The 121,896-nt window shown below is 40.5% G+C and overlaps 5 protein-coding genes, 1 long non-coding RNA gene and 4 other non-coding genes across 12 annotated transcripts; 7 read left to right on the top strand and 3 right to left on the bottom strand.

Moving 5' to 3' along the window:
- Positions 1-2,162: 2,162 nt before the first annotated feature.
- On the bottom strand, positions 2,163-55,760 carry MSH2 (mutS homolog 2). Of its 2 annotated transcripts, XM_054195765.1 has the most exons (16): positions 55,498-55,760; positions 52,815-52,969; positions 52,138-52,416; positions 51,709-51,855; positions 50,415-50,564; positions 47,911-48,044; positions 28,266-28,465; positions 23,132-23,241; positions 17,606-17,729; positions 16,456-16,606; positions 13,378-13,475; positions 11,775-12,020; positions 10,046-10,250; positions 9,408-9,655; positions 6,026-6,198; positions 2,163-3,002 (listed from the first exon to the last, which is right to left on the bottom strand). In XM_054195765.1, exons 1-16 carry the CDS (start codon positions 55,715-55,717, stop codon positions 2,832-2,834), a joined length of 2,811 nt encoding a protein of 936 aa, XP_054051740.1. In that variant the 5' UTR covers positions 55,718-55,760; the 3' UTR covers positions 2,163-2,831. The 2 variants fall into 2 exon arrangements, with proteins under 2 accessions (XP_054051740.1, XP_054051741.1); XM_054195766.1 differs by lacking the exon at positions 50,415-50,564.
- A 105-nt stretch (positions 55,761-55,865) lies between these two features.
- On the top strand, positions 55,866-59,630 carry LOC128907346 (uncharacterized). The gene is made up of 3 exons (XR_008465564.1): positions 55,866-56,187; positions 58,805-58,876; positions 59,031-59,630. It is a non-coding gene; the product is annotated as an uncharacterized LOC128907346 (long non-coding RNA).
- A 2,818-nt stretch (positions 59,631-62,448) lies between these two features.
- EPCAM (epithelial cell adhesion molecule) lies at positions 62,449-68,060 on the bottom strand. 2 transcript variants are annotated; one of them, XM_054197193.1, is made up of 9 exons: positions 67,689-68,060; positions 67,113-67,217; positions 66,235-66,475; positions 65,880-65,945; positions 64,573-64,636; positions 64,104-64,205; positions 63,737-63,931; positions 63,345-63,386; positions 62,449-62,969 (listed from the first exon to the last, which is right to left on the bottom strand). In XM_054197193.1, exons 1-9 carry the CDS (start codon positions 67,753-67,755, stop codon positions 62,928-62,930), a joined length of 924 nt encoding a protein of 307 aa, XP_054053168.1. In that variant the 5' UTR covers positions 67,756-68,060; the 3' UTR covers positions 62,449-62,927. The 2 variants fall into 2 exon arrangements, with proteins under 2 accessions (XP_054053168.1, XP_054053169.1); XM_054197194.1 differs by lacking the exon at positions 67,689-68,060 and adding an exon at positions 67,481-67,573.
- A 9,955-nt stretch (positions 68,061-78,015) lies between these two features.
- Positions 78,016-86,771, top strand: SPDYA (speedy/RINGO cell cycle regulator family member A). Its single transcript, XM_054194554.1, has 7 exons — positions 78,016-78,051; positions 80,263-80,509; positions 81,582-81,640; positions 81,898-81,983; positions 83,534-83,705; positions 84,858-85,155; positions 86,683-86,771. The coding sequence occupies exons 1-7, from the start codon at positions 78,043-78,045 to the stop codon at positions 86,769-86,771; spliced, it is 960 nt and encodes a 319-aa protein (XP_054050529.1). The 5' UTR covers positions 78,016-78,042.
- TRMT61B (tRNA methyltransferase 61B) lies at positions 86,729-92,031 on the bottom strand. The gene is made up of 7 exons (XM_054194553.1): positions 91,387-92,031; positions 91,180-91,282; positions 89,916-90,106; positions 88,618-88,709; positions 87,966-88,201; positions 87,255-87,335; positions 86,729-87,069 (listed from the first exon to the last, which is right to left on the bottom strand). Exons 1-7 carry the CDS (start codon positions 91,897-91,899, stop codon positions 87,026-87,028), a joined length of 1,260 nt encoding a protein of 419 aa, XP_054050528.1. The 5' UTR covers positions 91,900-92,031; the 3' UTR covers positions 86,729-87,025.
- On the top strand, positions 92,014-117,000 carry WDR43 (WD repeat domain 43). Its single transcript, XM_054194552.1, has 18 exons — positions 92,014-92,282; positions 96,917-97,051; positions 98,693-98,814; positions 103,748-103,868; positions 104,752-104,891; positions 105,378-105,480; positions 106,537-106,601; positions 106,971-107,142; positions 107,591-107,677; positions 109,534-109,665; positions 110,124-110,261; positions 111,092-111,178; positions 112,582-112,613; positions 113,445-113,508; positions 114,417-114,530; positions 114,978-115,047; positions 115,679-115,734; positions 115,830-117,000. Exons 1-18 carry the CDS (start codon positions 92,055-92,057, stop codon positions 115,947-115,949), a joined length of 1,986 nt encoding a protein of 661 aa, XP_054050527.1. The 5' UTR covers positions 92,014-92,054; the 3' UTR covers positions 115,950-117,000.
- Positions 99,083-99,160, top strand: LOC128908015 (small nucleolar RNA SNORD53/SNORD92). The gene has a single exon (XR_008465829.1). It is a non-coding gene; the product is annotated as a small nucleolar RNA SNORD53/SNORD92 (small nucleolar RNA).
- On the top strand, positions 104,010-104,093 carry LOC128908016 (small nucleolar RNA SNORD53/SNORD92). The gene has a single exon (XR_008465830.1). It is a non-coding gene; the product is annotated as a small nucleolar RNA SNORD53/SNORD92 (small nucleolar RNA).
- On the top strand, positions 105,002-105,085 carry LOC128908018 (small nucleolar RNA SNORD53/SNORD92). Its single transcript, XR_008465831.1, has one exon. It is a non-coding gene; the product is annotated as a small nucleolar RNA SNORD53/SNORD92 (small nucleolar RNA).
- LOC128908014 (small nucleolar RNA SNORD53/SNORD92) lies at positions 108,483-108,561 on the top strand. Its single transcript, XR_008465828.1, has one exon. It is a non-coding gene; the product is annotated as a small nucleolar RNA SNORD53/SNORD92 (small nucleolar RNA).
- Positions 117,001-121,896: the final 4,896 nt, after the last annotated feature.

Here is a 121,896-nt window from a genome sequence, read left to right on the forward strand (position 1 = left end):
AGTTTTCTTCATAAAAAGCCTTCTAGATGAACAGTAACGGCACAGGCTAAAAAGATCACACCTGCAACAAGTATTCAGAGGCAAGCTTTCTCAAGTGAACAAGCGGAGAGAAACTTGCATCTTTATTCAAGGCTGACAGCAAGAGGCCTCACCGCTCCTCAGTAGCTGTATTATTTTGTTCTGAAGCTTTCATAATCTTTGCATCCTTAGCACAGCACTGTAATAACCAGACAAGTTCTGGAATGGGTCCTGTCCCATAGGTACGTTTCTGAACGAAAAGCTAAATTGGAACCAGCAAAAATAGCCACCCTCCTGCTCAAATGAAATCACACTACCTGTAACCCAGTTTGCAAGCAGCACTGACATATGGAGATTAAACTCTGCCTGATCCTCTCTTGCCTATATCCGGCAGCAGCAGTACACTCAGAGGGGTGGGAAGTGCAGTGTAGAAGAGAAAATAGTTGAAGAGACGAGTCTTAAAATCCCATTAATTTGCACCTTTCTTCCTTGTGAGTGTTGAAGGGCATGAGAAAAAACTGAATCCTTTTTGTTGCAGATGCAGAACTCCCTTTTTGAGGCATAGAGGAGAAGGTGCTGCCCAGAGCTGGTCCAGTCAGGGCACCAAATCACTCCCAAGTAATAAACACGAGTATTGCTTTCGCCCTCGGGGAGAGGCAAATCTGGTTACGCAGGAACAGCTCTATCAGCCTTCAACTGCAATACAAAAACGAAAGCAGCCTTTCCTCAGCATATTGCAGGCAGGCTGCACTGATGCACCACATCCAGAATGGACCCCTAAATAATAAAAACAAGAGGCACTGAATGAAACTAGGAAGCGGGTTCAAAGCAAAGAAGTGGTCCCTTCTTGCAGATGGCAGCTCAGTGAGGAACTCCTTGGCTAAGAGTGCTGTAGACACTGAAAGTTCACACAAGGTCAAGGGGAAAACAGAAGTTCCTGCAAGAGAAAAACCACTGCTGGTTTTATGCCCGTTCCCACAGTTAGGGACAGGAGGCGAAGCGAGGGACATCTTTGTTCAGACCACGGACATCTCAACATATGTATGAAGAGGCTGTAAGTACCAGCATTCCAATCACAAGAACTGCCCATTTCTAACAGTTAAAACAGTCTGATCTAATACAAATTGTGTGTCATGGCAGTACTTGATCCTCCAAATTGATTCTCATTGCCTATGTTATGTATCATCCCGTATTTTAGAATAGCTTGAACCAAATGAATTTGCTATATTTTTCATTAGTTTATGTAACAGATTTTTCAATTCAAGCACTTTCCAGACACAGCTACTGAAATTGAATACATACATTGACTGTGCTGCTTTGTAAACACAAGTCTATTTTTGTCTTTATAAGTAGAATGCATTTTAATTTAAAGACCAAAAAGGTGCTATGCAGAAGCTGAACAACTTTCACAAGCCAACCTTTATTTTCTTCTGTTGAGAAGTACGTCTCTCTTCCAAGTCCTAGTCTAACTACAAATAAATGTTATTCAAATACAAATAAATGTCCATCTCCACATGAAGAGGAATTTCTTTATTTTGAGGGTGGCAGAGCACTGGAACAGGCTGCCCAAAGAGGTGGTGGAGTCTCCGTCTCTGAAGACATTCCAAACCCGCCTGGACGCGTTCCTGTGCCACCTGCTCTAGGTGACCCTGCTCTGGCAGGGGGCTGGACTAGATGATCTCCAGAGGCCCCTTCCAACCTCTACCATTCTGTGATTCTGTTATCCAACAGCAAGTTGAACAATACACCTCTTATGACCACTGTTGGAACACTTAAATGCAGACCACTGCAAGAGATTACCCCCCGCCGCAGAGCCATAGCACGCTTTAAGGGCAGCGCTGCTGTCCCCAGCACACACGCACTGATGCAATCTCCGCTACAGGACACATCAAGAGTTCGCATGGCATCCGCAGCGTGATTTTATTCCTATAATCTCATGCAGTAAACACCTTCTCCCATCTTTCAACACTGACAGTTTTAACTAAAGTGTTCTAGAGCAACAATTTAAAATGCTAAATGTCAAGAAGGATATAAACCTGTATCTGCATGCTTTCAAAATGCCTGAGTGTGAGAAGCATATTAGATAAAAATCAATGCATTCTTTCGTCGTAGACAGACCTCACAAATCATGACCAACTCAGAAGTTATAGTTAAACTGTAACTTCACTCCAGCCACTGCTTACATTACAAAACCACCAAAAAAATTGCGACAGTTACCACCACTCAAGCATGGAGAGCAGGCCTGTTGTATGCTTGACTCAAGCATTACCATCCACACAACAAACAAAAAAATCCCCCTGCCCCCCAACTCCACACAAGCACACACGCAAAAGCTTGACAACAAATCATTTAGATGCTTTTTTTCTAATGTAGCTCTAATGTAGCATTACTAAAACTTTGCATAATTGCATCACATAGAAAAGAATCATGGGTATAGGACAAAGATTTTGCGTATGCGCTGTTGCTTTACAAGGCTGTGTTAATTGTATGCCATCTCAATCGTTATACTTCCTAGCACACTTTTTTCTTGTAAAATATTATGCATTTTGTTTGTTCAGTCAATAATTCTCTCAATACTGAAAAACCATTTTATTGAAAACTTCTAAAAGGACAAAATCTTCACAACTAAAGCAAGAATCTGGCACCGAATGTGCTCAGAATTTTTTACAAAGTAATTACAATCCAAGAAAAAAAAAAAAAAAGGCCTACATAAATCAGTACAAGTATCAAAGTATAAAAGCTACAAGACAAGAAAATGATAGCTCTTGCAATATAAAACACACTTTCAGAGCTGCATCCCATTCTCACACCTTTCACGATGTAACTTTCGTTCGGGAAATGATTTCATTCACAAAACTGTTGTTCTTTGCCAACACATCGTTTCTCAGCTGTTTCAGCTTGATTTTGATGTCGTCTTCTGACATATCTGTCAGGGGCAATGCTTTCACTTGACAAAGAAAATCCTGAATTATCTTTTCACCTTCCTGAAACGGAGGGAGAAGAAGAAAAAAAAAAAAAAACGGAAGGGATGTTTAGATTGGAAGCAAGACTTTTGCAAATTCTGACAAAGATACAAAGTATTATTTAGCACCAGAAACTTTTTTGCAGGCAAAAACCCCTTGTTTTTCCACACTTGCTATCGTGTTCTTAACACCGGAACAAGCCAGTTGTACTGGGATCAGGAGTTCTTTTCTCTTTCAACCCATGAGCAAAAAGCATCATTTGATCAGCAGAAATACAGTATTTAACATTGAGAGCTCCTATGTCTGTTCTGCATTTAATTCCAGCGCGCAACCACATCAGGTGAGGACTGCGAGCAATAATAGCAGAGTGGCCATATTACCCAAACTAGTTACTTTTTGGAGGAATTGTAAATCCAAACTAATGTTTCAATATGCAAAAAGAAAGAACAAATTGTAACCAAGCAACTGTACAGTGGCGGTCACCAAGGAGAGCAGATGATAATTAAGCTTTATGCATATGCTTTTACACAAACAGGCAAAGTGGAACTTCTAAACAATCTGAATTGAATAGCAGGAGCAAACATTTCAATGAACAGTATTCAGGATCCCTGTATGAGAAACAATCTCCCCAGAATACAGAATTTTGTCTAGTCCCCTGCATTTTAGGACTCTGCTACAAAGCTTTTTTAGTTTTATCATTTAGGGGTAATGCAGTGTGCTTTCAGTGCTGAAGTCTCCAAAGGACTTGGAAATGTAATAGCGTGCTTTTCCCTCTAGACACGATGTTAATGAAGGCAGACAAATTGCCTGGGCAAGACATCTAAAGCTATGCCATTCTACTGCCTAGAGAGTTTATGAAATATTATGTACTACTGAAATACCCAAGAATAAAACATGATGCTGTATTTGTCAGGAGTGTTTGTCATCTCAATTTAACTTATACCAACTTAAGACCACACAGATAGATCCAACTAATCTGAAAAATACTTCACCATGATACCTAGCAAGCTGGCAAGGGAAAGGTAATAGTGGAGCAACTGAGCTAGTTGGAGGGGGAACCTCCTGGCAATAAAAGGTGGGACAAACCAGAGATTGTTCATTCACAACACCAGATCCACTTACTGGCCCAGGAACAAACGCAGCAGGCCTCTAAAACTGAAAATAAGTAACAGGTAACAGCCTCTGTCTAAAGCAAAGGCTTTTTAAATGTAGAAGGTACTTTGAGTACATCCTAACACTTTTAGGCTTACATATGCTGGAGTATTACTAAGATTGCCACGGATGTATAGGAGGAGATAAATGAGTTACAAGGCTGCAAAGCTTCAGGCCAACTGGTTGGGACACAGACCTAAGATCTGTAAGCAGATTTCTATGCATGCAGAAAGGGGGAGCTGACTATTGGCAAAAAAACAACACAAGTCATAAGGCAGCATGTGGGTTTCCTGGGAGGCTGCAGTGGATGTCACTGCCAAGGACTCTTAATCCAGCAAGACGACGACAGAGGCTATTCTGAAAAAGCTTCCTGCAAGCTATTGTTTTCCTTTACACTACCTGCTAATGAAGCTTCTTTTAAGAGAAAGTAGAGGGAGAAGCGAAAAAACAGTTCGCTCAAATAGCTTTACACAACTGTATTATGCAATATAAACATGATCAGATCTATGCTGAGACGTGGGTTTCCTTAACTTGTGCTTGAAGCCAAGAGTATTCTACTTCTCAGTTAAGTAGAGAGAACCAAGCCAGATTCCTCACATGTGAAATGAGAAGAATGACATCTGTAAATTAGGCATTCCAGGTCTAAATTGTCGTGCCCTTCAATATGGTCAGCTTGTGAGACGTCTTAGTACTGATGTGACATGGAAGGGCACAAAGGAGAAAGCTGTACTCAGCTTTTCTCTGATGTGAATAGATCTGAACATGTTCACATTAAGCTTTGAGAAATCAGCACTAACACCACCCCCCCTCAAATAAGGGGGAGCAAAACCAGGTGCAACCCGCATGCAGAGTCGTCATGGTTTAATCTCAGCCAGCAGCTAGAACCAGGCAATCGCTTGTTCACTTCCCCCAGTCATTATGGGGGAGAGAATCAGAAAAGTGAGGAAAAACTCACAGGTTGAGATAAAGACAGTTTAATAGGTAGAGCAAAAGCCACGCACACAAGCAAAGCAAAACAAGGAATTCCTTTAGTGCTTCCCATGGGCAGGCAGGTGTTCAGCCATCTCCGGGAAAGCAGGGCTCCATCATGCATAACGGTGACTTGGGAAGACAAACACTGTAACTCCAAATGTCCTCCCCCTTCCTTCTTCTTCCTCCAGCTTTATATGCCAAGCATGTCACATGGTATTGAATAGCCCTTTGGTCAGTTGGGGTCAGCTGTGTCTCCTCCCAACCTCTTGTGCACCCCTAGCCTGCCCACTGGTGGGATGGGGTGAGGAGCAGAAAAGGCCTTGACTGCCCAGCAACAACTAAAAACACCAGTGCACTATCAACACTATTTCTCATCCCAAATCCAAAGCACAGCACTACACCAGTTGCCAGTAAGAAAGTTACTATATCCCAACTGAAACTATTACAAGAGCCAAGAATAACCTAAACAACATTTAATACAGCTTAAGTGACAAGAAATATTGCACACAAACTAAGTAGCCAACAAAAGCTGTGAACACAAAATTGTGGCTTGGTTCACAGCATAAAGAAAATCCCCGCAGGACAGCTAGGGATGTGGTCCCTTGTATGACTCCCAGTCCTATGCCAATCATACCAACCGCTGATCATTATTCTTTAAGAAAAAAAAAAATTAGTTTCCTTCTCTTGACTATGTTTTTAGATAAAATTCTTGCCTATGTTAACTTGAAATTAATCTAAACCAAAACCCACCATCCTTGAACATCTCTTCAACTCCTAATGAACTTCATAGTTAAAACATTTTGTTATGGAAAAATGAAATTATAGTTATCCTCAAGCTTTAGGGGAATATGAAACCTAAAACTATTTTGCGTGGGCTATTCCACCTAAATAAATTTTAAAAAGCATTCCTGATAGCAAACCTCTCTTTCTCTGTAAAATTTCTTGGCTGGTGGTTCTCCTTCAGATTCCTTGGACTTGCCAATGTTTTGAAACTCCTCCAGCTCCAATGCTTTCTCTCTTGCACTTTCTATCACATGTTTTGGGAAAGCCGCCAGCTCTGCTACATGTATTCCAAAACTCTGGTCACAAACACCTGGGTACAGAAAAAAAAAACAACACTAAAGAATTCTCAAGAGATAATATGGCTACACAGAGATTATATGAACAAACTTGTAATAGTTCTCTGTTCTGAAGAATTACGTGCGTGATTTACCATTTGGACTATACACGATATACACGATAACACCGACTAAAGAATATGCTCTTATTTAATTAAGCTTTCTTAAAGCAGTAATTGCAGAGCTCCAAAATGCTTCAGGAAGAAAGGGAAGAGTCTTCAGGCAGGTAGAATTTCCCTCTAGTACTTTAATGAAATTGAATAATGGTTTTTATTAAAGTACTTAATTTTTTAAATATATCTCTCACATTTTTTCTATGTTTGTATGAATATATATATGTGTGTGTGTATATATATAAATATCAAAAATGTTGTATTCTCAATCATCCTCCTCCTCCTTTACATCAGTACCACATGACTCCTCAGTCTCCAGGAGCCGTCTTTAATTATATCAAAACCTTTCAAATTTTAACTTAGTTCAATTAATGCACTGTTTATAACATTTGGTTGAGAAAGAAAAGTTCTCATAATTGCTCAAAATATGTCAATTATATACAGTTACATAAAATAATTTTCACTTCAATATAAAAAGCACACTGGTACAATCTGTCAACTCCATTCATTTACATTACCAAAATTCCAACTGGCCACCCACAAATATTGTTACATAGGTTTTTTTTAATCAGAAGAGTTGCTATTCCAAAGGATTTAGGTATTAGAAGGCAAAAGGTTTAGATTTAGCGTATATTACTTAGCCCCCCAATCTAAGTACTCAAAATAAGGCACCTAAATAAAGGTGGTCTGTTTGAAGACTGTACATTGCCAGCTCTCACCCCACTGAAAATACTCATGGTTTCAATGTACGCTTTCAGCAATTGGTGACTATACTTGTCTTCATCTCCCATGCACCCTAAGTCATATTTTAGGCACTGATTTGAGCAAGACACTCAGAGGACTTTGAACAATCACTTGGCGGAAGGAGCTCAACGTGTGCTGGAGAAAATGGGAAATGGCAAACTACAGAACCACCACAGACATTGCTTCTCCACCGCAACATGCTGCGGACCAGGGCCACAGCACTTTGGATTAATACTCAGCAGCAAAGCCTGGACATTGCCTTGGAAAAGTGCATGAACAGAGGAGATCAGAGGCCATTTCTAAGCAATAACGCTCTTAAAAGACAAGGACATGGAGCTAAGAGAAACAAGACCGTAGCGGCCAGAGATTTTCTGACCAGCTCTAAGCAGATCCTCAGTGAAGCCAGAGGAGAGCAGTTCTTCTGGCCATGCTTTGATTCCCATCACTCAGAGCGATATCCTAGCTTTACAGAAAAGTACGTGAAAGCTAATTGCAAGACTATATCTACAGATGAATACAAAATTAGAAGCAGTTATACAAGTAATCAAAGGGCAAGAAATTAAGTAATTTCACAGATTTAAAACCTGAAGAAATGAGTAAGAAATAGTCAATTAGTAACATCATAAAACTAGCACGCTACCATTTGAGTGAGGCTCAAATCAGGATATAATAAAAACACATTTACCAATTATCTAGAGACACTTAATAGCATGGTGATAGCCTGTGAAGATTGTAAAAATGATCTTTAAAAGCATATCAGTAAAATTTAATAATTGGAGAGCATATTAGATTCATTTCAGAACAATGTATGCCAGAAGGAAGGAACTGAAGAGTCCTAAATCAGCTAAAGAAATCAGGAAATATCAGAGAGAGTTCCAAGACAACACATACTGAATACGCAGTAATCATGAAAAGCAGGGATGTTAGGAGGAACTTGGCAAGCGAAAGCAAGTATTTGGTATTCTGTCAAAATGACAAAACAGTTTTTAAAATGAGGAATGAAGTTAAGCAATTGTTCCTGTAAGGTTAAATCCTAAACTAAAAAGGTATAAACATCAGTATCCAGGACTTGAGATGCAAGACAAGGACTAGCTCCTTAGCCTTAACAAGGATGGATGATAGTCAGTAATTGTCTCAGTAAAGATAATAGCCTCGCTCCTCAAATAGTTATTCCTTATTTAAGATATAACCACTCCACAAGGTAAATTGTTGATCTGATGCAGTATAGCCACAGTGCTATACAGTAACCATGTTCTATCCACCTGAGTGTCATCTAACTCATTCCTTCATTGTGGAATTCAGAAAAAGGAAATTAAGAGGTATTTTAAAGTGAAAATAAAGCATAACAGTACTCTGCTCAAATTTTACAATCAAAATCTCAGTCCATGACTGAAATGTTCTTATGGGAAGAACATAATCACTGTAGAGTTTACAGCTAAATTAGAATGCTACAAATGACCATACCTTGTAAGCCGCAGTTACGCAGCCCTGCTTCATCTAGCATAAATATAGGCTCCTGCTGAATGGAGCAAGAAGAAATGATTGGGGATAAAGAGAAGCAGGAGGAACAACTTACTGCGGTTAACAAATGAAACTTACGCTCAATTAAAAATTTTCTAATTTAATACCAAAAGGAAAAACTGGATCCACTAAAGGATTTTAATTAAATACATCTGACTTATCTTACAGTAACAAAACAACAGGCTACTTGTTGTTTTACTATGATGCCATTAGCTAGAAACTAAACACATGGTTTTTCCTATATCAAACTACTGCATAAATTGGTCAACATCTTTCTGCAATGACTAAGCCTTATTACAATGAAATAGACATTACTAAAAACTGTCAGCACAAAAAACCTGCACTCATTTCTTTTAAAAGAACAGTTCAAGGAACATAAGTCTTTTCCACCAGAACGTACCCCTTCTTCCATAAGGAAAACTAAAACTGAAACAGCAGCAGGTAAAATGGCTGATTTCGGGAAATAGAAAATAACCATGTGGAATCCTTCTCTCTGCTCTTTAAAAAAAAAAAAAAAAAAAAGAAAGAAAAAAGAAGAGAAATCTCAGAAGCATTGACATGAGTGGCAGAAATAACCTAGATGTCTTAACAAAGAATCATCAACATCACCAACCATATTCGGACATGGACAGAGCTCCTGCCATACGCATTCTCTATGGAGAGAACAACATGTCTATTATAAACCTTAAACCTGAAGTACAAATATGAAAATATCTTTTTATGTTATGTTTTTCCATTAATACTTCTTCCTCTCTCAGTGCAAAAATAGAAGTTTACCCTGTTCACCACCATTGACACAGTCTTACCTTCCTTGACACGATAAAGCATCGTCAGTGTGTCATCACTGGTCAGAGCAGTAACATGTAGGTTATTTACTGTTGGCACTTGGTCAGCAAGAGCTGTCAGTTCATGAAAATGTGTAGCAAACATACAGAAAGCACAGATTTTGCTAGCAATGTATTCTGAAATAGCCCATGCTAAGCCAAAGCCATCGTAGGTAGAAGTTCCTCTTCCCAGCTCATCAATGATTATCAGGGAGTTTTCAGATGCTGTCCTAAAAATACAAGAGCATTTTATAATGTTTGAGAGCAGCATGAACTCTAGATATTGGAGTACCACAAGTTATGTTACAGAGGCATAGCATAAAAGGGGCAAAAGACCTTTCCTATTTACGGAACAACATATGAATAAAGTGCACACAGTCTCACACCGATCATTCTAAATTTGCTTCTTTGGCCCATTTAGACTTTAGCCTCCTGGTAGCAGCTCTATACGACCACTGAAATAAACAGAAGGCTACTTCAAGAACTTATGAGCCTGCTAAAAAGGACTTGAGATCCTCTACTGAGATCCTACATAAAAGGAAATCTTAAATGCATCTTCCTTAGAGCAACTCCTTTCCCTTCAACCCCAAGCAACAAAATCAAATAAGCACAGGACTTACCTAAGGATTGAAGCAGTTTCTAACATTTCCGCCATGAAAGTAGACACGCCTTTCAGCTGACTGTCTCCAGCTCCCACCCGAGCCAGGATACAATCCACAATGGTTATTTCTGCAGAGTCGCATGGTACAAAACACCCAATTTGGGCCATAAGAACAATCACCCCTGTTTGCCGGATGTACGTTGATTTTCCCCCCATGTTAGGGCCTAAAGAAGAAATTTTTCAAATGAATTAAAAAAAAAAAAAAATCTTTTACAATTCAACATTTCTTTTAAAGGAGAACAGGCTCTAAATTTAACAGAGACATTTAAACTTACTACTCTTTCACCAGGAAAGAGGAGCAGACTTGTCTAACGGGTGCAACAAGTCGCTCCACTACTAATAATGCTTGTGTGTCACTGAATGCTGCTTTTTCAAAGGAAAGGTGATCAAACAGCATTAGGGGCTTCGTAAGTTTTGGGACTTTTCAGAAGCAGAAGCAGTCATCTAAAACACATGTCCATACCTAAAACTAGTAAGCTTTAATTTAAAAGTCATCAGTATTGCTGAATAAGAAGGAAAATAATTTTCTTTCCCCTAAAACAATTACAATTTGTCTGTAAAAATGAAATAGCTTAGTTACAGACTGGGTACAAGCTAATGGGTGATTTAAATTACAATCTAAAGGGATTCTGAATCAGCAAACATAGATATTAAGAAGTTAAAATTAACTGAAGTACAAATGAAATAAAAAGTATTTTCCAGAAAACTGATCATTAAAGCCAATTTTATGCTTTTGCTAACCAGAAAAATAAGCGTTACCATGCATTTATTCATATTTTTAGTTTTTCTTTTTGATTATGTTAGAAGTGTTCATTAATCATTCTCTAATTTCAGATCTCTGCTACTCAGAATGTATGTCAAGGACATCTGGATGGAAATTAAAATTCAATTAAACGTATAAACACTAAAAATGTTTTCCTGTGTAGTAAAATTATCTTAATTACACCAGAGAATAGGGAAAAAAAGGGTACAGTCATTAAAACATGTTTTGCATTTAAAATCGACTTTAACACTAAACAAAGAAACATTAACAGAGAAGTTGCTTAAAATCTTGCCTACAGGAGGTGCCTACGTGGCTACAGTACAATTGATGCCTAGTGGAATTTTCCAAATCACTTAAGCAGGTTCAGATTCTCCAGCTCCAGAGGTTGCCTGGCTTATGGAGTTACATTGACTAAGGCAAAGAATACATATATTAAAGAAGGACTAATTTCTTATTTCCTACTGTCCTAGCAGCCTCTCTCTCCTTCCCAAATGACTATTTCTAAATTAGCGATCACCTTCTCCAAACAGTACACTATAACTACAATCATAAAAACTAATTTCATGACTATTAGTTTGGAATATTAGAAATACGCCTGAATGTGCATACGCACAGAGAATACCCATTACACATTTCACAAGAATATTGTGGGCACTTTCTTTTTTTAATATAATAAGGAACACTACCTTACAAATACCTTGCCTTCTTTTCCAGAGCTAATCTTATCCCCCATACAGAAAGATTAATAACTTGCTAACTGCTCACCCTTTGTTGATTAGAGAAATTGTTTTGACAAAATTTTGTTGGGTTGTTGGTTTGTTTGCTTGCTGTTGCCTTTTTTTTTTTTTTAAAGACATCATTATTGGAAATACACGAGACATTTAAAACATAAATAATAAATGAAAAAGAGAACAGAAACATTTACCAGTAATAATGTGGAACATCTGCTTGCCCTTCTCAAATGTAATGTCATTGGGGATGAAGGCCACCTCGTCTTGCACTTCGATGCAGGGATGCCTGGCACCTTTCAGAACGATCCTTCCTTGTCCCTTTTCCAGAATGACAGGACGGACATACGGCACTGGTGCTCCGTTTGACACATGAGCAAAACTTACAATTGCATCTAATTGAGCTATTACATCATTCATCGTCTGTATTGGTTCTGCATAACCTGGTTTTGATTAGAGAGACACAAATTCAACAGAAATTCTTTTGTTCTTGCTGTAAAGATATCTTAAAGCCTATACTGAGACCATAAAATTAATTCATCTGCATTAGAAGTCAATTTTGTTTAAGATAGCCGTCACCTTCTGTGAGAGTCTAAGATGCAATCTTAAAGCTTCCATGCTTTAACTACGAAGGGGACTTCTTCAGACTAGGCAAAGGAAGAGGTGAAGCCACGTTGATTATTTTGCCCTAACACCAGACAACAAGCAGCAGCTTATGTTAGTACAGGAAGGCAAATGGTTGGAAATCCAACAGCAAGATGGCTGGAAATCTAATAAGTTTCCTACCTCAATAATACACTGCATTTTGATGCTCATGCAAGTGAAGACAATAGAAACACAGCACGGACAATTCAGACACAGCAACCATTTAGGTTTATGTGAATGACGGTATGGGAAGGTCTGTAAGATACAGTGTGTGCGATATCAGGCAACTAGACTAGATCACCCAGGATCCCCAGTCCCAGCTTTTAAGTTTTGGTATTTGCTTTTGTTTCAGTGAAAATGATGAGGGACAGGAGTCTACAGAGGTAAATCATTTAACACCTGCAAATGGGATGCATGTGTCAGAAGAGGTGAGCAGTGACCTGCAGAAAGAGTCCTACCTGTACAAAATACATTTACTAACATCATCTCTTGAACTGGCTGGGTATAGATCAAGAGGACTAAGTCACGTTCATTCAATAATTACACACATAATCCAGTCTTCTTCATTAAATTGCCTCCACTTGGGAAGAAGTATACATATACACTTGTAAGTCTATGACTGCACACCACAGAAGCTTTCAGCAGCAGCAAAAGACTTTCTTAAACACACTAGGTATTTATAGATGACACACTGAAGCTAATCGTGCTATATAACACCCAATTAGATTTCCACATAAATATACAAACCTTAGTATGCTACACACGAAAAAGACCACTTGAAAATTACCAAGATAAAACAAAAAATACCTAATAAGCTACTGATTTTTCAATATACTGACAAATTTCTTATCATAACAACAGGTCAAAGCTTATGAAGATTTCCACCATAACTTAATACACAGTCAAATATATTAATACATCACCTTAAGAAGTGCTGTTTTATCTTTAATACGTTTGTAGCAATGCCAGGAAAGAGTCTAACCACAGAAGGCAACATATTTCAAACTTTCAACAACTGTCTAAAAGCCAAACCTCTTTTTTTCACACTAATTCTTTGGGGAACATCACTGTTCCTCTCTATAAAAGGATCTACAGATAACTGCAAGTCCTCCCAGCATTCCAGACTGTGATACACATCAACATTAACATATTCACCTGAAGCAATGTTAATGATTTCCTTAACAATTGCATCCTGAGCCTCTTCATACTCTTCTCTGTTCTTTATATATTCATCATTGACGGAGCTCAGTTTGCTGTGAACAAAACCACAATATTTAGAAGCTGTGACGTTCTGTCTTCACTGCCACAATGCCAAACTTCTGGCCTCCTCATCTATGAGTCAGTATCAGTTGTCCCCACCTGTTTTAACAGCAAGGTTCAGCACAAGGACCACAAAGCAGCTAATCTACAATTCATCCACACCAGGATATCAGTAAGATTAATTCCAAGTTGAATATCACCCACAAGGGCCAAACCAACAACTCAAGCATCTCTGAACACGTTGTTGTTAAAAATCCTACAGTAGTTTGTTGTAGACATGCTATGTGATAAGGACTTGATCTTAAAGCTGAATTTCTGGCCATTTTGCAACAAGATGTGGCAGTTATAGAACTGGCAGAGGAGAATTGCTGCTAAGCAACTGTGTAATTAGCCGGAGTCCTACAAGAGGCTTATCAGAGCTGAAGGCATTGACCTCCTTCATTTAGTAAGAACCTCAGTGAACTACTGTCACTAAGAACAGGTTCTAGTCTTCAAAATAAAGTAAGCTGAAATCAAGAGAGAGTTTAAACAAGTGTTTGTTCTTCTCAAGCTTGTCTCTGAACACAGAGCAGAGTCTGCAGGACTGAATATGTAACACATCTACGTAGAGCACACACACTATAAGCAGAAGTCAGCCTTGTGCTTCTAGTACCATCTACAAAAGCAACTATAACTTAACTAAGCACAGAGAAGTCTGTTTTATTAGTGATCCATGGGCTTCTTTTTCCCCTAAGGGAAAGTAACAGATGACGCTTACAACAGAGGTCCTAAGTACCATCTTCTCAGTTACAGAAAAGCCTAACTTCATCATTACATTTACATTCATAACATACTTAGAAAAAAAAAAAAAAAGCTGTTTTAAGTTTCAGGGATGTTTTGAAAAGATATCCTCTGAGTAAATATTAAAACAAAATGCAATTAAGGTTTACACTTCATTCGTTTAAGTAAATTGGTGCGAAATACACGAACATATTGGTTGGTGTGAACCAATATGTTTACCCTCCTTTTCAAAGCAAAGGATTTATTACTTATGAAAGTGAGTGATTAACAGAAACAGTCACTATTAGTAATACCATTGGCTTGAAACCAACCTGGCTGTGTAGGCAGTGCTCCTCATACGTGTCTGTCAATCAAGATTTCTCTCAATAAACTCACTTCTCTGATGCTAACTCCCGCAGGAACTGTTATACATAAAGTGACAGCAGCATGGTTTGTCTGAAACAGACCCCACAATGTACTAATCTCTTCTATTTTTACCCTTCCATATATAATACATGCAGGAGACTTAAAAAGTAGTTTTCTCCTGGACCTGCCGCTGACAGAGGAGGAGGAACTTGTCAGGCGGTTGAAGTCCAATTAGTGGCTGATTATTAGCAGCATTTCTTAGGGTTGATACTGAAGCTGATACTATTTATGCCTTAATTAGCAACCTGAAAGATGGGACTGAATGCACTCTCAGCAAGGTTGTGAACAATACCACACTGAGGGGAGCTGTCAGCGCGCTGGAGGGCAGGGCTGCGATTCACTGGCTTATCTACCGACCAGAGAAATAGGTAGACAAGAATTTCAATACAGGCAAATGCAAAGTTCTGCACCTGGGATGAAATAACTCCACGCAACAGTACAGACTGAGGTCTAGATGGCAATAAAACAGCTATTCATAAAAAAGCTGGGCGACCTGGAGGATAAGCAGCCCAACGTAAGCCAGCAGTGTGCCCCTAACGCAGAGAAGGTCAAGCACATACTGAGTGGACTAACAAGAGTGTAGCCAGCATGTCAAAGGACATGATTCCTCCGCCCTCTTCAGTGCTCACGAGACCACATCTGCAGTGCTGTCTCCAGTTTTGTCTTCCCAGTGTGAGAGACATCGAACCTGGAGCAGATGGCCACCACAAAGATTCAGAACTGGAGCATCTGGCGTACAAGGACAGGCTGAGAGCGATGCCTGCCCAGGCTGAAAGACTCTGAAGTCAGCAAGGAGAGGAGAGGCACCAGACTCTTCTTGGAGGTGCACAGCAAAAGAATGAGATACCAAAACCCCAAGTTTCTGCAAGGAAAATTCTCATTAGATCTGATTAGTAAAGTTTCTAGCCCTGCAACTTGTGCCCCACCAGGTTGTGAAGGGTGCTTGGAAGATGGGCACCTGGGCAAGGCCTTGAGCTACCTCATCTAACTTTGAGATAGGATCTCATTTAGAAGGTGGCTCTGCTTTGAGTCAGGAGTTAGACCAATTAACCTCAAGAGATGGCCTTCAACCTAAGCTATTCTCTGATTGTGCATGTGCAACTTTCTACTTTGTTCGCTCTGTGTAAAAATAATGAAATACAGAAAGATGAACGTCTGATGACCGAGGTAGTCCTTGCTCCTTCTAAAATGCTCAAGAAGAGCGAAAAATTCAACAAAAAGTATTGACTTTTTGCTTGGCTGACCTGTGACAGACTGGGAGACACTGAAACAGCATAAATCCTATTAGCTCAAAGACCGAAATTTTGAAATAGCTTAATCTATAGAGCCACAGAATCAAAGTACAATACATAGGACCAACAGAAATTACAGCATGATTTGGAACGAAAGAAAAGGTAACCACCAAAACTGCTGCATGTCATATTTGGTGATAAACCTAAATAGCTCTTTTCCTATTGCAGCTTGTGAAAGTGTCTGTATAAACACTCACAGTGACTGCAATTACTCTACTAGGTGCAGCTAAAACAGAGAAATTAGCCCAAGTCAAAGGACCAAAAATAGCTAACAGTTGGCAAAGTAAATGGGGAACGCAGCTTTTAACAGAAACTGTATGACAACTGACTCTCATGCCAGTCTTGCTCAATATCTCAGACTGTGAGCCAATTAAAGAGGTGAAAATTCAAGCCATTCAAGATGTAGGGAAACCAGTTTATCAGCATAATTATAAAGAAAGGAACCATTTTGTTTCTTTCACAACAAACTTGAAAATCTACCAAGATGATCTCGTACCTGTTTGTAAATTTCACACCATTCTTCTGTGTATCAACTATTCCATATTTTGAATTATTACGAAGAACTTTTTCCTCCTTGCAGGTTATTCGAAAGTGATGTCCAAACTGTGAATTTGTCTCCAGTTTTATACTTTTGCCAGCTTCCAAGCCTTTTAGATGAAAAGAAAGAAAAAAGAAAACAACTGTATTATCAAAAATCCTGCACCCTGTGCTATTTCTGCTCACTAATCCCCAGTTTGTGTGATGTAGCCTCTCCTACATATGCTATTCAGTACACTTGCTTTAGTTCTGTACAGGTATGAGAAAAACCCAGCCTAACAGAAGTTTATTGATTCATTCTTTGCTCTTACTTTGATGTGCTTTCAAACCGCATATTCAAATCAGGCTCACGATTATTGCATTGCTACATAGTCTCCAGAAATATGAAAAACGTTCACAGTACACTGCACTGACGTTCTGTGTTGCTGCTGTAAGCACAGCACTTGTAGTCTTGTGATCTTTTTACTAATACATACTTCTGCTAGTGAGAGTTCTCGTTCCATCCCTATACAATCTTGTCTTTCCTTCTAAGGTGTAACCTAAAATAACTATGGTCTTGCCAATTTTCCTTGCCATATTTACATTAAAAATGGATTTATTTTTTTTTTAAGGTGCTCTTTGAATGCCCAATTCATCAGCTGCACATGAAATTTTTTGCATAGGATAATCAATTTTTTAAGTGTCCCATTTGCTTACACATTACATTTTGCAAAGAACTTCAGAAGAAAACTAGCATGTCCTGAATGGACAACTCTAGAGAATGCTCGGGGGGGGGGCAGTTTCAATGCATGTCCTTAAAGGATGTAAAACGGAACTACACCTAGCCAAGAGTTACGATGAGTTACAGTTCTACAAAATGAATTCTGCAGTATCTTGCAACATACATGAAAGTTTCTGAAATATTCTGGAATGCCATCCTTAAAAAAGGCCAAGTTATAAACCAAAAATCACTCAGTTTTCAAAAGATTGTACTGCGACAACTAAAGTCATCCCACGCTAATAACAAAATAATGCAAACATCTCTTAACTCCCGTATGCCAGTTCTCATCACTTGATCTCAAAACATTTTACAAAGGAGGTAAGAATCAAAAGGTAGTTTCATACCCTACCTAGTTCTTTGGCTGCACTCTTTAAAAAGGACTGCATTTTTTCTTCCAGTTCATTCATCTTCTCTCTTAATTCTGTCAAATTAGGATCAAAAGAAGCCTTGACGAGAAATTCATGATTCTCCACCTAGGCAAAAATAATAAGAAAAAATTCATACGAACACAGGCAGGAAGAAAAAAAAAAAAAAAGAATCACCTACTTGATCATACATGGTGAAATAAATTTATTTAATCATTTATTCCATTTATTTTTATACATATAATTTTGTACTGCAATGCTGTTTGTGATAATTGGTGTCTGATTCAACTACAAAACAAATACATCTCAAACACTTGTTTTCTCAAATAATACATTTTATACAAGCAAAATATACCAATTTAACAGACTCCTTTACTTTGAGATGGAGTTGTCTGCGCACTTATTTGCATACAAATAACTAAGCAGTAGGTAGGAAAAAAAAGAGAAGCTAGAGGAAATGAAATTGTTATGTACATAATCTGTATGCTAGTCTGGACTTATGCAGCTAATCAAGACAGAGTGTAAAAGGACGGGGTGTTTCAAAACAAGAAGTCTTTGGAAATGGGAGTTTCTGAAACAGTAATTCCTGCCCCAAACACGCTCAGGAGGTTACGGAAAGAGCCTACCTAATATCACCAAAAATCCTACCCAATTTCAACCCAGTTATTTTGAGCTGAAAAGCAATACACATTTCCTTCCAAGCTAAACATTTTCAGAGGCACAGCTGAAGTAAGTTGTATTTCATCTTTTTTCCTCTCTCTTCCCTATGCTTCCACTGCCAGGTGTGTGTTTCTGATGACCTTTACAAGCCTCGAGTTTAATTTGCAAGCACAACTTGTAACTGCTAAATAAAAGAAACTCAATTTTTAATATACAAACTGTTACGATCAATAAATATTAGCACTGTTGTCCGACATGGAACCTAAGCACTGGCTTTCACATTACTAATATATTTAATCTAATCAAGTTAAAAAAACCAAACCAAACCAACACTTTGATGAAGCTTGCCCTAGCTGTGAATTATCTGCAAAATTGTACACAAAGCAGCTGCAAATACTTTGCAAAACACACCAAAACAAGATGGTGGTTTACACACAATTTCACTTTACCCACTAGTGTATGTTATTAAAAGGAGGAAGGAGAAGAGGAAAGGGAGGTTCACAGTTCCTTTACTCCTTCACAGACAATAAAACTATCACCCCAGAAAGCACTGAGCGACAGGAACTGTTAACTGTAAGAACTACTGCACACATCTTGTTCTACTACACACAAGCAGCACTTGAAATATGCAGTGCATCAAAACAATTTTAAAGGCATTAGACCGAAGATTCACAGGTTTTGCAGCAACTTGGAACAAAGATTTGTGAACGCAATCTGGAGATGAAGCTAAAGGGCTTACGTATTTTTAATTTGTAATGGGGGTACAAGTAAACTATTGCATGAAGAAACTGTGATTCATACTATATATTCAAAGGATTGCTACTTTATTCTGAGAATGATCTTCTCCCAGCAGACAATCTGATCTTCCACAGAAGTTACATCACGGAAAACTGAACTGTTAGTGCTTATTTTACCAGCGCTGCAAGGCATTACACTGACGTTTTTGGTTCCAGTTGTGTTGCATGCAAACACAACGCAGTGCCAAAGTTCTCCAGTTGCTTAACCAAAGCACCGGGTAAAGTAATGGATTACAAGATTTTAGAGGACCATCTTGAAACCTGGAGTCATTAAGAAAGGGGTATTTATGACAAAGCATACAGCAGAAAAGACCATTCCTGTTTTTGTAGGGCAGATCCTGGATCTGAAACAGAAACTGGAAAGGCTGGGATGCAAACACCATGTTAACCTGAGAAGAAGGAAGGTAACATTCCTAAGGACCCATGAGGCTCCGGCAGCCCCAGCAGGCGCCCAGACTGGCTGTTGGTTCCAGCCTTCACCCAGGCTGCCATGTCAGAGAGGCTGACCAGAACCGAAGCTGTGCCCTGCGCTTCCACCCTTCATGGGCTCCTCACTGCAGACAAGCTTTCATTCCACTGCAAGCAAAGATCCATACGTGGCTAAAGCTTACAGCGAGCAAAAAGGCTATGTTACTGCCTCACCCACCGCTCAGTCCAGCGGTCACGGGGATGGCGTTAGTTTCCATGTGCTTGTTGCTAACTCCGTTACAGCTCCAATAGACCTGTGATGACGAATGAGCCCAGAGGCTGCTGGTGTGCAAGACAGAAATCCTAAACTGCTGTGAAGTTTCGTGACAGCAGCATTAAAAGCAAAATTACTTCATCTTCAGTTTACATTAGCCTGGGTTAGGGACCACAGCAGTTTGAGAACCAGTTCAGAGCAGACCAGGCACTCCAGCCCCAGGGTAAATGCCCAGTGGCTTTTCCAGGTGTAGACACCAAGTCTTTAGGACATCTAGCAGACTGTATCCCACTACCTCAGCCTGAAAATCTGAATTTAAAAGGGTGTAAGATCCAGGTTTGAAGACAGCTTCTAATATATTGCATTACCCACCCCAACTACTATAGGGCATCTCCTTCCTCATTCATGCCTGGTGAAGGAACCCTTAGCAGGTGACAAGCAGAACTACTCCCTCTGACCACGCTCTCCAAGTGAAAGCCTAGCGCGATCAAGTGAATAGAGAACATCTTAAAACTAAATTAAAAGCTCAGCTAAACTTCCAAGGAAGTAAAATGATTATGGTTTACTAAAAATACTAAAAACTAGTGCTACTAATTAATATAAAAACATCAGGCACCCACAAATATATTACCCTCTAACATCTTCTCAAGCTGTGCTCCTCCTTGCAGCAGTCTCTCAGCTATAATTAGGTAAGTCACTTAAAGCAAACTTTCGCTTTTCTTTTCCGCAGCCCTCAGCGTGAATGTGGCCAACAATCTGGCAGAACAAGCGTTAACAGGAACATGGAACACCACGTACTTGAGTTCTTCGTGCTTTGTACCTAATGAATTCACCATCAGTTATGGTCCAGTAAGGCTACACCTCACCAGAAAAACCAAAGAAAATGCCAGTGAACCCAACTCACTGCCCTCTGATCTCCCCAAAAGAAGAATAAAAATACTCATCATCATTGTGACATTTTACTGATATATTGATTGCTGAAATGCACTGAAGTCTAAATTGCAACTCAGTACTGCATTAAATACAAATGTTACATTTGCTTCAGAGATTAAGGAATGCAGACACGTACAAGAGATTGGTCTGAACACTCTTACTACCACCTTCACTCTATACATAACCTTTTACTGGCAGGAGTTATGCAAAGGGTTATAATGAAAACAAATCCCTTAATGCAATATGGATAAGGAGCAGACAGACATTGCCTTTTGTCCTACTGAACACACTGCATTTTTCTTAATCTAAGTTTTTGCCCAGACCTACTCTGAAATGATTCGGAGTATAAAATGCTTAGTGTGGTAAGTAGCAGACTAACTTCCCAGCATTGACAACACTTTGATACCTGTGTATGTCTACTTACATGAAATAAGACCCAAGCGACTCACATTTCCAAGGGGTGCTCAAATTAATGTGGTGAGAGCAAATCGTTTGCAGGCTCTAGGACTATGTTGAGCTAGCTAGCTAATCTGAAAAACAAGTCCTTCTGTAAAGGGCTGTGCTCTTAATACTCAAACCAAAACTTGATATATTGAAAGCGCTAACAAACTTGGAAGTTGCCCTGACTTGAGGAGGAGGTTGGAGTAGATGGTTTTTCCAAGGCCCCTTATGATTCTGTGAAAGACGGGAATGGAAGCGACAGTTTCTCAACTTCTATTACAGCCAGGTAAATGAATAACCACACCCCACCCTTTTTGAACTCAGATGTTTCTTCTTATATTAGAATGGATTATTGACATAATTTAGTTGCTATGACAATCTGTCCTTCAGTCACACACATAACAGAGCTGGGTATTTGACTTGAACTCCCTGTAAATCTAAGAGAAATTTCAAGTCAAAGTTCAAGTTTTAACATTCATACAAAGAAGGTTTATTCTTCTAGTAAAACCAGTATTGGTTTATTTATAGCTATTTTCCAGTATCTTGAAGGGGAAAAAAACCCAAGCGAATCCAAAACACCAGATTCTATGGGACATCATTAAAAATAACTGACTTGTTGTTCTGTTCAGAAGGACAACAAAACATTTTTAAAGTAGAAACTGAAAAGAAATTCGAAGAGCTGGACTATGAGGGGTGAAGGCTTAGAACAGCTGTTGGTTTTAAAGAAAACAAGTCCCAGGGCATACAAGCTGCATCAACAGATGGTCTGTAGCTAGTATAAAGCTATAAATTTCTTCATTAGCATATATCACAAATTACAGCAACGTGTCAATCAAACAGTCCTTCCTTGAACAGTAAAATGCAGTTGATGAATGCATACACAATACAAAGATAAAAAGTGGTGGTTTTGCCTTTGGATTGAAACACGCATGTTCAAAATTTTAATGCCACAGCATTTTTCAAAAGTTCAACACCTTGCCCTTACAATCATGCCTGGCACATAATTAGGTAGATCTCATATTTCTACAGTCAGTTGAGATTCCACACTTAGGACAATCCTAAAAGCCTTCCAAAGTGACTGAAATGTCTATTGAGAAAGGAACATTACATACATTTCTAACCAAGCATGTACATTTCAAAACACGTCTCACCAATTCTCTAACAAATACAATGGGAAAAAAATTATGTACAAAACTCACTAAAAACCTTGGCATTGTTTCACCCAGTTAAGCAACAGTTCATGTTTTTGCCTGTGTCCTAAGTGTTCAATGCCCAACAATAATAAGGAAGTCATTCATACTCATACGTTATCCCTTCCACTACAAATTTAAGCAACAGCAATGTTCCTTCCAGCTTTCTTTGGCCAGTTTTTCCTCTGAAAAAAATGCTAGTTTTCCCTTGCAAGCACAGTCCTATCATCAGTAATATTTTATAAGCAAGTGTAGATGCAAGGCTAAGATAATTGTAGTAGCTTTCTCTCTAGTGAGAAAAGTCTTTACACTGGAAATTAAAGTCAGTCTTCATACCTAGGTCAATCATTTTTCAGAGAGGCAAACTGTTAGTTATGAAGACTTAATCCCACTGAATAGATGCAAGTCTAATGAACTTTACAGAAGCAAAGAAATACGTAATAAACATATTCTGGCTACATTCTAGATTTGAGGCACATCACAGTAACTTTGAAGATATGAAGAAGCAGGAAAGTGACAAAAAAACTTCCCCAGCCTTAATACTGATGAGGTTTTTAAAAAATAGTTTCAGGTCCACAGCATCCAGGTACCCAAAGCATTCTCTAGCATTGGTTAGAGAATTTCAGACAGTGGGTGAATATCTTGATATTCAACTGCTATACTAACAACAGTGTTCACATATTCCACAGCTAAATTATCGCTAACTACTTAATGATCAATTAAATTTAGTGAGTGTAGAGCAGATTGCAAAGTTCAGTGAGAAACTTTAATTGCTAAGTAAACCCCCTCCCACACACCAGCCCATACCTTATCCATGTCCAATGTTGTTTCTATCATCTCCAGAAACTTTGAGAAGTCAGAGTAGATATCATTAAGAGGTGTTATAAACACTGCCAACAACAACATCTGGTGAGCTCCTGTTAAGAACAAACAAGAAAAATTATCATTCACGAAACCCCACAACTTTACCAGAACTCACTTATCCAAGATAAACAGCACCACTACATAGCTGGTTAATTTTTATTAAGATTGGTTACGATTACTTCACTGACGCACGCATTCTAAAATTGGCATTATCCAATTTATATTCTGATTAAGCTTCTATGTATTCATCTTTGTTCATATCTGGTACTATGAGTGAAATTACAGACAAACAACCGTCTGAAAGTAAACCTGCTGTCTGAACATTACCTGTTCTTGCACATAAAAAGTTGAAATGGTAGTAGAAAGTGTTTCTACAGCAACCAATTTTAAAGATACAAAGTGGAAGTTTCATCATCCACACTCAGAATTTTTAATTTTTGTAATCCAAAATCACCAAAAATTGGGAATATTTGGTAGGTTACAATATGGACATAAATAGAAATTAAGTCATCAAAATTAAATTAGTCTTTTCCAACGTATTTTGTTATCACAAATACTCTGTAGCACCAGGTATAACTGCATAGCACACATACTGTTTGAAGTTCATACAACGTTGTAAGCATCAAATGCAAAATCCAGTTCACAGTTAACTTAGCATGCACAGATAGTGTCAATTTTGTCAAAGAATTATTTTCTTCAGGCCTACAAATAAGCACCTATCCAGCAGCCAGCTGTAAAAACACTGTCAGTAAATTAACGTTTACATCTTTGCAGCCACTTCAAGTTATGATTCAATCACCGAAAGATTAGCATTATTGACTATATGATTTACACAAAATGCCTCAAAAAGAATTCAATACCATGAGCTTATAGTCATTGGATTATGTACAGAATCACAACATTTGCCTTCGACGTTTACAGGCAAGGCTTGACACATTGACAGAGAAACACAGAATTAAGCTCTGGCTATTCCAGAGCCTCCCAATTTCTCAGACTAGGGAAAAACTCCTAATCTTTCCTAAGAAAAACTTTCGTACACATTTATTGAATTCACACAGTCAGAACACAATTACCCAAGGGAGTCCCTCTTCTCTCTCAGCACTGCAACTCGAGTACAAAGAAGCAGGCTGGTTTGTTTTCTTTTCCTCCTGTGCCTTTCTGCTTCCCCACTCCCCCAAGCTTTTCAAATTAAGTTCTTAACTGATTAGTATCTCTAAATAGAGAAAAAAAATTACATGTTGTTGAGAGATTATTGAAGTTGTCAAAATGGAGTCTTCTGCTGACCAAAAATCTTCAAAACTAAGAGTGATCTGAAATAAAGTACAGCTTGCTTTTTATTCCAGATCTCTTGCTCTGTCACATCTTTTTTTTCTTCCCCTCCTGTAAGATGACACATCTAAACCAACCTAGAAAATAAAAGGAGGCACTAAAGAAGGAAGAGATTGAAGAGCAGAAGATTCACATCCATTCTTCAGAGCGGACTTGGCAGTTCCCAGTGCATCAGCTGACAGAGTGCACGGCACCCACAATGAAATGATCTTCAGTATTCTTGAATTAATGAAAAATGATTGTGCTTGAACTTAAAGTAGTAATTACAATTTCTTTTCTTAAAAGGAGTAAATAGGAAAGTTTCACTATACATAATACTTAATTATATAAGTTTGAAGAGTACATCTTCAGACACCGTAGGAAGATGTCACATTCAAAAATTAGAAAATACTAATTTCTTACATAAAGCACTAATGTATTTATATATATTTATGATATGGTTCAAGTTAATACATTCCAAAATTGATTTACACTTTCAATCCAACTTCATATTCACTATCCAACACTTGAAGGAAATAAATAGCGGAGTCAGTGAATACTGAGGATTTATAAAAGTTGTATGTGTCTGCTTTTTCTCAAAAGCGTAACAGTTGGCATTAAGAGAATATGAGAAAGAAACACCATTGAAAAAATCTATATTAAACTCCAGCTTGTCTTGCACCTTCATTCAATAAACTCATATAAAAGATGCATGGTAAAAAAAACCCACTTTTGCACCTACGCAGCATTATTAGCATGTAGGCTAACCATTGAGAGAAAGAATAATAGACCTACGTAGCATCAAAAGCAGAGATGCATATTGATCACAAAGGCTATCTGCTCCCAGGTACAGCTTTTAATTTAAACCATAATTTACTTACTGAAGCACAGATAAGTGTTTATTACATGCATTAAAGACTTTACTATTAATATGGTTTAAGACGTTGTACAGAAATTAGAATCAAGCACTAATCTTCAAACTTGAAACATTTCTATAGTTAGTTTGGCAGCAAATAGAAGTATGAAAACTGACACTATTGTATCGTGTGAAACAGCCACATCTCAATGACTAAATGCACTTAAACCAGCCATTTTGATGGTACAAAAGGTCTTAGAAAAAATGGTGAGGAAAGAACAAGGAACAAAACGGAAATTGGCATAAAATATAGTATGAGTTTACTAGAGGTGGTTCATACCTGTATAGCGCAATGTCTGTCTGAGAGAACTGCCTAAGACAAAGGGAAATCTGTAGACCTAACTTGGATGCCAAGATGCAAGATTCATGATTAATACAATGATCAGAAGGCAGACAGAGAGGACATCACCAGCTTGCAAAAGTTGAATGAGCTGGAAGGACACCAGCAGTACAGCTCCTCCAGGGCTCATACAAGCATTTTTCTTTTTAAGATGTGTAAATTAACAATATTAATGCACAAAAGAAGGCTGCTTATAAAATTCACTAATATATACAACATTGAAGAGATCAGTAGGTGAAATTGGAGCAAAATAAATCAGGAACATAACTAACTGACCTTGAAAACTGGGCAAATAGAAATGAAGTAAAATTTAACAATGAGTACAATGATGCATTGATAAATAAACAAATTTCCACTACGAGTAGGGGAATAATCAGCTGGAAGTGACAAAGGATGGGAAACAGACAAGTTCGATCACAACATGGTTATAACACATCAGCGCAACAGTCATGGAAAGAACAGAACTGGAACACGCAATAAGAGGTACTTCCAAAAGCAGTAAGGGGGTATTCAAGCCACTGTATACAATATGGTAAAAATACACCTAGAACCCAGCATACAGTTCTTGTATACTGCATGTTTACAGGCTTAAAATAAAGAGTGTCAGTCTGAGATGAGAAGAAAGATGCTTCAGCAGCTTCTTGAAGACAGACACCTTCTAAGTACCTAGATTTTATGCCGCAGCAATTTGAGTAATGAACAACTGCTCCCTTTTACCAGCAATAACAAAATGATTCGATGACTCAGAGTCCCTTCTTGTCTTACGTATGTTTCTTATGTCTAAAAAAACAAAAAAAGTTGTCTTTACTCACTATCCCCCTCCTCAGATTTCATCATCCATAAAAACAAGCATCTCAACAAAGCAATGCTTCATACTGAGGGAAAGGCAATCACTGCTGATCACTTCATGGTGTAGTTGCTCTGTCTCCCCATATCCATTCACGAGAAAATGAAGTTCTGAAACTGGCAGATACTCAGAATTGTCAAAAATCTTTCTGACTTTCCATCTCTTGTGAATTAAAAGATTTTATACAGTCCTGAACTAGAAAGTGATCAGATCCAGTCTGAATCAGTCACATACATTCAAAGTTACCAGACCGTTCTTGTACTTCAAACAAAGACGTATGGGTACGAAGAAAAATAAAAACAACACATTTCACCTATTTTAAATTATCTTGGATATACTGCTGATAAATGCTCTAAGGCCAACTGATTCACATGTAAAACAGCGAGAACTTTTTGCAGTTTATTAATTTTTCCATATGGTGAGCTTAGCAGTTTGCCTTACACAGCTTGCTTCTCAAAACTTCTAAAAATGGAATTGTTTTCCTACCCCAATGTTATGACAGAAAAACTCTGTTGATCCAAAAAAGACAACTAATAGAAAAAGAAGTAAAGACAGGAAGCAAGCATTTTGAACGAATACCTCCGTTTAAAATGGAAACCCAAAAGCTCCATGCCAAGGCAAAAACAAGCAGAGTCTGTTTGGAAAAGCAGAGACATGACTGAGGCAGCTAAAGTGTGGCACAGCTCTTTAAAAAAAAAAAAAAGTAGTATCTGCCAGCTCCTTCCCAGTTTCAGATCTAACTGCTTTTGGAAATAACACAGCCAACAATCAAAAACTAATTCAAGATTAATATTTTAGAAGATAAGTTTCATTACTTGAAGTCATAAAACTATAGTACAGAAAAGTACAAAATACTGGGTAATGTTACTGTCTACTCAAACAGAGGAAAGAAATTTTTGTAACTGTACCATTTCAAAAATTATTTCTCTTAAAGGCTTTGGTGCTTGCTTTATGCAGAGATTTTCAAAAAATCAATGGGCTTCTACGAAACTATGCTTTCTGACAAGCTAAGACTGCTATTGCTGTATTGAATCATGCCTCTGTTATGCTGACTTTAATCTTATTCTGCATTTTCTTGGTAACATATAGAAAAGGAAAAGAAATAACAACCTTTGTATTTTCTAGATTTGCTTGTCATAGCATTGAGCTTCCTACTAATGAAGATCAGAAGAAACTCTGCCACATTACCCTTATCCAATACAGAACATTACAATTAAAAAAAAAAAAAGGCAAATTATACCAATAACGCTTAAACTGACTTGTCATTAAATGCAAAAAAACAAAGTACAAAGTGTCTTCAAAAGGAGCACAACAATTCTGAATGAACGGTTATCTTGTTTTTAAGATCATAACACACACACACAACTGGTCAGGAACTCTTACAGACAAGTGAACGTCAAATATTACCAAACCATCACTCAACAGTTCAAGTATTTCAGCTACACACTAATTGGAATGCTTTTTCTTGTAAAGATTTGGCTATGTCTATTTTTAAGTATCTGATTGGTATTTCAGAATTTCAGCTCATTTCAAATTCAAACGTCTTTAACCTTTATTCCTGCAACAAAAGTACACAGGGAAAAGGTAATCTTTGGAAGACTACACGCTATTTCTTTGCATCATCAATGTGGTATAAAACACTGAAAACAGACAGGGGTAGCATTACCTTCATGTTTTTCTAGTGCTTGTACAACATTAGGCAGTTGATTAATAGCCTGATACATTCGGTAACAGTCCTGTAAGTTTGCTGCTTGTCTCTGAAATTTCTTTGCCAGCCGGTTAAGATCTGGGAATCGACGCAAGAGATCTTCTTGAAGGCACTGACGTAGTTCTGGATCCCCCACAAAAGCTTCAACCAAATTCAGCCTAAATAAGAAGTCGTAACAATATTAGCATGGCATGGTCTATAATTCTTTTACGTCACTAATTAGAATGAAAACGTTTATCTGGCAGTTTCTAATTATCCTTTCTCTATGTCTGTATCCATTGGCCAACTTTCCTGATAAAAGAACAAATGAAACCAGGACGACGCTCAAGCTGAGAAAGCAAGGATATTCAGACTACGTCATGCTACTGTGATTTTTAATAGTTGGAATATCTAATGAACAGCACTGGAGTGAAAGTTTCAAGTGCAAATGCCAACATCTGTTCTACAGGTATGTCAAAGCTCAGAATCTACTTTGAGATTAATCCTTTCCCTGCACCATAAAAAAAGTCATCCAGTAGACTATGAAAGAACAGATAGTAAGAAGGAAAAACTCACACTGTAGGAAATAAAACACTCTTGGCAGAGTTTTACTGTCTGTGGTCGAAGTCAACACTGACACTGTGCAGCTGTGCAACCCTGGATCACAGAATTGGAATCCTTGAGGTTGGAAGGCACCTCTGGACATTGACGACTCCAACATCTTTGCTTAAAGTAGAGTCAACTAGAGCCAGCTGCCCAGGAGTGTGTTCAGTCACATTTTGGGTATCTGCAAGCATGGCCTCAGTATCAACCCCTGGGATACACCTCTAGTAACTGGCCTCCAGCTGGACGTCATGCCCCTGATCACAATCCTTTGAGCCTGGCAGTTCAGCTAGTTTTCAGTCCACCACACTGTCTACTTATCTAGCCCATACTTCATCAGATATAATAAAAGACAGTGACAGAAGCCTGCTGAAGTCAAGATAAGCAATATTCATCACTCTCTCCTTATCCAACAACGCAGTCAATTTCCAGTAGAAGGCTATCAGGTTGGTAAGGCATGATTCTCCCTTTGTAAATCCATGCCAACTACTTCCAGTCACCATCCTGCCCTTAGTATATTTAGCAGTGCTTTACAGGATTATTTGCTTAATGACCTTCCCAAGGCTGAAGATGAGGTTGACCAATCCATTATTCGCTGGATAGGTCTTTTTGCCCTTCTTGAGGATTGGACGAAAGCAAACGTTACTCCTATCTTCAGATGCCTCCTCCAACCATCATGACCTTCGTGAGACAATCAAGATCTGTCCTACAATGACTTTGGCCAGCCACCTCAGCATTGGGGGTGTATTCCTTGGGTTCCATGGATCTGTGTGCACCCAATTTGTTTAAATGTTTGCTAACCTGATCCTCCTCTAATGAGGTTGTGTCTTCTTTGCTCCACACTTTGCCACTGGTTTCAGGTGCTTGGGATTCCCAAAGGTAAATCTTAGCAGTAAAAACCACTGTGAACAGCTGTGTAAAAGAGGTGTAAGAAGCCTCGTCTGGGGCCTCCTCATCTTCACTCAAGAGCTGCATTCAAACTAAGGCACTCATCCTTGGTTCTCACCTGGGCTATGCTGCAGCCAGGCCTGTGCGTGGCCATGCACCCCACTGATCCACACCATGACCCATTGACTTGAGTTCCTTGCCTCACCTCAGATCATCACTGTAGATTTGCCTGGAGACGCAGACTGTTGGCCAAACCTGTCACCAGATATACCCCGTTTGCCTCATGCAGGTATTGGAGGACTGCGTCCTTATAGGGTACTGTCTCTACCTGTCTTGTTGTCACCACTGACCCCCAGCTTGCCTTCCCTTCAGCCTGCCCTGACATTTTGGGGTTTTTAAGTAGTGAAATAAATATTCTTTAAGTGCAGCTGAAAGCAAGCATAAATCTCAATGAGAAGTGACAGAGCATTAAATTATGGTTTTCCCACTAGAATGTAAGACAACTTCCACACATTTTGTGCTTTCTTTTTTGCACTGGTTAACATTGTCATCTTTACAGATTTTGCATTACTTTGCATTCACAGTTAAACAAAGGAAGTCAGATATTGTTCATTTTGGAACGCCAGAGAGTCCAATGTTCCTTGGTCACACTTTAGGAATACGATGGAAGAACTCTGCCCCCTTCAGAGACCTCCACACATGATATACTGCGTAGATTTCAGGTTAATCACATTAACTTGCTACCTATCAATACCTTGGCTTCAGCAGGGAAGTTAATTTAATTTAGAGACATGCAAGCAGAGGACGGCTTTCACCACATTATTTCTACTGTTTTGCTTACTGGCTGAAAAATGCATCAGTTTCAATAACAGGAGCATTTGCAAACTGCGTTGGGAATGACAATTTTTTTTGGTCATTTTGAAAGCAGTAATCTCTACATTACACTATGCAGTGTTCTGCAGAGAGAGACAGACACCTGAAACAGTACACAGAGGCTAACATGGTACACTGCCCCAGCTAATTAGTAAAGACAGTCACTCAAGAAACAAAGGCTTTGTCTACGGTAACACCAGAGACAGAGATGCCTGGATAGGTAGAAGTACATTTCTGTATATAAGAAATTCAAAAGGAATGTCCTTCTGTTGCAGAAAGCGGTCTACCCACACCACTCCAGGGAACCTTCTGTATTATACCAAACAAAAATTAATGAAAAGGACAAAAGAAAAATCCTACCTCTATATTTATGCATTCCACTATTGCCTTAATAGCTAAGTTTAATGACTGACATTCCTGACCCATAGTGGTGCTTTATTTCCAAAAATGATAGGATACATGGGGAACTTCTAAAAGATACATTCAAGTTTCAGCATGTATGCAGGACTTGTGAAAAGTAGACAGGAATATACTTAAGATACCTACTGCAAGAACGCAGAACAAGATTGATATAAGTAATGTCATAATAGCCAAATAATTTCCAATTCTGATCCCTGTTGGCATTTAAGAGCACAATTTCTAGCTTTCAGGCTTCTGTCAAACACTTTGGAGGAATAAGAAGAATTGTATGATTCTGTCACGGCAGATACATTGCCATCTTTATTAAAAATCCCCACAATTTACCTAGCAGACCAGACTTAAGACTCACATCACAAACTTTTCTCAGAATCACGAGCAGCAACTGGTGAACAAACACACTTGGTAAAGACCAGATTTTTTAATGTTAAAAATTAAAAAAAACAACAGCAACAACAACAAAAAAATAGCAAACAAACAAAAAAACACTAAGGATACACAATACAACTGCTTAGCAGACTAAATATAAATCTACTAACCAAATGTCCCTACTTTCCCAAGGGGATAACAGCAGGAATAAATCCCATCTGCAGATGTTCCCCTCAAAGTGTCTTCAGCCCTGTCAGAGCTTACTTAGGGGCAGTATCTGCCAACTTGTTCCTCTTCACAGGAACCAAGGAATTTGGTCATTTTTAGTCCCATAATCTGGAAACAACTCCTTTGGCAAAACAAAACAAAACAAAAAAGACAGGATTCATTGAAAACTTGCAATAAATCATACCCACACGTTCTTACTGTTACCCTGCTTGGTCTTTAGCAGTTATGGTCATGGCAAACAGACACAAGAGGTTGCACTGTTCTGATGTTATGTCCTCTCACTCCCCAGGCGATATGCAGGATTTGTAAGCCTATTTATTACTTCCCTATTACCGAAATATCACCACACATCAATCCATAAAGAGGCAGAAGTCATGAATACCTTCATATTTTCTTACCTGCAAAGCTGCATGAAGTTCTAGTTTAAAACACCTTTTCTTCACTTAATAAAAGTACTAGGAAGAAAGTAACATATGCATTTGGAGGGCTTATCCCATTGTAAAAGTGAATTTTAATCTAGAAAAATACTACTCTTGCCTGGGGTAGGAAACCAGGGTTTGGTGGTTTTATCCAACCTGCTTAAGCTACAGACTACTCCATGATTTCCATATTAAAATTTCCAGTATAAAAAACTGTTTTCTCTGTTTTTGATGACCAATCTCAAACATGCAAGAATGTGCAAAATTCAACTTTGCCCTCTGTACTAGATCTCATCTTGCCTTCTAATAGCTTATGTTTCAAGCCAGAGCATTTAGTTTCTCTTCCAAGAGGTCCTTACACAATCAATAATCCCAGCAGTCATATACACATGGAATCACTCATTGAAACTTAATAAATGTTGCACTTGGAAAAGACCAGCAGCAACAATTTGTATAATGCCGCAGTACCTTATCTTTAAAACCCAACTGCACAGAGACTTGCCTTCAACCTGACACACAAATGCCCAGCACCCTTTCTGAATCCACATAAAGCCCTGTAAAACACAGACAGATTAAGTCTTTCTTTCTATTCGTATTGCTTTATACTTATTCTCATTAAAATCCAAACTATCCCTGTTCTGTCCAATCCGTCGGGCTGTTTTGGTTTTCATTAAAAGTTTGGACCTTATTTGTGTCACCGATAAAAGTGTCAGTACCTTACTAGCCAGCTGTTATCCTGATCATTAGAGAATATCTCAAGTTCAGCTTCTAGATTCTTGAGCTTACCTTTGCCAAGATTAAAACCTTTCTCCCCACCCCCGGCTTGTGCCTTTTACACAAACAAACCCTTCACTTTCATCCCACGACTTCCTCAACTTGTTCAACAGCCTCTTGGATAAGAACTTGTCAAAGGCGTTTTGAAAGCTCTAATTTATTCTTTTCTTTTTTTTTTTCCTCCTTTGTCCACAACAATGACAAGTTCAAAGAGTTCTCAGATCAGCTTGACACAATTTTCCTCTGCCAAAATCATGCTAATTAGACTAACATCTCATGACCTTCCTAGTACTGTTCTGTCTTCCCCCCCCCCTTGTTTGCCAACCACGAATATAAGGCTAACAGGTTTGTGTTCGTGCCACATTTTGCATAACAATCTCCTGTATGGTAAAAATACATACAAGGCTGCTGAACAGAAAGGGCTACATCAAGATAATGCATCTGTAAGCCATGCCTAATGCTCACGAGTAATAATGAAATCAAATGACAAGGTGCTTTTAAGATAAAGCTCGACTGAGGAAACAAAAAAAGAAAATACAAAGAGAAACAAATTAAAGAAGTCCAAGAAAGTGCAAACAACAGCTGACAAAATTGTGTGTCTCTCTTTCTACCACACAGTGAAAGGGAAAGGAAGACGAGGCAAAACTTTCCACCACAGATCTAAGGCAGCACAGCCAAGATAACAGAAACAATTATAACTATTGAAACCACACTAGAACACAAATGAAATCTTTGTTTCAAGATGGTTACTTAAATTTGCAAATTAAACCACAAAAATAGCAAACAAATTTTCAGATAATATAACTGAAAACCAATACAAGTACTCTTCTTGAAGCTGGAAACGATAACCCCCTTTTTTTCCTGCTATTCAAAACCATGGCTATTTATCGGCTTTGAAGTGCAATAACAAGCAACATTAGGCTTAACGTGCCCTGAGAGAGGAAAAAAAACCAACCACCTAACTCCAAATTTCTGTTGGATATTCTGGAATCCAACTGAAAGCATTTCATCCTTTCCTGTGTTTTATTGTTGATAACAGGCGTCTCTCAGACGTGCTATTAACAGACAAAAGACTAACACTCCACACCAAAAAGAGACAACAAAAATCTGGTTTCCATCTAATAAATGGCACACACTTTCCCAAGTCTCATCACAGCGCTTCCGTTCCACCGAGGTTTACATTTCATTCGACATCAGAAAAGATTGCTTCTTCCTTTGCTATGTCTATGCAGCATTTTTCATCACGATTTTAAGGTTATTGCATTGAATGCTGCCACAACAGAGGTTGTCAGGAGGGTTTAATTGTATTACTAGGCTTTTACGGAGCTAAATATAAAAGTTTAAGTTAACGCGAAAACATTAACCAAGCCTGATTTGTATGCAGACTTCACAGAGGGATGAAAAGAATTCTGTCTGTAGAAATAATAACTAAACTAACAGATTAAAATATAAGACTAGAGTTGGAATGAATAGAATATTTATAATGACTGAGCAGGATTGACCAGTACAAAAAAAACGCTAACAAACCAGTTAGCTGTACAACAGGCTGAGTTATAAAGCACCCAGGTTTTAATGTCTCCTCCACCAACATCATGCAAACCCCTGGGCAGTTCTGCGCCTCCCACGCGGGCAGGAAGGAGAACGCTTCCTCCAAGCACCTCTGCTCAGAAAAAGGACTCTGCCTTTTTTTTTTTTTTATCATATTATGAAACTTGGATCCATATATAATCAGCAAAATATATATATATACACATTTAATAATAAGTAATATATGTATTTAATTGCTACTATAGAGAAGTAACTTAAAATCCAAAATTCTGCTGGACATTTCCATGGGAAAAACTGTACTAACTACAAATTCCACATGACACAAAGAAAAAAGCGTTAACACTGAAATCAAATGAAGAATGCACTCTTTTACAGGAGAAGATGACTTACTTTTAGGAAGATCTTAAAGGCGCTAACTCCCCCGGCTATACAACAGCCAAGACTTCAGAAGAGCATAAATTTGTATTCTCTGTCTGCTAAAGCTCTTCTATGACTGTAGAATAAGATCAGCTTGTCTGTCTAACTGTTCAACTTGATTATAGACAATTTTATCAGAGAAACACCACTTACAAAAGTAGCGTATTAAGGACTGCTTTAAGATACGCCAAGACTTTCACCTCACCACAAAAGTTTCAGAATATGCAGTTATACCAAATTTAATTTCATATTTTCTTTACAGAAAGGAAAGTAGAAAACACTTAATGTGCCATTATTTTGGTGTCCCTTGGGTTTCTTTCAAACTCAGATCTCTTCTTAAATCCAATGCAGCCCAGGCAAACCCTCCCTGGACACACTTAACCCAGACATATAAAACTGACGGATTCTTCTTTTCTAATCCTATAGAAATTACCAGAATAACGTAATAAACTACAGCCTCAGGTACTGCCTCTTCAACAGGAGGGCAGGGCAAACCCAAGCCACCATCTTACTGTTCTAATTGGGTTTTCTTTCCCACAAAAAGCACCTGGGATTTTAACACCCTGCAGGAAGTCCACGCTAGAGCAAGTTGCTGTAGTTGATTTAATACCAGCATTTGTGCTTTTCAGCCAGAAATAAGCAAGGCACTGTCATAAGCTGCTTTTATAAACTTCTCCCTGGTGACCCAACCGTTCCCTAGACAAGCATCTTCTCTCTCACAAAAATCAACCAAAAGCCAGTTATCACCGCCTCAAGTAACTGGTAAATATCACCCTAAATTTGCAAAGCTCTTTTCATGACAAATCCCAGTACGCTTTACAGCCTTTGAGGTATTAAGGCAGACACCTAAGATGGGCACACAGGAGCCTAAATCGGGTATCTGAAGCCTGATACTGAGAATGACTTTACTTCAGGACACTTCTTAGCAGCATAAAAATCACAGTGACCATCCCAGGTCATCTTGCCCAATACAGAGTTGTTACATGCATTTATAAAAATAACATTCAAAATTTCTCAGACAAGCACAAAGAAATAACAATGCAAAAGACCTAGACAGCCCACACATGCTTTTGGAAATGCTTAGTTATGCACAAAAGACTTTGTTATGAAACTGGAGCAATCTTGGTAAACAATTTGAAATAAAAATAGCACAAAACCTGAGGAACAAGCAACCGGCAGCTTTAGAGAGACTCATACCATCAAAAGTCATTTTATTTTACTCATACACCACAGGCTTAACATCAATGATCTTCTCAACACAGCCAGATCGCACCAAGAGGTTTCTGGAGGCTGTGCGCAGACAGAAGTTGCTGTGATTTCTGGCAACAAGCCTCCAGCTGGTGGCAATATTTATCCAAGCAGCAGGAGCAGCCTTGCAGGGGACTTGCCATAAGCACCAGTTCCTCCAGTACTTTCAAGACACAAGATCTGAATCCAGGTTTCTGTTTCATCAACAACTCTGAACATTGCTCTCTGGATGAGTTGTATACATACCTCTCTAGCACACGTTACACATGAGAGAGAATAGCCCACGCAAGGGGTCAAAATCTTTCTGTTATTTGAATGAAACGAGTACAATTTGGCCCTACAATAGCATTAGGGTCCAAAATCTCATGTTTCGAGTGAGTGTCACAAGTTGTTCATCTGAGTAAGCTCTCTTTTTGCTCTCCCACATATGCCTGTATGCATAGGGGCCTGTAGCTCAGAAGCATACAGCCCAGACAATTCCAACAAGCCCGTGCGAGAGCCTTGTGCCCAGGTAAGCAAGGCTTCTTCCTGCTCCGTCTGCCAAAAAAGCAGCCTGCACCCTCACATGTATTCCCCTCCACGCTAAACGGCTCAAGTTCTTCTGCTGTTTCCCACCTGCTCTTGCCCAAACCGCGTGACCTGTTATATTTCTTCTTAGCATGCTGACACAAAGTTGGTTTCCTCAGTTAAGAACGTGCTGTAAATGCTTCTGCAATATCAAATGACTTCACAGCTTCCCCCCCCCCGAAAACCACTGTTACAACCTGAAAAAAAGAAAGAGCTAAACTAAAAGATACAGCTTGCCTAAATAGCAAAACTTTCAAGATGATGGTGAAGGAATACAACAGTGTACACACCTTCAATTGAGAATTTAAAGTACATTACTGTTTCACGTGCGGGATGTGAAATTACAGGCTTCTAGCGACGAAGAGGTATTTTATAATAGGGTAGATTAACAGAAACAGCAAACCAGGAATAAATAGTCCCACAGTGACACATCTTACAATTTACCTGTAATGTTTGCGTTCTTAAAGAGAGTGACATCATCCCAGTAAAATTACAGCAATCCTTGTACTCTGATGACCCTCCTAGCTTCTTAAAATATTTTGCAATGATTCCCAGTTCTAGACACAAACAGAGAGTTTCAAAACTTTTCCTCTGCAGAAACAAAAAAATCATAGAGACCAAGCGTGACCTGGCTCAGTGGTACGGCTTGAAAGCTGTCCTGCTCTTTACACGGGCAAGCCACATAGCATGGAGGAAGAAAAACTGGTAGTATGGTAAAGGCAGCTGCAGACACCCCGGGCTGACGCTGAAGGTAATGCTCCCAGTAGCAGCTCCCTCCTTAAACACACATCTTCGTTTGCTGTGGCTGCGTTAGCTTTCCACCAGCGAGGCTCCCCTGAACTAGCTCGCTCTGGGGTGGCTCTGCCAGCTGTGGACAAACCCAGTTGTATCTTGGTGTTGGCTTAAGCTGGCTGGAAAATTACGCCCACAAGTCACAGCCCCACAAACACTTCCAAGCTGGCAGAAACCAGCACCAGCACCACAAAGAGTGTGAGGTAGTATTGCTACCTGCTGCACTTCTCCACCCTGCCGTACTTTCTCCCTCAAGTCAGAAGTGAGCTCAACCAAGGGATCTCCAGGCACGTATCCAATGCCCTCGGGATGTATTTAGTACTAGAAATTGGCCTTCATTCCACTATTACAGGGCAGGTCTTTGAATTGAACTCGCTAGTACTGTCTTTTATTCTCAAATGTATAACTTGAAGCAATCATAAATATGCTATTTCTTGCAGCTCTATTGAAGTAGTCCCTTCTAATCCAGAGTCCAAGGTTTGAAGGGCAGCTTTAGACTCTAGAGGAGCCACAGAAATCACATTGCACGCACTTCCAGAACACTGGGTGCTGTGCTACTAAGCAGCCGGACAAGAGCTCCACACCAGGCTCCCTGCTGTTTAACCTGAAGGATTAAGCAACACAAGAGAAAGCCACATCCAAAAACCAGTCTCCTGCCTTTTCTAATTTTCCTAATTAGTCCCAAAATCACCCTACCATGAAAACAATACTGGTTATTTGCAACCTCAGAATGGTCCACTTACACATAAATTTTACAATTCAATAAATGCATTCATTCTTCCAAATAATCAGAGTTCACTCCTTTACATCAGCCACATTTACGTAACATAAATTTAATATGTATCAGTAAAACAACAGACTCCTTCCTACTCTACATGAATTCCTGCTTATACCATTTGAGTATTATATGTTAAGAACCTAGAGATAGTAATCAAAGCCCTGAGATTACATCAGGGGTACCAGGCACAAAATCACTATTTTCTACAACAATCAAGCAAGCTGTTACATATTGATTGTGAGGTTGCAAGCTAATGAGCTCAGAATCAAAAAAACAAAACAGGATTCTCAGGAAAAAAAAAAAAAGGCATTTTTAACTCAAATACAACATTTTCTTCCTCAAAGATACTTATTGCAGTCTTATTTACTCTGAAATAGGTTACCAATAATTGGCTATTTTTGCACAAGTTTTTAAAGGTTTTCCAACCCCAGCAGATTCAGCAAGATAAAGAGGAAAACAATTCTTCAGCAGAAAAATAAAATCTTGGGTCTTATTCTTGCCAGCAAGATACCACTTGATGCAATTAAGATCTTGGTCCTGAAGCAGACTGCTGCAACAGCAATATTTTTAGACCCTGAGGGAAGGGAGTGCCTGGCATCATTCTGAAGCACACGCAAATAACGCAGCAGCACACAAGCAGAGCTCTGCTTTGCCTCCTCTAGCCAGAAAGCACGGCAAAGCAAAGAACTGCAGGGCTCTGAGGCATGCACACAACTCCCCTGTGGCAAAAAGCAGGAGAAGCAGAAAGCAAACATTTTCTTCTTCGGTTATAAGGTAAGGCTGGGAGTGCTCCTGATGGTACCATCACACACCTATCTCTTCACGTGGCCAAGGGCTGCAGGCTGCAAGCTGCGTTTCAGAGCAGTAAGGAGAGGGATCTTCAGTAACACTTCTACAAGGAGACGATGACCACAGCTTGTCAAGGGTCCCACTGTTTCTCTCCAGATGGGACAGAAGGTCACCTCTGCCCTGCAGCAGGGACCCAAAGAGGCCCACCAGCGTCTCCCTCCCACCAGCTCCCGCTGATGGTTCACTTTGCGGTTGCAACTACTCCATGGCAGACCAGCCCTGCTCTACAAGACTTGGGTCCTGAAAATACTAAAACATTTAAAGCAAAAAGTATTGTTTCTGTCTATATTCTAAAGAAACTTCCATACACCTGTGCACCCAACCTACAAGATCACCCCAGTCACAGTTAAAACCAAAACCAAGTGCCTTTTATTTCCCATTCCACAGCCTAGATATATTACTTACAGTAACAGTCATCTGTCCAAGTAATAGAAAAGGAAAGTAAACCTTCACTTATGTTTCTCAAAAGTAAAGTTTGTTTTTAAATTATTACCGAGAACTGCCATTCAGACTAGAGTTTTATGTAACAGCACTATTTAGATTTGATTTACCACTCCTCCTCATTCTCAGTTAAGTAATAACAAAATTATTACCCTTTAAGAATTAAACAGCTCCACAGAAGAGGAGCTGGCATAAAAAGGGAAAATTCTCACTTTATCACAGCCTGCTACTTCACAGAATGATTAACACTTTTCCCAACTTTTAAACATGCATGCTTATTATACAAAAGATCCATCAGCAGAGTTGAATTTTGAATATAAGATGGTTTACACAGCAAATCTTCTCACACCTCAAAAACTCGGCACAATCTTGCTGTCAGAGCTCAACAGTCTCTTACCCTCAAGGAACTTTACAGACAAAAGTGACAAATGGATATTTCATAAAACAAGATTCTCTAAGTATCTCCTAAACACTTTGGCAGAGACACGTTTTCTGTCTTCCCAATGTTACAAGAGACTTGATTTATTAATTTATTTCCATGCATACATTCTTTTTCATTAAATCTCCATAGCCTTCTGTAGGAGCTAAATAATATTCAAGTAGCACATTCATAGTGAATTTGTCAAAGGCAGCAGGTTTATTGAGCAATGGTAGTCAACAGCTCCATTCCACACATTGAGACACTTTTCCAATTTGAGGATAGGCAGATATCCAATTTATCTTACTGCAGCAAGTTTGCTAATCCAACTCACAATATAAATTAATTAGCGTATGCTCTAAAAAAGTCAAGATACCAAGAGAAAGCAAACACAAGTCAGATCATTAAATCTGAAGAACAGGCTTTTGATATTGCTTGATCCGCATTTAAGAAAATGTTAATCTTCTCATGTTTATGATGATAGCAGGTCACGGACCAGCTGTAGAGGAGCAAAAGGATTAATTTTAGACGACAACTTTCCTCACTTTTTCATGGAATAGTTTTCATCAGGTGAACAAGCCAAACCAAATTATTCTGTAGCTATGAGACCAAAAAAGGGGAGCAGCAAGAGATGAAGGCCAGAGAGGAGAACTGGGATTGCCTCTTTTGGCAACCGCCTAGTTTTAATGGATCAGATGCTATACAACATTTCATCCTTGATTATTTTAACATGCTAAATTCCTCATCGAAAGATGAACTCAGCAGCTACATGAACACTAGTGCCAGTGCCAATAACAAGGGAACTGGTGACAATCCATGGTCAGGGAAGCATGACTATACCATTTGATTTAAAGTGGTTCCAGCGTAAGCCGATTATGAGAGAACTCAGTGTTGCAGGCTGCTGCGTGATGCTTAAGAGTCAAAAACAAACAAAAAACCTTCACACTGAATTCTGACCACTGAAGACCAAGGAAATCCTACATACAGAACAGCTAGTGTGAGCAAGTGTCAAGGACATGAAGGCAAAAATATCCTAATTTAAATAAAGACAAGAAAAACTGGTTTCACAATACTTTTTTTTGAACATTGCCGTTCCATCAACACAGTATTTAGGCTTCTGGAAAACAAAGGCCCATTTCTTAAGAATTACTAATAAACCTCCATTTCTTATACGATAACAAAGAACAATGGAAACGGCAGAGCAAGAACTCATCAAGTACTGTAGAGTCATGGGCAAGTTCATAAACTCCATATAGTGAAACTGCCCCACCCAAAACCTTCCAGAGAAACCAAAGATGGAAAGCAGCTAAGGCCGCTGCTCAGCATAACGCCTTACACTGCAGAGGTTTTGTGCCAGTCTTCCTTTTTAATTAAATACAGCATTTTGGGATCCAGTAATCAAACAATATTACCGCATGGTCTTCAAAGATTAGAGGCAGCTAAGGAAAGTTATTTCCATTAATATTTTTTTTGTGTTTTATTCCTTGCAAGTTTCCATACATTATTAAAATTAAGAGGTTAAGTTTATTGCACTCCATCAACACTAATACTCTTTTAAATTGCTAACCTGTGCATTTCCTTAAACTAGTGCAGACTAAGAACATACTGAACAAGTTCTATTTCTTTGCTGTAAAAAGCAAATATTTCTTCATTTGTATTCATTCTGCACAGAGAAGGAACTCAAAATTGTATGTAAACAAAACATTAAAGACTTTTACAACCCTTATACATGATAAATGAAATGAAACTACAAGTCAAGACAAAATCATCCTGCCAAGAGCTCCATTGCAGTTTCCTAATGTACCACCTTTCTGTTTGTGGATATAAATTAAACAGAGCAGAAACAATAATATGCTCACTGTTCTTTCATGGGGAGTATACCATATTCTTGTATACAATATTCAAATTAGTGACCCCAAAGATACTGTGACAAACCAGAGAGCTTTGCACACATGCAAAGTAAAAGTTTTTCATATGGTCACACTCTGCAACTGAGAACTTCATTAACTTATGGCTGTGATTTAAAAAAAACAACCCAAAACCAACTGAATAATTAAACACAGATTCTAAGTAAAGTTTAACTACTGCTGGAATTACCATCCACCTTTTTGGCAGGCTGAGAGAAAAAGAATGGTATGGCAGCTACAGATTCACACGTCCCTAAATAAATAGCAATTTGATTATTTTTTAAAAATCTGAAAACCAGTTTGATGTTTGAGCCTCAAAATTCTGATGCAAAAGAAACTAACTAAAAGCTTAATCCTTCGATTTATTTTGCACCAAGTGAGGACTTGTCAGGACGAAGTGGGCGAGCTGGAAGTATCAACTAGGAGATACTATGACTACCCGCTCCAGTGCTGCACAACTGAATGCCACCTATAATTTACAGATTTGCAATGGTGATTACTGATCCTTGACCTAGAAGAATGATTTGGATAACATGCAGAATGCAAATAGCTTTTAGGCACTTCTCCAGCTCAAACAGCAACATTGTCTTTCCCACACCTGAAGGTGCCATGAAAGGAGTCTTTTTTCAGCTCTTATTTATATCCCCCTATTCCCTCCTCAAACAAGAAAACTAAAATAAAGACTCTTGCAACACAAGAATCTAAGCTTTTTAATAGGTTTCAAGTGCCTGGGATTTTGATGGAAATTCCTTCCTAAAGACGAAGCCTGTCTGACACGTGCTTGACTAGTACAGCTTTTGTTTAACGTTTCCAGACAGCACTCACTATCAACCTGTTTTACAAGCAAATACAAATGAAATTAGTAGTTTTGAAAATAGTAAACGTAGGTGAAGGGAGGTGAGAGGGTTAAAGAAGCGTTGAGAGCTTCAAACTCCAAACATTTCTCTAGGGGAATTATAGATAGTAATTACAAAGGTGGCATTTTTCTAACATTTCTAGAGGCTTGTTGGGAAGCCAACACCATTTTCATGTCACTGGAATGACTTCTTTCATGTGAAATATTTATTGCATCATGATCTGCATGACAATAACAAAACACTTTTCTGTCTTCCAACTAGCTCAGATTCAACCTGTATTTCAGAAGCTTCTTTACAGGCATTAGGGGCACTCCCAGCATTTAAAGTGCATTTTAATTAAGCCACTTAGACAATCCTCCAAGTTGGTCACATTCTCCCCTCCCTTACTGAGGATGCAGGCCACCACCTACTAATTTAACTGCCTGAAATCAGTGTGTCGCTGTGCAGAAATACTGACCTGCACCTGGAAAAGTACTGAAGGTGTTTCCAGAGCTGCTGACCACAATGACAGAAGCAAAAAGCCTACCCGCAAAGCTCTGCAGGGACAGCTGCAGCTCAGAAAAGAACACGAGAGTAGTAAAAACCTATCGCAGAACAATTTATGTTGTTGGAAGGGAACCCAAGGCCTCTAGTTCCAGCCCTTACTCAAAACAAGGCTAATTTCAGTTAAACGCTGAAAAAGAACAGAGAACCCTCCACCTCTCTGAGCATACATTCCAGAGTCTGACCATCCTCATGGTGAAAATTTTTTTCTTTATACCCAGCTGGAGTCCTTTGGTGAAGATGATGTCTGTTTTGTCTCGTGTTTTTGCTGTGCCCTTGCAAGAAGCACCTGGCTTCACCTTCTCTATGACTCCCACCCACTCGGCAGCTGAAACCAGGAGTTAGGTCTGCCCCTTAGTCTTCTCTTCTCAGAGAGACCCAGCTCCCTCAGCCTCTCCTCATACACACCAGGTGCTGCAGCCCAGGATCCTGCTCAGTGGCTTTCTGCTGGACTGACTCCTCTTTGTCCATCTACCTGTCCTGCAAAGCCCCACACTGGATACACTACTCTAGGTGCAGCCTCACAGCTACCAATCACGTTCCTCAGCCTGCTGTTACTAGTGGAGCCCAGCGTGTGGTCACCCTTCGCTGCTACAAGGGCACACCACCACTGACTTGTCTGCCAGAACACGCAAAGATGCAAGTATCCTCCTCCACTCCAGCGGGTGCCAGGGTGGCTCAAGTCCTCCAAGAGAGCCAGGGCCTACAATCACGTTTCTTCTTGTTATCTCAAGGTGGCTTTGTCCACTTCCTCATCTTGATGGGGCAGATGTGCTGTAGATGCTCACCGTAATGTCCCCCACCTTGCTGTCAGCTCTCTAATCCTGACCCTTAAGCTCGCGATGGGCCCACTGCCCCCCTCCGCAGCAGAGCTCTGCGCGTTCAGGCCATACCTCTGCAGAAACACCCCCCCTCCATCTGCCCTGCCCAGCCTTTGTAAGGAGCATGCACCACAGCACCCCAGTTGCTCGATCCTGTTCCTGTGATCCGAGGGAGACCACAGGCGTGCAACGCACACAGAGTTCTCATTTCACCTGCCCGTTTCTCATCCATGCTGTGCATTCGTGTGCATCTGAGATGAGCCCCCAGTCACTTGGCTTCTGAGCTATCCCATACGCACTACCCCACTCTGTCCCTCCATTTATCTGCTGAAGAAAGCATATGTTAGGTTAAATTACTACTAAATAAAGCCCTGCAAAGGCAGTCAAGCCTGCCTACACTAGCTAGCAACAAGTTGCCTTTTTTTTTTGTTTTTAAGCAAGCTGCTACTTTAATTGTCATTCAAGACTGATTCATGAGAATGTTCTACAAACTTGGGAATTTTACTCTGCTAGCCACTGATTCACCTCAAGCTTCCTAACTCTATTACTTTCTGACTCTGCTAGAGATAAGACTGGTTTCTGCAATTTGGCCCCCAATGCAGCGTAGTATTTAGGAACACAAGTGAAAAGCTCAAAACAGGCTGGAATCAGAACAAGCGATGTTAAGAGTACAGCCTGTAACTCCTCTGGAAATGAGACCCTGCACCTTCTCTAGTGCAGGACAGAAGTGTATAAGAGGTTAGGCCACAGTATGCATAGAGGACTAAGAAGGTAAGCTGGAATCTTATATTTGTTCCGTGAACAAATATCAGATAGTTTCCCCTCCAATATAGGAAAAAAAAATATATATGTTCAGCACAAGTGCCCTTCTCAGGGCACAAAAGAACAAGTAGCATTTTACATTCTGCCTCATTTCTCAGACTTCCAGCTATCTGCAAGTTACATACTGAAGTTAGTTGGTGTACTATAGCCAATCATGTTACACAATTAATATATGTATTCGCACTTCCTGCCTCTGCAACTACATTTAATTTCAGAAATATGCTGACTATAAGGCAAGAAGTGAGAACCTCATGTACTTGCCTTCTGAACACACCACATGGGAGTAGGACTGCATCTTGTATACTTATGACTGATAATTATTTTTTTAAATCATGGAAAACCAGCCAGACATGGGCAAAACCCCAAGTCTTTCAAGCCAGGCAAGTGTCAGGAACCCCCGTTCTCTTAGTTCTCATTAGAAGCTGTTCCAGTAGATAAACGCTATTTTACCTTAAGCACGTGCACTGTGTACATTAATTTGTGTTGTTACTGTATTGATGGTTAATATGGACTAGTGATATAACAGTGTGTTCCATTTACCCATAAATGTTAACAACACGTTGCAGGTTAGAAACTACTGAAAGAAGTTGATCCATTTAGCTCCAACAGATGACTTGCACCACCTACTGGTCTCAGCGGAGGGTTACGAGAGTTTAACTTCTAAAGTTTTTTAAATAAACGGTCAGACATACGATTCTACACTACTGGAATAAAAGTTAAGTCAAAACACCTCCCGTATAAGCAAAACAACTGGGTGACTTCAAAACATTGTCATCTAACATCAATCCAACTGTTTTGCACCGTTAACAACGGCATCCTTTATTTCCTAGCCTGAAGTGTGACATGTTAATCAGTAACTCCCCTTGACTACACAGGAAACCTAAAGGAACAGCAGACCAGGTATTTCCTTCTCAAACCACCTATGCGTTCTAAATTATAGTTCGTAATTCTTAAAACAGCCACAATATACTGTAAAGCATACAGAAAGCAACTTGGCAACTGCCTATCTTTCAAAAGATATTTGAACCTGTCAATACATCTCATCAGTCCCACTAAGAGCTTCTCTTACTATGCTTGTTCCTTCGGATTAAAAAAAGAACAGTCCCACACATTAAGATTGGGAGGATGGCACACCAACTGCTTACAAGTAAAATACACTGCTTTTATCCCAAAGCCAAAGAATTAAATTCATCAAAGCAGTACTTGAAAACAAGATGTATTCAGGCACGCTTAGCTATGCTGCAGAATAAACTGGAAAAGTATGACTATAGTATTTCAGTGTCCCTAAGTACAGATTAAAAGAAACTATTTTTAACAAATTGCAACCCCAACGATTCTGTGGCTGAGCAAAATACAGGAGGTTATCAATGGACCTCTTTCAACCAAGTAACACTTGGATACATTAACCTTTACAAGCTTCACTAAGAGCTTAACTCCATTTAATTCCTCCCCTCTTCCTTTAAATGTAGCTTTTCCTAAGGGCAGTCAACATTAGCCATACAGAATCACAACACAAAATGTGGAGATGATCACAACTCTACAAAACAGGTCAAGTTACATTTTCTGCCTATCATTTAATCCCAGCTTCATCAAGAAAACACCTTCTCTCTTCCAAACTTGCAGGACTTCTGATGCACAGTAATGAGCAAACAAGTCTGACACAAAAGTTAAAATCTCCATTGTGTACTTTGACATAAAAAAACTACAAATGGGAGTAATAACTTTCAAAATCTTAAAATCAGCATAACTGTAAAATTAAAGTTGGCTTAGATCTTAAAATACAAAACTGACAGAAGTAGAAGATCCTGGGCACATAACCGAGAACTAATGATGAAGGATCTTGTAATACATGCCAGAGTAAGATACAGCATTCAATAAACACGGAGACAAATATTTAAGTGTCGCATTACTAACATTTCTAGGTGTGCTCTGATCAAGTTACTAGGCACCATTCTGCAAATTATTAGAAAAAGTATAGAAACTTGTTGAAGAGAAGCAGAATAACACAGTTTCTAGAAATCTAGAGAGAAAGCTACTCTTTGCATAACTTCTTTAAACATCAATGGGACCAAACCAAAAATTCTTTTTTGGTAGTAGCGATCTGTATTAAAGTCCAACAGCATATACAGACATATCTGTAATGCCCTATCTGAAATATTAGCCTTAGAGAAAGTATTAAATTCACGTTTCTGGCCTCTTCTACTTTGTCGAGGTACACACTAACATACATTTTGCAATGTATTAACCTGCCATTCACTTGAGTTGCAGGAAGTTTGGTTTTAGATGACAAGAATACAGCTATATGTAGCACGAGTTTAAAAAAAGCGTAACCTCTGTTTGCACAGTGAACATAATCAAGAGATAAACACACACACACACTGTAGGAATATGGTCTTTGCAGTTTCCTTTCTGAAGGACCAGGAATTATCTGTTCATTCTCAGCAGACATTTGCCAGATTCTCTAAGGCTTCGTATCAACGATACTGCTGTCTACTGGGAGAGCAGATGCATGGTGACAGGCAGCAGTAGGAAAAAGCAAGGAAGAAAAAGATGACCCGTAATATCAAGGCAAGGTATGGTAAGAGTGCCCCCTCTGCAACTAAAGGCAGTTTTTTTCCTGGAAAAAGAGGTCACTACCACTTAATTATTTGGGGTTGTATTGTTTGGTTTTTTTGGTTGTGTTTTTTTTTTCAGTTGGTAAACTGGTAGTGACATCAAAATATTATTATACAGCTTGAGTATTTGCAGTATAATAGTTAAAAAGATGATGCTACACTGCCTTAGCCTATAGCATGAATCACTTGTCCATCTAAACATATCATACCGTCTCTTTAAGATGTTGTAATTATAAAAAGCGTTTAATCTAACAGTAACCTGTCAATTTTCTCCTCAGGGAAAACCACTACTTGTTCTAACTACAATGTGTTACAGGACAGCACACCAAAACCATTATTTCTTTGTTGTAGTACTTTGTGCTTAAAAAGAAAGAGCCTTCTCTAAAATACTTACTGACTTGTGTAAGTCTATTGAACACGTAACACTTACCTTTCTTCAATTCTATTCTTGTCCATAAGTGGTTGTTTGATCCACTGATTAACTAGTCTTTGTCCTTGAGGGGTTCTGCATTTGTTTAGTAAACCAGCTAGAGACTGTGCAGTATTAGCATTTTCCACAGAACTCTGGAAAAAAAAAAATAAAAAAAAAAAAAAGAGAGTTAGTGAAGTTTACTGACACCCTCTGAACAGCACTCAACTTTGCTACCTAGGAACAGATCAGTGTTTCTTTTGTACTCAACTTGGCACCCATCAAAAAAGGCAAATGAAACAGCACGGCATTAAAGCACTTAGGCTCTAGTCCCTGAAACATGGTGAACAATTAATAAGTTCGTCCATTTTGAAACTAGCTGACTGAACAGGAAAGTCAGAAACTTAACCTAGCCACTGGGTGTTTGCCGTTTGAATAGGAAAAGCGGAAATATACCAAGATATTTGTTAGTTTTCCCCTGGTAAGATCAAAATAATAGGGGTCCTGTCCATCAAAAAACGCAGCAAGAAACAGGACTTGGGCTCAAGGGTTTTGGCTGGCGATCTTTGGATGGTGCTGGGGCGGAGGGGGGCGCAGACACAACAGAATGAGGCAATGGGAGAGAACAGAGTTTCCCAAATTTTCTCCAGCTTCCCCGGATCATCTTTGGAGTACTATAAACATGTCTAAACTTACTCTGTCCAGATTATAGTTTACTATCTATAATTTAGGTTTAATATAAACTGGACTCAAGACAGACTTTTGTGCAATTTTCTTGGGGCTTTGTTTGGGTTTTTCACAAACAGCTAGGGAGCAAGAAATGTGTTTAACATTGAAAAACAGCAAACAAACTTGTTTCAACTCTTTACTTTGAAATGAAAACCCCAACCCTTTCTACGCAAGAACACCTGCAATTAAAACAGCAGACAAGCATTCAACTAGGAGCAGGTGTGGATGCCCATAAACAACTGGGATGTAGAACTAGCATCACCACAACAGTGAGAAGGTATACTGACACATTCAACCCCTGGAAAATCTAATCTCTAAAGTGGATGTGCCTATTTTCAGTTTTATGGACAGTATTAAATTATGAAAAACTTCCGATTCCAAGGAAGTGCCACAGAGTACATAGATTATACATGAATAACCTACTTCAGCATATCCAAGTTGGAAGGTTACAGTTTTGTATAATCAACTGATCTGCTGCACCATAAGAACTTTACCTACATACCTCACAGAGCAACTCAAATTTCAAAATATTTTGCCTTTGCTTTAGTGCCTGCCCAAAAACCTGCCCACAGACAGCCTGCCACACAGGCAACGACACAGCTTCCCGCTACATGGCAAATCCCTTGTTCCAAAGCTCACAACGGCCCCTAAAGACAGACATGGCAGCGTATTTCCTATCACAAAATGTGTAACACTTGCAAGGACTTATAAAGTGGTATAGCTAAGACAGTGTTGAACTTCCTAGAACACCTCCATAAATCTTAAGAGATATAATTTTTGCTTCATTTGCTAGACAGTGGCACAGAGCCAGGAAATGAAGCAAAAAAAAAAAAAATCAGAACATCTCTCTCCAGGGTTAACCAGTTCAGATGCTGAATATATGCTCTTTTTTGCTCTAGAAATCCCTCAAGGTAAACAGGGGATCATATTTGTGATTTCTTCCTATAAACCTGAAACTCAAGTAGATTAGCTCCAAGCAGAGATCACTAAGCAGGGTTTACTAACAAGAAAACAAAAGAAAAAAGCTGCTACAACAGAGCACTTTGAGTCCACGTTTTCCTACAATTATAAAGAAAAAAAGATGTGGTAGGAGGTATGGAGGAGACTAGTAACCAATTTGGATTTATAGAAAATGTGCGTAAAAAGTAAAATTGACACTGGCCAGTTAGCACGCCACGTTGCTTTCAGAATGTTAAGTACTGCCCTGTTCATTGCCCTGCCTGCTGCAGCCAGCCCCCCCTTCCCATCACCACCAGCGGCGCTCCTGCCATACGCCTCCTGTACTATCCAATTCAGGCCTCTATTCTCCTTCCCCAAAACAGCACTACTGTAAAAAGCAACTGTGCTTTGGAGTTCCCTCTCACACCACAAAACTAGAGAGCTCTCCTCCCCTCCCATGCCCCAAGTCTGCTCCTGCCACTGGAAATGCAAACTCCTCTGACTAAAACCAAGGAAAGATAAAGCATTCTACCCAACTGCTTAGCCAGACTCCTCAGCAGCTACTACGAGGTACTTCTAAGGCTCTTCCCACATCCGCATTCTACATAGACACTTGTTTGTGGCCACTTCCTACCTCCTTGACGATCTTCTCTTTTACATTCAAAGTAAGATACCAAAAAAGGTGGTAACAGTGTTTAAAACACACACTGTACAGGAGAATCTGAAAACAAAGCTAGAATGTAGAAGCTGCCATTAATCAGGATCTGTAGAGCTGCCACTAGGCCATCAGGCTACCTATCAAGCAGCTAAGTAAGTACACTGCAAAACAATTCTCAATTCAAGTATACATTTCTTACCTGAAAAAGGTTGAGGGCTTGAACAGCTGCGTTATCTAGAACCATATATTGACTAAGATCAAAAGTAGTCAGTTCAAATTGTCCAAAGTTAGAATCATCTGACAACAACTCTAAAAACTTGATAATGGCCGACAAGGATGAAACAGCAACCTGAAGTGTTTTTTTTTTAAAAACAAAACAAAACAACCAGAAACATTCTAGTTAGAAACACTCTCGAATTGGGGAGTATTTGATAAACACCCCTAGAAAGTTACAATCAAGGGAAGTCTTTGAGCCACGTCAATTCCAGCAAAGCCATGAGAGACTCATCCTGTTTGACAGGGCTTCATTTTCATAGGGACAGTCTATGGCACTGCAGAGTCTTTCTAGGTAGGTGCAAGAACAACAAACCAGACATTTGCATAATCTGATAAACAAAATGTGAAGTGCATGCCTCGCCAGCTTCCCAAAGCTGTTATCAGGATGTTTCTGGCTCAGGAACACAAACAAGTTATTGCAGATAAATGAGATATCATGGATCATCTCAGGGCATGGTTTCAGGGTTAGTTTTCAGCCAGAACAAGGATCTGATCTGACTCACTGCATGGCATTACAAGTGCTGGTTCCAGCACAAAAGAGAAGCAGCAGCATGACTGACTTGTTTAGCTGCAACACACTTCAAACAATTTTAACCTGTTGTGAAATGACACATTAAGGAAGAAACTCTGCACCTTACACCTGCGGTGAGCATCAGCAGTGAAGCACGTTTTAAAAAAAAATTAAAACATGTTTATCTCAAGCAAATTACCTCTCGTTTGCAGCTAAGAACAAACACGTTCAGTTCATGTGCAGGCACTAAACCATACGCTTGAGCCGTAAGACGATATAAAACGAAAAATATTATCATAAACATTACTTTGTTTTCAAATACCAATTTTCCTGTCATGCAAAATACTGGAAGTATTGTATTTCAGTCCTTAGGCTAGAGAGATTATGAATAGGAAGCACCTCTTGTGCACAGTCTATTTGCTTACCAGAGTTTACTACTTTAAAGAGATAAGTGTAGGGTTTTCTCATTTTTTTTCCAGGACCCCTGGAATTCAACTTTGACACAGACTCAAACCGAGCAGAACTAATAAACACTTCAGCAAGAATGTAGCTTAATATACCATGGGCTGTACAATACGCTTTCCCAGAAGTATGGGAATCCAGCATAAAACAGGACTGGTGAGGACAGAGACCATCAGCCCGCAACAGGTGCACACACCACTGCTTCTAAAACACAGGAGCACTCTAAACATTACTCTGTGCTCACCGGCTTTTCCATCTCCGGCAATGCTGCGCTGTTCATTTGTTCTTCTTTTTTTGATTTTAACAGGCGATTGAGATCCTGAACAATATCTTTTGTTGTGAAATCTGCCTTCTTTCTGTCTGTAATCAGGATTCCTCCCCTCTGAATGACCTGTTGTCCATAAACACACATAGTTTTCAATTACTTTCAATATTCAGGGACAGATATTCATCACATCGAAGCAAACCCTGAAGAGGTATTTATTTACTGCTAGGTTGCAGAGAGAAGAATGACAGACAAGATTTTACCCTTAGAACAATTTTTGCTAATTAAAATACAAAAGAGTTAACAAACAAATAATACATTTTGGATGCATAAATCAAAACTTCTTTGAGTTAAGACAGAATTTTAGATAAAGTTTTGTCTAACTGTCAGCCACAACGGGTCCCTTACTTGTCGTAGTTTTCCCATCTCTCCTGCAGTCTCTCCTCCTGGTAGCACACACTCCTTCGGTCCTAGCTGAACCAGTAGAGCTTCAAGGTTTGAGAATTGATCATTATCTGGAAACTCACAGACGCTCAGTTTTCTCAGGGTTGTGTCGACATAGCCCACTCCTACCACTCTTTGTCCATCAGCAGTAGACAGCTTAACCCCCACAACCCCAATGGCCGTTGACATGTCATTGTTGGCGAAGAGAACTTCCTCAAACTGGGCAAGATTTCCTGGAGAACCCTATTTAGAAAAGAAATACACTTTTAAAGAGTGTTTATATACACACCTTTTTTTTCCTTAAAAAGGACAACTGATGAAACTAAGTATGAACAGTCCATTAATATAAAACATACAACTGTTCTATTTTTTTAACCATTAAAATTTTACATACCGTCTGCACAAAGTGAGCTACTTCAGGTTTCCTTTATTTCCCAACCTATGACAAAGATACAGAACAAGGTCTTCCAGCCTTAGAGCAGTAGAAAATACAGGGATATACAACAGACCGCACGATTTACCATCATACCACCAACATCGGTCCCTGAAAATCCCAAAACTCCAAGTTGAGGGAATCAGGAAAGAGTTATATATTTTTTTTCTTTCATTTCACAATTACACAGAAAGATTGAAAATTGTACCTTGTATGCTAAATACCAGTCATTCTCTTTGACAGATTTACTCCCTGCTTTGTTCTTGTAAACTTCAACTCTGTAATGACGAACCAGAAGCAGATCTCTCACAAAAGATTCAAAATTCATTTTACTAAGCACAACACTCTCAAGCTTCTGAGTTCCTACAAAAAAAAAAGAGGGAAAAAATATGATAAATCATCATAAATAATAAATCAATGTTCATTTACAAATTTCACTGAATCTATACATACACATACACAAAGAGATCTGTTCCTCTCACCCTTCCCCTCTTCTTAAAATATTCTTGGTTTTGTAATTAACATTTCACACATTTTAATCTAATGAGTGGTGGAAGCCTGCTACAGGTTTTCTTTCTGGATAACATCTTTTCTTTCCTGATAAGCCACTTCTGTTGACAGAGCAGACTGTCACCCTATTCACACTCAGAAGATGGCGAGACACACGTGCCAAGACATTTCCCTTTTATCACAATATATACTGTAAAAACATATTCTCAAAAAAATTTAAAAGTTTACATTAAAACCTAACTTAGAAAGAGCCTAATTAACAAACTTCTTGCTTCTGTTCCTATCAGGGTGCAGGCAGATGATACAGTTGAACAAATTTAATTCCGTACAGCTGCCAAGACGAACAATACCACTTCTAGCTCCCTACCTCCCATGCCACCTCTGGCACCAGCCTACTCACAGAATAACGTAATTCCACTACTAAAAAAACTGAGCTTTCAGTATGTTAAATTTTCTGCCAGATCAGCAATTGGAATTAACTCAGACTAGCGTCAGATACACAAGAGCTAGATGACATACAAAGCACAAGCAATAGATAGGGATTATCACACTCCTCTTTTCAGTAGCATGCCTTCATCGCATTCGAGGCTCTTCCTCCCTTTATGTAAAAGACACTAAAGAGCAAATTTCCACACCCATAAAAAGTTATGGGTTTATTCCAAGGAGAATTTTTTCATTTTCTTGTCTTAAATCTTTAGTAAGACTGTTTTGGATGTAGGTAAGAAGCTAATTCCACATAATTAGGTCTTCTTTCCCAATGCAGAACTGTCTAACAAAACGAGGGGACGGCAGCCGAATATGATTTGTGATTTGAAATCATCCGGAAACCACAAAAAGTAGTTTTATGCTGACTTTTAACTGGATATGCTAAATAAGGCTACAGTTTGCAGTGTTTTAAAATCAGAGATGATAGTCACAGGCTTACATCCATTAAATGATCGCTTTTAAGTGAAATGGAAAAATTGTACCGATGCATGTGTTTCTCGCCTGGAAGATGTATCAAATTCCATGCTTGAAACTATCAAGCTCTACAACATCCCCACAAATTATTTTTTTCTGAGGTGTTTTTTTGTGGTTTTGTGGAGGGGTTGGGGTTTTTTTTGGGGTTGTTTTTTTTTTTTACTTATTAGCCCATCACTTGCAACAGAAAGCAAAAAGCATATGAGAATGTAATCCTCTTTTTAATGCCACTGCACACACACACGAAAACTTCATTCATAACAAACAGGTTTATTTCATGAAGTATGAGCCAATAACTTTGCAACATTATGTTCCTCGAGATTACAGATAATACTAAGGTTTGCCTCTTCTGACAGGATAATTTATCTTTATGCTCTTACATCCAACGCCTGGAAGCTCCACCGTCTTATACCAAAAGACAAATAAAAAGCAACAGGGGGTGGATGGAAGAGAAAATCTTATGCAATACATAATTAAATATGTTATTCCCTTCTGCAGGCCATCATTAGTCAAGCACCTAATAATGGATAATTTGCACATGTGAAGTTACCATTGTTTACCTGTCGCCTGCACTATAGAGCCGCATGAGCCCTGTCCTCAGTTATCACAGAAAATGTCACACAATCATTTTCCCAAACGGAAATCTACCAATGCTCTGGAAAAATATTAACATGCTGTTAGCCTATCCAATGTATCGTGTTCCACTAACTATCCACATCCGACAGTCTTGTAGTATGATCTTATGCGATGAGCAGTATGTACTCAGAACCACGCTTTCTGCTGTACTTTCTTAACGTTTGTACACCTCCGTCTGTCACACGCATCCCACTCACAAGAGCTACTAATTATCATTTCAAAGCTGCGGGAGGCGAAAAGAAAGATCTGCGTGCAGTTATGCCTGCTTCCAAGCAGCAATGAATCAGGGCGCACGTTAAAATCCAGAAACCTCTTAATAAGAGAATCCAGAAACCATGAAAAAAAAATCCAGAAACCTCTTAAACCCTTCCCACACCCACCAACACAGAGGGCAGCAGCCTTCGCTCTCAGCAACACCCGAGGTGCTGCGGGCTTCGGCTGCCTGGAGCCCGCCAGCTCCGCAGTGTCCGAGAGAGGGAAGAAAACGGCAGCACCTCACGCTCTCTCGCCCTGACACGGTCCCCATCTTTGACAGATGACGCCTCGGAGAATTCGCGTCCGATGCAGGCACGAAACGCGACGCCCCGCAGCGTCGGGACCCGACCGACACCCCGAAGGCCTCGCCCTTGAGAAGACGCCGCTGCTGCACCGGCACCCACCGCCGCCTCCCCGCGGGCGGCCCTCCCGCTCCCTCCCCCCCCGCTCCCCTCCGCAGCAAGGCCCAGGGGACGCGACCCCAACCCGCCGCCTGCCCTGGCCCCTCAGGGGGCCGGGCCCGCACCCACCCGGTGCCCCCGCCAGCTGGCGGATGACGGCGCGGGTGCGGAAGAGCTCGCGGGCGGCCAGCCGCGCGTCCGCGCCGTGCGCCGTGTAGTAATCGCCGCGCTCGAAGAAGCGCACGGTGGTGTCGGGCTTCTCGGGCAGCGACAGCACGGCGCGCACGAAGCCCGCCTCAGCCCCAGCGCCCTCCGGCCACACCACCTCCCGCGGCGGCTCCGCCGCCATGCTGCTGCTGCCACCGCCGCCACCTCCCGCCAACGGGCCACCGCGCGCCCCGCGCGGCGCACGCGCGCCAGCGGCGGCAGCCAATAGCGGCACGGCCTACGCGGCGCGTCACGCACGCCCCGCCCCCTGCGCGGCGCCCCGCCGCCCGCCGTGAGGGCGCGCGCGGCAGCGGGGCTTTCCGCGCGCCCTGTGCTGCTGTGGCAACGGCGGGGCCCTGAGGGGCCGCCGCGGCGAGCTGCTGCCGCTCGGTGGTCGCCGGTGAGGCGGGGCGCGGTGCCAGCGGTCGGTGCTGCCTTAAACTCAGCCCTGAGACCCACGCCATGACAAAAGTTGCGTGCGTTCTTGTGTACGACCTTAATGTCGAAGCCGCAGCGTGCAGGCCTCGTTCACGCAGGCCGCAGTCATGGAAGGCCTTCCCAGAAGAGGGAGGGAGCCCCACGCAGCCATGCTGAGGTGGTCGAATTTCAGAGGTACATCAGCTCTGCTTACTCGGTGAGGAGGAAAGCGTCCTGTGGACCCGCAGTGTGGAGGCCCACAGCATGCTGAGGAGCTTCATAGGCTGCCAGCAGGCAAATGCTGTAACGCAGGGCTGTTGCCTTGGTCAGACTGCCAGGAGGCAGAAGGCTAGGGCGGTAATGGGCCCTCCTGTGCTTACAGGAGGAACAGTGTCCAGAGACCCCATGTGCCCCCTCAGGCAAGAAGACAGCAACTTTCCCCCTGTCACTCCTCCCATGCAGTGCAAGGAGCGACATGGCAAATGTCCAAAAAAAAAGAAGGCCTAAACCCCATTTATGTACTGGGGTCACACAGCTCAGGGACAGAAAGGGCACTGGCTGCCCCACAGTGCTTGGAGAGATCCTGTGCCCAGAGTGCTTAATTTTTTTGATTTTTCACCATCCTTTCCTCCACTGTCCTGGGCATTTTTTCATTTTTTGTTTTTCTTTCTGATGTAAATACAGAAAGAAATAGAAACAGTATAGGTATATTCTCACAATCTTTCATATAGTGATTAAGAATAATGAGAAATCCCAGGTTAAATCAAGTATTTTTGGAATCCTTCTGCCTTGGTCCACTTTTTTTATTCCAGTCAGTTCCAAATCATGATTCTTGTACCCCAATTCAGCTGCCTGCACCTTATCACCTATAGTCAAAACACATCTTAGAATTGAAGAAATGCTTAGCATTTCTTGTGTAAATGCTTATTGCTTCTTCTGGTTTGTCCATCTTGCTGCCTCAGAACATCCTCTCATCTGCCTCCCATTGCTTTCTCTCTCCATCCTATGTTACCTCAACATCTTCCATCTCATCTCTCACCCTTCCTCCGTCTTCGCAGCTCACCCCTGGTCCCAGCTATGGCATGCTTTTGGGACCTCTTTCCCCATGATTCTCACCTCACTTGTCTCTTCTTTCCACTTGTTGAATCAATGTGCTCATCTTTAATATTTCTTGGCACTAAGAGGCGCTTTCCAAAAGGCCCTCAGAGGCCCACATAAGGACTACTTCAGGTTTTCACACTAAACTATGCTTTTACCCACTGGGGCCACCCTGATGCCTCAGCCTGAAGGTGTTGACATTTGCTGGCTGTCCCTCCACAGGGGATGCTTTGGTGTCCTGACCTCTGCCCCATTCCTGCCCAGTGTCACCCTGGGCTGCCTGTTCCCACCTCAGCCTTCCCCACCCAAACCCCAGTCCTGTACCCCTGAGGTACCAGCTTTTCCAGAAAAGGCCTTCAAAGCCCTTTTGCAAATGCACTTGCTGAAGCACCATGGGCAGGTTCCTGTGGAGAAGAGAAAGTAACATCTGCCTTCATTTCACTTAGGAAGGAAGAAGCAAAGCATAAAGTCACTAGAGCTTTGACAGTTGCTCAAAATTTTCCTCTTATCTCCATAACAGTTGTAAAAATGACATTGCTCTGGCAACGCAGTTGGATTTACTTTCAGTATGAAAAAGTGTATTTTTCCTAACCTTATTTTCAGAAGTGGCTAAACTATCTGGTCTAATACTTCCCTGCACCAAAAGTGTTTGCTTGTGGCAGTACTCATGTAAGAAAATTCAACCTAAATAATTGTCATTTAGCAAATACATAACTCGTAACATCAGTCAACCTTGCCAAGAAGTGATAATACCAGGTCAGCCCAAAATATACATTATTAATAGCTGGGAGTGCTTGTCTTTGTACATACTGATGACTACAGATAAGGCAGGACAAGGAGGAAAAAAGTGCCCTGCACAAACAGTTGGAGAGGAGGTGGGCTCCAGGGACCTCATTACCACCTTCAAAAGAGGTGGCAATGCTGTAATTGCTGCACGCTGCAGTGCTTCCTTCTCTCTCCTCTGGGCTGGTTACACCTTGTCATTCAGCAGTTTGCTCAAGGCAGCTCTGCTATGCTGCAGGCTCCCATTTACAGAAAGCCACCACCTAAACCAGCCGCTAATGCTCTTATTGTGGTGACCACAGTCCATGAAAAACGTTTATGTTGTGACATCTCTTGCACAAAATACCTCTAGATCAGTCACCTTTCCCTGAGCTTCTGCCATTTTCTTTGCTCCATCTCTTCTTCCAGGGCAACTCTGAATGGGGACCACCTCCCCGTTGCCAGGCTTGGTTGCTTCACCACGCTGTTGCTAACAAAGCGCTTCCTGCTTTCTTCCTTGCTTACCAGGAGTGATGAGAAGATGGCTTAAATTGTTACGCACATGGCAGATGAGAAACGGATGCTAGTCTAGACCTTAATTTTCTTGCCTTCTTACGCATAACGACAGAAAAGTTGTGATGGCTTTTCAGTTAGGAAAATGGATGTCCTTGAACTACTCCAGAGAAAAAAAAAAGAAAAAATAAACCCCTTTTCACCAAAGGTTAATTAATATTCAAGTGTGATCAGTGACAGCTCTAATGCTTTTGAGTGAGTGAGGATGTTACCAGAAAATTTTGTGTTAGACTGGTGTGTCTGTATGTATGATGCAGCAGAGACTTAGGATAATACTAACAAGATAAGACTATTTAGTTAATTTAAGTTTAAACAGAAAATGTGGCCATTGCCTTCTAGAGGACCTTTTAACTTTCACGTGTGCACTTTTTTCACTCAGATCAATTTGGCACAGCCATGCTTCTACTTCGCAGGCACCTGAATGCGCAAGGATTCTGCAGTGCCTTTAGAGGTTAGTAAAGAAAAAACCCACTTCTTACATGTATGAAGTTTTTACATGCTATAACCTGGTAAGCATTGCCTCTAACATTACATACCACTTCCTTTTTCTCTACCACCCTCTCCCCTTGCATACGGCTACCATTGGATCTCATTGCTGAGACAAGGAGGACAAAGATTTCAGCAAAGTTCATAAAACTCTGCGTGGATGGGTCCAATTATCCCCAACATAGGGGCCACCCCTAGAGCCTGCCTGCCTGCCCAGCAATGGACCTTTGTAATACCAGACCGCAGCCTCTCCTGGGAGCTGCTAGAATTCGGTAACTAGCACTTGTAAAGTTAGAGCAGCAGAGCTGCAAGCTTTTTTAGTTTTCTAGAATATTTTTCAGGCCTATTTCAAGCAGTTTGTAACCCAAAGTCACTGTATATTATGGCAACCAAAGTCCGTCAGGTGAGGATATAAATAAACATGATTCACAAACAATGTCATTTCTCTTACCAAACTTACTATGGTTGTTCAGGAGGGTAATGAGCGTGCTACTGTCAACAGACCCTACATAAGCAACGCTGACCTTTCATTTTGTAGTTGTGGAAACTATGCTTAGGGATTACTTAGTTTTATAGACTTTATTGGTCGTGCTTTCTCAAATATGTTATTTGCATACCCTCTTCTTAAAAGGTCTCTAATTGTCTTTGCATAAACATTTATTTAATTTTGCTCAGCATTAATAATATCTAATATATATATGCTAGTGTAATAATTCATAAGGAAGTAATAGATTTGCACTTGCCTATACAAACACTATTTTCCCATGTTGTACATAGGCACTAAGATAAATATTATTACTATAGTTTCTTGTAGTTTGTGTCCATCCCCTCCCTATAACAAAAGATCTCATTTATTCAGTCTCAAATTATTTAATAAATCTTCAGTCTGCCCTTCATATCCTTTATCGCAATTGACATTACATTAAAAGAGAGGGAACATGGTATCACCACTGTGTGTATACAACTTTAGATTTAAAAAACATGCTGCTTCAACAAAGGAAGTTAATGAATTAGGCAAATGGAAGCATCAAAATATTTACCTCGCCAAAAAGTGATGCCGTGACTAATACTCTTTTAGGAAGTTCTATTGGTTTGTTTCTTTTACAGGAAACTTTTAAATTTTGCTGAATGCTTTCTAAGTATTAAAATAGAGAACACTTAGTATTTGCTATTTAATACCAAGTTATCTTTCAATAGCAATCATTTTTGCCAGCGGTTCAAAGCTGCTCTATATATGAGAAGAAACATGACAGGCATATGTGGAGAGTTGACACTACCTGATAGTGGCTTTTTTTTTTTTTTTTTAAAGTTTCAACACATCAATCTCCTCTAGCTGTAAAAAACTGTAAAACACAATTTATCTGCAGAATGCTGATACACTTATTAATCAACTCTTTCCCCCCCCTCATCCTTTTCCATTTCCCTATAAATACAAACTTTTATGCAGCTGGACTGTTGCCCACATACAGCATTTAGTAAACAAAACAAAAGCCAATACAAAGGTCAATAAAACTATTTAGAAAAGGAAACTAGGGAAAACCCTACTATTGATCACCATTTTGAGAGCTGAGCAGCATTGTTTTTGTACCATAGTAACTGAGTTTAAAAACAGATACAGTACGATCCCTTCAGCTGCGAATTTAGTTAACCGTCTTCTATTTCTGAATTAATTTCTGTAAACTTCGTGGTTTTCTAACCCCTTGGCTAGTTTCAGTCAAATTTGACAAGGAAGACGACTGTACTAGAGACACTAAGCTTGTGTGCTTATCTTAACATGAAAAGCTGCACTAGGTAAAAGAAATGAAGAGTATCTAAATGCCTTCCTCTACTGTGGGAAAAGTAGGGAGAAAACAATGTTCAAACAAACCGATTGGGACAAGGTCCAGGCCACGCAGCAGGTACACACCAGCCAGTCAAGTCAACACATGTGTATCTCCCAGCCCAGCCACAGCACATGACATCTCTTTCTGTCCCGCAGGCCAAAAAAACCATACAAAATGGGGATGGTAGGAAGAGGAGGAGAGGAAACAATAGCATTATGATCTTGGGGAGAAGAAAGGAGTGGCAAAGATGCCGTATTGCAGAGACTTAAGAAAATATAGGATATGGAGTGTGAAGAATTGGGGAAGACAATAATACACACAACTGCAAAAGACAAGCTTACTGTAAACTAGGCTTCGTTTGTTTAACGGCTTACACAATTGTAGGAAATTCATCATGCCTCAGCAGACTGCCTGCATACCTGGGGAGAAAGGGAGTGAGATATATTGGCAGACATATATTCTGCCCTACAGAAGTTGTCACTGAAAAAACCGCCTGAAGAGGCTGTAAAGTACTGCAGTAAATTCCCTGCTTCAGGATTTTTGTGCCTACCAGGAGCAGCAACTCAACACGGGGGGGGGGGAAAAAAAAAAAAAAAAAAAAAATAATCAATCTGCACATCTCTGCTTCCCAAAGCATACTATAGACTCAAGAAAAATCAAAACCTGGGAGCTCCAGCAGCTCAGCACACACACCCATCGCATGTTGGAAGACCCAAGGGAAAGTCGCTGCCTACATTGCAACATCAACACATCAGCACACACGTCAGCTACCACCTTGTTCCAAGGCAGCAGATACTCTGGTTAGCTGTGACATCAGAGGTACGTTCAACACAGTTCAGCAACTTCCCTGTTGTATTTAGCAGATGCACACAAGGTCTCTAGTGGGGTACGTTTCACATTTAATTTTACGAACACAGTAAGTAGAATGTCCTCTCAGTAGTTTATCCTACTTTTCCTGTTTTAGGGAGGGGGCTCAAAACAAAAACCAGATTAGTAATATGACTTGTCATTCAGTTCCTTATCTTGTATGTAATTATTTCTTTGGCAACAGGAGTTACAGCATTTCCTTTATAAATCAGATAGGCTGGACGGACTATACATATTAACTTGCTGGCCAATATGCATTAGACTACTGACTGCCAAAGCAAGCTCTTTTATCCAGAGCTCTGGGAGGCAGATAGCCTCCAAGTTCGGTCAGCCTCCATGACAGTAAACATTAATAACAGCAGAAACAGATTCTAGCTGTGCAACACCTTCTTTGTAATGGATATCTATGTAAATCAGGGTAATGGTGTAATAGCCCATCCCCAGCTCAACCCTTGGATGCCAAGCCTACCCACCCCCAACCCTACACAGATGTTCTAGATTAGAGGCTTGTTTTACTATAAATACTTACATAGCATTGGAAAGAGCAGTCTATGCATTCCTGAAATTGCTACATTCACAGCATGCTTATTTTTTATACAAACAATCCATTTTATCATTTTACTCCTGTTGCACAGTAAGAGTGGAAAATAGGATAAAGCATAATTTTCACAGCTTTAAGAAAAAAAATCATGCTACTGAGATATTAGATGGCTAATACAAACTTTGTTTATGGGAGTTCTAGAATATTTTCACCTATGCTGGGGTTGCTTGCTTTAAGGAAATATCACACTGCTGAATTTGTAAGCACAATAACTTACCCGATCATCATAATTTCAACATAGAGGAATTAGAAGCCTGTTTCAAAGTTTTATTAATTCAAGTCATAAAAAAGTTACAACTTCAAATATGTACAAACAGCCATAAAAACATCACATTGAGTTATAAGGAGACATTTTGTTACAACGTGGCTACAAAAATCATTATCTTCCATGAACCTCCCACAAGGCTAAAATAACCATTTAAACGTGTATGCTCCAAAACCCTAGTAACAGCAGTTGACAACTCATTTAATTATCATAATAAAAACAAAATCAGGGAGCAGTATTTAAGTTTGACTTGAGTAAGATGGGGCGTTTAAGATTTAACTCTCAAATAAAAGTAAAAATAGTAGCATGGTTACCAGTCTTGGCTGTTAGAGTTTTAGCAATCATCAAGTGAGCATATTTGCCTCCCTTTCAGGGGTAATCTTTAAAGAGTTAAGATCCATGCCTCCAATGTTTCTGTCGTTGTCTTCTTTGAATCTTACTCTGTTGTCAGCCCATTTTATTATGCATTCAGCCCTCTATGCATTTCATTCATTTCCTTTACCTGGAGGGGAGGAGGTAGAGGGAGATCAACATTTGTGCTACTTCTCAATAGTTCACACAGAACAAGACTATCAGTATTTCCTGTGGAATTGTATAGCCCTTGCTATAGATATGTAAAAATAGTACTTGCTGTCAGCACTGCCCCCCACCCCGGGAAATGCAGCAGTTCACCAGCTGCCTTTGAAACTAGTACAGAACAAACAGGGTGAACTATACAAAGATGAAAACTAGTTAACAGAATTTGAGTATTTTCATTTTCCTTAAAAGCTTGCTTTGGGTGCTTCAGATGTGTTTAAGAAACTATAACAAGCTTACGTGGTTCTGGATTCTGGCCAACCTCCTCCCCACATATAAACCATAAACAGAAATTAGTTACCTCTGCTTTCACGTACTTCCCTTTCCTCCTCCTTGTGAGGACCTGCAAGAGAAGGACAGAATAATTGTGAAGTTTTATTTAAGTCTTGGCTTACATTGTAACTTTATCTGATTGTGACTTTAAAACTCTGAACTTTAAGCTGTCCTTTACCCATCCTTCACCTCGATGAGTTTTTCCCTAACACTTTCATTTTCCACACAACAGCCTTCAGTTATGACCTGAAAAAGTGATAGTATGTACGTCCATCACCTCTTTCCCACCTCCCAAGTTTCAAAAAAGCAGCCAGTTTACAGAGGAAGATTGTTTCTATCAGAGTTGAATTACCCTGGTATGTCATTATTTCCCAAATTACGCTGTTACCCGTTCTGCTTGCCAGCTTTGTTAGAACTTACCAGAACAACAATTCCAGCAACTATTGCTACTATTACTACTACAATGACAGCGATGAGGCCAGGAGTCAGAGACTTCATGGAAAACTCCGGTGGTATTTCATCAACATAATAGACCGATGTCTTCTCAAAATTGAGCCTTTCATTACCAAAACTCATGTTTAGTATGTTATCATGAAAGATGGAGTCACCTTTTACCTAAGAACAGATAGGAAAAAAAAAAAAAAGACTTGCTAATTCCCATTGTAATGGGCATTCATCTAGGCACTGCAACAATTCATCTTGCTTTAGCCAGTATGCAGTAAGACTACTGAGCATAATGCAATAGTCACATCTAGTCTTTGTCAGACTTCACCCATGACACACTTACATCTTTTTCAAAGTAGTAGGCCACATCAGCTATATCCACATCTCCAGAAGATTTTTCAGAGGAGTTTTGCTTCAAGTCAATAGTAATGTAAGGTTTTTCATACTGCAAAAAATATAGTACGGTATTAAGGAGGGGCTGGTTTAAATCCAACTATCAAATCCAACTTGTGAACTCACATCCTGAACCAAGTTTCTGGTACTTGGTCTCAAGCCAATTGTTTACAGTAGGATTCAAATTCCATTTTTTTAGTAAAGCAAAGTAAGAATTCATCTACAGACTGAGGAGAACAATATGTAATTTCTGAGTATTTCAGTTCAGATACAGCTATTTTCTAGCTGCTCAGTAACTGCCACCACTTTGAGAGCTTCTAATAAGACTCATGCTGTACTGCATTAGTCAAAGAAGTTTTCAAAGTTATTCACAACAAAATAAAATTCTGATACTTTACTAAAACTTATGTGCCTCTTACCAGAATGCTACTTATATAGCGTCCATCCAGCATGTAACGACTGGTAATTGTTTCCTTGAAGAACCTGTAAGGATATTAAAGCCATAGCTGTTAAGAACAGTACTATTTTACACGTTGATTTTCAGAAGCAGAGAAGACTACTATAATTAATTGGGCTTTTTCCTGCAGTCTCTGTAGTGGGCTGACCCCAGCTGGCAGCTAAACCTTCACTCAGTCTCTCACTTCCTGCTAGCAGGACTGGGAAGAGAAACAGGAAGGCAAATGCAAGGAAAAAACCCTCATGGGTCAAGATAAAGACAGTTTAATAATGAGTGAAAGGGTTGGGCGGGGGAAATAAAAACCTCAAGTGACACAAAAAGCAATCCCTCACCACTAGCAGATCGACGCCCAGCCTATCCCCAAGCAATGGCTACTTGGGAAAAACGTCCCCCAGATTTACTGCTCAGCATGACATTATACAATAAGGTTCATCAATTTGGGTCAGCGGTCTCTGCTGTGTCCCCCCTTTTCCAGCTTCTTGCCCACCCCCAACCTACTCACTGGGGCAGCAGAGTGAGGGTCTGAGAAGGCCTCGACACTACATAAACACTGTTCAGCAACAGCTAAAACACTGGTGACTTATCAACACTGTTTTGGTCACCAGTCTAAAACACAGCACCATACTGACTGCTACCAAGAAAATTAACACTATCCCAACCAAACACAGTGCACTCTCATTACTGAATTATACTAGAGCTCTGTTAATTCCCAACAGCAAAGATGCACTTACTGAAAAATAAAAACATATGTTACTGCAGTGGTAGAGAGAAGAGTCTGAACAGTTTTGAGATTTCAGAAGAGAAGCTAGAGAGCAGCAGCTTTTGTTCCAGTGGGGGGGATCTAACAGCTACAAGAACATTTTTCTTGCTATATGACCTCTGACAAAGAGAAGTAGGATTTTGTTTTAGCCAAAAAATAGCTAAACTCTTGTCTTTCTCCTGCTGCTTCCATGCAGTCCCTCTGCCATCTTTGTCAGTTTACTTTTTGGGCAGTTTCACTTTCCATTTCCTTCAGTATATTGAGTTGATAAAAAAAAACCAGCAATCAAATTTTAAAATGGAAGTGAATTTCATTAGCAGTCAATTTATTTCCAATAAAAATTAAAACAATTAAAACTGTTCTGTGAAGGATCTGTAGGTCACTTCTAAGATGTCTTCTTACAAATTAATTCAGAGGTCTAACAATACTTTTTAACAATTGTTTAGAAATACACTAGATATCTGTCACGCATAGAGACATTGCCATAACATCTTACTATCATTGCTTACCTCTTTAAAGATTCAGCGTCCAGTGGAGCATTTCTCTCAGCATGTTTCATTTCAATGATGATCCACCTGAAATAATAGGCAAGTACAATGAATATTCTTAGAGCACATGCATATAACAACACATACTAGCAATCTAACCTCGGGGGAAAAAAAACAGAGCAGCAAGAGAAAAAAAAAAGCCTCCTCTAAAGTCTACTGCTTTCTGAAGAAAAAAAAAAGCGGCAGTTATCAAAAGTGTTTATTGCTTTGTCTTCATTCATCCCCAGCACATCACTCATACAGGTAAATCCTCTACAATGCAGAGCTCAATACAGGAATGTTTTAACATCACAGCACACCCTGTTGAAAGACTTACATCGTTCTGACTAACTGATCGCACTTCAAGTCTGCATCATGTTTGTCAGTTCTTCTAACACCAGCTGTATTCACACACCAACAGGTGGTTCCATTGCACTGCTTTGCCTTGAAAACGCCAGTATTTTCACACTCGGGATCATAAAGCCCATCAGTATCTTCAAACGCATCTTTTGGTTTCTCACGACGACCTGATTTTGAGCCTTTCATTTCTGCTTTCATCAACAGGCATTTTGAAGTCACTAAAAACAACCAGAAAGTCACGTTATGCAGCAACCATAGTGTTCAAAACAGAGCTCTTAAGTCTGTAAAAGCACACGTTTACATCAGAAGGAAACCAGATCTGAAACCATTACAAGGGGGAGAAGGTGTCTAACATGTAGGTAGTGCATAAAGCCAACACAACTACGGTACATCAGCTTCTCAAGGCAAACGCCTAGGAAGCCCAGCCACTTTCCTTTTCTTACAGCGAGAGGATCATTTACAGCTTAGCCGAGTCTGAACCATGAGTCAGGTCTTGAGACAAGAACTCTTTCACCTTTACATTGGCAGGAAAAATCATGATACATGCTTACAAGGAAGCTAAAAATTAATCTTTGAGAAATCCTTGCCATTGGAGAGCGAATATTAAGAAGGATGGAGGAGCCTCCATCAGTATAAGCGTATGCACATCCACACAAGTCACACAGGAGGAATCCTAAACACTTATCTTCCATCACCAGTTGGCCTGGAAGACCGGGAAGCAGCTTTCCTTTCTTGCTACCATCATTTACCAGGAACTCAATGGTCATTTTCACGTATTCCCCCAAATTTAACCAGCACTTTTCCTCGCCACCCCGTACCAGAGAGCGCTCCCAGCCCCACGCCTGCCCCACTCACGCTTGTTGCAGTCCACGGAGACGCCGGAGCCCACTGAATCGCACCAGCAGACGCCGTTCTCCATCCGGCAGTTGGTCACACGCTTGTTCTTCTCGCAGATGCAGGCTGGAAAGGAAGCGGAGCCGTGGAGCGGCAGCCCCCGGGGAAGCACCCCGGGGCACCGCCGCTCCGCGGGCGGGGAGGAGAGACAAAGCCGCCCCTCACCGGACGGAGCCGGCCGGGCGTCGGGCACCCGTACCCCACCCACCCTTCCCTTGAGAAGGGCAAGAACGCCCTTCGCGACGCTCAGGCTCCCCCAGGGCTCTTCCCGCCGGCTACCGGGCCCCTACGGCTGGGGACAAAGGGACGCCGGGCTGCCCCCTCCTCACCTTCCCGCCCGCGGGGCGGCCCCTCCCACACCCGCCATCGACCCCGGCGGAGAGGGGGCGCCATTTTGTGGCGTCGCGCGAAGTGGGTCGCCCAGCGGGGCGGCTCCGCGGGCGACGGAGGGCGAGAGGGGCGACAGGAAAGGGCGGCGGGGCGGGAACCCGGTTGGGAGAGGGGGTGCAGGGGGGAAAGAGGGGTACGGACACTCACGGTTATTCTGGGCGCAAGCGGCGGTGCAAAGCAGCAGTAGGAGCGCAGCTCCGCAGAGCGGCTTCATGGCTGGGGTCGGCAGAGGGGCCGGGGAAGAGTCCTCCGAGGGCGCGGGCGGAGGAGAGGGAGCGGTGCCTGCGCGACGGCCGAGCCGATGTGAGCCACCCGACAGGTTCCGCAGGTGGTGGTGGCTGCGCCGCGCCCTCCCGGCTCCGGTTACACCTGAGACGCGCAGGCGGCAGCTCCTCCTCCCGGGCCAGCCGGGCGCTGTTAAACCGACACCCCCCTCCCTTTCCTCTCACCGCACCTGGGTGAAACTGGATGGGGCGGGGCAGGTGGCTGCTCCCCGTCCCGGCCCAAATATAGCCTCTTCCGCAAGGGCTGGGGAGGGGAGGCGGTGGTCGCCTGGGGAGGGGGTCCTAAGGTGCGGTCGCTCCCGCTAAAGGGGCTGTGAAACCGCCCCGCCCGCGGTGGAGGGGCGGTGGGACGGGGAGGAGGGGGCGTTGTCGGGGAGGTGAGGAATGGCCGCCCCTGCCGTCGAGGAGAAACTTAGTCATGGGGGGAAGCTCCCAGGCGTGTTTGTTTTGTGACACACAGGCTGGGGGAGCCAAGCCGCCTCCTCTCCCGGCTCAGGGCTTCCCGTTGCTGCCGGTGGCCTTCTGCGGGCCGGGGCCGTGGGAGGGCCTGCCCCGGCGGCCGCCGGCCCCGAGGCCTCTCACCCGGCCGTGTGGCCGCCGGGCCCTGCGCCTCCTTCCCCTCGGGAGAGAGGCGGGGGGGTGTTGTGTTTTATCTCCCCTCGGCTGGTCATCAATATTCCCACTTTATTGTTAGTTTTGTTCACGTCCCGTGGTGCCCTTTGTACTACTTCGTGAGGACTTAGCGTTTACAGTAAAGCCTGATAATCCCTCAGTTAACTTAAGAAAAAAACAGAACACCTATCTGTATAGAATAAAGTATTTCTTAAAGATTTTTCTGCCTTTTTTTTTTTTCTTTTCTAAAATACACACCAGGTTCATTCTCCCTCAGGACTGCCCTGAAGAGAGACGTCCTGTGCTGCAGTGCCTGCACTTCCTTGTGCAGAAAAAAAGCTGTTCTCTGTGCTTTGTCTCTGAGCAGCAGGGTTTTGTGGGGACCTACAAAAATGGCAGGTAGCGCCAGGGCCCTGCCAGGTTGCTGAGGAGGAAACAGGAAAACCCGCTGCAGGCTTTAAAATGGCTTTCCAAAGTGTAAAAGTGATGCCAAGGTGGAAGACAAAAGATAGGTATGGTACACTAAAAATATTTTCCACAGCTTTTTTTCAGTTTATTAGTTCAGTTAAAAAAATATGCATAGATCTCTCTGAAAGATAACGTAAGTGTCCTGGAAAAACAAGTTATTTTAGTAGAGGAGAAAACCAGAACGACATCTCTCTAAGTCTGTTCCTGCATTTATAAGAAACCAATAGTTTTCAAAGACTTGAAACTTCCTCTTACCAGTGTTTACGTTCGCTGAACAATAAAAACATGTTGCTGCTTTTGTATATGCAGCCCTCAGTTAATGAAACTGCTTGAAACCTTTGCACGATCTGAAATGTAAGTGCAGGTTAGCTGTCTTTGTGGTTTTGTCTCTGCATGCAGCTGTGTTTGTATTATATCTTTGATTTTGTATTTATCGTTGTCTACAGTGCCCTGTTGAAATCGGGTGGGTGCTGTCTCAGATGGGGCCGAGTTAAATGGCTGGATTTTGGGTCATCTCCTGGTACAGCTTTTTGCAGACTTTTGCAGCATTTATCTTGATTCTTGTGGTTTTGTGCGGCTTCTTCATACTCTTCTGATACACCTGTTAAAGAGTCAAAATAAGAGCAAGATCTTAGCAATGTGAAAACTTGTGAAGGCTTTAAAGTCTCAGATACGGACTTCTCACTTTGCTGCTGTCAAATGATGGCATTCTTCAGAAAGATGAGCAGGATCAATAGAATCAGAAATGCCTGCCTTATTGTAAAGCTCATTTTCTATGTAAATGTACCGGTTTGTTCAAGATGAGAAGAGTTACCCTGTCGTTATCAAACTGCCAAGCTGAACTACGTAAGCCTTGATAATAAGGAACAGTAAATTTTACGATAGGCTTTTGCCCATTTTTTTTTTTTTTTAATAATATGTAAATGTAGAAGAACTACACAGGCTGGGTGCATGCTAATCCTCCTTGTTCTCCTGGCCCTGGTGCTGCATAGGTAAACCTCTGTAGCTAATTTTAAAAATCCAAGCGTTAGTCTGCAGTTTTGAAAGCTCACAGTGGCTACTACTGGAAGTAGCACTGCTTCTTCAGCCAACCTTTAAATATCAGATGGGTCTTTGCTGTCAGTAAACAAAAAATAGCCATAACCTTTAGAGTCTAAGAGTTGAATGGTCTTAGGGTATTTGCGTGGACTAAAGAAGCCTGCTACAGTGTGTTTGGGGATTTTATTACAACACATGTTTTCCCTGAACTGTTAGTTATCACCTGTGGAAAGCCATATCATATTGTGGTGCAAAGATAGGTGCATCGTGTTGCTTTTTGTAGTACAGCATTTAATTTGGCTCTAGTTTGCAGGAGTAAATAAAGAGCTCATTATCTATAATTTCCCCATGTTTCCAAATCTGAAGAAATTACTGTTTAAACATTCCTCAGTATTTTAGAAGCAGAGGGAGTTAACTCTACACAATGTTGTTACCCAGCAAAGCAATGGAAATGAGGAACCGTTCACAATAGCATTAATCTTACCCTCTTTCCAGGTTATTTTGAGGGAAGCTTCTCTGTAGGATCAAAGCCAGTGGAGCAGGCACGTGGTTAAAAAGATAAAAGGGCCCAAATGTCAAAGTAGCTTCATTACAGAGATACCTTGGTGTCTAGGGGGTTGGAAGGCAGTGTCTTTTTTTTTACCTTTTGTGTCGATATATAACTCTCTGTGCTGGAATATGTGACCTTATTCAATGGCTATTCTGTATTAACTTTCCTCAGCGTACAGCTCTAAAGGTAAGGCCTGGCTTGTTGGTTATAAACAGGATAATTGTATCAACTGTTGGAGATATCTCCTCTTATCAAATAGCTGAATGCTGATTAGGCAGTGCAGTGTAGGCTAGTTGTGGTTTACACTTACTAAAGCATAATTACAGCTCAGTCAAATTATAATTTAAATGCTACGAGCACATTGCTGGCTCTATCATATAGCAAAAAGAAAAAAAAATGTTTTGATCGCTAGGCCCCAGAGAATAAGTAAACTTACATTTGGAAAACTGTAAGTTTGGAAAAAGTGTATTTTTCAACTTTTTCTCTGTAATTTACACTTCTTCCAGGTCTGTTTGGAGTATAAAGTTCAGTTCACTAAAGTGTTCAAGAGCCGCTGACGCCAGTGGGAGATTTTCTGTTGACTTCAGTGAACTGTGGATCAGATCCGATGAGATAAATCCAGCTCTTTCTGAAGTGTGTAAGAATTAGCGCGATACTGGGATCTGGCCGAGGTCTTTAGGAGGTCATTTCCAGGTCTTCCCTAGAAATTGGCTTTGTGATACTCGTTAGGCACAGAAAAGGGACAAATCTGCTTTCAGGGAAAGTTGCAAGGATGTATGAGTCACTCCTGAAGTATCAGGAAACGATGCAAGGTGGGGCTGTGACATGCTCTGTGGTCAGCAGATCAGAGACATGAGTAGAGAGAGCGTGATCAGGGCCATGGGAGTATTTGGCAATCTAGCTCTAATTGAGATTCTTCGGAGGCTGCAAACCTGATCGGTTTTGGGTGTACCCTTCTGAAGATAACCAAAGTCTTATCCCTATAAAATAGGCCATGTATTATACCAAATTGCAGACCATAGTCTTACTAGTGTTTTCCCAAGAAAATTTATGACTTTTGAAAATTCATGATGACTTTTAACTGGTTAAGGCTGACAAAGTTAGAAACAACCAGAAACAGCCTTATGCTCAAAAGTGCCAGCAGTTTTTTTGGACGGTAGACATTGCTATATACATTATCTATATTATAGACTTGCTCAGGAGCTTTTTATTAGTACAGTCTTAGAATGTTTTCAACTTTTTTTACAGACTTTACCATCTGCATTGAATGAAGCCTTGAAAGGACTATAGGGAAGAGAACAATATCGAAAAATTATATAGAATATCTTGTTCATGCTGTGTTTCTGAAGATTCCATGCCTTCACAAACACATGTATGCTGCCACTTAAAGAAGTGTAATAAGAAGTGGTCCTTCTGCATGTTTTATTTTTCCTGCAGGTTTGAAAAACACTACATAACAGGTATTGTTGTCTTGATTTGAATAATGAGAACATTTGGAGTCATGGAGAGCTTAAACGTTTCGGCTGTATGGAACTGGTCAAATATAGAGCCAACAAGAAAATAAACGAGCAATTGTGCCTTTCCGCTAGATTGAGTGTCTAACTACCTCTGAACAATGTAAAGAGGCTAGTTTACACATTTTGTTTCATTTTGAGCTGTTTCTAGATCATGACTTTTTATTTTCTTGAATAATAACCGTTTATAAACATAAGTGTGCTTGCGTATTTTGCTGAAATTGTGGTGCACACTGGAGATGGACATTAGTTCAGAGGCAGTGGCAACACTCATAAAGCTGTCCTCAGCATCAGAAGCCCACACCTTGGTTCTCTGTCAAGCTGGAGACCTTTGAAAGTAAGAGTATCTACTGAGAGGTAAAGGGCTGTTGGTTCAGAGGTTCATAAAACTAGACAGGGTGTAGCCACAAGAGAGAAATGCTCATGCAATTAATGTATGTTCTATTTGCGTCTTTGAGGATTATAGAAACCAGCCTGTCTGATATGCTGTGGCATCCTCACCTACCTGCCAGGGCTTAGTCTTAACTCCAGGGGGTGGGGTCAGTAACAGGCTTGTCATCCTTGTCTTTGCTTACCTGAAAATACATCTCCATGGCTCTTAACACTGACAGGATTTTTTAAAAACATCTATTGTCAGCATTCAAAGCTGCTTAAAATGCGCAGCATTAGATGTAAAAAACTTAATTACTCTTTGTCCAGACTACTTAATAGCAGAGGGGCAAGCATATTCATTTCATACTGTGCCCAATCCCTCAGAACACTCACTGGTTTAGTACGGTTTGGAAAGGGCTTGTGGGAAAACATGAGATTGCAAGCTGTAGTAAGAGAAGCTCCATTTACACTAAAATTGTTTCAATTCTGGCATCTTAAGATGCTTTTTTTTGCCCTTTTAGCCATTCTCTGTGGAAGAAGATACAGATGGAACTTTGCCAAAACACCTGTTAAGAACTGTTCGAGAGAGTCCTAAATAGTTTTTAATATGTTTTATCGCATGACAACATCTCTGTGCTGTAGGCAGAACCAACGCAGATGGTTATACAGACCGATAGTTATCCTGTCTCTCAGGATGGTGTTATCAGAAGGCACATTAAGTCTTTTTCTCACAACCTGGAGGTGTCTGCCATTAAATTTGCTTGTATCGGACTTGTCTATATATACAGGTTGCTACAAGGCAAGCTAGGGTGTGGATTTACAGTATGTCAGGTAAACCAGAGTAATACACTATAGATGGAGCTGTACCCAGCAGTAAGCAGAAGACATTTATTCCTCAACGTAAACAGGGTCACAGCATGCAGGCAGGTGGTTTCCACGGAGCAGCTAACATGCTGTAAATCCCCACCCGCTCTTGCCTCACTCCGACTTGCGTGTGTAGCCATACCCCAAGCAAAGGTGAATAAATACACCCATGAGCTGAGCCACAGACACCATTTAGCATAACACAACAGACAGCAGAGAGTGGGGTTGAGAGCGCTAGGTGTTCCATAGCTCACAGGATGCTTTTGCTTTTGTTGTTTTTTTTTAAATTATTTTTATTTTTTTCCTTGGTGAAATAAACTGTTTTTGCGTTGTAACCACTTTCCTAGTTCATGAGTTTCCCTTATTTTTTTCAGTTAGCAATAGTTGTTACCAAAGTTCATTTGTTTCTCTTTGCACTTTAATTTACAGCCCTTGTACTAGTCATTTTATTGCTTCAACCTCTGAGTGAGAGAACTTTTACAACTGGTGATTACTGAACTCAGAGAAACAAGAAAGCTTTTTGACCTGCAGTGGAGTAATTATAGAGCCCATTGCTTCTTGGGAGGGGCATTCAATGTTTAACAAACTGTGGCAACTCTGATTTAACTGTGTGGAGCCTGGACCATTGGATGAGAGTGAAAGAAAAATATTCTAGACTCTTTCCAGCTCACATTTTAACTTGCCTGTTTTAAGTCTCATCAAAGGGCTGTCCTTGAAATTCTGCCTTCCCACTACTGAACTTGATGCTGTTCCTTTCGTAGCAGGATGAGAGGATTGGATCAACCTATTTGCATATGAAAATAATTTTCCCTTACTGCAGAAATTATAGCTACATTACTCTTGATTAATCCTTTCATGGGGCGAGTCTTCTGAAGGCTGTGCCGTGAAAATAAGGCTCTTGACAATAGAGAAATTGTCCTGTCTTAATTACTACTATTGTTTCATATTATAGGCGCTGTGGTCATGGACAAAGATTCAGTTGTGTTCAACAGTGTAAAAGCAGAGCATAAATAGATACCCTGTGTTTGAAAGAGTTTGGGATCTGAATTATGTGACCAGTGAACTGGGAGGTAAATCTAAACTTTGGGATTGAAAACAAGATGAGAAAGATTTGATGCAATTTACACATTTTCCTGAGTTACAGAATCACAAGCCATCTACCCAAGAGTTTGAGGGCTGTCTCCTATTTTCATCCACTCAAACGACTATTATTTTAAAAAATCCTGAACTTGCCTTCAGGAAAAAAAAAATTAGAACATTATTTTGAAAGCAGCAAAGTTTTTCTACTTTTGATCTTCCTGGATAAAAAGAAAGATATATTTCCTGCATAATAAGTTGCTTAGATCTTTCATGGTTTTGTGTACTGATGTGTGCGTATATATTACATCAGTGAGACTATGTGCATGTGGTATTCACTCGATGGGAATGGAATATTTTCAGCTAATGTGATTTTATAAAAACGGTTTTTTAAAGTAAAATTCTTGAAGTTTTATTTGTTCAGCTACATTGCCCTCAAGAAGATTTTTGAAGCCTGGAGTTTGCTAGCTGCTTCTGAGAGGAAAGAGGAGTAAAATACAAGCTGAACAGCTCGTTTCACATATTTTTCAGTACGAATGCGGGCACTCCATCCCCTCCGCGCAGGCGTGGTGCACCGGCAGCGCCCTGGGCAGGGCCGCCACACACCTGTGCCTTGTGCCTGCACCTGGGGAAGCTGGTGCTCTTGGCAGCTGGGACAAATGGCTCACGGTGGTATAGAGGAGTCCTGCTTGTTAGTGCTCTTCCCACAACGCAGCATGAAGCAACAACTGGGTAATGACTAACCACGGTTATTAAGTACTCACCAACACAAAACACAATCTCCAGTGTCTTAAGAAAGTTAGAATATGGTGGGTGACGTCAGAAGGCCGAAAAAAACACTTAAAGCAACATTTTACACAGTAAAATATGCATGCAGAGTTTTGAGCTGCTGTTGTAGAGAGATACATCATTCTTCACTTGCCATTGTGGGACACGATGGTGATGACCTAATGCAGTCTATCTCATCTATTTACTTTGACAAAGTAATTGGAAATCTTCAGATAAGACTACTTCGTTTCACTTAGAACCAGCACAGAAGTGCCAATCCTTACATCTTAAAGGCTTCCACTGTCTGCTTTGAATTGGTTAAGTTCATACAGGATATATCAGTCTATTTACAGTAGAAATGAACAGCAAGTTCAAACTGATGTCCCCAGTACTTTATGTAGATTTTCTGCTGCAGAGTACTTGGCTGTCTGGAAGTACGCAGAAGCAGCATGTTCAAACATGCACTGTGTTTGCTGGCAGCCTTCGCATTCTTTTACCATTTGCTGTATTAGTCCAGTCAGTACGCTTCTTGTTCACTACGTAATTTCCCAATGATTTTTTTCTTCTAGTTCCTGAATTTCTCAGCACCTGAGAGTAACTACAGCTGTTCTTGGACTTATGTATTGGAAAACCCTGCTGTATGCTTAGTTCTTTTCAAGTAAACAAAGCTGAAAACAATTTTTCTGCCCATTCATCCATCAATGACGTACACTGAAGTGGCACTGGACCGTTTGTAGTTTTAATCATACTGTAACTCTTGTCAAAAGCAAGGATTTAGCTGTAAGGTGCCTTTCCAGTACCCTTACTTGCCATCTCAAGCAGCAAATAGGTAAGGCATATTCATTCTAGTATGCTCAGTCCTAGCCCTGGCACATGATGCTGTAACAATTCGTTTCACACAACTCATCTAAATCTTCACTCTCTCTTCCCACGTAAAAAACAGGTTTCTGGTGATAGATGTGGGTTCAGGTGGTTTATCTGTTCCTTTTTAATTTACTAAAACTTGTGTGACTTGCTACGCTCTTTATTCTGAAAGTGGTTACTGCATGTCCAGAGTTTGCTTTTTAGATGAATGCGTTGGTTTCGTTATGGCCTTTAGGAATGGAGCGCTCAGCCTCCGTGCATTTCATCTAGAGCATATTTGATTGAGAGGCTGGGATCCCCCCGACAAGGTCAGCAGTCGTCTCTGCAGGGAGGAGAGACTTTTTTTTTCTATTTCACACTCTGCAACAAGTAGGAAAAGTCTGTAACTGAGAAATACGTCTTTTGTTTTAAACAATGATCTGTATTTATAAGAACCAATGGTTCTTCATGCCTTTGTTTGAAAAGAAATACTAGGTGTTCTTCCTATAGTACTTTATCTTTCTTAAACAACAACAAAATTTCACTGGAAAGGATATCAGAGGCCAAAGGCATTTGTTTTCCTACCTCACAAATATGAAAAGATTTTTTTTTAAAGTGTATATACCCTAAATATGATTTATTAAAATATTAGCCCTGTGTTTTTATTCAGTGACGCTTCTTAATCTGTCTGTAAACAACTCGACCACTAAAATTTTTAAGTTATCTTTTTGTTTAAAGGAAGCAAACTGCTCTGCACCTGCCTTTTTGGACCTAGCTACTGGGTACCTGTGTAACTATGTATCTCATAGAATGGAGTTCCAGTGCATTTATGAAATATTTTTTCTTTTTTTTCTTTTTTTTTTCCAAACTAAGATTTTGTAAGAATCCCAGGTCTTTCAAACCCAGGTCTTATCCAATATATAGATTTTTTTATATATATTTATTTGTGTATAAATATATAGATATATATGAAAATCAGTTCACACTGTGATAACATATAAAGATGAAGAGTAGCTAAGTTGATTTAAGAGTAGCTAGTCCGCCTATAGGAAGGACTAGGAATTAAGTACGGCATGAAATGCACTGTATTAAACCAATGCTGCATTGTCTCAGTTTAAATTGATGGTGGTGAAACAGTGCCCCCTGATGTCCAGCGAGCTACTTGGAAATCAGAAAGCTACGTTTTTCTAGATACTCTTGGATGAATGGTTCAACAACCTCCTAAAAACTACAGTTAATAATAAGCAAAGTTGAGAACCAGTTAAGTCTACTATATCATGCAGAGGATTTAGAGTCAGGTAAAGTTCTGTTTCCTTATTGTCACTGTGTTCAGGCATCAACCTTTCCATGTTAATGTTTTTCCATGATGTTTCCAAGTTGAATCCTTGAGTCATCCCTATCTCAACAGTCCTACCTCAGCCTGCAGAGTCCTGCAAGGAAAGAAAAGTAAAGTTGCACATTTCTCTCAGCTTTTTCTCACAATTTCAGTTTTTTCAGAGTCTGAGACAAGGTTGTGCAGCTGGTCGGGTTCAGAACAAATCCTGGGAGGTGGGGGACAGTACAGTAGGGGTTAGAGAGTCACAATACCTGTTGAATAATTTGATTGTAACAGATTTTTGAGATTGAAAAGAAAAAATCTTTTAATATTTTGTTGCAGAATGACCAGCTCAAAAGAAGTCTTTTAGAAAGGGGAGAGCTCCAGGAAAAAACCCACAAAGCATACAAACCCTGGAAAGCTCTGCATGTAGGATAAAGATCTACATTGCAAGCCACTTTTTATTGGTAAGCCAAGGAATATAATGCGAAGGTGAAGGTGTAAAGAATAAGAATGCATGCACTTCACAATTATCATTGCAATTGGGAAAAAAAAAAAAACCAGAAGCTTTTTTCCTAGTTTGAATGATTTAGATGGTTATATGGAAGTTTCTGTAACTTATAATTTCTTTGTTTTCCACAGTTATCACATGAATGGTAATTAATTGAAGAGTGCTTTGAGTTGCTTAGATCAAAAGTATTATGAAAAATTAAGGAACAATTTAATGCAGGGCAACTCAACCTGAATACATGGATACAAAAAGAAAACCTCAAAGAAACAGACTTTTGCCCAGCTGATGTATTTGGTATGATCTCTGTCCTGCTGCCAAGTTTCCTGATTTCAGCCTATTCCATAGAGATGTTAGTTTGTACATTTACCGCTTGATGTTTTTTCTCTCTCTAGAGTACACAGTCAGAAACCTGGTATGACCTTTCCCTGAATATCGTAGAATCATAGAATTGGTTCAGGTTGGAAGGGACCTTAAAGATCATCTAGTTCCAACACTTTGCTGTGTTCTTATCAACCAACATCCCCAAGTCCTTTTCCTCAGGGCTGCTCTCAATCCATTCTCTGCCCAGCCTGTATTTGTGCTTGGGATTGCCCCGATCCACGTGCAGGACCCTGCACTTGGCCTGATTGAACTTCATGAGGTTGGCATGGTCCCGCCTCTCAAGCCTGTGCAGCCCCTCTGGATGGCACCCCTTCCCTCCAGCGTGTCGACCACACCGCACAGCTTGGTGTCATCGGCAAACCTGCTGAGGGTGCACTCAATCGCACTGTCCATGTAATTGATGAAGATATTAAGATATTATATTAGTGGCCCCAGTACCGACCCCTGAATAACGTCACTTGTCACTGATGTCCACTTGGACATCGAGCCATTGACCGCAAGTCTTTGAGTATGACCTATATGCTCACTAACTCAGAGCACCTGCATGAAGATATCTAACAAATTATTAATAAAATATGAGGAAGGAGTAAAAAGGTCTCTCTTCTCATTACCATAACAAATGAGACCAGTTACACTTTATTTGGCCTGTACAGGGGGGACATGGGGACGGATACAATGAAATTGGATGCATTTCTTGCCATCTTCCTAGAATAAATCTTTGGCTCTTATAACAAAAGACAACACTAGGATTTCACACTGAATCTTACTAGAGAAGGGAGTTTTTCATTCTTATTATTACATTTCAATAGACTGCCTTAGACTAATTGCATTAATTGCTTCTGTGGAAAAGTAAGAGCAGGGTATATTGCACCTGTACTTTTTATGATCTTTAAAGTGAGGTATGCCTTCTCCCTCATGCCCTGTGTCTCCTGGGGAGATGTTTTAAGGAGGCTTTTACAAACTGTTGGGCAGCTGTGAGATTAAAGTCAAGTTCGAGCGTAGTTTACGGCTGAGGGAAGAGCAGAGCCCACCAAGGCGGTGCTGCTGAAGGGGCAGGCCGCGCCGCCCGCAGCAGCTCCCGCCCGCCTAGCAACAGCCGGGCCCTTCTCTGATTGGCTGGCGGGTCCCGGGCGGGCTCCGCGCAGCCCAGCGCCCCCTGGCGGCAGGAGGAGGGGAGGGGGGGTAAGAGGGCCCCGCCGCCCGGTTGGCTGAGGCGGCTGCCTGGCGCGCCCCGATTGAGTGCGAGAGGCGGTGGCGCGGGGCTGTGGTGCGAGGGAAAGGCCGCTGAGGAGAGAGGGGCCGTCCGGGGCGAGGGGCTGTGCCGGGCCACCGCCGGCTCCGGGCCGACCTGCTGGGAGCCGAAGACCGTAATTACATCCACGCGCGAGGGCCTTTTTTGTCGTTTATATGACAGCTAACGGCCGGAGAGCCAGGTAGGCTGGTGTGAGCCGGCCTCAGACAGCCCTATCCTCTGTGGAGGGACCTGCTGAAGAAGTAAATGCATTTGCTTCTGTCTAAAAATACCTTTTCTCACACTCCATTTGGTATCGTCTTGATTTTTACAGTAACAAACACCTCAGGTTTGTTTCCTTGGTTATGCCCTCAGGGTACGTCCTACTTGAGGGATAAGTTTTTATTCCCAATGGCTATAACCAAGTGTTAAAAAAAATGAGAGCTCAAGACTTGAATTTTAATGGTATATGGCTTAATTATGGTTCTGATGCATTAATCCTATCAAAGTCTTTTTAAAAAATCACAAATTGGAGGGGAGGAATGGAGATTTTTTTGGTAGATGTAAGTAAGCGTGTAGGGCTATGAGGATCTGACAAACAGCAACTTTTTCTGGAAAGGATGTTTCTCCATTTTTCAAAATTTTTAATGGAAAAAAAAGACTGAAGGCTTCTTCCACTGAGAAAGAGCTTTATCAAATTAGAGCTTAAATTAAGGAAATCTACATAGTTGGTTTAGGGCACAAGACTTGGATAATTAGTACTGGTACAATTAATTTTTGTGTTGCCTGACATACAAGCTCTATTGAAATGCTTCATTTGAACAAAAGAAATCTAGCGGACTGCTGCTCAGAGTGACTATTTTTGTAGTTAACGTCTTCTTCTTTTTCAACAGGAACCTTTACTTACCAAAATGAGACACAATCTGGTGTGTCAGACACCTCCCACTGTCACTGTTCATGTGAAATCGAGTGCATCCAGATCACATCAGCAAAAAAACCTTATTAGACTAAAGCGGCCTACTTTTAAAGACCATGAAGAAAACTGGGAAAAAAAGGTTCCTAGTCATAAATATAAATGTCCAAAGGGACCATGTCTAGTTATTCAGCGTCAGGAAATGACAGCTTTCTTTAAATTATTTGGTGGGTTAATAATGACAGATATCAATGTATTGACTGAACAGTAGAAAACTATTAAGCACTTGCTTAATAATGTTTTCTAAATTCAATAATTTGGGGAGTGCTTTTTATACTAATGGCCATGTTTTGTCTAAATGCATTTTGTTATTATATTTTACTGTACAAATATTTAATGCTTAAGTTAAAAATACAAGAAGGGCTACCAAACTGATGAAAAGTAGCTTTTTAAATTAAAAATGAAACCCAGGTGGTATGATACTTCCTTTTATGATCATTTCTCTTTCCTTTCTATTTTCTCTTTTGCTTCAACAAATAACATGTGAAACAATGTATGTCTTGATTTACACAAGGCTTAAAAAAGGCTGGACACCCAGTCTTACAAACGTTATTTATTGTGGGAATAATCATTTGCGGGGGGGGGAAGTGGAATGTTAACTAAATCTGAGGAGTTGTAGCATCTCTTTTGCGTTTGTGGCTCTTTCATATAGAGTTTTGTATTTATTTAATTTAGTGAAGAGATTAACAGTGGAAGATTGCATGTGGGTTTTATTTGAACCTTGAATACAGGAGGGAATCAGAGGGAGTTTGTGGTAATCCTGCTATAGTACACAGTACACATTATAGTGTTCACAGACAGTGATGCACTGACCACAAATAATCAAGCCAGTATTGCCTTATATAGGCTGTCAGGTAATCAAGGTGCAGAGATCTCAACAGTCTATAGTTCATCAGAAATAATGGTATGCTATTAGATGGAACCACTCAATGCAGAAAGAAGTTACATAAATAGAAAAAATACTGGTGATTTTTCACCTTTACTTGCTATTACTGAGAATGAATGAAATGCAGTCACTAGATTTTCCACCTTGCCTTTCTGGTAGTTTGTCGTCTTTTGTAGCTTAAGTTTTTTCATACCTAGTCTCTTTCTCCCCTCAGTTTCTCTGTTCTCTACTGCTGTGTCTAGCTTCTTTCATTTGGTTTAATAAAAGGACCATCTGTTATTTATTTACTTACAAATACTGTCTAACAAAAACAATTTTGGAGTTTGAAATGCTACAGCTTTCTTTTGTTGCAGATGATGATCTTATCCAAGACTTCCTTTGGATGGACTGTTGCTGTAAAATTGCAGACAAGGTAAGTGTATTTCCTTCTTTATTAATAGAACAGATACTGGGTGAAAAATCTGCCCTTAGTGACTTGATACTGTAATGCAAATACAGACCGTAATTTTTTTCTAATGTGTTCATGTGGAAGCTTCAAGAAACTCAATTTATACTTTCCTCATTGATAAAAATTATCAAAATATCTTGGTGCAGATAAATGTGTGAAGCATTTTAGGAAATTATATACTGGAATAATATATTGATACTTCATTTTACATTTTAAAACAGTATCTCTTGGCAATGACTTTCGTTTATTTCAAGAGGGCTAACTTCACAATCAATGAGCATACGAGAATCAATTTCTTTGTCGCTCTGTAAGTACTTTTAAATTATCTGGGTTTGTTAGCATAAACTTTGCATTATTTTATTCCTTTGTTTATGCCACTGATAGTTATGATATATGATGAGACTTCTTTAATGAATTTGTAGTTTTTTGGTTCCTATATGAAGTATAGAAACATAATCTACATACTGTATATAAATAGTGCAATTCAACATTCTTCCTCTGATGACCGCATGTGTAGAAGATTGAGCAGCAGCAAGGGGACATTTGCGTTGGTGTAGTGATACACAGCACGGCATTCTGCCTACCAAACTGTAAATCTGTGAACTTTTTTAAGCATGACAAGAAACATATGCAGGACAATACATGGCTCCTGTTATAAGACCCTATTTTATATCTCTGCCAGCCTTTAAGTCATTTGTACCGAGATGTTTCATCATGATATGCACCTCGGGAGTAACTTTTTATTAAAGTCTCTGTCAACATGATTTGAGTCAACTGTAAAAATGTTGCTAGAGAATTTCTAAGAACTGTTTTGAACAATTCTAAAATGTCTATACTTGGAAACAGAGGTGCAGTCAGGAATCTGTCTTTCCCAAGTCTATATAATCTCTCCATATTGGGCTATACCTAAGAGAGATTCAGCATTTTTTTTCATAGTGTTATGGTGCTCAGGTCATCTTTTCCCCAACAGCACTTCTCAGCTGCTCTGATTTGCACCCTAGAGCAGGGAGAAAGATGGCTGTTTATTCTTATGTAAACGATATTCTGGGTAGCATCCGCTCAGCATGGAGGAGGAGGCTGTCTGACTCCACACTGATGGGAGAAAAGCCAGGCCAGAAGAGCGAGAGGATTAGAAAGGGACAAAGGGTCTGGTGAGACTGGGACTAGAGAGAATATTGGGGTTAGGAGCAAGTCAGAAAATTGTGGAGGAGACTAAAAGTCATCATTTTTTCAGGTATGATTTACAGGAGTTTAGTATTAGGTTGGATCTAGAGGAAATAAATATTTTCCTGTTGTCCGAGAAGATGACCCAGAACCAAAAGTAGCACATAGTGAAGGAAGGGAGAAATATGGACATGAAAAAAATCATTTAAGGTTTTCATTTATACATGAAAGTAAACCTATATTCAGTTGTTTGCTGCTAATTTAATGTGAGCAACATAATTTTCCAAGAGTAATTTAAACCCCTGCAGTAGAAAATGTAAAGTGTTCATGAGATTCATAGGATTGTGTAAGATAGTTTCAAGCTTTATTTGAAGAATCAGACAGAAATTGTTCATTTTAGTGCAAGGATATCTTGCCAATTTGGAGAAAGCTGTCAGGATATGTTAGTTCTTGCATACCTACTAATTTAGGAGACTCTAGAAGTTTTTATTTACCCAAAGGATACATATAGAACTTTCTGATCAAGAAAATACCGTACTCCAGAGAGAAGGCTGTATATTGTTAGCCATTTTTCTCACAATACTAGGAAAAAGAACTACTTCAATATTATGTCTTTTAATGTTAGAAATCATACTAATATAGTGATTTAAGACTGAACAACATTTACAGACACAAGCATATATATATTTGAAGGTATCTGGCAAATACAGTTGAAGAAGACGATGAAGAATCAAAGTATGACATTTTCCCATGGGCTTTGGGAAAAGCCTGGAGAAAGCTGTTCCCTGATTTCTTAAAGTTAAAAGATCAACTTTGGAGTAGAATTGACTACAGGGCTATTGTAAGCAGACGCTGCTGTGAAGAGGTAGGGAGGGTTTTAGTATCATAGATGCTGAAACTACAACAATTAATACCAGCTAATGATCTAGCTCTATACAAATGATGTCTTCCCTAAAGTGCGTAGACAAACCATGGGAAAGAAAAGATGCAGCTAAAATGTCACGGTCCATTTATCCACCATGAATTTTTTTTTTCATTTGCATTTAAAATACATTATTTGAAATTATGTTTTTAAGGTAAACTAGAATATTTTACATTGCACTACTGTTAAAAGTGAAGTTTTTATTGACTAGAATCTTTCTGCTTTATGCAAATATTTTTATTTAAAATTTACCATTGGTTGTTTCGCTTCATTCACTTTAGAAATAATCGTGTGTGTGTGTGTTAGCTTTACAAATTATAAGTTTGTACACAAGTAAAACCTTCAAATAAAAATCCCAGCACCTCAGGTGAAATTTTAATCACTTCAAAATTACTAATATAACTTCAATTGACTTTTTAACATAAGGGTTTTTCACTGCATTTAAAAAAACTCAGGACACACTTTTAACGTTCTCTACTATTAATGCTGTGTTACAACTTAGATTTTTCAAACATATCAGGAAGGAAAAAAGACATTCCTCACCTTTCATGTGGAATGTATCTGTCTGAAAAAGTCCTGTCATGTTCTAAGAACATAATGTTTACTACAGCTGGTAGAAAAGAAGATCTCATTTACTCTAGAACCCCATCACTGGGGATGGGATTAGATGCTTATGGGAAAAGTACCAGAAACAAGGGAAGCGTGGAATGGTTTTCCCAGCATACCCTCCCAGCTTCCAACAGTCAAAACAGTTCAGTGATGTTGTGAACCAGAAGATCCAACTAATTTATGTTTAGGAGTTAGTAAAAGACACCATCTTCAGTCCAACAAAGGACGAGCTGGTATTTCTGATGATTCACATGGCTGTACAAGGCTGTAAACTGTTGTGTTTCAACATCTGATTCAGAACTGTTTCCCTTATTTGGGCCTAAGGTAGAAAACTTCCTAGTGAGACAGAAGCAGATAGATAATAGATGATACCCATTTCAGCTAGGTAGTGTTAATTCTCTGCCATCCATTAATTGGATCCCTTGTTTTCAGCTGTAAGTTTTCCCATAGTTTTTACGGTTTCTGATGTAACGTCTGTTCCAATAGGTGATGGCCATTGCTCCAACACATTATGTATGGCAGCGAGAACGCTCTGTGCACCACAGCGGGGCTGTGAGAAACTACAACGATGCTGAAGTACAGCTGCCCCGAGGACCTAGTGCTACTCCTACAGACTGCTTGCTTTGTGGTAAGAAAGGAAGATTTGTACGACTAGGATTATCATCATCTTCCTCCTCATCTACTGGCACTTTGGAGATGATGGAATTACGTTCATCTCAGAATTTGAAGGACACCTTTCCAACTGAAAAAATGCTTGTTGACTCTCCTTTTTATTATGCCCAAGGTATGGTTTATTATTGCAAATAATTTTCAATTAGTTTAGGTAACTGAGGCCATATTTGCCCTTCAGACTACTGTGTCCTTCTTGGTATGGCAAGACACACTCTCTGTGTGAGCCACATCCCTATTACAAATGCAGTTACCTTGGCAGAACTGTCCTTTTACTGCCATAGCTTCATTTTCGTTTTCACATCTTGTCTCTTGACTTCCTGAAGTACCAACTGCTTTACATTCTGAGTCTCTTCAAATTACCTTCATCTACTATGGGAGATTTTGGGATGTGTTCATCTATTTAGGCGTTTATTACCATACTTGCATTATAAATTAAATTGAGAATCCTATTTTAAACACTTAGGATTGGCTAGAAGAAACAGTAAAATTACTGGTGTGTGTCACGTGAGTTAAAACAGTGTACGTTACATGAGTTAAAGTGCTTTTGTTGAGAGTGCTGTTTTTAGAAAGGGCAGGATGCTCAGTTGCTGTCATCATATGGATGACATACGTCACAATTCACATTTTCCTTTAAGTCCATCTCAATTGTTGATGGAGTTTATACAAGATTTCTTTTCAAGATTGGGGTACAAATAGAAAACAATACAAGAATTCATTGTGAAAATCATTTTATGTAGTTGAATCTTTGCATGTTAATCTACTCAAAATAGTCCCCTGAGCCTTTGTATGAGAAGTCTCCATTCCATACAGCAATTAGGGGGCAAATGTTCATTGTTTAATTTATTATTAAGAGTGGAACACACTTGAGATGTGAACTTCCTGGGAGAGCTGTATAAGGCCTTAGTCTCCAAAGATACCTTTATGCAAATAGCCACCCCAGAGTTCTTAGTATATTTATTTAATACAGGGTTACAGTTGTTTATAGCTCTATTTTTCATTTGCATATGCTCTCACTAATATCCACATTTTCACTATTATAGTAGGAGCGTGCTTTTCACAGCTTCAGTACAACTATGATTCTCAAGGGATCCCTCAACTTGGAAAAATTTGGCATTTGAATCTTCCTTGAGATACAGAACAAGTCAGGTGTCTACAACATGTCATTTCATAAATATAATGTGTTAAACCACTACATGTATATATGGAGACTTACACGAGGCCCTAAAAGACTTCATTTTAAATCTTTTTTTACCTGAAAGATGTCGCTTTTCATATCTGACCGAGGTCAGAAAAAATCGTGTTTATTTTGACTGTTTGAGAATGATTTTTATATCTATCTATCTATAGTAAAGTTCACAAATAACTGGGCAACTTTAAGCATGGGTGCTGGAAATGAACCAAAGCTATACCTGTCAACAACTGGTCTTTTTCTTGAAATAAGCACAGCTTTATCAAGAGAACAAATTCGGTGAATTTCAGTTTCTCTTAAAGCTGTGCTTGAAGAACATTGTTCTTAAAGAAATTGATAGCCACCAGTTGGTAGCTGGTGATGTCAGGAGCTGCTTCACTTGCATTTCAAAGGGCAGACTTTGATCCATTATTTTCTTATTACATTTTTCTTTCTCCTTATTTCTGTTAGACTGTCAGAGCCTGTCCAGCAAAAGGAGACGAGGCAGCGCCTTGAACCAAGACAAATCCATGGATTGGTTTACAAGCAATGAAGAATGAAATACACCCGATGAGGCAGAAACATGCTGTGCTCTGCAGAACAACCTCTGTTGCATTGCAACACCATATCTGATGATTCTCTTAAAACTTTTCCCTTTAAGTAGTAGGTGGGATTTCAAACTTTACAGGCAGTAGAAATCAAAGCAGTCATTAGTTAAAAGTTACACAACTTGCAAAATGTAGCAGCTACTTTGTAACATTTTATTTTATTCTGATACAATACTCGAATTAGCAGCTAACACATCTCAGCAGCATCAAGAAAGCAGCGGTCGAAACTTTCTCAGCTTGGTAAGGAATGCTAATTAAAAAACAAAACAAGTTACTACTACAGTATTTGAACATACAGTGATTATTTTATTATTATAAGTTTTGTGATTTCATGATATAGTAACATGTCAAATGCTAGTACAAGAAATAGTATTTTTGAAAATAAAAAATATCACTAAACATTTAAGATAAAAAAACATTTTCCAAGTGTCTCACCTGAATGAGCTTCCTGCCAATAAGATGGTCTAGCAACGTAAGGCACCGAGCAGTATGTTTCAGCATTGTCAGAAAGTGATTCTGTAAGAAGTAAATTTTTTTAATTCTTTCCAACGAGTTTAAAACATACATGCAGACTAGAGTTGCCAATGTGCATGGATTATTTTTCCTTGACGCAGTTTGATTTTCTTTTTCCTTCTGTTAAAGTTCTTTGTGTCACCTATCAGTAGATTTAGACCTCTTTGCTCTACTATGGATTTTGCAAATCTATATTAGTATAAGGCATCTTTTTTGGATTTGCCAGAACAGCAGGATTATGAAACAGAGCACATTGGTAACGTTTCTTCTTGTGGAATCCTTAAGCCCATCAGGGTCCTCTAAAGCAGCAACAGCATGAGTACAGAGGACTGCATTTTATTAAAAAGTAAAAATTTAAAAACAGTAGTAGAAGGGCAGTCATGCTTTACTTGCAGACTGCAATTTATTTTCTACTTAGTCTAGATTTTTAATAAGATATTTAAATAACCGTTAATGTATCCTATTTCAAACCTGACAAGCTCTAGGCTGTCCAGAAGCTTGTCTATTCTTCACAACAATCTTGGTTGACCCAAGAAAAAAAATACTGCCTCTTCCTTCAAACTTTGCCTTCGTTCTATCCTTGGAGTATCAAATTGCAGTAACAGGGTATCTCATCAGCAATAATGTTCTTACCATTGTATTCACTTTCTTTAAGAACTACTTGATCCTGAACGTGGATTTCTTCACATTCCTTTTGAGGTTGTTCTTCAATATTTTCTTGAGTTTCCATCATTTGGCTTGATTTGCCATTCTTGAGTTTAGCAGGGAGTACCAACCAATTTCTGTGAGTTACCTCAATGATCCTTTCACACAAAAAAGGGAGCTTGCAGGTCCGTATTCTGTCTAAAAGGTCAATAACCTGCGTGATGCTTTTGAAGAAATGCAAAGGATAAAGTAGTATTTTGAAAACTCAAATCGTATACTTAGTCTCAATTCTACTGCCTTTGTCACACTCTTTACCTTTGAGGTTACAGAAGTCCTTCAGGGTAAAGGAGCGAGCAACCTTACTACTGAATTGGAAAACAATGCAGTCATTTTGAGGATGTCATTAAGTGCAAACTTCCACTGACCATAACGAGACCATTCCCAAAGTAAAGGCCAAAGGATTCGGCCAAGTGTAATGTATACTGAGTGCAAATCCCTAAAACAAATTACACTGCGCGGGACGGGGAATTCTGTTAAACATTTAAAATATATATCCAGCATTAATAAAAAGATGTTTGATTTTGTAGCAATGTTAGGTGATGCCTGAATAAATGCATAAGTGCTAGAAGTAAATACTTACTTTGCTAAGTACACAGCGCACACACCACCCTCTTTCAGACTTGGGTGTACAACAGGCAGAGCAGACTGGGGGTTAAGCATATCCAGAACTATCTGCAGGAGAAAGATACAAAGATACATATGTTTTACTGGTAAATATTAGTATATCTATCATTTTTTTTCCATAACGACAATGCTTGAAAAAACAGCATTTTCAGGAAAATGAATGCATACAACAGCAGCATGTAATCACAAACCAGTTTTATTATTGCCTCTCAAAACCTTAGAGAAACCTGAGGTCCACACATTTACAAAACAAAGTCTTTGTTGCTTCCAAATGAACTTCTATTAAAACAGCAAGTAATATTTCATCAACACAGCAGTCCTGTGTTAACGTTAAACCTCCTACTAATTAAATTCCATAATACTGACATTAATAAAAACTTTTAGAAGACTACATTTACTAGCACCTTTGGACATCCAGTTTACAAATGTAAAAAAAAAAATATAAATGTTCAAGTGCATCTTTATAACGAAAAGATCACACTACAGTCTTGGTATCTAACTTGCTGTTTGTTTTAAGATTTGGAAAACTTCTGTCCTTGGCAATTTACCCATCTTCTGCTAGAAAACTAGTCAAACTGTAAAACAATGGCATATGCAATATAAGACCCTTCCTGTAGATTGTTACTTTTAAAGTTTTAAAAAAGTTATATTTTTATGCTATATATTTTATTTCTTTGCTCAAACAGTTTAGCACAATTGCTGTTTGTTTAAAGCATTAATGTAAGTACTTTGTCTGCTTTACAAGGAAGAGTGGTTAACATCTAGCTGTTTTACCCAGCACATCTCCCTTAACAAAATCTGGACAAGAGAGCGAGCAAGAGCGTTCCTTACTGTAAGTTGGACCTTAGTTACATTGTGCTTTCTATATAGCTGATAGCAAAGTGTTTACATATTTTCAATAAACTTATGCATCTTTCTTAAAATTAATGTTTGAAATACATGCCGTAGATACAAAAATACCCGTTTCTCCAAAATACAACAAAGTAAGTTTGTCTTTGCTTACAAGACAGCCGTGATTAATTGTAGTATTTCTGTACTGTAGCCATATCACTCTTTCATTTGGGAACCTGCAACTGAAACCTTGAAAATATTTGTAATCTGACAAAGAAAAAAATAAATCACAATGTTTCTTTCATTGATGAAGATCCGATTCTTTTTTCTCCCGTTAAACTAGGCTTGGGAATCCTGTTGCGAATGTGTTTTAATGTATCTAGAAAAGGTAAATGTCAAATGGGCAGGATTTTTTGGACTTACTGCATCAAGTGCTATAGATTTCATATCCGCAGCAGCTGTTGAAATGTCTTTAAGAATGAAATCCACGTTATCCGGCCACTCTTCCGTGTGTCCTATTTCCCATGCAGCACGCCAGTGCCTGTAATTCTTCTTAGCTAAATTATGATGATCATCTCTGATTTCATAACTTATAACACGTCCTTTAGGCCCAACTGAAAACAAACAAGAGGCACCAGACTTACTACTTTCATCCACAGGTGAAATAAAGCAACGTTATAGTAGTTCGAACTGTTCCTAATATGTCCTCCCAAAGTAAGTCCTGCCACAAAAGTCAACTTGAGCATCTGTGGCCCTGTCAATCTATGATTCTTCTGCTATAGCTACCACAGGTTCCAGCCAAGAAAGCTGCAAGACTGGTCACTACTCACAGATGCTGACAGACAGTGACTGCTTCTGTTGTTAATAAGATTTGAGACTAATGGTTTTAATTTTTTTTTTTTTTTTAACAATCCTCGTTTTTACAAAGGTTTGCTGTTTTCCATGCATAGTTCTTTCTCCACCTGTCCCTTCTTAAGGATCACTGCTCACTGATCTCAGACCCTTAGACAAGTTTGCAAGTGTACTCTTTGATTTACACAGGCTTGTGTTGTTTTCCTGTTACTGTTTGTAATAAATTATTTTATTATTGTTTTAAGTATAAATTTACTATCCTGAAATTTTCCATGAGTCCAATACACAATGTTTTTCATAAAGGAAGTGTTACCAGGCTATCTAGGTACAGACAGCAGCGTGTGCATTGCTGTGTTATTCTACCCTTGTATTACTCCTAATTTCTCAAGCCTATCACAGCATTAGCTTCTCCTTGGTGCTTTTTAATGGGCACAGACAGCTTTCAGCCATCAGCAGCTCAGTGGGTGACGTTCTGTGACTTCTTAAGCCATTTTTTTAGGTTGGAGTCACCAAGGTCCTTCCATCACCTATGGGTTCCCACTATGAATCCATTCAGAAAACTGAACAAAAGGAGGGATGGATGGGTTGGGTTTCTCGGCAGTCTCTCCCTGATCTCCCCAGGGGATCTTGGGTAACTTGTACCCATTACCCGTCTGAGTGACTCCTTGTAAAAAGGGAGTCTCCATCTTCTGGGTAGCCACCCTTTAAATCCTGGAACATGGTGATAAGGTCTCCCCTAGGCCTTCTTTTCTCAAGGATGAATAAGTCCAGTTCTCTCAGCCTTTTCTCATATGGCAGGCTGCACTGCTTCTGTTTTCTAAAACCAGGTGCTCACCTGCTCTCGACAGGAACAAGGTCATAGCGCCAGACCCGCTGCCAGCTTCCAAAACAGTGTCTCCCGGGTGGATATCCACCATCATTAACATAGCACTTACATCCTGCAGGTGAGAAAAACACTGCACATCACTATTCTTGGAAACTAAGGGTGACATTCGGCCAGTGACCTCTCAAGTCACCAGCCGTCCCAGTGAGCAGCCGGTACCTTGGGGTAGGCGATGGTGGGCCCCCGCGGCATCAGCAGCACGTATTCCTCCAGCGAGGGCCGCCTCAGCAGCAACCGCGCCCCGGCCGACGTGCGCAGCACCTGCCCGGGCAGCTGCCCAATGATGTCGTGGTGAGGCAGGATGCCACCGGGGCTGGCTAACACCGAACCCGCCGCCAGCCGACACAACAGCTTCAGCGTTGTGTTGTGCTTTCTCCGCACCTCCGCCAGCGCCAGCTCCCCGGCACGGAAAGCGCCGGGACGCGTTCCTGCCGCTTCAGGAGGCACCTGAGGGGCGGTCGCCACCTCCTCCTCCTCCTTCTCCTCCACAGGGGGAGCATGAGGGGCGGCCGCGCACCGCCCCACCGCCGCAGCTTCCTCCGGTGGCAGCAGCCGCCTCACCCGCTCCAGCGGCGACAGCGACGTCTCCCACGCCCGCCTCCGAGGCCTCCCACCCACGGTCGCCCCATGAGCGGAGGAGGCGGCGCGCCGCAGCCCACTCCAGACCCTCATGAGAGGAATAAGCGGGAAGAGACGTTTAACGGTCGCCCCCGCGCGCGCCGATGACACCGACCCGGCGTCATCGGGGAGCGCGGCGCAGGCGCGCGGTGGCGAGCACGCGGCCTGTGCATGCGCCGGCGCGGAGGGGCCGGGCGAGGTGAAGCGCCATGGCGGCGGCAGCGTGTGGCGGGGAGGCGGCGGCGACGGCGGCCCTTTGCGCCTTCTCCCCCTGCGACCGCCGTTTTTTCGCCATCTCCGGCCCGGATGGGCGGCTGCGGGTGTGGGAGACGGCGAGCAGCCGGTTGCAGCAGGAGTACGTGCCCTCCGCCCACCTCAGCGCTGCCTGTACTTGCCTGGCCTGGGCCCCGCCGGGGGGCCGCCCGCCCCCCAGCAAGGTACGGGGTGTGTGTGGGGGTCTGTGGGGGAAAAGGGGGGTGAGGGGACACACACGCACCAGGGAAGAAAAAGGAGGGGATGGCGGTACCTCGGGCTGTCTCGACGCGTGGCCGCGGCCCGCTCGGCTTCACCCCGCCCTCCCGGCGCCATGTGGCGGAGGGTCGGCGTGGACGGGCGGGCCGGGGAGAGGAGACCCGGCGTCCCGGCGTTGGGGAACAGGAGTGAGGGTTCTGTAGGGGAGGACCAGAGCTTCGCGGAGTTCGGTACGGGATACCACCCCCTCCAATCCCCGCAGTTCGTGGGGCATGTCCACGCGTGGCGTCCCCCGGGTGGGGGGGTACGGGGGGGGGCGGGATCCGCTCCCCTCAGAGGAGCATCGCAGGATTGTTGGTTACAGGGCAAATTTCACGTGTCAGTGGGGGAAGCGGCACTGGATGCTTTATTGTTATTTTTTTTTAAAACAAAAAAAGAGGGGACTATCAACAGAAGCACTGACTGTGTAAAATCATTTGTTTTTCGTATAACCTGCATGGAAGAAGCCTTCCTTGAAGGAGCGAGGTATGTTACTTCATGGCGCATCTCGCCTTCATTGAAAAGGTGATGCTACAGAGCAGGTCGGCTGCTGTGTGTCCACTTAGCTTACGTACAATTCACATTCCAGTAAAGGTAGTATCTTTCCGTACTTCCTTACCATTGTAAGTATTTCCATGCAAGCTGCTACGCTGTCCATCATGTGTCTTCTCGAGCTCAGGAATCCTGCGAGAAGGTTTTCAGTAGCTTTATTCAGAGCAGACATCAGGGGGCTTGGATGTTCTCCACCTTGAATTTGTTTTATTTAAATTCACCTCAGATGAATACTCGACGTGAAATTATCTGGAGTATATACAGTAAGGTACCTTTGCATCCTCTTTATGTTGAAGTAGTCCTTCAACATGTCCTTAGCTAGAACATACCATTTCCTGAGACAGAAAATTATCCCCTGGATAAAGTATGTGAAATCCACCCCCTTTATCATAAGAAGTAGGGAGGGCTTTTTAAAACATCTTCTGGTATATCAATAATTTAGTATATTTGAAATACTGTAAGAGATATTTCAAAACGCTTAACACAGATTACCAATCCAAAGGAAGACAGCATTGTCTCATTTTTCTCAGTTGAGCACCTTAGTCCCTGGACTTTGAAAACTCCCAGAACACTTGAAGACTGTGGCAGAAAGGGTCAGTTTTAGATTGGCCTGAACCTGTTCGTTTGTCATGTAACTTTGAAGAACAAAGAATACACGCATTAGTTGCAGGCCTCTGTAGGTGGTTCTTCACTCTTAAATAAACTGAAGCTGGCATGTGAAAATGGTGTTAATCTATCGTGTGTGAAATAAAACTTGACCTAACATAGTGCACTGCTGTGGTGCTGTTAAGTCAAGCACTGGAGGTTTCTGAGTGGCTTTTAAAAACTAAGCCTTTTCTAGAGACCAACCCCTAAAAGCCACAGATGCTCCAATTTAACCTGGTTTAGGGCTGTATGGAAAACAATCAGGCAGCATTTGGCTACCTGTCAGTGCTTTTTAATTATTCCAGTAGTTTGAATGCTGTCCACTGCTTGAAAGTTGGTACGTTTTCAAGTGGACCTGGAAAACATGCCATTTCTTGGAATAATTTTGCCATAAACTTTTATAATTCATTGGTTTGTCTTTAGACTGAACTGAAGAACCAAAGCTGTGATGATTCTGCCAAATATATTTTATTGAATGTGGCTTTTCTGACATTATTTAATCTTTTTTTTTAATTTTTTTATTCCTGGAGAGTTGACATCTCTCTGGATAGTACCAGTGTCTGGTGTTCAGGAGTAAAACTGTGCCAGTAGATATCTTTAAATGGTGTTTGGCCAAGTTACGCCTAAACTAAGTATGGTTTGGACTGCTGCCATATTAATGAAGGCCATGTGTTACAGGGGAATATTAGAAATTAAGTTTGATCTGCAGGCCCTGGAATTGCTGATGCAGTGGTGGCTTATTGGGATGTTCCCTGCACATGTGCTTTGGTAGTGTCAGTGTTTCCTGCTGGTGGTGTTCACCGTCTCCTGCTCCATGAAGTGGTGCCTTGCGCAAGAGTATATGGACTACCGACTGTCAAAATACCTTCTTCCACTTTCTCCCTAATAAGTTGCAACTGCTCCACCATCTTCAACTCTCAAGACTCTTAGGCTTCCCTTCATTTCGGTGTTTGAAGTGCTTTACTTCACACGTGAGCAGCAGAGATTGGATTTCTCTTTAAAAAAACCCAAAAGTCTCATTGGCTGACCTCAAGTAAGAACATTATGGAAAAATATGCGCACACTCCACTTACAAGTAACTTTTAACCACCTCTACTAAATAAAACGCTGTGGTTTTTCAGGCAAAACTGAAGGATTTCTAAATAAACTTGAGTTTCCATAAATCTGGAAAAAAACCCCTCAAAACAAACCAATTTAAAGGAAACTGATACTTGGTATAGTTCAGCTGCTCTGTCCTATCCTATCCATGAAAACAGGGTGCTCTTACATCTGTAAGACCCTGATCCACAAGTGAATTCCACATGGATCTCTACTGCAGTTGGTAGTCTGTCTATGTACTGATCTAATGCAGGGTAGAGAAGATCAATTGATTTTTTTTTTTTTTATTTTTAACATGTTTTTTAGTTCTCATAGTGTTTTTTTTTCTAAATAATCTCCACCGTTAATAGGTGTCTGAATTTTCCACTGGCATTTCTTTCATGCAAAAATTTCTAACAAAATGCCCCACTAGTAATGCTGATTAAGAGTGGTCAGTAAAGAAATACCTGTGAAAAAATAATTGGAAAAACATTCACTGCCTCTGCCTTTCTTGACATTGAAGTAACTGTGGACTTTAGTGGGAATTTTTTTGTATTTTTGCGTTGTTCCAAGGGAAATTTGCCATAACAAACTGAAATGGAGGGTGAACAAATTTTAGTTAAGATTTATGCAAGGGAAGAGAATAAAATCTGTTCTTCATTGTGGTTTTGCTTCGCAGTGGGGGTGTGTGGAGTAATTAGTAAAGCTACATAAAGAGCGAAAAGTACCAGAAAACACATAAACTGTACTTGTGTCTCCACTGGCTATGTGGCCCTTGTCTTTGCATGTCAGACAGCAGTTTCAGGATGGCTTAGGTGGCATTGCTGCCAAAAATTTAACTAGTTGAGTCTTTTATATTTTCTGAAAACCAGGTTGATTTAGTTGGTTGTGCTTTGCAACTGTGGTGGTTTCTCAGCACCTATGTTTTCGTAAAACACTTCTTTACCAGGAAAGCTGGAGCCTAAACAAATGCTTGCAAAAAACCAATGTAATCTCTTTTCTCAAGAGTCTGCTTTTTTTTTTTGTAAAAGTATCTATATAGCATTTTGGTATTTATTGGCCTAATCCAAAATACTTTTCCTTTCAGAAGGTGTTGTCTGTGTTAAATACAGAGGAAAAGAAAGTCCAACTTCAAAGAACCAAAGTATTTATCCTGCATTGTTAAAATTTTAAATCGTAGTTGTGGTAAAGACCTTCAGCTCCTGATTGTTGTATCTCTGGACCCGCGTAAAAATTATTTACGTTTGCCGTGTGATGCCTGTTGTATTGCAGATTAGCTACAACACGTGGAGCTTTCACAGAGCTGATTGGTCACAGTTTATCAGTCTCCTTTGGCTTCTTCTGGCTGCTCATCAGTGCAAATATATTTGTTGTGTAGAGGAAGCATTAGCTTGTGTATAATTTTTTGTTTTAAAATTGTGGAGCTGTGACATAACGAATGCAAGGAGACTTACCAAAATCCAATTTAAGAACTAATCAGCAGTGTTAGGGATGATTTTTTTTCTTCTGAAGTCCTTGAACAGTTTTTTTTTTTTCTTTTGTGTGTTTGTGATAAGTTTTATGTGGGATTAACCTAGTGAGAATAAATGTAGTGACTGCTTCTGCCCTCTTTATTTTCATTTTATGTGCTCAAGAGCCAGTTTTATTCCTTCTCCCCTTCCCGGTTATGTGCTCCATTCACCTGTTTTTGGTTAAGAGAGATTAAGTGAAATTCCTCCTTGAAGCGGTTGCTTGATAGCACTTGCGAAGCAAGAGCTTAAGAATTGCCTGATCATAGTGGGACCTCTGGTACTGACAACAGGACCTGGGTAGAGCACTTGGCTTCAAGTCCGGGTTGCTTCTCTCTGCGGAGCGGAGTAGCACTTTCTTTTTAAGAGGTATTATGAATACTTAATATTTGCAAGACTCTTCTGAATAGCTTTTGAGAAAAAATAAACTGATCATTCTTGATGAAGCGTTTCCACTTTGTGGATGACGTTTTCTGATTATGTAGATCTTTGCCTCTGGGAGACGAACTCTGTTGAAAACTGAAATGTGGGGTTTTTTTTCTCTCATGTATGTGGTTGTTGGGCTAGCAAAATGGCCTCCACCAAATGTTTCCAGCTGACTCATAGCAACTTTGTTACCTTGTACATGGAGGTACAAGATGATTCCTTAGGTTGCAGTGCCCTTCAGCGTCTTCATTTTGTGTCTTGGCAGAGTTTGTACTGGCTGATTTGGTCTCAAACTTACAGGATTAACTGGTCAGCCTAATTTATTTCATGTTTTCTCTTTTTTCATTTTCCAGGATGGTCCACAGAGGAAAAAACGGAAGTCTGAAGTTGCAGAAGTGGACAAGCAGTTAGATATCCTGGCTATTGGTACAGCAGTGGGTAGTGTTTTGTTGTACAGCACAGTAAAAGGAGAATTACAGAGCAAGCTAGTAAGTAGTACACTCTTCATCACATGCTACCAAATACTGATGGTTTCAGTCAGTTTATGCTGTTCTTTCTGCTGTTCAAAAATGGAATAAGCTAACCCAATTATCCAGATTTTTTTTGTTTCTTAAAAAAATGCAAACTTTTCTTTTTTTCTTGCATATGTGGATAGAGATGCAGCAATTCAGGTGCTTGAGAATTTTCAAATTGTGCTTTTTCTATTGTTGGCAGTATGTACACATTGAGAAATCTTGGTTTCAAAGTTAATTCAAGATATTAACATTGTGCATGGGTTTGTTATTTTGCATTAAAAATAACAGTAATGATGAAATGCCTGACTGGAGAGTTAAGTCCTCCATGGGATTGTCATACCCTCAATTCCTGCGCAGTATTGTGGGAGAGGAGAGCAGGATTGAAGTACTCGTCGATTCTTGGGAAGGTGTCGTGTTGATGCGCTTTTCTGTAAACATACCTCCGTCGTGGAAGCTTTTTGAGCTCTCTCAGCACATTACCTTTTTCAAATGAGATATGCTGGTTTTCATTTTGCCTTTCTCATTGATAACTTCCCTGTTATTCCTGAGTACCTTGATTTTAGTCTTGGGTTATATAACAAACAAAAATCAATCTGTATGAATGACTCTGTGCTATACTTTCAGATGCTTGGGCATGCTTTTGTTTCTAAACTGTTAGTTGTAGGTAGGGTGATAAATGTACATGAATTTAGAGAAAGCAATGACTGCTTAAAATCATGATATGTGCAAGTGACACTAGCTAATGAATATCAACTCTGTTTTATGGAAAAGCTGTACTTATACCTGAAAACTGTGAACAATGTAAAGGAATTTGAGGTTAAAATTTACAGTTCCAGTCAGTTTGTGAACACTGGCAGCTCTCCTATAGGAGCAGGATAGCAGATATTATTTGGCGAGTGCTTTGTTTTTTACAGATAGGTTGAATTAAAAGATTATTCCTGCTAGAGTAAGAGCTGTCACTTTCAGTTGTCCTCCTTATGAAATAGAATGTCTTACTGTGATGTATTTTGTCTTGCTTAAAGCTGATTTGCAGTGACACTTCTGGGAGTAGACTGATCTGGCTGGTGCTGATTCAAATAGTGAAATTTTGTAAACTCCAGGAAATGTTTTTATAAACTATTAAAGGGTATGTTGGAGCTACAGAGATTTTGGTTGTTGAGAGGTGGATGATACCCCTTTGTAGGGTCTTCTGATCTGATTGATAGCTTGCTCTCAAATGCTGAGTACAAAGGGAAGGCCACTCATCTCTGAATGTACTGAAGTGTGCAGGCGCTTAGATGACTGTCAGCAAGGCACCTGTGCTAGCCTTTAGTTTGAGCAAATTTCATACTGTTAGGCAGCCTTGTTTGGCTGTGTCTATAAAAATAGTGGGCAGGACAATTTTTTTGTCAACTCTGAACTGCTAGCGCAAGAATTAATTCAATTATTTATGTGTACGTATCAAAAGATGAAATATCTTTGACTTATAGAAATGTATATATCTCTAAAACCACATGCACTCTTCAAGTTGCCAATGACTTGAATTTAGCTCTTGAAAGAGCAGCTAGTTCACATTGTTGGTGTGGAAAAGACAGTCTTCATTTATTAATGACTTGACCCTCTCACCTTTTGTAGGATGGTGGTCATGACAATAAAGTAAACTGTGTGAGATGGCATCAAGACAACTGCTGCTTGTATAGCTGTTCAGACGACAAACACATTGTGGAATGGAACACGCAGACCTGCAAAGTAAAGTGGTAAGTGATGCCGGTTTTTGGTCAAATTATTTTGCACTTGCTTTTGTGCTTCCATGTAATGGAAAGACTAGATGAAACGAGTAACTCCGCTCAGAGGGATTTGGGTCCCTCCATGGTAACTTCTAGTGGGACATGAGCTTCCAGTCACTTTTGTGATGCTGAAAAATCCAAATTCTAGAAAATATCCTTGGAAGCTTGGGGACGCAGATACTGGAACACCTCATCCCAATTAAATCAGTTACATGCACCTGGCTTTGCTCAAAGGGCCTTGCTGTGATGATAACCCACTTGGTTTCGCTTACTACTGATGTGCAGTGGAGACAGTTCCACTTGGCTGTCTGAGCAGGCTGCTACTGTTTAAAGTACTGTTGAGCAAAATAGAGCTTAGTGCAGAGTAACAAGATGTCTGGTGTAGGCATTTACTTTCTTTTGTAGTAAAGTCAAACTGTTTTTAAAGTTTAAAGAAGAAACCAAGATTTCTGTTAACAATCCTCGTTATCTAACTTCAATAAAAGCCTAGTATGTGATGGCACTTTGACCATTCTCTTATGCAGTTGTTTCTTTTTCATAACATTTCCCACTGTTGTGTTACTGTTACTGCAGCTCTTGCTAGACATGGTGTGGGCACTGCAGACAGCCCATCATCAATAGCCTAAAATTTCGCTAAAAAAAAGAGATACATCCTTAGGTTGTATTAAGTTGAGACCCTGTCGTAAAGTAGCAGAAGATGGCTGTAAAACCTCCCTGTAGCCTTCTTGTTTTAGGATTGAACACACCGAGTTCCCTTACCATTCCTTTTACATTACATGCTTTAGTCCCTAAGCCACCTTTGTGGCCTGCCACTGGATTTACTCCACTATGTCAGTGGCTTTCTTGTACTGTCCCAAACCGGACATAGTGCTCAGATGTGTGTTGCACAGAGGAGAGGAATCACTTTCCTTGACCTGCTGACTACGCTTAGTGAATGCAAATCAGTATGCACTTGACTTCATTGTCACAAGGGCTCCCTGCTTACTCATGTTTAACTTGACTGTGAGGACTGCAAGCGTCTTTTCTGCAAAGCTACTTTTTAGCCATTTGCCCCCAGCCTGCACTGGGATTTTTCCATGCCACATGCAGGACGTTACATTTTCCTTTGAGATTCTGACAGCCTCTTTCTCAAGCCTGCTGAGATGCCCCTGAGTAGCAGCACTGACCTCCAGTATGTCAACTGCTCTCCCTAATTCACTATTGAATGTGAACTTGTGTGTGCATTCTGTCCTGTTTTGAGGTCATTAATGAAGACCTGGGCAGTCACTGAGGATATTAAGCAGTATTGGGATGCCCTTAGGGAGGGACATCAGTAACTGGCCACCATCTGGACTTCATACCAGTGATCACAACTGTTTGAACTCAATGATCCAGCCAGATTTTATCCCTCAGAGTCCATCCATTTCGTTTATAGATCTCCAGTTTGGCTGCAAGGACACTGCATGAGACATTGTCATAAGCGTTGCTAAAGTCAAGTTAAATGGCATATGTGGCTCTCCTCTCATCCACCAAGACCATTGTCTTGTTAAGAAGGCAGTCAGGTTCGTTAGGCATAATTTGCCATTTGTAAATCTATGCTGGATGTTCCCAGTCACTTTTTTGACCCTTGTGTGCCTGGAAATGGCTTCCAGGTGGATTTGTTATATAACATTCCCTGTTTTTTTCCTGGATTTTTCTTCTTGTGGATATATTTTGTTGCTCTTTTTTCTTTTTTTTTTTTTTTTTTTCCCAAGTCATCAGAAATTTCTCCTGAGTTCCATGGCCACTCAAAATGATGGTGTCGTCTTGTAATAACACTGGCTTTAGCAGTTCTGGGTGCATCCCATTCAGTCTTAAGGAGCTGCACGTGTTGGATTTTCTGTTGTGATCGCTAATTTGATCTCCCTTTATTATTGTGGGGAATGCTTTGCTCCCTCTGACTCTGGCATTAGGTTTGGGAACATGGGAGGCCCGAGAGACTTTGCTCTTCAGTGCTTTGGCCTTTTCTGTGTACTGAATGTGTCCCTGCACCATTCAGTGGCAGGCCCACGCTTTCCCCAGTGTCATCTTACTGCTGCTCATGTTCTGTATGTAGATGTCCTTTCGTTGGCCTTCATATTCCCTGCTGGTTTGAACACCAGTTAAGCTTTGGGTAATTCTGTCCCTGCATGCCTGGACAGTATTTTTATATTCCTCTGTGTAACCAGTCTCCACTTTCATGTTCTCTGTACTTTTTTATGTTTTTGTTGAGTTAGGAGTTACCCACTTGGCCAAGCCAGCCTTCTGCAATAACTGGTGATTTTCTGCCCTTCAGAATGGACCATTCCATTACCCCTGAATAAGTTTCACTCTGCTCTTTTGAAGTCCTGGGTTGCAATTCTGCTGTTTACATTGCTCGTTCTTCTTAGGGTCTTAAATTCCATTGTTTTGTGGTTGCTGTAGCTGGAGGTTGTCATCAACCATCACATCCCAGACCAGTTCTTTTTTTTTTTTTTTTTTGAGTACCTGATCCAGTAAAGCACCTTTCATAGTATGGTTCTAAATCACTTGGGTCAAGAAAAGGTCTTCAGCTCTTGCCAGCAATCTCTGGGACTGCTTGTGCCCTCCTGTGCTGCCCTTCTAGCAGTTGCTGGGGTGGTTAAAGCCCCTTAGAAGAACCAGGGCATGGGATTATGAAGATTTATCTGTTTCTTTTTTAATCGGACAATGTATAGCAGATGCCCACCACGTCAGCCTTGTTGGTCTCTTCTCATACACCACTAAGTTCTCCACTGGCCCTTTGCCTGTTTCAGAGGAAAGTTCCAAGCATTCTGCTACCCTTTTGTGTGGAGAAACATCTCTCCTTTTTGCTTTCCTGTCATGTCCTTGCTGAAGTGCCTTCCTAAAGGTCCATTTATTGCAGCACTCCTTTCTTGCAAGCTCTGCCACTGTTTTTCTGTGATCCCAGTGAGATCAAAGCTCTGAGGTTGCCTATGGACATCTAATTCACCCTGTTTGCATCCCACAGCGTATGTGTTCATGTGCAAGTACTTGAAATGGGTCCCAGTCATGCTGCTTTCTCAGGAAATGTGAGAATTTTTCCTGTCGTGCTTCATCTTGGGTGTTTCCCTCTGCCCCTGTTCCATACTGCTGCTCTTTGGGGAGCTGTGTTTATAAAAGGTGATTAGAGGCATTGTATTCTTTGATTTTAAAGATGGCAACAAAAAGTAATTCCTGGAGTGTGTACATTGAAAGTACACCAGCAATATAATATCATGCTTTTTACCTGAAATTTCTTTGGTCATATTATGAGTCATACCTAAGGTAAGTGAAATGGGAAAGAACAGAAGAAAACACTTCTCTAAAATTTTCCCTAAATTGATGAGATTAAGGAAGAACAAATTATCAAAAATTATTGCTCATGTACATGTGAGATTTCCTGCATTCTTTCACATTTGTCAGGACCTAAAAATGAATCTTCACATATCCCACAGAGAATTCAGGACAGTTGCTCCTGGGGTAGAGAAGTAGCATTCAACTTCTTTTGATTTGCAGGCTTCTAGGCATTTTCTTCTAGAGGTGTGGACCACTAGATACAGAATTGACTGCTAGATAGGGAATTGAAACTACGTGGCTTTAGGCTTGACTTTCTTAATTACTGTAAAAGTAGTCCATAGAAACACTTCAGGAGGTCTGCGGAGCACACGTTGAAACCTCTGGCAGAGGGACAAGCTGTGGAGGAAGAGAGATTTTTGGAAGAGGCAAGACAAAGTGTTGGAGAGAGGTGGTCTAAAACATTCTAGGTGACATCTAGTTTCTCTAGTTGTAGCTTTTTCATGTCTTAAATACTCTGAACACTCAGAGGCATTATGTATGTCTCCTTATGCAGCTTCTGGTTTCATGATGTCCTCTCTTTCTTGTAAAATTATATAAAGAGTATCCAAAGTAAAAACTAATGGATTTTTGCTGTGTTTTATACTTGTCAGTCTGGTTTAGATTGGTCTATTTAGGACATTTAAAATACCTTCTTGGGTTTACATTATTAAATGGTTTGAAATTCTTAGGTCTGACCTTTTCTTTGGAAGAGAGTACAAAATCTTGTCATACTCTCCTTAAGGTATAACGTTGTTTCTCAAGTTTGTAGGCAGTAAAACGTTCGGTTTCTATGAAATCTAATCAAAAGTGATAGAGTAAATGAGTTCTGTTCTGGAAGACAGGAGAGGAGCTGGCTGCTTCGGCGTGTGAAAGTTATTTGGAAGTATTTCCAGAGCAGCTGTTCACAGACAAAATGCGATGGGTTGCAGGGTACTTCCGAACTGTAAAGGGTTTCTGTTAATGCTTTCCTTGCAATTTTGTCCTGCGAGAAACAGACTCCTTCAAAGCAGATGCAAGCTTTCCATGACAGCATCTCTTTTTTTTTTTTTTTTTTTTTTAAATAGTGCTTTTGAACCATATTATTGTTGGTGTCATTGACAGACTTGGGAGGAGGACGAGGAACTGAATGGGCCTTGAAACTCCTAATTTTAATGTTGAGAAGGCCTTTCTGAATGGGTTGGTGTAAGCTTTTTGAATTATGGTGCAAAGAGAAGTCTTGAAATGGTATGGCTCCTCTTACCCTATTTTGAGTAGCAGAAAAATTTGAGAGAGTAATTCAGAACAGAATAGGCAAATATTAAAAAAAAATAAAGTCAACAGTTCAGTATTAAATAGCTTCGCATTTTTGAGCTGCTGTATTTTTGTGTAAGCTAATTTGAAGGAGAGGAGCAGAAATAGAATAGCTTTGGCCTCATCTTTGACTATTTAAATTATTATTTTTTTAAAATAATGTTTCTTTTAAATTTTCCAGCATGGTTGATGTGCATTTTGAGATTATGCTAATGAATACTGTTTTTCCTATTTCTCAATCTTTCTCCCTTTGGACAAAAACCCTCCATCCAAATTCTAGCAAGTGGAAAGGTGACAATAGCAGTGTTACCTCTCTATGCATAAGTCCAGATGGGAAAATGCTGCTGTCAGCCGGTAGAACTATAAAACTGTGGGACCTGGAGACCAAAGAAGTCTACAGAGTAAGTAACTTTGTTAAACTAGATGCGAAAAAAATTGTTCTTGATTGGTGACATTACATATCTAGTGTCTCCTGATAGGACATCTGAAAATTTCACTGAGTGTGAGGAGACAATTGGCAGTTTTGGGATTGCTGGAAGCTGTTGCTGTGATGATACTCTCAACTGTGGTTTCAACTTGCTGAGAGTTGAATGAGGACATTAAATTCCTTGGCTGTGTCTGAGCGTGCTACCAGCACCCTTTCTCAAGCCTGTAGCAGAAAGATGGATGCTTTTCTTTTTCAGTTGGTCCCTTTCTGATACCCTCCTAGCAGCAGAGCTCAGTTCACCGTAGTGCTAGTTGCTGCTTGCATGGGTTTGCACGTGAGCTCCCTGACTTAACATGAGTCCATCCTTGAAGCCTTTAGGTTTCTTTGCTAAGCTTCATGTAACTGGTGGCATTATCAGTTTTGTGGTTGGAACAGTTGGAAGCCATAGGAGCAGACCCCTTGTTGTTTCCTGAGCAGAGCTCAGACATGAGCAAATTACTATGTTTTAGCTGTTCTGTGAATGCAGACGTGTTCTCTTGTCTTCTAGCTGATAGGATGCAGCTAGTCTCTGAGAGTAACAGCAGTGCAGGTGGATGTGATTTCTTTTGCATGAACTTAGTCCTAGTGAATTTGCCTTTGATTCCCCGTTTAACTTTTAAAATTCTGATAAATATATGGAGGGTCAGAATAAGTTTCCTTGAAATACATAAATGCAAGGAAGCTGATCACTAGTAAAAAAATAGTGAAATGTCCTTAGTAACACTTGAATCTTTCCTAACCTTTGCTAACTAATGTTTTAATTTTTGCCATATGACTGCTTATGGCAATCACTGATTTTTTTTTTTTTTTCCTCTTAGCATTTCACAGGCCATGCTACATCAGTGTCATCATTAATGTTTACCACAGTGAAACCTATGAATGAAAATAAGCCCTTTGATGGAATTACAGGGCTTTATTTCTTGTCTGGAGCTATACATGACCGATTACTGAGTGTATGGTATGTAAGCTTTTCATAATTTGTAACTTTGATTATGATCTCTATTGAGGATAGATTCAACACGTTCTGTGATTAAACAGAAGGTTAAGCAGAAGGGGCACTCTGGAGAAATGCAGTGATGATCTCTTAAATAGTGGTTTCAACTCACTGATTGTTGAATGAAGATGTGAATTTCCTTGGCTGTGTCTGAGCATCCTTCCAGTTGCCATTTGAATTGCTAGTGTATGCCAAGAACATAGGCTTCCTTGTTCTTTGTACTTACTGTAAGGTTTATGCTGCTTTCTTGTTAAATTTCACTTGGGAGTTACTTTGCACTTGGAATTTAGAACACTTTCTAGGTGAAAGCTGAAATTACAGCATGAGTATTTTTGGGTGGATCAGGTACCACCACAGTCACTGGTGATTTATAGGCTTTATAATGTTTTTCAGATGCAGAGGGTGCTGTTGGTGCTATGGTAAATAACGTGTGCTGTTTGTCTCTTCCAGGCAGATCAGGTCAGATAGGAAAGAAAAGAATGCTGTGATGTCTTTCACAGTAACAGATGAACCAACTTTTATTGACCTGACTGTATCAGAAGTCAAAGAAGAGGTAGGAGCAATAGTTTGTAACCAGACATGTTCAACAATTGTCAGTTGTCACATCAAGTTCCTTGTAAGGGTGTAAAGAAAGAAGCTTGGTTTGTATTTCAGTTCTGTTATGCAGGGGTCAGATCTGACTGCCAGTTCATGGGTGTAAGGATATTACAGGTGCATTTATAAAGCTGATAGTTTGAAATACTAATTTTCAAAGCTACTAAGTGCAAATTCAGTGTTTTCATCAGAAATTTTGCTTGTGATGGTGGAAATGTCAGTTGTTTCCTATTTAGAACAAGTTTAGTAATCAAAATTGTTGTTAGAACTGTCAGTAAAAAAACACAAAAAAAATCTTATTTTTTTCTGATGTCAAGTAGCTCTGGCAGTGTAACTGTATTGTGAATTAGCCAGCCTTTAATGAGTTACAGTAGCAGGTGCGTTCTCCCAAGTCTCTTAATTTCAGCAAGTACAAGTCTTTCAAAGTAGTTGTCTTTTGAAAAACGTCTGCATGTGCAACATACAAATTGTTTCAGTAATTATTTAAAACATCTTTCTCCTGCTGCCTTTAGATTCCTTTTCTAAAAACTATTTCACGCTGTATTTTCTAATGTCCCCTGTTGTGCCCTCTTATTGCATGTGTTTGAGTTTAGAGTATTCTGTAATGTACACTTGTCATTTAATTGCTCAGGGTATTCATCTCAGTTTCTTTCCTCTAAGCATATTTACAAGGTTGGCGCTTTTGTAGACCCGTGCCTCTAGACAGGTTGGGTACCATATTTTTGGAACTTTGCTGCTTATGATGACATATGTCTGCAACTGTGCAAACTGTTCAAATTTGGGTATATCAGTAACAATACAGTAAAGTACAGTCTTTTTGTCTCCTAATAATTGTACTAAATGTTCCTGAGATGTTAGTGTCTTTGATATTCCTTACTGATTTAGTTATCTCTCTAATGTGTTTAGTTACTGAAAAAAGTCAAGTCGTAGCCATGCAACTGTCTCTTGATGTCCTGTATTTATGGGAGGTTTGTCCTTTGATCTAATTAAAATCTTCTACTGTGCCTTCTTTCAGCCTGTGAAGTTAGCAGTTGTGTGCAGAGATGGGCAGTTGCATTTATTTGAACATATCTTAAATGGGTAAGTTAGCATTCATCCTGCGGGTCTCTTTGGGAAAGGTCTGGGATTGCTGTAAGGCAGAGTTCAGGCTTGTCATGCTGCTGCCTTTAAGCTCTTGCATCTGTTCACAAACCAGGTTCCAGTTGGTTCTTTGTCTTGGGTTACTAGACGCATTTTTGGAGAACGTATTGGGGGCTGTGCAGCACTTTGGTATTAAGTATTGCTTTGGCCAAGATTTTGTGTGTCTGTACCTCATCTTTACTGTAGTAAAAGGTGTAAACTGGCTGAATTTGCTGATGACCTGCTAATGAAAGGTGCTTAGTTGTGCAAGATATGAAGTGTTTAAGCTAGAACTCTTGGAATTTTTTCATTCCTTTTTTTTTTTTCCAGTTATTGCAAAAAACCCTTAACGTCAAACTGTACTATCCAGATAGCAACGCCTGGAAATGATGGGGACTCCACACCAAAACCAGTCCCTATTCTAGCAGCTGCGTTTTGCTCAGACAAACAGTCTCTGCTGCTTGTGTATGGAAACCTCTTGCAGCCCATCATAGAGAAAGTGGTATGTAAAACTTAGTGGAGAGGTTTTACATTTTGTAATATGGATTGCATACTGCTCTTAGTTGGAGGGATAGTTGGAGGACAAAGCTTATTCCTTCCTCCTTTTCTGAGAGCTGTGACTGTTCCCCCTGAGCAGTTTGAAAGGCGATTTGTATTCTTCCATTCTTTCAATTAAAAATACAGCTTGACATTGCTGGCTGTTTTTTGCCATTTCAGCTATTACTGAGTTAGGCCACTGAAACTGGTTTTAATATTGTTTTGGTTTACCTTTGTGAGCTTCTTTGGAGAGCATAGAGATCTGGTAACAAAAGGCAGATATGCAAAGCAGCTGCTCTAGAGTGAAAAAAAGTTCATTATACCTCTGGTATTTGTTCTCATCTTTCAGTAGCATAATGAATCACAGGGGTCAATCTCAAACATATTAACTGGTTTTGTTCCTGTCCTTCTAGTCTTTGAACACCCCTGAATCCCATGTATGCTTGATAAGGGACGTCCAGAAAGCGTTGTCACTTAGAACAGATGTTGCTGTAACCAAGGTGAGCTTTGCGTGAAATGCGATTTTTATTGCTTCTCCTGTTTTACTTTGGAAATGGTAGAATTCACTGCTCTCTTCTAAGATGCAGTTGGGTTTGTGGATGGACCTGCTCAGGGCTGCAGTGGTAGCTACAGATGTCCGTAGCACTCAGGCGTGTGTGGGTATAGTGTACTTCGTGGCTGCTGTGTGTCCTAGTATGCTCTCACACACAGTTACCCTCCTGTAGCTCATAGAATGTCCTGTTCTCAGCAGGTCTGCTTGATAGACGGGACTGGCTGATGTTTTCTTTTCTGATTGAGATCAGTCCTTCCCCTAGACTCTGTCAGTTTGGACAGCCTCTTTGACCCTGGTGGTTTGGGGTGAGATTGGGATGGCTTTGCATTACAGTCTAAAATGTAATGGAGCCTTAAAGGGCATGTCCGTTTGGCTCTTTCTGAAGGTGGCCCTGACATGTTCCTACTCACAGGGATATGGCACCTGGGAATGAGAGCTTGACGCTTAGGTGGCAGCAGTGTCCACTGAGGCCACTTGCCACTGTTTTCTCTCACGCAGGATCCCCTCGGGGTTTAGAGACAGGCTGTGAAGTTCTTAATCAGTGTGCATATTCAAGGCCTTGAAGAATGGAAACGCTTGAAGTATCAGTGAAGTGAGCAGACAAGTTTTCTTTCTGCTGTTTTTCTAACCCTCAAGTTACCTACTGGATCTGTCGCTCCATCAGCCAGGCGGGGTTTTGTGCTGATTCCTCAGTCCTGGAGCTGGTCTGTGGCAGAGCTGAAATGCAGTGAGAGGTGTAGGAACTCCCTGGCATGCAGTGATGATACCCATCTTGGTTTCGCTTTTTGCTGAATTCCAGTGAAGACGAATTTCTCTTGGCTGTCTGAGCATGCCTTGTGGGGAGAAGGTCAGTGCTTAGTGTGGTGAGCAAAGGGGCTAGTATTTTAACACCACTGCTCTTCTATGGTAAAATTCTTGAGCCACAAAATCAATTTTTTTTTTTAGTTTTAAACACAGAATGTGGAAGTTGCTTTCCTCGCTGTGGTAAATTATATTTGTATCACTTCAGTGGGCACCCAGCAGGGCTCCCACAAGTAATTTGGGCAGGTACTTCAGAAAAAGGCCCACATAAAAGCGCTGTGGTTAAAGAAGTGTTCTGGAAGTAGCAAGTAGCATTCTTGATAACCTGGAAGTAGCATACTCCCTTACATCCTCTGTGGGTCGGGGGAGCCCTTGGTTATTAAATATATTACCTTTAAAATTCAATCTCCTTTGTGTTTATTGAAGATGGATACCAGAGTTTGTTTGGTATAACCTAATGTTGCTCTGTTTGTCACTGTGATCATAGTCAAATTCAGACTACTGAGTTCTGCATCTGAGCAATCCCTAGAAGAAAATCTGTGATGCTGAAGTGAATAGTAACTACCTTTTACTGTTACATTGTGCTGCTGTTCGTGATCAGTTCTTACCTTCCAGTGGAAGCTGAATTAATCTGCGTGTGGTTTATGGGCCTGACTATTAGTACACATGGTATCTATTGCTAGCACACATCCAAATATTTGTTGTTGGATACAAACACTTAGTTTGATGAGTGTTATGGAACAAACTTGTAAGAAAAATGATTCACAGGTGATTCCAAAGACATTGTTACTTTAGTTAATTACAAAAACTAGCTGACTGTTGTTTGAGGTTATTTGCTTTTAAAAACATAGGATTTTCCTAATGTTTTTATCAAGAAAATGGGTTGTGGCAGACTGGTTTTACTGTGTACGTGAATGTCTTGGAATAAAATCAGTATTTTAAGTTGTAAGAAAGCTCAAGATAAAAGCAATTAATGCAAATGTGGTTATCTTTGTCTACTAGGTAAAGACGCCTGTAGTGAACTCGGACACCAAAGTTCTAGTACCTGGCGTTCCAGGACATAGTACAGCTGTCAAAACTCCATCCTCAGGAAAGGAAAAAAAGAAAAACAAGAGGAAACCAGGAGAGACAGAGGTAAAGTGCTTCCTCTGTTAAACACAGCAATAACGGAGAAACTAGAATAATAAATCATCGTTGTAACTTCTTTAGATGAACTTGAACTTGCTTTGCTTGGTGTGGAAGCAAGGTTAATGATACCATCTTTTTGTATGAAAGAGAATTCCCTCTGCTCAAAACCTTTTCCGCATTCAAGCCCTGTGTGCCTTGCCCGTAGTTTTGCCATGTGCCTGCAGAACTTTGGCACAAGCTTGTGTCTGTCCCTCTGTGCTAAGGTATATTACTGCTTTTCAGTCAAAACTTCATCTTCTCTCCTTTTCTCAGGCTATTCTGTCAGTACATTTTAAAGAATATGCAAAACTTCCGTTATTTTCCAGCAGAATCAGAGGGAGTGCTGTAGGTTAGGTACTTTGCTTTCAGCTGATGTTTCTGAGAAACTGCACTGAAACAGCACCGTCCTTGTTTACCATCTGCAGGAAAGCATTGAAGAGCGCCTAGAGGCATTGGATATTGATGTGAGCAAAGTAAAAACTCCAGGTGGCCTTCCACAAACTGATAGCTTCGCGGTACTCTTGGTTCAAGGCTTGGAAAGCAACGATGCAGAAATCTTAAATGTAAGTGTTACAAGATCATTGTGTGCTGTTTAATCTGCTCCCTGAGACTTGTGGGGAGCCTTCCTGAAAGCCGGGGAGGCTGAACAGTCAAGAACCTGCTGTTCCTCCCAGCTGCTTTTTGCTGATTTGCTCCTCAAGGCAGTGGTATTACAAATGATAGTAGTGGTATTACTTTTTTGTTATCTGCCTTGCTTTTGGAGTCGTGAACTTTGAGGCGCTTCTGTTTATGATAAATTTGTTATGTCACAGTTCAGATGTTTTACAAGCGATGTTACTAATGCAGCCATCTTCCCTTTAGCTTGAGCTGGAGCATTACCTATGCTTAGTCTCCTGAGTGTGTGGTTTCCAAGTAGATACTATTTGAAAAATGCGTTGACGACAACAGTTCCACTTGAAAAGCATACTGTTGCACTAGCAGGAAATAATAGTTCTGGGGCAGGAAGACGAAATCTTTGGAATTTGATGCTGAATAGAAATTACCTGTCACAGATACTGGTGAAAGGCGTTTATTTACCGAAGACAAGCACAGAAAATAGCAAGGGAAATTTTAATGTGCCTGTGAGGATTTGTTTGTAGCATGGGGTGTGTGGGCTAGAGGCAATGCTAGATTGTTATGGATGGGTTAATCAATAGTCTTATCTTGTTAATTGTAGCTGACTTGAAAGATGGAACACCTTTTCATAGTAAATCTTCTCTTACTTGTTATCCTCAGCATACAAAGATAGTGGAGTAGAAAGAGATTTAAAGCAAGGAATTTTTGGCTGTGCTCATTGCTTATACACGTGTTAAAACTGTATGATTCTCTAATCATGTTTTTTCCATTTTAACAGAGAGTGCTTAACACAAGAAAGGAAAATGTAATAAAGAACACAGTAGCCAGAATGCCTATACATGCTGTCATTCCACTGCTGCATGAGGTAGGAGAGACTGCATTTCTCGTACTGTCATACAAGCCATGTTTGATTTGCCTTCTAGCTGGGGAAAATCCAGGATTTGTCTCTATTTTTACCAAAGAAATCCGTTTGGTAGTTTTACAGGACAGAAATTGTTCTTAATTTACGCTCTTATCTTCTCTGGCTGAAGCGTAACCAAAGGACAAACTGCCACTGTCAAAGCCAGGAAGAGCATTAGATTATGTAATATTATCTTAAATGATTATGTGGGAAAAAGAAAAGGAAGCGGTTAAGCTAAAGCTTGTTTAATCTGTGCCAAACAGTTACCACTACAGCTTCTTTTAAACTATTAAAATGGATGATAATTTGAAACATGAAAATAGCAATGTTAGCCAGAGCAAGTTTTATGTACGTAAATATGCTAGATACTCACGCGAAAGAAAGAAAAATAGAATACGTACTTACAGCAGTAAGTTTAGATAGCACTTGGAAATTGAGGGGCAATTTCTTTCCTCTTTTGAAGATAGCTCAGAAGCCCCGTTGCTATATTTAAGCTTGGTGACATCACTTAGTAATAATTTTAAAAGGGATTTTGCTTCTGAACTGCTTGAATAAGCAGCAATATTAAATAAAAATCTCTATTTGGACAGAAATATTTTAGTGATTAGCCTTATCTAGACATTACTTGGTTCAAACTGAACATCAATTAGTTGCTCTTGTTATGTGAATGACATTCTGTAACATAAGTTAGTGGTTAGATTTCTCATGTATTTTAATGTGCCACAAGTAAGACTTCATTTTTACTTGTGGTACTAATCTTAACTGAATTATGCAGATGGCCAGGTTTTGAATGGTTAGACTTCCTTTAAGCACGTGTTGTGACACCTTCTTAGACTTATGTTAATGAGATGCAGCTTTTCTTCTCTAGAACCTTTGTCAGAGAATCTTAAGTGCAAGTGTTTGACTATATAATGTCAGTGGATGGAGACATCTTCATGTAACTGTCCTCTCCACAGCTTGAGATTTGTTTTGTGTAGTCTTTGCCTGATGCTCCCTTCACTTGTTTCCCTGACCTGTCTACCTTGTAACAGCTTGCTCTACTAAGCATATACACAGAGACATATAAACAAAGGGATCTCCTTCTCCTTATTCCTGCCAGCTTTAAGTTTCTCTGGATACACTGCCTGTTAAGAGTTCCAGTTTTATTATAATAATGAACTTGCAGAAGCTGAGTTTATCAGCCTGCATGTAGGATGGTAAAGCCAGCAATGTAATATTCTGGATCCTGGCAATCGTTAATCCTAGCAAACTTCAAATGCCTGGAGATCTTTCTGCGCCAATATTGGGACTATCACATGGGTGCAGTGTTGGATTTTAAAAGTCATTATGTGTTTGTTACTTACTGCTGACTATTTTTGTCCTTTTAGCTTACGAAGAGATTGCAGGGCAACCCATACAGGTAAGAGACAACTCAACTACAGTTTAATTCACCTGAAACTTTTCTAGTGTGTGCGTTGTGGTCCCTCACGCCATTTATGTGATTAATTTCCGTAATAACTGTTAACTACAATGCAGTATCTTGAGGTAAAAATTCTCACCTCATTGTGGGTGCAAAGAGGAGCGTTTATTAAGATAGTGCTTTGCCAGGATGGCTGAAGTGAAATTAAAAAGGGGAAAGGGTGTCTGAAATGAGCATATAACCCTGAGAAAAGTATCTGAAGTCCCAGAATATTGACCCTGCGGACCTGATCATTATGTAAAATAAAATAACTATCAGATGTATAGCTTTTTTGGTTTAATTATCAAATATATTTAGACATCTCCTGGTGTTGTGTCTAACTAATAACAAAACCATCTCTTCCTGCCCCTGTACGCTTCCCTTATCTCCCCCCCTAGTCTTTTTATATTGCTATAAGGATAGCTTTGCTGAGACTAGCTGTCCTTAATTGTGTTGTTTTGTTTTTTTTTTTAAATAAAAATTCCCTCATTGTAAGTGGAGAAAGAAGTAGCATGCTTTGATCTCTTTATGCATTGAAACCTCTCATAAAAGATGCCAGAAACAGACTCTGAACACGTCTAGTTTAATCCCTCATTTAAATGTCTGTTCTTTTCCTAACAACTAAATTACATAGCTATCTCATCTGGATAGCCAAATTGTTATATTTCCATCTGCATTTATCTTTTTATATAATGAAAGAGGAGCACTTTCTATACAACTGTTTAGAATCCAGAATGTGAAATGGGTGTTTCTCAGCCAGTATCTCTGATATAATTTATTTTTCTTTTTCAGTGCCTCACTAATGGTTCGATGGCTGAAGTCTGTTTTTACTCTACACGCATCCTACCTTTCCACAGTAAGTATTTTACATTAATGCTACTGCACATGACTAAAACTAGATTTAAATGCTTACGCATAAGTATGTTCCTCCTTCAGGAATCAGTCTCCTGCTCTCCACATGTGACAGTGCCCAAATCAATGTACAGAGGGCTATACTTCTGCCACTTTTGCTGAATTGCTGCACATTGGTTATAAATTGTTTGTCTTAGCCACTCATGACATAATTATAGTCATCCCGAAGTCAAAGCAAGATAAGTTATGTCATCCCTGTGAGAGTTACGGAACAAAGCTACCGTCAAAGAGTAATCTTGCCTGTGTTGCTAAATCTTACAGAATTATATTTGCCTTGCTGTTGTAGTGCTTATCTTGAGCCTATCTTGGGCATGGCTAGATTTATGAGGTAAAGGTGGGCCAAAGTTGGCAGGGTAGTAAGTAACGTCATAGCTTATGGATTGAAGTCCAGCCTTATCTTAAAAGTGATGGATAAATCACTCTTGCTCAGGTAAGAAAAGGGCATTTTGGCACTGTTAGTCCTTTCTTCCATTTATTGTAGGAATTCTGTGTGTCAAAACTTGCACATGTTGCTGATGCTGCATCTGTACACTGGTGTATATTCAGTTCCCATTTAAACAGCTTTCGGAATAGTGCTTCAACACCTACATATGTCAGTGGCTATGGAAAGGAAAAGTAGTATGAGAATTGCCGTGTTTTGAAAGTAGATGTGTTTCTAAACATGGCCTAAATGTTAGTTGATCCGACTGCAGGTGGTTTCTGTGAACCCTCATCTCTCCCTTCTGTTTAGAATAATGTGAGCAAGGACTATTTGCCTCAAACATACAAAGGTCATGTAAAAACTTAAAAAGAAGACATTTGTGATGTGTTGGTCAACAGTTTTGGTTTTCTTTATCCCTCTCTTCTCCCAAGTTGCCAGACCTTATTCCTCAGCTGGGAATGCTATACCAGCTAATGGAGAGCAGAGTAAAAACTTTGCAAAAGCTTTCCCGTCTTCATGGAAGACTCTTCATTCTTGTCACCCAGGTGAGTTCCAATTAAATAACATGGGATGTGTGGAAGAAATATTGTTTGCAGACTTAACCTCCTGTTGTGATTACATCTGATGGGGCCTGTCATCGGGAACTTAATACAGCTGCTGTGCAGCTAGACTGATAACACTCAAAGCAGTACACTTAATTGACTATCTAGTCAGTTCCATGCTCACTGGAAGCATTACATGTTTTTTCCTGCCAAATGTGTCTACTAACCCATAGAGTTTTAGAGGGGAATAAATAGGAGGTACTGGGCCACTTCTGAGCAGACACATCTAAAATTTTACTTTGTCCTTCATACTTGTTCAGCTCTTAAGCTACTACTATAAATGAATTAATGCATGTTGAACTTGATGTAGACTTCGTTTACATTGTTTTGTTGACTTTTAAGGTTGTGATATATGGTTGCATCAAAAGCTAATCTGCAAATTCCATTCAGGTTGCAGCGTCGGAAACAGTTCAGGATGTAACTGAGGTTAATCAGACTGCAAAGCTTGTATATGAGGATGGTAAGTGGTGTATGCTAGGTGTAGCTCCGCTCCTGAATTCACGTAACAGACAGTATTTGATGGCTGTTCATCATATTCCTGTGCTCATCTGTTAGTGTACAATCTGCAAGAGGGTTTTTTTGGGAAGTCCATGGCAGGGAAGTCAGTGGTTCATGATGTGGCCGTTTTGTAGTTGGTCGATCCTTCCTTGCTTCCTTCCTTCCCCTCCTGTTATTTTTTTCATTCCCTCCCATTCTTGCTTCACAAAATAAAGAATCGGTTAATTGGAAGTTCAATATGCTGCTTAACTGGCAACCTCAAATTTCTAGTGTTAGCTGCCCTTCTGCTAAGGTAGATACAGTCAAGGCACTTTTACGTTTGGGTCAGCAGGACGTCAAGGTAGTGGATGTCACTGTGTGTCCATGTACACTTCAATTTTGCCTTTTTTTCTACTGCAGCTTCATACTGTATAATCGTAACGGAAGTGACTTGTTTCTAATTCATGTTGATCAACCAAATATTCAGGTAGAATTAGTTTTGGAATTGAAATAGCATAGTTTGGAGACTTAGCAGCATGTGGTGTTGGGCTTTGTTTGCACAATGACATTTTAAAGTCTGCTCTCGAGATTGAGGGATTGTTTTCTCTCTGCAGAATCGTCGGAGGAGGAAGGCTCAGATGATGAGATGATTGCAGATAAAGACTCTGATGTAAGTGGAGTTGTATGGGATCTTCTCCCATTTGCATGTAATAGAAATGGCGTCACTGTCAAAGGTTCAAACGTTCCTGTTTGTTTTTTCCCCAGGAAAACTGGGATGAAGATGAAGAAAAAGAGGAGCAATCTGATGAACAAGACATGACTGTTGAAAAAGAAATCAATGGGGATTCTGATTTGGAACCAGAAAACGAAAGCGAAGAAGAATAACAGCACGAAAGAATACTTTTAACAGTTTAAACCCGTGGGCCACCAAACTGTCTAATTCTGGATCACCTTGTGGAAAGATGCCATATTTGCATATAGGGAGTGCAGGCTCATGCACGGCCTGTGTGCAGAGGCACATGTGGGGCACTGTGCGTTTCTGAATCCAGAATGTTTAACCATGCCAGCCTTCTCTCGCCCTATTTCCCTGCGCTTACTTATAGAAACATTTCTTCCACCTCATGGTCAGATTATGCCTGTCATGTGGACATGCATTTGTATCTCAAGTGAAATAAATCTGCCACCGCTGTTTGTGTGGTAAACTTGGTTCAGCTTTACATTGAATTTGTTTCAAATATTCAAGGATCAAAGACAACTGGTCTATACCTTCTTTCCATGCTTCAGTTAGCAATAGCAAGTGGACATCCTGCTGCATTTTTAAAAAAAAAAAAAAAAAAAAAGAAAAAAGGAAAAAAAAAGATATTTTTGTAATATTTAAAATCTCTGCTGAATTTCTTTTCTTCCCACCCCCCTTATTGGTTTAGCCATGCCTTGGCAACATCTAAATGCCAGCGTGACTTAAAAATGACTTTTTCTTTTTTTTTTTAACAAATTTGAACTCAAGACTTTTCTATGTATAAATCAATGACTTTTCTTGTGCTTCAAAAGAACATTAGAATTATCACTGGCTCCTAATTTTGTTTTAATGGAGGCTGTATATAAGTTTAATGCTAACCCAGAGGACAGACTTCGTGGAATTGGGTGGCGAGAGGGGAGTAACGCAGGGGAAAAGAGAAGGTGAATGCTTGTGAATACGTAGCGCACAGCTATACCTTTATTACAGATTTTTAATCTCTCAGTGGCAGAACAAGGACAGCTATTTGCTCAGCTAATGGGAGCTGAAGTGGTGCAAACACATTTTTAAGAGCAAAACCAGGTAAAGGTTTGAGCCATTCACCACTATAATGTACAATAATATATTTGTCTATAAATGGAGCTGTTGCAACTAAATACCACCCTCTTTGTAAAGTGAATAAATATACATCTCCTTTACCAAGTACCTGTCCTGTGGTGTTTGTTGAGAGAGACCTCAGGTAGCTAAGGGTGGTGGTGAAGGATGAAATCCTCTTTGTAGAAAGCAGATTTCTAGTGGAGGAGGAAGCCAAGCTAAAGGGTTACAGTGTTGTGCAAAGCATCAATTGTTACTGATTTCTTAGCTCCCTACCTTTCAGTCTTACCTGTTGGTTTGTCCCCTGCTTGGGGATGGCGCTGGGGATGCATTGTTGTCTGGAGGTGTGAGGGACTGCGTTACTGACAAAGCTAGAAGAGATGTGCTCTGTCTTCAGAGAGCTGGAGGTTGGAGGGCAGCAGTTGGAGGCTTTGAAGGTTTTTAACTGACAGTAAATTAGTGTCTTAATAATTTGTAAACCTGGTCTTTTATTTAATTTCTGAGATGCTGTGAGAATAAATGCCAACACTTGTGTGCTGTCTGTACTCACACAAGCCACCAAATTAGGCGGAGCTGGTGTATGAGGTTTTTAACCATTACTGATGTTACTATAATGCAGGCAGACTTCAAATCAGGCGAAAAGAGGGATGTGAATGAAGGTCTGTTGCGTCTCAGGTGAGTGCCAGTCTGCTGAGCTTCTGGGATGTGGAGTAACAGGAGGAGCAGCTGCGTTTTGGTTGTGCAAGGTCTTGGCGTGCATTTGTGTCCCAGCCTTTCCAGAAGTCGAAGCGGCAGCCCTGGCTTGGGGTCAGAGCAGGCTGAGTATCTTCTTGGCACTGTCTGGGTGTGGGGAGCGGTGGCGTTGGAAAGCTGCCACCCCTCCCCATTGCACCGATAAGGTAGGCATCGCCTGTGTCCGTCCTTTCAGTGCACCAGAAATCAGTTGCAGGAGTGGAGTTGCGGGAGAACCTGGTAGCAGGAATTAGGAGGGGGTTTTCAGGAATGTTTTGTTGGTTCTTCGGTCTCTCCAACATTGAGATTCTGTGGATCTGTTTCAATCTCAGACAACAAGCTGGTAGCAGGGTTACGCGTTCTGGTCTCCTACTCTGGTGTTAGGACAGCTGGGTCACACCGACCCTCTGAGCCCTCTGCCTGCATCATCTTCAAGGGGCTGTTCTGTGTGAGACTGTTTGGGTATGGCAGCTGCAAGCAGTTGGGCTGGTTATTCCAAAAATTTCTTTCACCTTAGAGCTGATAACTGACAGTTCTGTGCACTTTCTAATCCTTAGAACTTTTTATCTGCAAAGACAATTCTCGGCCAGTTGATGACAACGCCGTTTGTGTCTTTGTCTTTCAAAGATGCAGCATTGTCTGGAGAAAGAGGCTGGAAAATGGGGTAGGTCCTCCCTTGCAGCCCTAATCCTGGTAATTTTGGAGCAATGAAGAGAGTAAGGAGGACAGATTGCCCGCTCATTTGGATCAGCAGGGGCTGGATGAGGTTTGTGTAGAGTCCAAGGTGTGTAAAGAGCAAGCCTCCGTGGTTGAGCAGTCAACAAATCAACTGGGTGGAAACCCTTGAGGTGTACTCCTGTTTTTATTTGCCTAACTAGTATTGTGTCCCGTTTATAGGTGCGTATTTAACGTTTGTCCAGGCACCACTGCGCAGAGTAAGGGGTTTTTGTTCGCTGTTTTTTCGTGTGGTGGTGGCCTTATTTCCAGGTCATAGAAGTAAATAAACTTTGATAAGGGGCAATACCATAGATCGCCAGAGGGTGTCGCATCAACTCCACAAAAATTCCTTGCATTCCCGGGCAGCAAGAGCAACCTGTGGCTTGTGCCTTTGAGGGTGGCGTAGTCGCGCTGTTGCTAAATGCATCATTCTGCTGTAAGATGGTGTGGTCCCATTCTCGCCTCTTGTTATGGTCCTGCTTCCAAAGGGACAGGACTTGGTGCAAGAGGTGCTTGTAGCCTCTCTTGCTAAATATTTCAGTGTTTCATGTGATTCTTGGAAGTTTGGTAGCAGAATAAGAGCTGCCCGTGTGGGATGTGCAGCTGTGTCTGTTAAGGGTTCTGCTGTGTAAGGCGTTGCGGTATGGATGTTTTGCTCTTGGTCTCCCTGTGTGCTATGGAAAGTGATTTAATCGTTTTGGGTTTTTTTAAATAATTTTTTTTTATTCATCCTTTAAATTACTTTTGCTAATGGCTTCCCTGTCCCAGAACAATTATCTCAATGACCTTGGTTAAGAAGAAACGAACAAAAGCAAAACATGCTGTTGGGAGACAGTGTAGAGGAGGACGTGGAAAGGGAGAAAAGAAGGAAAGATTTAGGGTGCACAACTAATTCTTAGAAAAAATCCTGATTCCTGGGAACGTCGGCATGTAGACATTTGAAAACTGCCCATGAAAATTACGGGCATGGCATATGGCTTGATAGCCAAGGTGTAGTTTAGGCTGCCTTGTGATGGCACGCGGGCTTGGTACTGTATTCGCCCTTCTTTGCATGGAAGGGAACTGTTTGGTGATAAGGAAAACTCGTTCTGTGCACAGTTTTCACCTTTTCCCCTTTAAGCCATGCATAAACCTAGATTAAGTCTCTAAGAAGGTCATCTGTGGCCCTTGGGAGGATGGTTCCCTGCTCCCAAGGAGGGGGCAGGAGAGAGATGATTGTGGCGGACATTCTCTTTCCTTGCAGGTGTGTCCAAACTCACAGCTGGGGGACCTTGACGGACCATCCAGGAGACTCTCCGCTTCCCCGGTTTGGAGGAAAGCCAGATATTTTGGGAGTTAATTTATGGTGGGTGGCTTAAAACATCAATTTTGCTTTAGAGAGCAGTATGATTGACCCTGAAAGGAAAAATTGTTCCTACATCTCCAATCTGCTAAAAGTGGGGGACTGCTACTTCGGCTGGTTGCTGGGTGGCCATACCCTTCCAGTTTGGGATTGGGTTTGGGATCAGTCTCGCCATCTCCCTCCCGACATGTAGGTCCCTAAGCTGTGAGTGGGTATGCAGAGCACCTGGAGTCACCAGGAGCGCTGCTGGAGCTGGGGTTTGGAGGTGATGTTGTAAAGCAGGTAGCAGTAATATTAACTTATGGTGTCTGGATGCCTCAGCTCTTCTGTTGTGACAGCTGTGGTGTTTTTCAGTTCATTTAAACATCTGTAAGGGCTTCTTTTGAACAGGAGAGAGAGATCCATTCCTGTTGGGGTTGCAGAAATAATGTGTGGGAAGTCACTGCGCTCAAGCAGAGGAAATAAATTGCCAAGATGCGTTTGGTTGTTGCCAGCATGATTGTTTTTGACTCAAATGCTGCCTAAAACATAGTCTCTCTCTCGGATCTTTTTCCAAAACTACCTTACACCCAGCCCTTGCAAAATCAAGAAGATTGTAAAGGAAATCCTGCTTGGAAGAGAGCCTGGGCCTCTGCATGAGGAAAATTTTGTCCAAGTGCCTTCATCTCTGCTTCTGTTTTGGCAGCAAGATACAAAATTGGTCAGCAAGGAGGTATGAGAGTTAAATAAGATTTGTGTGAGTGAATCTCATGTTATCTGGGAGGGTCAGACCTGGAGCCTATCCAAAGCTCTTCCAATCACGGAGATGGGGTTAACTAGGTTATTTCAAATACCTTGGCTTGGTAATGAGCACTTTAAGTTATTTAGGAGTAACTTAAGGAATTAATGGTGCATTTTGTCCTTGAGTAGAAAATATTTCCCCTAAGCTCCATGAGGGCTTTGAGGGAAGGGGGTTGTCTCTAGGTTCCTCCCATGATGGTTATCGCACACACAAGCTTAGGGCCTCCTTGATCTCCGCATCCGTGAATTGGAGGACTGTTTGTATTCATCAACCTCAGACAGCGCTTGTCTGTTGGTTATTTTAGTGACTTCCCAAAGCACCTGCAATAAAACAGTCAACAGTATTTCAGTGCCTGATGGCACTTTTCAGGAGGAGCGGGCTTGTGCGTTTGTCACGCTCTCTCGCACATAGTAAACTCATTCTTTATGTTCAGCTGTTGGCCGATGGGGGGCAATAACTGATTTATAACCACGGCAACAGTTGCTGTGGGAAACTGGCATCAACAAGAATCATTTTCATGTCCACATCAATGAAAGTATTAAAAAAAAAAAAAAAAAAATCTTCCCACTCTGAATTGGGTGAGACCATTTGTGACACTTCCCAAAAAGATGGTGTAGAGGTAAGTCAGATTGAAATGATATCACAGAGACCGTCTGGTACGGGAACCAACGACCCTTTCAGCTGCCTCAAGTTGAAAGTTCCGGCAATCAGATCAAAGACATGTTTTCTGCCCCCTACTGAATCTGGGTTTTCTGGGAAGGGGGGTTGACAGCGAAGGCTGGTAGAATCTGCTTTTGCTGGAGCTGCACTGTGTTGGTTCAGAGATGTCTATTATGCAAAAAAAGCTCATGGTGTGAACCCAGGAAACAGGAACACAGGTATTTGTAGTTGCTGTTTCAGCTGACGGGCTTCCAGCACTTGTAGGTTGGAAGGAGCTTGGGTCGTCTCCAGACCTGTGGTTCTCCGAAGCTTTATTGTGCCTTCAGGCTCCTCAAAGCAAGGGGTATGGCTGAAATAGAGTTTGCAGATGCAATTAAAGATTTGGAAAAGGGGTATGCTTAGTGAAGGAAACTAATAGGATGAAGGGAAGGCTGTTCTGGAAAGTATGAACTCTGGTGGGATGCTTCAAACGAAATTATTTTACCCTTAAATAAAGGGAGTTTCGAAGTGACAACTCCTTTTCTACAGTCTCCTTATTTCCAGTGAAATACTTCCATGTTTATAGCAAAGGTTTTTCCCTCTATCTGTAAATAAATTTCTCTCTAAGGTAATTCCACAGAAGGCCCCCTTTGTAAGGCACAGAAACCTGTGCTTGCTGCTGCTTTGTGAAGGGGGTTTGATAACAATTTTGGAGCTCAGTTGGTGCTTCTCCCCCTACCCAGTTCCATAAGTTCTAACTTAAGTTTGCCAATCTTTGCTTATTCTAGACGAT

This window comes from Rissa tridactyla, chromosome 3, assembly GCF_028500815.1.
Source record: "Rissa tridactyla isolate bRisTri1 chromosome 3, bRisTri1.patW.cur.20221130, whole genome shotgun sequence".
NCBI lineage: Eukaryota > Metazoa > Chordata > Aves > Charadriiformes > Laridae > Rissa > Rissa tridactyla.

Bases quoted from the DNA above. Each gene is read 5' to 3' on its own strand.
- MSH2 (XM_054195765.1), bottom strand. From the start codon at position 55,717: ATGGCGGCGGAGCCGCCGCGGGAGGTGGTGTGGCCGGAGGGCGCTGGG. The intron at 48,045-50,414 runs GTAAGAAATGTA...TTTTTTTTCCAG, and splicing joins AAGCCCTCAACCTTTTTCAG to AGTTCTGTGGAAAATGCTAA. The intron at 3,003-6,025 runs GTTTGCTATCAG...CCTCCGTTTCAG, and splicing joins AATTTTACAGAGAAAGAGAG to GAAGGTGAAAAGATAATTCA.
- EPCAM (XM_054197193.1), bottom strand. From the start codon at position 67,755: ATGAAGCCGCTCTGCGGAGCTGCGCTCCTACTGCTGCTTTGCACCGCC. The intron at 67,218-67,688 runs GTGAGTGTCCGT...CTTCCTTTCCAG, and splicing joins CGCTTGCGCCCAGAATAACC to CCTGCATCTGCGAGAAGAAC. The intron at 64,637-65,879 runs GTAAGCAATGAT...ATATCCTTACAG, and splicing joins GACGCTGAATCTTTAAAGAG to GTTCTTCAAGGAAACAATTA.
- SPDYA (XM_054194554.1), top strand. The intron at 83,706-84,857 runs GTAGGGAGGGTT...CTGTTCCAATAG, and splicing joins GCAGACGCTGCTGTGAAGAG to GTGATGGCCATTGCTCCAAC. The intron at 85,156-86,682 runs GTATGGTTTATT...TATTTCTGTTAG, and splicing joins TCCTTTTTATTATGCCCAAG to ACTGTCAGAGCCTGTCCAGC.
- WDR43 (XM_054194552.1), top strand. From the start codon at position 92,055: ATGGCGGCGGCAGCGTGTGGCGGGGAGGCGGCGGCGACGGCGGCCCTT. The intron at 98,815-103,747 runs GTAAGTGATGCC...TCCAAATTCTAG, and splicing joins CAGACCTGCAAAGTAAAGTG to CAAGTGGAAAGGTGACAATA. The intron at 112,614-113,444 runs GTAAGAGACAAC...TTTCTTTTTCAG, and splicing joins TTGCAGGGCAACCCATACAG to TGCCTCACTAATGGTTCGAT.
- TRMT61B (XM_054194553.1), bottom strand. From the start codon at position 91,899: ATGAGGGTCTGGAGTGGGCTGCGGCGCGCCGCCTCCTCCGCTCATGGG. The intron at 88,202-88,617 runs GTAAGTATTTAC...TTTCTTCAAAAG, and splicing joins TGCGCTGTGTACTTAGCAAA to CATCACGCAGGTTATTGACC. The intron at 87,336-87,965 runs GTAAGAACATTA...TACTTCTTACAG, and splicing joins TAAAGAAAGTGAATACAATG to AATCACTTTCTGACAATGCT.